The 123,489-nt window shown below is 37.2% G+C and overlaps 7 protein-coding genes, 3 long non-coding RNA genes and 1 pseudogene across 17 annotated transcripts; 6 read left to right on the top strand and 5 right to left on the bottom strand.

Moving 5' to 3' along the window:
- The first annotated feature begins 9,614 nt into the window (after window positions 1-9,614).
- Window positions 9,615-10,509, top strand: LOC126590249 (cyclin-dependent kinase C-1-like). The gene is made up of 2 exons (XM_050255750.1): window positions 9,615-10,032; window positions 10,505-10,509. The coding sequence occupies exons 1-2, from the start codon at window positions 9,615-9,617 to the stop codon at window positions 10,507-10,509; spliced, it is 423 nt and encodes a 140-aa protein (XP_050111707.1).
- Window positions 10,510-18,369: 7,860 nt separating this feature from the next.
- On the top strand, window positions 18,370-20,299 carry LOC126588610 (protein RGF1 INDUCIBLE TRANSCRIPTION FACTOR 1-like). 2 transcript variants are annotated; one of them, XM_050253712.1, is made up of 4 exons: window positions 18,370-18,686; window positions 18,940-19,116; window positions 19,227-19,445; window positions 19,797-20,299. In XM_050253712.1, exons 1-4 carry the CDS (start codon window positions 18,684-18,686, stop codon window positions 20,040-20,042), a joined length of 645 nt encoding a protein of 214 aa, XP_050109669.1. In that variant the 5' UTR covers window positions 18,370-18,683; the 3' UTR covers window positions 20,043-20,299. The 2 variants fall into 2 exon arrangements, with proteins under 2 accessions (XP_050109669.1, XP_050109670.1); XM_050253713.1 differs by lacking the exon at window positions 18,370-18,686 and adding an exon at window positions 18,725-18,742.
- Window positions 20,300-20,572: 273 nt separating this feature from the next.
- Window positions 20,573-21,188, bottom strand: LOC126588611 (uncharacterized). The gene is made up of 2 exons (XR_007611533.1): window positions 21,071-21,188; window positions 20,573-20,636 (listed from the first exon to the last, which is right to left on the bottom strand). It is a non-coding gene; the product is annotated as an uncharacterized LOC126588611 (long non-coding RNA).
- A 7,898-nt stretch (window positions 21,189-29,086) lies between these two features.
- Window positions 29,087-52,428, top strand: LOC126588927 (beta-glucosidase 11-like). Of its 6 annotated transcripts, none has more exons than XM_050254092.1 (13): window positions 29,087-29,441; window positions 29,670-29,733; window positions 34,595-34,650; window positions 34,842-34,917; window positions 35,023-35,094; window positions 35,207-35,294; window positions 35,385-35,640; window positions 36,061-36,176; window positions 36,291-36,511; window positions 36,670-36,698; window positions 36,792-36,879; window positions 37,018-37,108; window positions 37,491-37,886. In XM_050254092.1, the coding sequence occupies exons 1-13, from the start codon at window positions 29,307-29,309 to the stop codon at window positions 37,720-37,722; spliced, it is 1,524 nt and encodes a 507-aa protein (XP_050110049.1). In that variant the 5' UTR covers window positions 29,087-29,306; the 3' UTR covers window positions 37,723-37,886. The 6 variants fall into 6 exon arrangements, with proteins under 6 accessions (XP_050110049.1, XP_050110050.1, XP_050110047.1 ...); XM_050254093.1 differs by lacking the exons at window positions 37,018-37,108; window positions 37,491-37,886 and adding exons at window positions 51,768-51,858; window positions 52,033-52,428 and having other exon boundaries at window positions 29,137-29,441; XM_050254090.1 differs by lacking the exons at window positions 34,842-34,917; window positions 35,023-35,094; window positions 35,207-35,294; ... (5 more) ...; window positions 37,018-37,108; window positions 37,491-37,886 and adding exons at window positions 49,242-49,317; window positions 49,423-49,494; window positions 49,615-49,702; ... (5 more) ...; window positions 51,768-51,858; window positions 52,033-52,428 and having other exon boundaries at window positions 29,179-29,441.
- Window positions 40,606-44,527, top strand: LOC126588930 (uncharacterized). Its single transcript, XR_007611670.1, has 4 exons — window positions 40,606-40,797; window positions 41,772-41,859; window positions 41,970-42,098; window positions 44,178-44,527. It is a non-coding gene; the product is annotated as an uncharacterized LOC126588930 (long non-coding RNA).
- Window positions 52,429-55,554: 3,126 nt separating the features above from the next.
- On the top strand, window positions 55,555-78,662 carry LOC126588929 (beta-glucosidase 11-like; annotated as a pseudogene).
- Window positions 69,372-78,323, bottom strand: LOC126588931 (uncharacterized). The gene is made up of 2 exons (XR_007611671.1): window positions 78,046-78,323; window positions 69,372-69,780 (listed from the first exon to the last, which is right to left on the bottom strand). It is a non-coding gene; the product is annotated as an uncharacterized LOC126588931 (long non-coding RNA).
- Window positions 70,662-74,339, bottom strand: LOC126588928 (uncharacterized). The gene is made up of 2 exons (XM_050254096.1): window positions 74,334-74,339; window positions 70,662-71,434 (listed from the first exon to the last, which is right to left on the bottom strand). Exon 2 carries the CDS (start codon window positions 71,390-71,392, stop codon window positions 70,826-70,828), a length of 567 nt encoding a protein of 188 aa, XP_050110053.1. The 5' UTR covers window positions 71,393-71,434; window positions 74,334-74,339; the 3' UTR covers window positions 70,662-70,825.
- A 5,161-nt stretch (window positions 78,663-83,823) lies between the features above and the next one.
- Window positions 83,824-84,860, bottom strand: LOC126590248 (protein-tyrosine sulfotransferase-like). The gene is made up of 3 exons (XM_050255749.1): window positions 84,747-84,860; window positions 84,456-84,602; window positions 83,824-84,045 (listed from the first exon to the last, which is right to left on the bottom strand). Exons 1-3 carry the CDS (start codon window positions 84,858-84,860, stop codon window positions 83,824-83,826), a joined length of 483 nt encoding a protein of 160 aa, XP_050111706.1.
- Window positions 84,861-99,252: 14,392 nt separating this feature from the next.
- On the top strand, window positions 99,253-101,000 carry LOC126588544 (histone H2B.2-like). The gene has a single exon (XM_050253645.1). The coding sequence runs from the start codon at window positions 99,857-99,859 to the stop codon at window positions 100,820-100,822; it is 966 nt and encodes a 321-aa protein (XP_050109602.1). The 5' UTR covers window positions 99,253-99,856; the 3' UTR covers window positions 100,823-101,000.
- Window positions 101,001-102,876: 1,876 nt separating this feature from the next.
- LOC126590093 (uncharacterized) lies at window positions 102,877-108,127 on the bottom strand. Of its 2 annotated transcripts, none has more exons than XM_050255597.1 (8): window positions 107,528-108,127; window positions 106,344-107,438; window positions 105,940-106,058; window positions 104,087-105,019; window positions 103,691-104,003; window positions 103,412-103,577; window positions 103,152-103,257; window positions 102,877-103,055 (listed from the first exon to the last, which is right to left on the bottom strand). In XM_050255597.1, exons 2-8 carry the CDS (start codon window positions 107,169-107,171, stop codon window positions 102,938-102,940), a joined length of 2,583 nt encoding a protein of 860 aa, XP_050111554.1. In that variant the 5' UTR covers window positions 107,172-107,438; window positions 107,528-108,127; the 3' UTR covers window positions 102,877-102,937. The 2 variants fall into 2 exon arrangements, with proteins under 2 accessions (XP_050111554.1, XP_050111553.1); XM_050255596.1 differs by having other exon boundaries at window positions 107,959-108,127.
- Between the last annotated feature and the right edge of the window lie 15,362 nt (window positions 108,128-123,489).

The raw sequence follows: 123,489 nt of genomic DNA, 5'->3' as shown, positions 1-123,489 counted from the left end.
CATGTTTAAAAGATATAGGAAGTCTCAATCGAATTGACACCCATTTTTCTTGGAATCTATTGGGTCAGGTTTTATTGTCTTCTCAAAGTCAACCGAACAGATTAAAAATAACAAAAGGTTGGCAACAATTTCAGAATGAAACTGTTCATTGACACTTCAAAAAAACGTCTTACATGTATAAAAAGTGTGCATGATAACATTTTTTAAGTGTAAATAATAGTATCTTTTCAGAATCTATTTATTGGATTATTTACATTGATTCACATTTACACCACATAAATACATAGATGTTATAGGTAGCAAACTCCCATGCATGGAGAGGCCATCCTATAAGCTCATCCTGCTTTTAGTTGCCTCTCAAGCAACAATGCTTCTGAATAATTCCTGGCCAAAGAAACAATTTGAGAAAATTGCATTAGATATGTTAAATTTCTGAAATAGAAATGCTGCCTGGAGAAGTTTTATTGTCACAGCTAGTTTGGGCACTGAAGAAAAATGTATGGTGAAACGTCACTTGTGCAACAACCACAGAAATTCGGCTAAGAAAAATGGACCTTACTTCGGACCACTACTTTAGGTAAATGGAGCTATCATGGACATTCAAGTTTCCCTCAAAAGATTTCTGTTTCGGAAAACCTGCTGGCTAAGCAAGATATTTAGCATTTTTAGCCAACTCATTGCCCATACGTTCCCTTTATTTAATCTAATGTGTCAGGCGATAAAATTCTTGTTTGTGTTTGTTATATATGTAAACTTCCTTTTCCAATATGTGAATATCTATTATATTATATGGTTGAATTCAATCGTATGTCGTGATCAGAGAAATAAAGCGAGTTATGTAATTGGAGGATATTCATATGATATCATTGCCCTAAGGATGGAGGGTGTTTAATTTTTTAGGATTTCCCTTGAAAGGAATGAATAGTTAAAAACAATTACGGGAGAAGATGCTAATCAAGTTAATTATTGCTAGAAATTTCTAAATTGTGGATGTTTATATTGTTGTTCAAACACATGGTCCTAATTGAGTCCTCTAAATAATGAGTGGGCAAAAGCATTATAGAGTTTCGTTATTGGTCTTGGCGATTGAGAATTTATGGTCATCGAATTTGATATTAAAGGTTGAGATTAAAGCATTATAAACACTTTCCTTTATTTTTCACCAAACACACTTGAGTTTGAATTTTTTTTAATGAAATGATGATAATGGATTAGGGGAGACGAACTACACATAAGACTTGGTTGTTGGACTATAGTAGTAGTCTTACTCTCTAAACCAGCACAAGGCGGTAAGAAAGAACCAAGACCCCAGAAATCGCCATCAACTATAAAGAAGACTACTTCCTTCCCATACAGAGTGACTATAAAGGGTTAACTCCCCCATAAAATTCAATAAATAAACGAATATGCATTTCTTAATCACATGGTGAAGAAGATAACATCTCTCTATCATGATATGGATTACATGTTTGGTGTACTGTACGGTTTTAGCTGTCCACGCAAGGGACAGATAATGTGAAGTGAACTATGATTCTTCTAGCAAGCAGCATGCATATATAATTTGCATTCTCCTCTCTCTCTCTGCAGACCCATCAGATCATCATACAGGACAGACACAACCACCCTGAAGGTGAATAAGATCTTAACTATATATAGGCATGATTTTGTATATTAATTCTCCCATGTGCTCATATACATGTGACAGCGCATGTGGTTCATTGTTTAATTCCTATGTATGCGGGCATACTTAGAAGACAATTGGCTTTGTGAAGGCTCGAGTAAGGCCGGCTGTAAACGAAAAAAATATCTTCAAGCCCAGCCATCCTCTCAGAGCATCCTAACACTGTCCAACTTCGTTGAGGGTTAGTGAATTATTGGGTTCTTGACAAAAAAAAAGTTGGATTATCGGGCTCGTCCAACTTCGCCTTCAATCTTCACTTTCTACCCACTTTACACAACTTAGTTTTTCACTCAAACGGACCCTGAGGTAACGAAAGAACCTTGGCCCAACGGGGATTCCTATTTTGCCCACAATCACTTAATCAAGAAGCTAGACTCGCCACAAGAATATTATGGTTTCATAGTATTATTCTTTATTTGTAAGTGAGAGGTCTGATAGTCAAATTTAAACCAAATTATTATAGCAATTTCACTATGAGATTTAGTCCACTTTCCCATTCGTTAGTTTACATAACTAGCATGAAAATCAACATTGGGCTGAAAGTTAAGGTCTTGCTCACCACTTTATTTATCATCATTGGATGAGTTTAAACTTCAAAATATGTGTAGTGAATAGACAAAAATTTCAAAATTTAAACTCATTCAATAGTACTAAGTAGGGTGGTGAGCATTACCACTACTTAAGGGTGATGTGCAAAAATGTACCTGTGAAGCATGGTGCACATAGAGAGAAGTTTGAAAAATTAAAAGGTTATAATCCAATAAAGAAAATCTGGTTGAGTATACATTCTATTTATTATTTTTATAAGAGATATTTTACACTAATTTATACAACGAGAAGAAAAATGAGTTTTGATTAAAGAAAATACCCTAACTACAAAAAACAATTCACCACTTGCAAGTAATGATTCTATTATTTATTTATTTATTTAGAATGTGAATCTATTCTTTGGGATCCAATAGTTTGTCATAGAAGTGAGCACGAGCCGAGCCGGGCCCCAAAATGAAAGGACCGGACTTTACCCGTTTAGAAATACAGCAAGGCGGGACAGGGCGAGGCATTACAAAATTAACATAGGAACCGAACCTAATCCGACCCATTTGAAACGGGCCGATTCCTACGGTTTCCGGTTCCTTTCCTGATGCAAATTGCACCTGAAAAATTTGAAGGCTGATTTGAAGGCAGCGTGAGCAATGCTTCTGTTGCGTAGCGTGAGAACAAGCACATCACCTAACCAACCTCGAAGAGTTCGAAATCCAGTCAAACACAAAACTAAGAGTGAAAGCAGAAAAGAAATAGTCTAATCCAATTGGGAAATTTGATCAAAATCCATGTTTGGCGCATAGGGTTGGGATTAAAGACTCCCAATCCTAATCAAAGTCAATAAATTTAAATAGAATTTGAAAACCCACAGAACAAGGACAACACTAACAAATGGAACCGGATCCCCTCTGAACTCAAAGGAATTGAGCCCAATGATCAAATTTTAGAGCGATCCCTTATTTGTAGCTATTAGATCAAATTTCAGGCCCACGGTTTGTTGTCCTTGAATCTCATGTCTCTTATGTGTCACCTTTGTCATATTTTGACACGTATTTTTCAACTTAACTCTAAATTAAAACTGTTAAATTTTTCATAAAATTAATTATATTACCAAAAATTAAATGTTTAAAAAACCAACAGTGAAATAATTAAGACTCCCGAGCACACACGACACACAACCCCATCACCGTTGTTGGTCCGCCTTACCGCCAACAAAACTTCATTTCTCTCTCTCTCTTCAAATCCTGCACTAGATCGTGATCGATCCAGCACGTCAAAGAACAAATATTCTATCAAAGTTTGATATTTGGGATTCAAGGAGGATATTAAATCAGGTTAGAGGTGAAAAGCGAGTGGGGGATGCCTGAAGGGGTGGTTGGCTCGAAGGTGAGCCATGGGAGATCGAGTGAGGAAAGATGACGATTGTTTCAGAATATTTTTTTTTTTAAAGAAAATGTAATTTATCTTTAATTATATGAAAAGTTAACAGTGTTAGTTTGGAGTAAAGTTAGAGGACACGTGTCAAAATATTAGGAAAGAGACATGAAATTTGGGGACAGCAAACCCTTGGGCCAAATTTCAATGGTCAGGATTATTTGATCCTTAGACTCAGATTTTTTAGATCCGGAGGGAATCCGGTTCCCTAACAAATACCCAGATTGCTCGAACGAACAAACGGAGTTCGATGATCGATTGATGACGAACGGACCGACGACGAATGTAAAGGAGCTCTGTTGCGCTGTATCATGGGTTATTGTTTCTTTTTTCTTTTTTCATTATCTTGCTTCTTAGTCCGACACTGCATCAAACACTTCACTAAGTTAGTCCAGCTTAGTCTATTCTAAATCAGTCCAATTTAGTCTATTCTAAACCAATCCAACTTATTCTTTGATGCTAGTCTAGTGCAACCAACGCACCATAGGGGTACGTTTGTTACACCTCATTAAGAGGGATTAGAAGGAACTGGCTTAAGCAGGATTATAATCCTACGTTTGGTGTGGTATTGGGCTTTAGAGTAAATGAGACTTGCCTTAACTAGAGGCTATCCACACTTCACTAAACCTCAGTATCTAGTCCTAAGCTTTCACTTGGTATTAAGCGGGACTAACAAGGAAACGACGTCGACGACCTCAACCACCCCTTCTCCGCATGAGTCTCTTTCTCTTCTTCTCTCTCTCGTCACAAATCCAAGGTCAACTTTACAGATTGCGTCTCGCCGTGGACGTTGAAGAACAATTCTGAGGCCGATTACAAAGGAATTTTCTGCCGCATCCCCCAAACTAATTCCCACCACTATGGTGGTGCAGCCAAACCTCTGCCGGCGGGAAATGGTGGTTCCAGCTCCAAAATTTTTCTAGGAGGCACTGCTGTTGGTGCTGGGTTTGTGCTAGCTTGTAGAATATGATATTTCTGGTTCTCTCTATTTCAGAATTGGTTATTTTTCGGTCGATTTGATAGAAACCATTTGGGTGTTTCTTCGTACAGTTGTTCAATCTATAGAGAACAATTTACATCTGGGTATTTCTTGAATAGAGGAATTGCTGGGAGTGGAAGAGGAAATAAAAAGGATGCTGGGAGTGATTCTTGAACATAAAAGCAATTTAATTTGGTTTTTTAAAATTATAGTAACTACAAAATAATATTATAATACAAAATTAATGTTTTTTGTCCTGCTTATTAGTCTGACACCAGACCAAACACTTCACAATTCTTATACTGCTAATCTAACTTAGAATTTGAAGCTAGTTCAGTTCGACATAGTCTTGGTTCAACAAACGTGCTCTAAGTGCATAAATAAATTGCTTGTAATAATAAAAAAACTTCAAAATCATAGGGATGGGCGCGGTTTGGTTTGGTGCGATTTTGAGTGAAACCAAAACCAAAACCAAAACCGTAAGTTTTTGCGGTTTGGTTCGGTGCGGTTTTGAGGCTAAAACCGAAATGAAACCAAACCATTTGGTTCGGTTCGGTTTGGTTTGGTTTTAAACAGTTTTGGTGCGGTTTCATTGTTTGAAAAAGCTATTATGGTTACCTAGTTATATCTCATTTCATTTTCCTTTTATATACACTTCAATTCTCTTCTATGAGCAACATTTACTGTTTGTTTTTCATTTTGCATGTCTTCTGGTACCTTGTTGGTCTAAGGCATGAAGTAGCTGAATCCACGAGACTGGGCTATCCCTGGCCCTTGAGAAAGAAATAGATGGCTCTTCTGCAGCTTGTCTGATGATAGTGTCAAGGGAATCATTTTCCTCCTCTGATTTCATAGCATACAGAGAGTTTGAGGTCGTACGTTTAGCAATTGACATCTATACACACACAACAAATCCATCAGAGCACCGGGTGTCTCTATACAAAATATAGGACAAATAAAAACAAGGTAAACATCTAATGACTAAGTGACATTCAATTGAACTGGATTGAGGCATGAATATGGTTGAGTCCATACTAAATGTATGGACTCAATGAAATGACCAATTAGAATTTAATATTTAATAAATTTATACGGTTTCGATTTCGGTTTGGTTTCAAATGGCGGAAACCGAAACCAAACCGTTTTTCCTTCATTCGGTTCGGTTTCAAACCGAAACCGTTTTGAAACTGCAAAACCAAACCATTCGGTGCGGTTCGATTTGGTTTGTGTTTCGGTTTCGGTTTTCGGGTTCAAGTGCCCACCCCTACAAAATCATATACATTATTTGCAATTTTGTTTTAAATTAAACACTCTTTATATATAAATTGTACTATCACATTACACCATGTTTTTCTGTGTGCGCAGAAGTTTGAGGTATCCCACATTCTAATGGGTATGATTAGTCTTTCATGGAGTCCGAAAAGGCTAAAGGCATTTCAGCCAATTCTTGGCTACACGTATTCTTAAAGTTTTCAACCAAGGAATCATCAGTGTTTTTATTAGTTTTGTGCCTCAAACCCAAAACGACTGAGCAAACTTGACTTGAAATTCTACGCTTTTTCATTGGACCATTTTTCGTGGTGTCACATTATACAATATTCGATCCATAAATCCTGGGGCCACGCAGGGCCGACCCTAAGAAATTGGGGGCCCTAGGCGAGCCTTCAAGTGGGGGCCCTAAAGTTCTTTGACACCCAACTCATTGTACATTTATATGTATAAGAAAAGGTGTCACAGCCCGTCCCGAGATTTTCTATCGGGGACGTGAATTGACGGATTTACCCTTGACGTTACTAAGGTGTGTGTGTGTTATGTTTTAGATATTCAAATTTTTTTTTCCTAACCTATTGGATATATTAATTAAGTTGGATAGAATTTTCAAAGGTTGAATTGTTTGTTTGGTTAGAGATGTAAATGGATGGTGTGGATTTGATCTTAGACCATACACATACACCTCCCTGTTATTCCTCCCTTCCCCGTGTCTCTCTCTCTCTCCTCGTCCCGACTCCCTCTCTCTCTTCACACCCAAACGTACGGACACACCCAAACACCTTCCAAACTCGACGGATCGAGGCATCCAAGGTATGCATCTTCATCCTTGAGTCATTTTAAGTTGAATGGTACTAGTTTTAGGAAGTGAAACCCTCGGAATCACGTGAAACCCGAACCTCCATTTTTTGTCACTGTTCATGCGAACGTAAAATGTTGATTTTCAGGGAATTCTAAGCTTGTAGTGAGCTTAGTGAGGTCCCAAGGAGGCTCGGAGTACTTCGTTTGAAGGATTTGGACGTCGGGATCACGTGGTTCAAGTTTGGCCGAATTTCTTAGAATTTTCCCGGTGATATTTCTTGATTTTTAGAGCCTTAAACTAGTCTATCGTGATTCTACATGTTTGGGGCTTCATTTTGATATAAAATACGAAGAAAATGGGTGAAAAACGAAGGAGAACGAAGAGTTTCAAACCTCGCCGGAAACCGGCCGCCGGAAAAACCAGTCAGGCGAGCCAAGGAGGAAGAAGATGCGCGTGGGGGGCGCGTGGACCCGTACCACCCACGGCGCGTGGGACCTCCAAAAAATTTTCTAAAAATTTTGCGACGTCCGTGACGTCGAGTAGGTCGATGTGGTATATTCATATACCCAATTTGAGCATCGTATGAGAAGTTATTTCGAATTATTGGTGATATGTTTAAAATTAACGTTTTTATAGTTGTTTCGCATATAGGTGACACGTATCCCGAGGACGAGCGCATCCAGGGACGCCACGGGGGTTACGACCCCTCGACTTATCAGTGAGTGGGCAGTTTTGATTTCATATTTACCTATATACAACTGTTTTTCCCAGAAAATCCGTTTATGTGAAAATTATGAATCTATTTGCCATGCATGAAACTGTTGAGATATTTAGTTTGATAATTAACATATATATATGTGAAATGACGCGGTGGACGCTCAGGTGAGTTTATTTATTTTCAGCTGAGTTATTTATCATGGATTGCATTGAAAGCTCATGACCTGCACCTAGGTGATAGTGCTTATATTGTTATTCACCACACCGCACGCTCGTCTTGGATCCAAGTAGGTGGATGTCGTACAGACCATGTGAGGGTTTTGACATGCTAGTCGTACAGATCACTAGATGTGATTCCGACTAGTGGGTGACCTTAGTTATGCGCGCTGGTGATTGATGAGAGAAGCACTAGAGCGTATTTATACACCTGTTAAACCGTACAGGTCACCGAGGTGACTCCGGTTGGATTGGATGTTGAGCTTTAGAATCAGCCGTATAGGACCATTGTAGGGTCTCCGGTTGATTTATCATTCACCTGATTGATATTGATGTATTCTGATCATATTTTGGGCATGGCATGTCATTATTGAGATATTATGTTGATGAAATTGAGTTGAGTTTGATGTTGCGTATATATATATGTATATATACTATTTTCTGGGAAAGTATACAGGTTTTTATGGTGAGGGGTTATAATTGTTTTTAATGAACTGTTTTGGAAAACTATTTGATTTTGCTGACCCACTCATTTTGTTTTGCGCCCCTCCAGGTTCTAGTTAGCAGTTGGTGGCTCTCGAGGTCTTTTTCCGGCATTCTGACAGACACTTGACATGTAGGATTCACTTGAGGGTGATGTACTTTTATTTTTGTCCTACTTGATTGCACTTAAACCTATGCTCTGAATTTATGTGTTTATCTTATCTTGTCCTGTCATTCTAGTAGGTTATTCTGCTAGAGTTGGTTTGAATTCCTTCTTATGTATGCTGTTGTTTCGCTTCCGTGTCGCACTTATGGTTACGTCACGCTCACGTGACGGCCAGCACGCCTGGATCCTCTGGATCGGGGTGTGTCAGTTTGGTATCAGAGCTTAGGTTGCAGTCCTGTATAATTGTTAATGCTTTAATGATCTTTTGATGTTTTCTGTCAGAATTATGCCGCTTCGTAGAGAGCGTAGGGAGTCCCGCCGTACTCCTGATCCTAATTTTCCTGATATCGTTCAGTTAGGGGAAGCAATGGCTCAGGCTTTTCAAAATGTGATTCGTCCTCCTCCCCCACCTCAGAGGACACCTTTGGAGACCATGTATAATTTGAAATTGGATCGCTTTATGGGTGATGAAGGTCACGAGGGGGCAGAGAAATGGCTAGATCATATTGAAAAGACGTTTCAGGTGATGAAAAGTCAGGGGAATTTTTCGACTGATAGGTGGGTTGAGACCACTACCTGGTTTTTGGGTCGAGAGCCGGCAGGTTGGTGGAGGAATCAGACGCAGTTTATGTCCCCAGCTATGGCATCTGATTGGGAAGTATTTAAAGATAATTTCAAGAAAAGATTTGTCCCCCCAGAGTATATCGATCGCAAGAAACAGGAATTCACTCGATTGAATCAGAAGAATATGACAGCTCATGAGTACTACAAAAAGTTTACTGATTTGTCTCGTTATGACCCTGATACAGCTGGTAATCAGGGAGAGATGCTTCGACGTTTCAAGTTGGGATCTAAGAAGAAGTGGCGTACTTTTGCCAGTGCACTTCCCTGCGCCGATTACCATGAGTTTTTCGAGATTTTGGTTAGGATGGAGGACTCCGATAATCTGCCCAGTGAGAGTGAGGATGACGATGACAAGAATGACGGTCAAAAAAAGGATGATAAAGGTAAGGGTATTACTATTCCGGGACCTCGCAAGACTCAGAATTTTAAGAAGAGTGGAGCAAGTTCGAGTTCTTCTAGTGGTGGATTTAGTGTTACTGGCCCGATGAGAGGTGGTGGTAGATTTTCTGGTGGGCCTAGATTTCAGAGGCAGATGGATTCTGGTGGTGCTGGTGGTTCTGGCGCTCCATGGTGTCGCCGTTGTAAGTTCCGTCATCATGGTGAGTGTAGGAGAGGTAGTGGTGCTTGTTTTACTTGTGGGCAAATGGGACATCGGGCTTCTCAGTGTCCCCAGGGTCAGTAGAGACCGCAGCAGACCACTATGCCACCTCCAGCGCCAATTCAGCAGAGCTTTGGATCAGGCGGTTATGGCCAGTCGAGTCATGGTGGTGCCTACCACTACCAGGGGGATGCTGCTCCGTATGCTCCCGGACCTTATCAGTATCCCCAGGAGCCTTATTCTCAGACAGGGTATTCTCAGGACTTTGGGGGTTATTCTTCTTATTCGTCTATGCCAGCTGGTGGATCTCAGTGGCATCAGGGAGGTCAGCCTCGTCAGGGGGAAGTTGCTACTGGTGGTGCAGGATCATCGAGGCAGCCTAGTCAGTTAGGCCAGGGACGTGCTCCCCAGGGGCGAGGTAATCAAGGCAGTAGAGGTCGTGGTGGACGACAGCAAGCTCAGGGGCTAGTTAATCATATTTCATTGCAAGAGGCTCAGAACCATCCCGACTTGATCATGGGTACGTTAAATGTTCTTGGTCATTTTGCTAAGGTTTTGATTGATTGTGGTGCTACGCACTCTGTGATTTCTCATACGTTTGCTCAAATGACTCAACCTCACCCTTCACCTCTCGGATTTGATTTAGAGTTTGCCATGCCTAGGGGAGATAAATGTTATGTTGATAGTGTGTATCTTGGGTGTCCAGTGATGGTAGAGGGCATAGTTATGCCAGCTGATCTTATTCCGTTAGATATTGTGGATTTTGATGTGATCCTAGGAGCTGATTGGTTGCATTACAATCGTGCCCATATAGATTGTTATGGTAAATCAGTTACTTTTTATCGCCCTGGACTACCCGAGGTTACTTTTGTGGGCGAAAGAGGTGGGGTGAGATATGGTGTAATTTCTGCCATAAGAGCAAGGAAATTATTATCGAAGGGTTGTCAGGGATATTTGGCACATGTGGTATTAAATGATGTTGTTCCTACCAGTATAGAGGAAGTTGGTGTGGTCAGGCATTACCCTGATGTATTTCCTGATGATTTGTCGGGGCTGCCGCCAGACAGAGAGGTGGAATTCTCTATTGATTTGCTTCCAGGTACTGACCCTATATCTCTAACTCCTTATAGAATGGCTCCTACTGAGTTGAGAGAATTGAAAATCCAGTTGCAAGAATTACTTGATAAAGGTTTCATTCAACCTAGTTCGTCACCTTGGGGTGCTCCAGTATTATTTGTGAGGAAGAAAGATGGAACTCTGAGATTATGTATTGACTATAGGCAATTGAATCAGGTAACGATTAAAAACCGTTATCCATTGCCTCGCATTGATGATTTGTTTGATCAACTGAAAGGTGCGTGTGTATTTTCTAAGATTGATTTGAGATCCAGTTATTATCAGTTGAAAATTAAAGAGGAAGATGTACCCAAGACGGCTTTCCGAACCCGTTACGGACATTATGAATTTCGGGTTATGCCATTTGGGTTGACTAATGCACCTGCAACTTTCATGAGGTTGATGAATGAGGTATTCCAGCAATATCTTGATAAATTTGTTATTGTTTTTATTGATGATATTCTGGTATATTCTAAATCTAAAGCAGATCATATTCGACATCTGAACTTGGTATTAAAGAAATTGAGGGAGCATCAGTTGTATGCTAAGTTCAGTAAATGTCAATTTTGGTTGACTGAAGTGGCATTTTTGGGGCATGTTGTATCGGCTCAAGGAATCCAAGTTGATCCTCAAAAGATAGCGGCAGTGGAGAATTGGGAGCAACCTCGAACCGTCACTGAGGTACGAAGTTTTCTTGGTTTAGCAGGTTATTATCGACGGTTTGTTCAGGATTTCTCTATAATTGCTTTGCCGTTAACGAAGTTGACCAGGAAGGATGTTAAATTCGAGTGGGATGAGAATTGTGAGCGGAGTTTCCAGCAATTGAAATATTGCCTCACTCATGCCCCAGTATTGGTACTTCCTGATGATAGCGGTAATTTTGAGATTTATAGTGATGCTTCGTTGAATGGTTTGGGATGTGTTTTGATGCAGCATAATAGAGTGATTGCCTATGCTTCTCGGCAGCTGAAAAATCATGAAAGGAATTATCCTACTCACGATCTTGAGTTGGCAGCTATTGTCTTCGCTTTGAAGATTTGGAGGCATTATTTATATGGTGAGAAGTGTAAGATCTTCACTGATCACAAGAGTCTTCAATATTTGTTTACTCAGCATGATCTTAATCTTCGTCAGCGAAGGTGGATGGAATTGCTAAGTGATTACGATTATACTATTGAGTATCATCCGGGTCGTGCTAATGTGGTAGCTGATGCACTGAGTAGGAAACCTCAAGGTAGACTCAATGCCTTATATGAACCGTGTTCCTCTTCTTGCTGAGCTAAGGGCAACTGGAGTAAGGTTGGAGTTGGAAGATCGAAGTGGAGCCTTTCTTGCTAGTTTTCAAGTCAGGCCAGTTTTGATTGATCGCATACTCGAAGCTCAGATGGTGGATGAGGAAATTCAGGAAATGGTTCAATTAAGAAGTGAAGGGAAAAAGAAAGACCTCAGAATTCAGGAATCAGATGGTATGCTTATGCAGGAAAATAGAATGTATGTTCCGAATGATGAAGAATTAAAGAAGGAAATTTTGGATGAAGCGCATTGTTCAGCTTATGCGATGCACCCGGGAGGAACTAAAATGTATCATACCATTCGACCATTTTATTATTGGCCGGGTATGAAAAGGGAAATTGCAGATTATGTGAGTAGATGTATTATTTGCCAGCAAGTTAAAGCAGAAAGGAAGAAGCCATTTGGGCGAATGCAGCCACTTCCCGTTCCCCAGTGGAAATGGGAAAATATAACCATGGATTTCGTGTATAAACTTCCTCGTACACGAAATGGATTCGATGGTATTTGGGTGATTGTGGATCGACTTACCAAGTCAGCGCATTTCATTCCAGTAAGGGAAAAGTATCCTCTGAATAAATTGGCTAAATTGTTCATTACGAAGATTGTGAAGTATCATGGAGTTCCGGTGAACATTATTTCTGATCGAGACCCAAGATTTACTTCTAAATTCTGGGTGGATTTTCAGGAAGCTATTGGTATGCAATTGCTTTATAGCACAGCTTATCATCCTCAAACTGATGGGCAATCAGAGAGGACTATTCAGACGTTGGAGGATATGTTGAGATCTTCAGTATTACAATTTGGTGATTCCTGGCATGATCGTCTGGACTTAATGGAGTTTGCTTACAACAACAGTTTTCACTCGAGCATTGGTATGTCACCATTCGAGGCACTTTATGGTAGGGCGTGTCGAACGCCATTATGTTGGTCTGAGGTTGGTGAAAGGGTGTTAGAAGGCCCAGAGATTGTAGATGAGACTACTCAAAATGTTCAGGTGATTAAGTCTAACCTGAAAGCAGCCCAGGATCGACAGAAGAGTTTAGCTGATCGACATGCCACTGATCGAGTGTGTAATGTGGGCGATTGGGTGTTTTTGAAATTGTCACCTTGGAGAGGCGTGGTACGATTTGGAAAAAGAGGGAAGCTAAGTCCGAGATATATTGGACCTTATGTGATCACTGAAAGAGTTGGTGAAGTTGCCTACCGGTTGGAGTTGCCCCCGGAGTTATCTAAGGTCCATAATGTGTTCCACGTCTCTATGCTTCAACATTATATTTCTGATCCTTCTCATGTGATCCCTCCTCAACCGTTAGAGATTAATCCGGATTTGACATATGATGACGAACCAGTCACGATATTGGATTGGAAAGATAAGGTTCTAAGGAACAAGACGGTGAGTTTGGTGAAGGTGTTGTGGAGGAACCATTCCGTGGAAGAAGCTACCTGGGAGACAGAAGATCGAATGAGAGAGATGTACCCGAGGTTATTCTATGGGTATTAAGTGGTTTAATTGGTTATGGGAATTTCGGGGACGTAAATGGATGGTGTGGATTTGATCTTAGACCACACACATACACCTCCCTGTTATTCCTCCCTTCCCCGTGTCTCTCTCTCTCTCCTCGTCCCGACTCCCTCTCTCTCTTCACACCCAAACGTACGGACACACCCAAACACCTTCCAAACTCGACGGATCGAGGCATCCAAGGTATGCATCTTCATCCTAGTTTTAGGAAGTGAAACCCTCGGAATCACGTGAAACCCGAACATCCATTTTTTGTCACTATTCATGCGAACGTAAAATGTTGATTTTCAGGGAATTCTAAGCTTGTAGTGAGCTTAGTGAGGTCCCAAGGAGGCTCGGAGTACTTCGTTTGAAGGATTTGGACGTCGGGATCACGTGGTTCAAGTTTGGCCGAATTTCTTAGAATTTTCCCGGTGAGATTTCTTGATTTTAGAGCCTTAAACTAGTCTATCGTGATTCTACATGTTTGGGGCTTCATTTTGATATAAAATACGAAGAAAATGGGTGAAAAACGAAGGAGAACGAAGAGTTTCAAAACTCGCTGGAAACCGGCCGTCGGAAAAACCAGTCCGGCAAGCCAAGGAGGAAGAAGATGCGCGTGGGGGGCGCGTGGATCAGTGCCACCCACGGCGCGTGGGACCTCCAAAAAATTTTCTAAAAATTTGCGACGTCCATGACGTCGAGTAGGTTGATGTGGTATATTCATATACCCAATTTGAGCATCGTATGAGAAGTTATTTCGAATTATTGGTGATGTGTTTAAAATTAACGTTTTTATAGTTGTTTCGCATATAGGTGACACGTATCCCGAGGACGAGCGCATCCAGGGACGCCACGGGGGTTACGACCCCTCGACTTATCAGTGAGTGGGCAGTTTTGATTTCGTATTTACCTATATACAACTGTTTTTCCTAGAAAATCCGTTTATGTGAAAATTATGAATCTATTTGCCATGCATGAAACTGTTAAGATATTTAGTTTGATAATTAACATATATATATGTGAAATGACGCGGTGGACGCTCAGGTGAGTTTATTTATTTTCAGCTGAGTTATTTATCATGGATTGCATTGAAAGCTCATGACCTGCACCTAGGTGATAGTGCTTATATTGTTATTCACCACACCGCACGCTTGTCTTGGATCCAAGTAGGTGGATGTCGTACAGACCATGTGAGGGTTTCGACATGCTAGTCGTACAGATCACTAGATGTGATTCCGACTAGTGGGTGACCTTAGTTATGCGCGCTGATGATTGATGAGAGAAGCACTAGAGCGTATTTATACACCTGTCATCGTACAGACTACTATATGTAGTTCCGAGTGACGTGCAGAGTTGAACCGTACAGGTCACCGAGGTGACTCCGGTTGGATTGGATGTTGAGCTTTAGAATCAGCCGTACAGGACCATTGTAGGGTCTCCGGTTGATTTATCATTCACCTGATTGATATTGATGTATTCTGATCATATTTTGGGCATGGCATGTCATTATTGAGATATTATGTTGATGAAATTGAGTTGAGTTTGATGTTGCGTATATATATATGTATATATACTATTTTCTGGGAAAGTATACAGGTTTTTACGGTGAGGGGTTAGAATTGTTTTTAATGAACTGTTTTGGAAAACTATTTGATTTTACTGACCTACTCATTTTGTTTTGCGCCCCTCCAGGTTCTAGTTAGCAATTGGTGGCTCTCGAGGTCTTTTTCCGGCATTCTGACAGATACTTGACATGTAGGACTCACCTGAGGGTGATGTACTTTTATTTTTGTCCTACTTGATTGCACTTAAACCTATGCTCTGAATTTATGTGTTTATCTTATCTCGTCCTGTCATTCTAGTAGGTTGTTCTGCTAGAGTTGGTTTGAATTCCTTCTTATGTATGCTGTTGTTTCGCTTCCGTGTCGCACTTATGGTTACGTCACGCTCACGTGACGGCCAGCACGCCTGGATCCTCTGGATCGGGGTGTGTCAAAAGGTTTGCTAAATACATGAAAAAATTCATTTCTACATAAAAAATCATTAGAATTCATATTCAAAGATGAAAGATATGCAAACATTACTTAAATATTACACATCTCGCGTTTTTAGACGCAAATGTATTAATTAAGTTTACATAATCTAATTTTTCAACCAATTCTTTTTCAATTGACAAAATAGCTAACCCATTCAATCTTTCTTGTGACATAGTTGATCGAAGATACGATTTGATTAACTTTAATTTTGAGAAACTTCTTTTTGCAGAGGCAACTGTAACTGGTATGGTTAACAAAATTCAACATCGAAACTTTGAATTATCTTGAACCAAAACTAGTTAGGAAGCAAAAGTAACCAACATTGTTAAGTGCACCCATAATCCATTTATCTTCTTGAAGGGATTTAACCTTTTTTTTTAAGTGCATCCATAAGTTCGAATTTTATAACTGCAATATAGACACTTGACAAGTGAATACTCTAATTTCGCATAAACAATACGCATTAAAATAAATAAATCATAAACCCTAGAATTGAAAATCCTAATTATATTTACAAGCACAACACTACAAGTCACAAATTAAATTATAGAAAAAGAAGTAGAAGAGAAGAGAAGCATTGATCGGGTACCTGACCTCTGTAAGTGGAGTGGGAAAGAACCGATTCGTAGGCGCAGACTTGCTACCAGTATGCTGTGCGTTAAATTCCAAAAAAAAAAAAAGTTGAATTGTTGCTGAAGTTTCACCCCACCCAAGACACTTTGTACTAGACCTGGCAGTTTCTAACACGACACAGTGACACGATACGAAAACAAAACGAAAATAACGGGTTTCGGGTCAACACGATAAGTTATCGGGTCATTATTGGGTGACCCGTTAAGAACCCGTTAATAACGGGTTCTTAACGGGTATACACGCCGGTAACACGTGGGTAACCCGTTTCGACCCGTTAAGAAAAAATTTATTTTGATAATTTTAAAGTTTAATTACTAAAAGATTTATTATAAAATACAATAGTCATATTAATATACACAATATATTCTATATTAAATATATAGTTTTGTATTATTATTCTATATAAGTTTTTAAAAAAAGTTTTTGTCATTATTTATTTTTATTGTGAGAGCTCCTTATTATCATTATTAGGATAAATTTTACTTAACATGTTGTTGTCCAAAATTAAAATAAACTAATATAGTATTTATATAGGCAAGAACTAAGAAGACATACATACACATATGAAAAATGTGAAAGAATATATAAACACTCGTGATTCATCATTATTCCTCCACGAGTAGATAATGGTTACACTTGCATTATCGTTTAGATTTTTAAAATCATCCAAACCTTCGTGAATAATGTTTTTTATTTGAGGGCAAAATTAATAAAATTAATAATAATTATTGTAGAAGTGTACAAAATGTAAAAAAAAATATACAATCACTCATAGTGACAAACTTTACAACTTTCATGAAGATGTCAGCTTCGAAATCCAACACTATAATTCATAAACCTTAAATTTATATTTAACGGTCGATTGCCATTTACGCTTTATTCTTCTTACTGAATTTCATTTTTGAAAACATGATCATCTGGCGGATGTAAGAAGATGAACAGTTCAGATTTTTGATATCACGTTTCGATATTTACGGTTAACTGAAATATGAGTCGATGTCATATAGTTTGTAAAAACTTTATAAACATCAAGCAATATTTTCACTAACCGTAAAACTTTGAATATAATATCAACAATCCAAACCATTCATCTTCCTCCATCCTCTAATAGATCAAGTTTTCAAAAAAACAAAATCTGAAAAAACAAAATTTGATGAGAACAATGAAACGTAAATGTAAACAACAATCAACGGTTAAATTTTGATCTATGATTTATATGATTATAGTGGCGAATTTCGAAGTTAAGCTCTTCATGAAAGTTGTAAAGCTTGTCATTACGAGCGTTTATATATTTTTTCTATATTTTTTTACACTTCTACATTAATTAAAAAACTATTAAAGACTTTAGGTAAGTGAAAATATACTTAAAAGAAAATTGCGTTTTTATGTTTTGGATGTGACAATATGGTATGTATATGCTTATTTAATATTATGTTTTTCATTTGATTATTTATTGGTTTACAATATATTTTCCTTAACAGGTAACGGGTCGGGTCAAATTACTTGTTAATATTATCGGGTCGGGTCATTTTACCTGTTTATTTTAACGGGTGTTACACGACACGACCCGTTAAGATATCGGGTATGACACGAACACGGAAAATACGACACGAATGCCAGGTCTACTTTGTACGCCAAGTTTCAAGACAATTATATGATTTTATATTTAAATATTTTATTAAATTCAAACTCTAAAGATATATTTATATATATTATATATATACACACATATTTAAAAAAAAAAAATTTAGGCCCCCCCCAACCCAAAACGCTGCACGGCAAGTTCCAAAAAAATATTTATAATTTCATATTTAGATATTTTACTCAAACTGCAAATTTAAATATATAAATATATATAGAAAATTATGATTAACACTCCAAAATTCTTATTCTACATTCCAAACTTTCTATATTTGGAAAGAAAAATACACTTGTGAAGAATGTAGGATGTGATTTTTGGAGTATCAATAACATTTCCCTCTATATATATAAAAAAAAAATAAAAAATTTGGGGGCCCCCAGGCGGGCGCCTACTCGAGCTACCCTCAGGGCTGGCCCTGCCTGGGGCCACGAGTATTCTCCTGAACCAAATCAAATTATATTCTAGGTATGGAAAAAATTCCTCCATGACAAATAATCCGTTTACAATATGACGTAGCACATCACATGGTAAAAAAAAAAAAAAAAAGCACTTGAAAAAAAAATAAATAAATTACCTAGACGTACAGCAAACTTAGTTTATTTGGCAAACCTAAAGTCACTGGGATCCCTAATTGCACGTGGAATACATGTTCTTCTGTCGTAGTTCGTACTTCTCCTTTCATATATCGGAAAGGCTTCCCCGCCCAAACTTCGGCTTCCCTGACTCTCTCTGTGCTTCTACAAAAAGACGCAACGCTGCTCAGAGACGAATCAAAAGTTTCGTAACTCCCAATTAACACAAACCCTTCTCTCCCAATCCAACGGTCCTAACCCCTCCCCCTAGCTCCAACCCGCCCATCCACCCTCTTATCACAACCGTCCGTTACAGAAAAACCTTGTCCTTTTCTGTGCCCACCCTAGCGTTTATCTCCCCACCCACATTTAACAATGGTATGCTGTAATGTTTTGTCCTTTTCATATAATTCACATTCTTCTGCTGATAAATCGTATGTTACTCTTTCAGAAGATTTTAAGCCCTCCTGCTCTCTCTCTCTCTCTCTCTCTCTCTCTCTCTCTCTCTCTCTCTCTCTCTCTCTCTTGTTTGTAACGTTTACGAGGAAACGAGAGCTGGATCCTATCTAGCATTATTGTCTTCATTATCTTTTTGGCTTACCCCATCGTTTTTTTCTTGGCATCCGAGCAGGCAATGTTGGTACCTTCGTGGCTTGAATCATTGTTGTCGACGGCCTTCTTCTCCATCTGCCGGTGGCACAAAGATGGTCCGAGAGGCGAATGCAACATGTACTGCTTAGATTGCAACAATGGCGCATTCTGCTCTTATTGTAAATCATCAAGACACAAAGATCACCAAGTAATTCAGGTAATTAGGCATATACAAATTTCAGTTCAGTTTTTTGTTTTTTTAATTTTCAATTGTGTATAAACGAAATTTTTTATTCTTTTTGTGGGGGTGTGAAAATCGTAATGCAGATCAGACGGTCGTCGTATCACGATGTTGTGAGGGTGTCTGAGATTCAGAAGGTGTTAGACATCAGCGGAGTTCAGACTTATGTGATAAACAGTGCGAGAGTGTTGTTTCTTAACCAGAGGCCTCAGCCTAAAACAGCCGTTAAGGGGGGCTCACATATCTGTGAAATATGTGCGAGATGTCTCTGGGATCCTGTTCGTTTTTGTTCATTGGGATGCAAGGTTAGATTTTTATTCTTCTTTTTCTTTTCCCCATTAAATATTACAAAACTTCCATATATATAATCAACTAAGACATTGCATTCTTACCTGTCTCTTAGCTAGATGTCATTGTGACCGAAATGTGCACGAGAATAACAATGTAGGCCTTTGCCGATGACAATTTGATATAGTTGCGATTAGTCTTTACTTTGTCGGAGGTGGTCCTGAGTGTTCAACACTCGACTGCAAGAGTTTGTTTATGTTATCGAATATAATAACAATGTTGGTATATATTTTTTTTTGTTCCAATTCGGTTGATGATGTTGACTTAACAATTAATCCATATATATATATTCTTGATTTTGACATTAGCTTGAGGGACTAAAGAAGAAGGGGGAAGCCAGCTATATCTTGAGCGCAAAGAAAGAAGAAGAGGAGGGAAGAAAGGAAGGTAAACAAAGAAGGTTACCATCAGAAGAATTATTAGAAGATCAATTGCGTGAAGGAATGCAACAAGAAATGTACCAAAGCACTCCAACTCCAACTCCACCACCTCATTCAGATGCAAGGAAAAGGAGAAGAAAGGGCATACCGCATAGAGCACCTTTAAGGCCTTAAATTATAATCTTATTAGTACTTGCTTAGCCAGCTCATTGCTTATGCAAGTACCCCCATGTGTCCTAAACATGGTGGGAAGCTGTCTTTATGGGGTTTTAAACAAATTAAAGGTGGGTTTGGGTACCTTTTTAAATTGGGTTTGTGTTGGCTTTTGGGTGCAATAATGCTGCATTAATTTTTGAAATATGCAAGGTGTAAATGGCATCCAGATTCGAACTATTTTATATATATAAAGAAACAACAGCTCAGTTTTTTTTTTTTTTTTTTTTGGATTTTAATTTTTTAGATTTGGGGGCAGACTAGGCCTGGCAAACGGGTCGTGTCTGTCGTGTTCGTGTCGTTTTCGTGTAACACCTGTTATCTTAACGGGTCGTGTCGTGTCACACCTGTTATCTTAACGGGTCCTTAACAGGTCGGGTCACTTTACCCAACGGGTAAAGTGACCCGACCCGTTATGACCCATTATGACCCGTTAAGAAAAATATATTTTTTTCTTAAATTTGCACATACCACACATTACCACATAAATATTACTTCAAAACATTAAAACATATTTGTCATTTAAGTACTACATCTACACTCGAAAATAAGAGCCTAATAAAAAAACATCCATACACTAGTCTATTACAAAATATTAAATGTGCAAGGATATGCAAAATGAAAGAGTTTTTGTTTTCAAGGTTGTGAAGCCTTTCTCAAAAGTTTAAACCTTGTCAATAGAACTCAAAGTTTGAATGTTATTTCTTTTACAAAATCCTCAATTTTCATCGATCATCATGGGGAAATTGTATTGGAACTTTGGCTTGATCTATTGCCTTCAAGAGTTCTGTTGATGATGTTTTCGGTAAGGTTTTCTACGTCAGAACTCTATTCCGCATAAACTAAGTATAGAAAAACCAAACATTAAAAACCATTCAAATTATACAAACAAGATTGACGGTTGGATCATTGAAATTAGTTTCATAGAATTTGTATCTCATCCAAACCATAGATACTTAGACTTTATTTATACTTTCATTAAGTATAACATAAGATTTTGTGGTATCCACTTGTGTAAATATTTTAAATTGACGATCGAATTCATTCATTGTATTCGTATAGGGTCAACAAGTGTGGTTGTAAAAAATCATCAAAATCGGAGTTAAAAAAACCGTTAAATCGTGATTTTTTGTTTTATAACCGTCGAAAAGTTTTGTCTCATTACTTGATCTCTGAATGTTTGTTTTTTGTGATTTTTGGCGTATGCGATCTCGAAGCATATACAAACAAGTTTGACGGTTGGATCGTTGAAATTAGTTTCATAGAATTCGTATCCCATCAAAACGATAGATTCACTAACACTTACAGTTTATTTATACTTTCATTAAGTAAAACATAAGATTTTGTGGTATCCACTTGTGTAAATATTTTAAATTGACAATCGAATTCATTCATTGTATTCGTATAGGGTCAACAAGTGTAGTTGTAAAAAATTATCAAAATCGAAGTTAAAATAACCGTTAAATCGTGATTTTTGTTTTATAACCGTCGCAAAGTTTTGTCTCATTACTTGATCTCTGAATGTTTGTTTTTTGTGATTTTTGGCGTATGCGATCTCAAAGCATATACAAACAAGTTTGACGGTTTGATCGTTGAAATTAGTTTCATAGAATTTGTATCCCATCAAAACGATAGATTCACTAACACTTAGAGTTTATTTATACTTTCATTAAGTATAAAATAAGATTTTGTGGTATCCACTTGTGTAAATATTTTAAATTGACGATCGAATTCATTCATTGTATTCGTATAGGGTCAACAAGTTTAGTTGTAAAAAATTATCAAAATCGGAGTTAAAATAACCGTTAAATCGTGATTTTTTGTTTTATAACCGTTAAAATTTTTTGTCTCATTACTTGATCTCTGAATGTTTGTTTTTTGTGATTTTTGGCATATGCGATCTCAAAACATATACAAACAAGATTGACGGTTAGATCATTGAAATTAGTTTCATAGAATTCCTATCTCATCCAAACGATAGATACTTAGAGTTTATTTATACTTTCATTAAGTATAACATAAGATTTTGTGGTATTCACTTGTGTAAATATTTTAAATTGACGATCGAATTCATTCATTGTATTCGTATAGGGTCAACAAGTGTAGTTGTAAAAAATCATCAAAATCGAAGTTAAAATAACCGTTAAATCGTGATTTTTTGTTTTATAACCGTCGAAACGTTTTGTCTCATTACTTGATCTCTGAATGTTTGTTTTTTGTGATTTTTTGCGTATGCGATCTCGAAGCATATACAAACAAGTTTGACGGTTGGATCGTTGAAATTAGTTTCATAGAATTTGTATCCCATCAAAACGATAGATTCACTAACACTTAGAGTTTATTTATACTTTCATTAAGTATAACATAAGATTTTGTGGTATCCACTTATGTAAATATTTTAAATTGACGATCGAATGTATTCATTGTATTCGTATAGGGTCAACAAGTGTACTTGTAAAAAATCATCAAAATCGAAGTTAAAATAACCGTTAAATCGTGATTTTTTGTTTTATAACCGTCGAAAAGTTTTGTCTCATTACTTGATCTCTGAATGTTTATTTTTTTGTGATTTTTGGCATATGCGATCTCGAAGCATATACAAACAAGATTGACGGTTGGATTGTTGAAATTAGTTTCATAGAATTCGTATCCCATCAAAACGATAGATTCACTAACACTTAGAGTTTATTTATACTTTCATTAAGTATAACATAAGATTTTGTGGTATCCACTTGTGTAAATATTTTAAATTGATGATCGAATTCATTCATTGTATTCGTATAGGGTCAACAAGTGTAGTTGTAAAAAATTATCAAAATCGAAGTTAAAATAACCGTTAAATCGTGATTTTTTGTTTTATAACCGTCGAAAAGTTTTGTCTCATTACTTGATCTCTGAATGTTTGTTTTTTGTGATTTTTGGCGTATGCGATCTCGAAGCATATACAAACAAGATTGATGGTTGGATCGTTGAAATTAGTTTCATAGAATTCGTATTCCATCAAAACGATAGATTCACTAACACTTAGAGTTTATTTATACTTTCATTAAGTATAACATAAGATTTTGTGGTATCCACATGTGTAAATATTTTAAATTGACGATCGAATTCATTCATTGTATTCGTATAGAGTCAAAAAGTGTACTTGTAAAAAATCATCAAAATCGAAGTTAAAATAACCGTTAAATCGTGATTTTTTGTTTTATCACCGTCAAAATGTTTTGCCTCATTACTTGATCTCTGAATGTTTGTTTTTTGTGATTTTTGGCATATGCGATCTCGAAGCATATACAAACAAGTTTGACGGTTTGATCGTTGAAATTAGTTTCGTGTATCCCATCAAGTTCAATGGTGTGTGTATATATATATATTTATTATGTAGATTTAAATCTATTTATTTTGTACTTATAATTATTATAGTTTTTTTAGGGGTATAAAATTTAATTTAAAATTTAATATATATATATATATATATATAGTTATTATAGTTAATATTTTGGGGGTATAATTATTATAGTATATATAATTATTATAGTTAATTTAATATATATATATATATATATAATTATAGTTTTAAACTTTTTAGGGGTATAAAATTGTTAAATTATTATATATAATTATTATAGTATTTTTTAGGGTTATAAAATTATTAAATTAATATTCTGCTTATCGTGTATCGTGTTACCCACGTGTATACCCGACCCAACCCGTTATCTTAACAGGTGCTTATCGGGTTACCCGATAATACCCGATTCGTTATCGTGTCGACTCAAACACCTGTTAATTTTGAGTCGTGTCGTGTCGGGTTATCGGGTCGTGTCAGTAATTGCCAGGCCTAGGGCAGACACAAAATTTCAAAAACATAGGCTGCTGATAGCCTAATCAGGGAAACTTAGATAAAGAAATACATTTAACAGTGTGTCTGGATTGCATTCCATTCCTTAATGAGGAACGTGAAAATTAAATAAAAAAAACCATTACATTATTCATGAATGGACGAAAGTGAATCTGAGTGCATCAGTAGGAAAGAAAACATGGGAAAACTGAGATTTTACACTAAATGCAAGATTTTCGTAATTACTTTACATGCTAAATTTTAATGCTATTTCTTTCTTATCAAACAAGGATGCCATTCTTTTTTTATTTTTTTATTTTTTTATGAACAATCAATATTATCTACACTAAGGGGAGGGGGTGGGCTTAGCCTCACTACGGGCTAGCAATAATATGGTTCAAATTCATTTTTGACCAGAATCAAACTTAAGACCTTTCACTTACCAATAAAGAACACTAGACCGTAATACTAATTGGCAAAGATGCCATTCTTTTAAGTAGAAGAATGAACAATAGCATCAACTTGATGATAGTCCGTGAGCCAATGTGGTCTTTGCCGAACAAAAGTTATTTGGGAATTTCAGTTTTAGGTATCCTTTGGATATATATAGAATTTACACGATTGCTATACATAAAAGACATGAAAATTAATCACATTTACAATATAAAAGTAAATAAAGACCTATAAAAATAGGTTAATTCCTAACATTATCTCTGAAGTTGGTGTAAAGATATTACACGTGCCTAACTTATCAAGAGAATTGTAGAGCACTCAAGACTGTCTTTGTAAGAGCATCAACTTTATTCTTCATAAAATTGGAATCACGATAATTCAACGTCTATGTTTTCCTTAATAAAATGTTGATCACATCAACACACTTATTACGATTATGTTATACACTGAAATATGGGCAACGGCAACGGCAACCTTAGTATCATAATATAAGTTGATGGCCCTGTTAGTCTCAAGCCCAAGACTTCTCAATAATTCTTTAACTGAACTAATTCACATGATTCATACCTCGAAACATGGCCTCCACACTTGTTCCAGCCATTATTTTTTAGGTTTATCTTCTCAATGTAACGAGATTACCATATACAAAAGTTAAATATGCACGAGTAGACCAAATATTCTTGATTGAGCAAGCCACGGTATCCACTGCTTCCGGGCCCGGAGAGGCTATGGGAAATTTCACCTTGCCCGTGGCTACAGTTAAGTAGACTCACTAGCTTGTAGTATTGAACTCGGGACCTTCCACATTTTTTTGTTTACTGGGGAGCCGCAGTCTGCGCCGTTACCACTGGACCACTTGCTATGGTTGGGTGATGATGAAACTTTGAACACTAGTACTTTATCAAGAAAACTTCAAATAAATCAAGATTTAGGTCACAAGATACGTGTTTAGCTACATGAAAGAATTGACTCACCATAGTAGCTGCATAAGCGCGCGATTTGATATGAGACAAACAAACCAATCTGTCCACAAGCATTTGATATCTCTCTTTACTATTCAAAACTTGATTAAGGTACAACTCCAATTTGTGATTATGTTCAATTGAAGTATTAGTTAATAGGTTTGCAATTCAACATTTCAGTTTATGGTAACAAATTTAGAACATTCTTTCATTGAGATAAGAAGATGCCATGTTTTTGATCTAGTAACTTCAACCCCAAGAAAATACTTCATTTCATCTAATTCTTTCATCTTAAATTTAGACGCAAAATACTTAAGCAAATGTTTCACCTTTATCCGCATCACCACCATATCATCCACACATATAATTAATGTAGTTAGTGCATCATTCTAACGTCTAAAAAAATAGAGAACGGTTTGAGTAACTCAGAGAGAATCCCCAAATTCACATACCACGTTTGTAATAGGCTGAAAAAAATGCAAATCCAAGCATAAAAATAAAAATTTGTAAAAAGAAATAGATAATGGTTTCATTGATAGTGTTTTCAAGTTACATGGTATGCCAACCTCGATTGTAAGCGACAAAGGCCCAATATTTCTTAGTGCCTTTTGGAAAGAGTTGTTTAAACTACAAGGTTCCAAGTTATGCATGAGCTCTGGGTATCATACCTAGAATGATGTGAGGTTATGAACAAGTGACCTATCTAAAGTGTTTAGTAGGAGGACAAACCAAGAACTGGTTGCAATGGTTACCTTGGGCTGAGTGGTGTTTTAACACCACCTATTATACTTTTGCAAGGTTCACTCTTCTTGAGTAGGTCTATAGGCACTCACCACCAAACATAGTGCCATATGAAATGGGGTCTACTAATATTGCTATTGTTGAACAAAGCTTGTTAGAGAGAGATAAGATACTATCTGTCCTCAAAAGTAACTTAGTTTTGGCTCAAAACATGATGAAGACCCAAGATGACAAATGAAGGACTGAGACATGATGGAACCAAAGTACATCTTGTGTTCCATGTTTGTTGTCTTAAGAAGAAATTGGGAGATTCTATTGTCCCATGCTTGGTGCTACCTCAATTGACACAAGATGGATTGGCTGATGAAGCTCTTTTAGCAATACTTGCTAGGAGAATGTATAAGAAAGGAAGTGCAGCTGATGTGCAACTTCTAGTGCAATAGAGTGGTAAGGATGTTGCAGACGCTTCTTGGGAAGACTTTGATGCTTTCAAGTCTCGGTTTCCAGAATTTGATGTTTGAACCTTGAGGACAAGGTTGATTTTCAAGGGGGATGCATTATGTACTGAAATATTGTGATTGCCTCAATCACAAGTAATTGAGTTTTGGGATCAAAATGAATTGGGTTTAATATGTAATTTTCCTATTATTGTGGGGATTCTGTAGTAGTGTTTTGTCCTTTTTGCAATGCGGCACTTACACATGTGGAATGTTGGTACTAGTATTAAACCAACTCTCTTTCTTGTAACCGTTAGATTTGAAAAAGTAATAGAAAAGTATTTTACAAAAACACTCTTTCTTCCACCTCCCGTTCATCCGCCATAGCTACCTTGCAGCGAGGTTAAGGTTATACTAGTAAGGAATTAGTATCTAACACTGCTCCCTTATCAAACTTGAAACCCTAAACTGAATTGCACTGCAAACAGAGCGATTGTCCAAATTCAAAGCAACTCAAACGAAACCCTATGAAATCAAATGAAACCCTAAATTCGTCACCATCCTTCAAACGTTTTCTATTTTGGGGACAAATTTGATTCAAAGACAGATAGATTCAGAGAGACGAGCTTCTTTATCTAAGATCCCCATCAAGGTTAAATTGAATTGCACTATAAACAGTGAGATTGCCCAAATTCGAAGCAAGTCAAATGGAACCCTATAAAATCAAACCAAACCCTAAATTCGTCACCATCCTTCAAACGTTTTCTTTTCTGCGTACAAATTTGATTCAAAGACAGATAGATTCAGGGAGACGAGCTTCTTTCTCTAAGATCCCATCAAGTTTTACAAATCTCAATTGCCAAGTTCCCTTTTTCCTCTCTTTCATTTTAATTGATAAATGATGTTGACGAATTTGGGGTGGTGTTGACGGATTTGGGGTTTGGTTTGGCGTGGCTGACTCAGAAAACAATGCTTCATGGACATGGTTTCTAACAAAATTGAGAGGTGCCATTGGAGGTGTTTTGTATTTGATCGACATAGGAACATTGGTAAAGCTATGCGTTGGGAAACTTTTAGGTCGAAGTGGACTTGAGCTTTGAGAACGTCCTATTGTCTCCCTTGGTTCGGTTTCGTACTAAGTCCAGGAATATCTCAAAAGAATTAGCACATTTTAGGAAATATCTCGGTTGAATGAATGACTTGAAGATAGCATGATTACACAAATAATGGCTTGCACAAGTGAGGCATGGAGTGGAAGTTAGAAGTTTATTAGATTAGCATAAGAAAGATAGTTGGCCTGGTTGCAAAGTGTTCTAGGCTAGATAACCTAGGTTTCCTAGGTTAGTAACAAGGTTTACAATGGCTGGAATACTCAGAAGGAGGTTATGGAAAATACTAAGGTTGCGGAGTGATGTCTTCTAGGTTTCTTTGGCTCTCGGTGTTATATTAGGGGATTGGGATCCTCTCTTTAAAGTTCTTGACCTATATTTGTAGTTGAATGATTCCTTCTCAAGGAATCTTTAGTTTGGCTTATTTCTTTCTCTTCTTTCTCCCTAGTTCTTCTGCTACCCTCTATTTTGGTGCAAGATGGCTAGACACTACCAACCTATGAAACATGCATCATGCCTCCCTCTCAAGGCGCTACTTTCCTGGGTCGGCTCTCCACAGATGCTACTTTTGGTAGCGCGTCATGGCTTTCGTGCATTCAAATGTTGCGTGAGCTGGGAAGGGAAAGTCAGCCTCTCTTTATTAAATGCTTGTTTTGCTGGGGGTTTCACGTGAGCCTAAAGTTAGGACTTGGTTCCTTTCGAATTAGATTGGTTAGCTTGCTGGGGAAAGAGGTAAACTAAGTATGTACTCTCTCAATGCTTGCCTATGTGGGCTACAAGGGTTATGGGCTTTAATCTTTGGGCCCCCAAGTAGCCCAAAGTCCTCCATAATCTTGACTCCACTAGGCCCAATAGACTCTTGTAACCATCCACACCACATTCACTTGACAAGCCCTGATCGAGCATGTGACTTGGGCTTATCTTAGGGTGACAAATAAGCATGGGCATGAGGTGATTTACATAAAATATTCGACTTAATTACCGTAGCATGGCATGGTTGTGAATATTCCTTTCTTGATCCCGTACCTTTGCATGTGTTCAGGCTTGACTTGGGACTCTCGTGGCAATTGGGCTTCGAGGCTTGATTGGGCTTGCTCATGACTTTTTTGGGTCTCAACACTACGCAAAAGCTTCTAGAGGCAAATTATATCTTTAACGGCAAACTTGCAAGAATCTAATTGGACTCCATTCTAGGGCATGATTGCAAAGAATTTAGTCATTAAAGATGTATTAGTACTTTTTATATCAACTTTTGGTTATAATTATAATAAATTAAAAAGAGTTGTTATAATTCTATAAAGTCCAAAAATTTTGGTTATTTTTCTAACTTTTCCATGGAGAATGATAAATAAACTAATATCTATAATTATGGTCCTAATTAATCCCAAGCTCAAATCCAAGCCTAATGTGGGACGGCAACTTTTCCACGGACCTCCTCATTCGTCAATGGTGAAGTTCATTTCAGCGTCGCCATCCGTCTGTGTTTCTTCTTGTTGGCTATTTCGAACCAATCATACAAGACTTGGAATCAACTCAACAACCATACAAAAGAAAAGACAACAAAGGAGGATTTGGAGTCTACCAGTCGCTCTAAAGTGCGGATAACAAATTAAAGGGTGTCCGCTCAAATCTCTTTGTAACTTTTGCCTTTTGAAACTCCTTCCCTTCTGGGTTCTTGCCGCGGACTTATGTTATTACTCATGTTGAGAGTTTCATTTTTTCTGTGTTTTCTTCTCATAAAGCTTTCTTTATGCGCTGATAAATATAGCAGAGATGACTTCCCTCCAGGCTTCGTGTTTGGTGCTTCCTCCTCTGCTTATCAGGTTCTTCTTCTTATGTATACATGTATTCATATATGTGCACATATACATGCATACAAATTATGGGATAATAAGAATTTTAATTAGATATATCTTAGTATCTTACAATAATATAAGCCCCTATATATATGGTTTTGTGTGTATTACTAGTCCTACCCTTCAATTGAAAAAAAAAAAAAGAGAAGAAACTGATGGAATGGGGTTGGTTCAAAACTAATTCTACATGAATAGGTGGAAGGTGCTGCAGACCAAGACGGAAGGACCCCAAGCATCTTGGACACATATGCCCATGCCGGTTAGCTTCCACTACTATTATATCACATTTTCCATATAAGGTAATGCTAGAAAGACTAAATTTGCAAACTAAATGATGTGTCACCAATAGGAATGAGCACGTTTATCCACTCTTAAGTAATAAACCAATAATCAACTTCCATGTTCTTTAGTTTCCAAAATTTAGTCTCCTTAGCATTACACTTTCCATATAATATTAGGGATTTATTTATCATGTTTCTTCATTTCTAATTTACAACTTGTGAAGGGTGAACACTTGGTTTTGCATATTGAGGCTACATGCTAATAATTATATTATAATAATGCTATTTAAACACATAAAGTTAATACAGGTAGATCTCACATACAACTATAGGATCCTCCTATTAGAGAGTTAGCTAGCAAGTGTGCCAATTTAGTGTATCCAAATAGAATTGGTTAGGTTTCAGTATTGCAACTTTATGATGCTAGGTGAACAATTTTAGATTTAAAAAATTGTACTACTTACTTATTGCACTAAGATTATACATATATATATTGCTCTTTTAAGTTAAATAAAAATCACTGATAGAGAAATACATTTGGAAATAAGAAAATCACTAAGGGCATCTACTGCAACCTTTAAAATACCAAAATCACCAATGTAAATTTATTTGAGAAACTAATGTGTACAACTTTTTCTGAAGAAACTGTTGGTGTTTAAACAACGTTGCAGATATTTTAGAATGAAAGAAACAAGTTTTGCTTTTTATTTTTATTTTTTATTAGTTGATGTATTGTGAGTCATTGGATTATAGTCCATGTGCAATGCATCACTTAATTGATGTATTGGTGAGTCATAACTCATGACAAGTGTGATCACCTCATAGGGTAGATTGTTTGGAATGGTTTATTGATGTAAAAGAGAGAGAGATGCTCTCCTCACTCTTATGTCTAACGATCATATACACACTTTGTGTGAAGCTTAGAATGAAAAATTGGTTTTCCCTTCCTCTCTAAGCTCTCATTCTCTCATTGAAGAACTTCCAAGAATCCAAATCCTTCATAATCCTTCAATTTCCTTCGTTTCTCAGATTTCAAAAACAAAAATCAAACTCTAACATGGCCTCAGAGCCATGTTCAATCGTCTAAATTTGGCATGAATTTGTGCGTTCTCATTGCGGCGATACTCGAATCGAATTGAGCCTCACCAGAGCTGATTTGAGCTTCAAAAACTTCTGGGTTTCTCGATTTCAAGTCTAACATGGTCAGATTGAGTAGAGCTAAGCTTTCGCATGCCAATTTTCAATGGTGAAAACTATGAGTTCCAGAGAATCCATATGAGGACTATACTTAAGTCCCATGGACTTTAGGCTTTCGTTGAAAAAGGATTTGAAGTACCAGATTCAAAGAAGGAGAATGAGAAACTCATTGAAGAAAAGAAAATCGATCCCATTGTTGCAGAGAAAGCTTCGAGGAATGAGATCTTGACGAGAGATGCAAGAGCTCTCAGTTTGCTCTAAGGAGCTATTTCAAATCAACTATTCCCCAAGATTTTAAGAAACCTCGAAGGGAGTCTGGGATATCCTGCAACAAGAATTCAAAGGAGATAAAACAAGTAAGGAATGTAAAATGTTAAGGTTTGCATCAAGATTTTGAATATACATGAATGCGTGATGATGAATCCTTGTATGTTTACCTTACTAGATTGTTTGATCTATTAAATCAAAAGAAAAGTTATGGAGAGGAATTGTCCAGGCAATGAATTATGCAGAAATTGTTAATTAGCTTGCCTAGCAGTTATGATTCCATTTGCTCAATAATTGAACACTCAAAAGATTTTGATACCCTTGAGGTTCAGTAAGTTGTAGCATCTTCAAAACTATTTGAGCAATGTTTGGATAGGCATGCTGAAAACAAAACAGAGAGAGAATTAGCTAGTTTAAATATTGCTTCCAAGCAATCCAAACATCTTGGATTCACTAGACATCAGAAGTTTAAGAAGGATTGGAAAAGAAAGGGAAAGAAGTGGGATAACAAGCCAAATTTTGGTTCAAAGCAAAATATTGAGGACACAAGCAATACTCCCTGCAAACATTGTGATAAACTGCGCTATTGAAAATGTTGGTTTGAAGGTAAACCCAAGTGCACAATTTGTAGGAAGTTTGGTCATATCCCAAGATATTGAAATGGAAACAAAGGAATGTAGAAGGTGAATTATGCCAATTAACTTCAAGAGACATGAACACTTTTCTACATATGTAATGCTATGGCTGAGGTGAAGGTGAACAACTCTTGGTACATTTACAGTGGATGTAGCAATCACATGACAAATGAAAGGCTTCTGGTCAATTTGCAAAGAAATGTCTCTTCTAAAGTGAAAATGGGAATTGGAGAGATTGTAAATGTTGCTGGAAAAGGTACATTAGTGATTGAAAAAAAAATGCTTGGCAAGACGTAATATCGGTTCCCAGTTTAGAAGAAAACCTTCTCAGTCTTGGTCAAATAAAGAAGCATAGATATTATTGACTATTTGGATGAGGTGTTGTCAATGTGTTTGATAGTTTCTCATTGGATAATTAGTAGTCAAGGTGAAAATGACTAGGAATAGATGTTTCACATTGACAATGATGCCAACAGATCAAGTAGCATTAGAGTTAGTCTAACTCATTGTTCTCAAACTTGGCTCAAGAGATTGAGGCACTTGAATGATAGTAGTCTCAGGCTGCTTTAAGAACAATAAATGGTACATGGGTTGCCACACTTGGAGGAATCTAATGGTGTATGTGAAGGTTGTATGATTGGGAAGCAACACAGAAATGCTTCCCTAACTGAGTTCACTTGGAGAGCTAAGTTTCCTCTAGAATTAGTTCACACTGACATCTATGGGCCAATACATGTTGAATCAAATTCTGGGAACAAGTATTTTTTGCCATTCACATATGATTATACAAGAACGATTTGGGTGTGTTTTCTGAGATACAAGTCATGTGCCTCTGAATGCTTCCAGAAATTCAAGGCAATGACAGAATTACAGTGTGGTCACAAACTGAAGTGTCTAAGAAGTGATAGAGATAGAGAGTTTATGTCTATACAAGTGAAGTTCTGCAATGAGACGGGAATACTAAGACAGTTGACAATGGCGTACACTCCACAACAAAGTGGTTGAAATGAAAAATAGAACTATGGTGGAAATGGTCAAATCAATGATGCACAAAAAAGATCTTCCATATCAATTTTGGGAAGAGGAAGTGAACATTGTTGTTTATCTTCTAAAAAAGTGTCCCACAAAGGCACTAGACAAGATGACTCCATTTGAAGCTTATAATGGCAGGAAACCTGAAATTACTATTCTCAATATTTTTGGTTCTTTGTGCTATGTGCACATTCCTTCAAGCATGAGACATAAACAGGAGAGAAACAGTCACAAATGTATATTTGTTGGCTATAGCATAAGTGAGCACGGCTATAGATTGTACAATCCAATTACCAAGGAGGTCATTCTATTAAGAGATGTAGCATTTGTTGATTCCTCATTGAATACTCCACATCTCTTATTGCTATTACCAAGAATTATGCCTTCCATACAAATGTATATTTGTTGGCTATAGCACAAGTGAGCAGGGCTATAGATTGTACAATTGAATTACCAAGAAGGTCATTCTATCAAGAGATGTGACATTTGTTGATTCCTCATTGAATACTCCACATCTCTTATTGCTATTACCAAGAACTATGCCTTCCATCATAACACTAGGCACATTGACAGGAAGTTCCACTTCATTCTAGAGCCCATACAACAGTAATATATTGAATTAGTGTATCGCATAACTGAAGAGCAGACTGTTGATATCCTTACTAAAGTATTGTCAAAGGATTGATTTGTTTACTTAAGGGAAGTGCTTGGAGTGAAATCTACAAAGAGTTTAGAAAGGGTGTTGATGTTTAAAACGCATTGCAGATTCTTAAAATAGAAGAACTAAGTTTTATTTTGTTAGTTGATGTATTGTGAGCCACTGGGTCATAGTCCATGTGCATCACTTAATTGATGTATTTGTGAGTCATAACTCTTTACACTTAACACCTCATGGGCTAGATTGTTTTGAATGGTTAGATTTTGTTGATATAAGAGCGAGAGAGATTATCTCCTCACTCTATGTCTAACGGTCATATTGCTCACACACTTTGTGGGAAGCTTAGAATGAAAAATTTGTTTTCCCTTCCTCTCTGAGCTCTCATTCTCTCTTGGAAGAACTCCCAAGAATCCAAATCCTTCATTTTCATTCATTTCTCATATTTCAAAAACAACAATCAAACTCTAACAGAAACACTAACAAGTGAGCCTTAGTTAACTTCCATAGAGCTCACAAATGGCCCTCTACCAGTGGTGGAGAGGAGTGTTGCCCTTACACCATGGCGTGGTTCAAACCTTGTTAGCTCCGTAATCTAACATATCATTTGACACCCAAAAAAAAAAAAGGCTTCCATAGAGTGCCTATGTTCGAGTCAACAAATTTTTATATGAGGTGAGCATTTAGTGCTAATATAAGTAAAATCGAAGTTGAAAATGGGAAATTAGGGAGGAGAACAAAAATTCAACACTTGCAAGTAAAATATTAATCACAATTGGATTTGACTATTGAAAACTATTGACAAGCTTGATTTACTGATCAGATATAATTTTCTCAGTAACTTGGAAACCATGTGACATTTCTTATCATTGTGAACTATGTAAAAAGAACGCATGTTTATGTCGGCTCATTGAGGGTTAAACAATTGATCATTGTCAATTAAAACCAACTAATCAATAATTGAATTAGATACCGTTTACTGTTTGAATTTGCACGTTAACTTACATGTATCGAGATCTTTATTAGATCACTGCTTTACTCCCAAATTTTCAGGTCATTTTGATGGAGCTACGGGAGATGTAGCGTGTGATCAGTATCATAAATACAAGGTCTATACTCGGCACGGTCCAGTTCAATTTTTGTTTAGACGATTCAGAACTAGTAGTTTTTGTATTGCAGAAATCAATATCATACCAATTAGGAATATGCTGATGTTATTTGATACGTATGCATCATATATATCATGGATTATAGTTCGAATACGGTTTATGCATGATCAAGTTCATTCAAACCATTTCAGGAAGATGTCCAACTAATGGTGGATACTGGTTTGGAGGCATATAGATTTTCCATCTCATGGTCAAGACTTATCCCAAGTATGTATGATCATAGAATTGTAACTCAGATTAAACAAAACAAGCAAAGATTTCTTGTTCTTAGTTTTTCACGCACTTAATCAATATTCGGCTTGTTTCTCTCAGATGGAAGAGGACCCATTAATCCAAAGGGTGTACAATATTACAACAATCTAATTGATGAACTGATCAGCCATGGTAACAATCTATCAAACCGCAGTTTCCTTGCTTATACTATCAGTAATTGAGTAGCTATAGAGATCTACATTTCCTAATGTTGATAACAAATTAAGTTGTTTGTTTAAACCAGGAATCGAACCACATGTTACTTTACACCACAGTGATCTCCCACAGGCACTTGAAGATGAGTATGGAGGATGGGTTAGTCGAAAAATTGTGTAAGTTCCTAACTTTTATTGAGGAGTTTTAAATGGGAGATGCAGAAATGGGATTTGAGATGATCATATGGAACAACTTTGTGGATGCAGAAAAGACTTCACCGCATATGCAGATGTGTGCTTCAAAAATTTTGGGGATAGAGTTTTGCATTGGACTACTATGAATGAGCCTAATGTTTTTATACTCGGGGGTTACGATCTTGGATTTCTTCCACCACAACGATGTTCAGCTCCATTTGGTGTCAACTGTTCTAGGGGTAACTCCTCAACAGAACCGTACATGGCAGCTCATAATATCTTGTTATCTCATGCATCAGCTGCTAGATTGTACAAGAAAGTATACAAGGTAATTGTCAAACTTGTCACTGTCGGATTTCAAAAACTCTTATCTTTGTGATAATTTAATAATATACAATCAACTTATTAAGTCTTTGATCCGTCCTTAAAAACATAGTACTCTTGATAAGCTTGACGAGAGAAAAATTAGAGATAAAAAGAGGCAAATTAAGAAGAAAAAAAAACTACTATTTCTTTTGTACCAACTCTGCAATATTTGTTTCCACTCCTTTTGTACTAATTCTTTGTAGTGCTAGCTAACGTGAACAAACAATAAGCCCAAATAAAATAAGACTTAAAAACTACAAAAATAAGAATCAAGACTACTAGTAACAATCTATGTAACACATAAGTTTCTTAATAAAATTAGGCTTTTCATGAAGAAAAAAATATAGGTCTATCAGTGTGAATAACTTTTCGGGATATACAGGACATGCAGCATGGATATATAGGAATCAACATTTATGGCTTTTGGTTTGTTCCTTTAACAAAAACTAGTGAAGATGAACTTGCTACCCAAAGAGCCATGGACTTCTATTTTGGTTGGTAAGTCAGATGTTGGGCACTCATCTCTTTTCATCCATATATATTTCTTACTTGTCCGAAACTTGATGCCATTTTAGGTACCTGTAATTCCCATGAGTCTATTTCGTTTTTTAGGTTTTTGAATCCCTTGGTGTTTGGAGATTACCCTGATGTAATGAAAAAGATCGCAGGCTCTAGACTTCCTGTTTTTACTAGTCTCGAGTCCCGAAGTGTCATGGGTTCATTTGACTTCATTGGAGTGAATCATTATTCCACATCCTACGTCAAGGACTACACCAGCATTTTAAAGATGGAAATCAGAGACTACACGGCAGACTCAGCAGTACTGATGTTGGGTAAGTTTTTTCTTATATGTATGTATGTAGTGAAATTCTCTCAATTGTCTTCCTTGTTATGACCGATGTGTCAATAAAATGTCAACATTACGTCGATCATATCTAGATATACCTATAATTCTTTGAGCTTACAAAAAAACTTTTAATTGCATTTGCAGCACTGCAAAATGATACGTCACCATTTGAGGTAAAAGCTTGAACACAAAATATAAAGTGGTATAGGTTCAGTACTACTTATGGGTTTAATTTTAGAGCACTATTGATTGGTTGTTTGAATCAGTTTCCAATAACTCCCTGGGGCCTTCAAGGACTGTTGGAATATGTCAAGCAAAATTATGGAAATCCTCCTTTATATATCCATGAAAATGGTCTCTCTCTCTCTCTCTCTCTCTCTCTCTCTGGTTTAACTTTGCCCTCTGCATGCAATAGTAGGCATTAGCTGCTTTATCATTTTCCTTTTTATCTGTATCATCATCTGAAAATAAAAAACTGGCCCCATATATTAGGTCAATCGACTCGACGTAATTCCTCATTGGAGGACCGGCCGAGGGTGAAATATTTGGACGGATACATCCAATCTTTGCTTGCAGCTATAAGGTATGTGTGTGTGTGTGTGTGTGTGTGTGTACAATTTATTTTGATCTCTCGATTGCAAAGCTAACTGCACAAGTCCAAATGAAAGTGTGTAAGAAAAGTGTTTAGGGCAATTAGCTAAAATGATTCACTTTTGACATTTTGGTTGTTGAAATGATCGAAATTGAATGTCTATGACATATCGATCATATATCGAGGATACAACGATATTATAATGGTGACATGCTAAAAACCGATCATTTCAATAATCAAATATCAAAAGTGAACCATAGTCAAAAGCCTGTATGTATATATGTAAATATGGGAGCCTACGAGATATCACAGTGGAAGTACTAGTAATTATAATACTTCTAAATTACTAATTCATCCTATATGATTTTGGAAGGAATGGATCGAACGCAAAAGGTTATTTTGTATGGTCCTTCTTGGATTCCATTGAGTTGTTAGGCGGCTATAAATCGAGCTACGGCCTATACTACGTAGATTTGGAAGACCCTGATTTAAAAAGACAACCTAAACTCTCTGCTCATTGGTACTCTCATTTTCTAAAGAGAAAAAAGGTCATCAGCTTTGATGAATTTCTTACATCCATTTCCAACGGTTACGACATTCAGTAGATATTTCATTATATACCCTTACATTCCGATGCAATGTTTGCATTTCCTTTTAAATTATTAAAGTTATTATGCCACAATCACTTTTTTTTTTTTGTTGGAAACGAGATTGTGACTTCAAGCATTTTATTTATGAATAATATATTTTTTGGTCGCATGTTAAATAAGTATTCAAGGTCACTTGTTCATTCTATTGTTAGATTTGAGATCAAGAGTTAAAGATTAAAACATTAAAAATATAACTATTGATTTTTCACCCTTAATATCAAATGCAATGATAAGTGACCATACATTCTTAGCTCACCTAGTGACTATGAGAACATTTTTGTTTAATTTATACACATAAATATGGCTTTTATTGACAAATCAATACTACATATTAATAAAACACTATTTTTTGACAAAAAATTAAGAAAAATACTATTATACTCTTTCATGCATAATTGAAATAAAATATTAGAAAGAAAAATCATGTGCCTTAAAGTAATCCGGACAAAAATATTTTTGCTTTTTTTTTTTTTCATCCACATATTATCAAAGCATGTTTCTATTTTTCAAAAAATAAAAATAAATAAGCCACATTCTCTCTCTCCCTCTCCTTTTTTTTGAGGTAAAAAAGATTTAATTTAAAGAGAAGCTTCGGAAACACCCGAAATCTCTAGAGTTATAGAAAAGAGCATTCATGGCTTGCTGAGGAATACACACATCCCAAATATACATATTATTACAGCTATGCCCAATAAAGCTCCCAAAAAAAAATCTATTTAATGAAGAATTAGATATTCAAGGGGACAAAATAAGGTGTAAATGGATACAAGTTCAAAACTTCATGGTAGAATCTGACAAAATTAGAAACTCATGGGCCATTTTAAAAAGCACCTAAAAGAAAAAGCAAATAATTGCACGCGCTATGTTTGTTTCTAATAAATCCTAATGCTTTTGGGTTTATATTTAATTTTGCGATTTCAAATAGCATATCTTTATCGTGAAAATTTTTAATAGAAATTATTCAATTTATTAGTTTTCATTCAAAAATTACCTTTAGAAAAAATCAATTGAATCAAAGATTGTTAATTTAGTCATTCAAATGTATCAAATAAGTCAAAGATTCATTATGAATATATCATTTGATGCGTACACTGCTAATTATGTGATATGTTAAGATGACTAAACAATCTCTGGTTTAAATATTTTTTTTTGTAGTGATGATATTCAAATAAAGATCAACAAATTAAACAGTTCTGATTAGGGGTGGAAAATTTTACCAAATTACCCTACCAACCATACCATACCAAATTATTACCAAAAATTTGTACCAATTGGTAATGCTACAGTATTTGTACCGTACCATACTGTTTCGGTACGGTATTGGTATCGGTATACCATACCTACCAATATTATTAATATTATATTATGTATTTATTCATATAATTATTTGAGGGCAAAATTAATAAAATTACTAATAATTATTGTAGAAGTGTAAAAAATGTATAAAAAAAAAATATACAATCACTCATATTGACAAGCTTTACAACTTTCATGAAGGGGTCAGCTTCAAAATCCAACATTATAATCCATAAACCTTAAATTTATATTTAACCGTCGATTGTCATTTACGCTTTATTCTTCTTATTGAATTTCATTTTTTAAATTTTCTTTTTTGAAAACATGATCATCTGGCAGATGTAAGAAGATGAACGGTTCAGATATTTGATATCACGTTTCAATATTTACGATTAACTGAAATATGAGTCAATGTCATATAGTTTGTAGAAACTTAATAAACATCAAGCAATATTTTCACTAACCGTAAAATTCTAAACATAATATCAACGATCCAAACCGTTCATCTTCGCATCATCTAATAGATCATGATTTCAAAAAAGAAAATCCAAAAAAAAAAAAATTTGATGAGAAAAATGAAGCGTAAATGTAAACAACAATCAATGGTTAAATTTTGATCTAAAATTTATATGATTATAATGGTGAATTTCAAAGTTAAGCTCTTCACGAAAGTTGTAAAGCTTGTCATTATGAGCGTTTATATATTTTTTTTACATTTTTTACACTTCTACATTAATTAAAAAATATTAGATTTTGGGCAAACTAAGTGGAGTAAAACAAAATGGCAATTACCATTGGCATACCATACCAACCAAACTATTTGATATACTGAAAATTTGATACGGTAATGGTAATAGATTTTGCCGTACCAAATATTTGGTATGGTAATTGATACAGAGATTTTGGTACAGTAATGTACCAAAACCACCTCTAGTTCTGATTATGAAATTTTTAGAATGAAGATAAGTTATTTGTAAAGAGTTAGTTTTTGCTCATTCCCAACTTAATCTGATCGTTACCCCCTTGTAAAATCGTGCCACGTGTCCAAATAGTTTTGATATGTATTAATTAATTCATATGAAAATTAAATAAATTAGCAGTCAAACTTACCATTCGAAGAGCATGGACTCTTTAAGTGAATGGCGTCCTAATTAACAATATTATCAGACCCATACCATAGCCCAGATCGTCCCAACGATAAGATTCAAGGTAGTATAATACAACATTGAAAAAGATTTAGTGGTATTTCTCTTGTAAGTTTTTTATTTTTTATTTTTTTATTTCATTAAGTTATTTTTCTTTTACATAAAGATTTAAGAGTTTTTATTAAGGGTGAGTTGGAAAAACCGAAAATCGAAAAAAATCGGACCGAAAAACGAATCGAAAAAAAAAACCGAACCGAATCTAGTTGGTTCGGTTTCGGTTTCTGGAGTTCGAAAACCAAACCGAACCGAACCGAAGTTCTTCAAAACGACATCGTTTGGTTATTATTTTATTAATTAATAATCCTATCATAGAACGGCGTCGTTTTACCCCAAAGTCCAACCCTAACCCTCTTCTCTCCCGTAGTTCCGTTTTCCCAGTTTGCACTTCGCGCAGCAGATAGCCTAAACCTCCTCTCAAACTCTCTGACTCTTGATCTTTAATCACTCTCTCAAACTCTCTGTCTCTAACTTTCTCATTCCCACCAGCGACCCTTCTCAGTCTCAATCTCTCACACCTCGATAACAAAAGGTTAGTCTCACTCTCATTTATCTGTTCAAATTGGTTCTGTTCAATTTACAGATTTTCAATTAATAGTTTGCATTTTCTGTCGATAAATGTATGTGAGTGGAAAACATTTGGCGTTTTGATCTGTGTGGTTGTTTGGATCTTTGAGATAGATGTATGTGAGTGGAAAACATTTGGGGTTTTGATCAATGAAGGTTCGATGCATCGATCTAACTATGTGTGTGTGTGTGTGTGGTATGAAAATTAACTACATGATTTGGCTCTAATTATCTGGAAGTATATATTTTCATGATGCCTGTATGTATATATGATAGGAATCTTAATGCCTTGCCAAATTCTTGTAGTTGAACAACTAATCTGTGTTTCTTTGTTAGATAAGGGAATACTTCTATTATTAGAATTTAGATTAACTAATCTGTGTTTCTGATTGTTCTAATTTATTGTGGTAGATAATTTTATTTGATGATTATTGCAAGCAAGATAAACCAATTTTTTACCATGGTTTTGAATGATAAGAAGTTCAGTACTCATCATTTTAATTCTCTATGCAGTTTTCCATTAATGAGAAAAGTGGGAATGCAATTCTATTTAACTGGTTGTGGCCTGTGAGTTTTAGTTGGAATATAGGGTTGGACTAGGTTAGAAAACATAATATACAATCATAACTAGACTAGAACTAGGAGTAGAACTTGGACTTGGAGTGTGATTGTTCTGCATCAATTGGAATTAGACTTGGTATATCACGGTATACACTTGAAATTCCTACTCCCCTTGGAGGACCTCATAGGTCTGTTCTGTCTTATTCTTGCTGCATTTTTGTATCATTAGCCTTGAAAAATGATCACATAAGATTAAGTCATAATTTTTTAACTTTTATACCAATAACCGAATCTTCACCAATTGGAATCTGCACTAATTTACTTTTGTATAAGTTTGTAGTACTAACTACTATTCTCTTATTATTTTGTGTGAATTAGATGAAGTCAAAGGTGTCAAAGGTCTCAAGGGTCAAAATCAAATAACCCTCAAGATCAAACGAACTCATCTTCGAGTATACCATCGGAAGTAAGTTGTCATATCTTTCTATTACTTTAGCCCTTATGTTTAATAATTAATTCATTAATTGTAATGATTCTCTTATTTGAATAATTAGTTGTATGATTCTCTTATTTTAGATGGACATTGTTGGTGAATCAACTCTGCCTCAAAACACCGTGGTGGCACCTCGACAAACTCCTACTTCTCTTGGTGGATCCAGAAATCATTCCTATGCAACTCCAAAAGAAGGTGACGCAAGTGACCAAGTAAGTAAAGAAGAAGCTATTTTGGAATCATTAAAAAGTCATGAAAGGTCTACAGTTTGGGAGCACTTTGATAGAAAACTTGAGGGTGGTAGAGTTAAGGGGTTGTGCAAGTATTGCACCCAATCATATATGGCCGATCCGGATAAAAATGGTACAACTAATTTAAGAAACCATTTAGCAAGATGTAGAAGCTATGGTCCTAATAAAGAAATATTTGCCGCAAATAGGCCAAAGTTCTTAACTTTTGCCGGCATGAAAGATAAGTTGGAAGCTATAGGTTTTTCTCAAGAGGAAGTAACTAAGGCTTGTGTTGAGATGATAATTATAGATGAGTTGCCTTTTACTTTTGTTGAGGGAGAAGGTTTTCTCCGTTTTTGCATGCAAGCATGTCCTATGTGGCGAGTGCCTAGTCGTAAGACAATTGCTAAGGATGTACTTAGCTTGTTTTATTCCGAAAGGGATAAATTGAAGAGTCAATTGAAGACATTTAGGGTGTGTCTAACAACGGATACATGAACTTCTATTCAACAAACCAATTACATGGTTCTAACCGCCCATTTTATTGATGATGATTGGATGTTACACAAATTTTTTTTGAACTTTTGTGTCATTCCAAATCATAAAGAAGAGTCCATTGCTCAACTTTTGGAGGAATGTTTAGTGGAGTGGGGTATAGAGAATGTGTTAACTATTACGGTTTACAATGCTTCCGCAAATGATTCTGGTTTAAGGGACTTGGTGCACTGAATAAGTGGGCGGGGGATTCCTAATGCACTCTTGCATGATGGAAAATATTTGCATATGAGGTGTGTTGCTCATATCCTCTATTTGGTTGTGAATGATGGGATAAAATTGTTGAATACGGCTATACAAAGCATTCGTAATGTGGTTAGGTATGTAAGATCTTCTCCTCAAAGGTTGGAAAGCTTTAAAAGGTGTGTTGAGAAAGTGAGAATAGATAGCAAATGACTTGTGATTATGGATGTCCCTACTAGGTGGAATTCCACATTTTTAATGTTGGAATCGGCTTTAAAGTTAAAGATGGTTTTTGATAGATTAAAAGTAGATGATGGTCATTATCTTCCGTACTTTGTTAAAGACAATCATGATAATATAAGGGATGGGCCACCTTTGATGGATGATTGGAGTAAGGCGGGAATATTTGCAATCTTTTTGAGACCTTTTTATGAAGTCACTTTAAAAGTATGTTGTTCTAATACTCCAACCGTTCATACTACTTTTGGTGATTTGTTTAAGATCAAAAGTCTTGCATGAAAACAAAGATGACTTTTGTCTATGATCTCCATGTTGATGCAAGAAAAATATGACAAGTATTGAGGTTCAATTGAGGACATGAATCAATATCTTTTTATTGCACTTGTGCTTGATCCTCGCCACAAATTAGAGAAAGTTGATTATTTTGAGATACAATTTGGTGAGGATGAAGAAAAGGTTGAAAGTGCCACAAATGGGGTGAGGGACTTATTGATTGATCTTTACAAGATTCATGAAGATATGCCTTTTAGTACACAACAAAGTATAAGTAGTGGTGGTAGTTCTCAAACAACAAGTGGAGATTCTTCATCAAGCATGACCGAAATAGAAAGAAAGTTGAAAGAAAAAAGTGAAATGAGAAAAGCAAAGAGAGCCTGGGTTGTGCATAATGATGTCGACAAATATCTTTCCGATCCTAATGAAAGAGAAGAAGAGGAGAACTTTGATATATTGAATTGGTGGAGGGTGAATGGGGTTTCTAAGTACTCTATTTTGGCACGTGTTGCAAGAGAGATCTTAGCTATTCCCGTATCAATCATTGCTTCAGAATCCTCCTTTAGTACAAGTAGATGGATAATTGATCCATATCGTAGTTCTTTAAGTCCAAAAATGGTGGAGGCTTTGATATGTACTTAAAATTGGCTTAGGTCTATTCAAGTTGCATTACATCATGAGCTAACCATTGAGGTGATGGAGTTTTGTGAAGAAGTTGAGAAAAGTAATTTTATTTATTGCATTTGATTTTGTTAGATTATTTTAAATAACATTTTAATTAGTATCCTTTCTTTTATTATTTGTATGTAGAAATGGCAGTGGAAGTTAAAAAAAAAAGGTGCTATGTTGCCCCTAGGCCGCCCAAGCATTAGCAAGCAAATTGTCATTCAAACTTAAAATGATTGAGCGTTGATCTTGAGAACTTGAAGAAGTATGTGCAAGGATGGAACTTTAGATGTTTGTTGAATTTATAATCTTAGTTGTAATGTTTATTTTAAGTCGAATATTTATTTTAGGTGTGGAAGACTTGAACTTTGGAATGTTTATTTTAGGTGTGGAAGACTTGAACTTTGGACTTTTGGAAGATTTGAACTTTGATGTTTGTTTAACTTTGGACTTTGGAAGACTTGATTATAATTGAACTTTGATTTGAAAATTTATTTTCATTGTAATTTGGAATGCTTATTTTGACGATTATGTTGAAATAAGACTTTGATTTTATTTATACTCTTACAAAATGGGCAGCAAGTTGTTTTTCATAGAAAAATTTTCAATTATTGGAGGGAAAAAAAAAAAAAAACCAAACCGAACACAAACCGATAGAAAACCAAACCGAACCAACCTAAACAGTAATTTCGGTTCGGTTTTCGATTTTGGCAAAAAATCAAATCGAACGAAACCGAACCCACCCTTAGTTTTGATCACAAATGGTTCCTGAAATTGACCATCACCATCAAGATTGTCGTTGAAATTGAAAATCAATAAATGTAGTCCTTGAAAATATGTGTTGTAAATCAATGTGGTTATTCCTCACAATTCTGTTAGGTGCTGATGTGATATATAAATGGGCCCCACAAGATTTACTGGTTTTTATCGCAAATCGTCCCTGTAATTGATCCACACCATCAAGATGGTCCCTAAAATTAAAAATCGATGAGTGTAATCCTTGAAAATAGGTGTTGCAAATCAATATGATCATTCCGCCACAATTCTGTAATTTTTTTGTTATGTGCTAATGTCGGTTTAATAATTAATTAAAAAAGTTGTCTAAATATTTTTTTGCACAATGGAATTTTTTGTTTCTTATAGTAGGGTCTACTCCGAAGAGAGATCTTTTCCATAAATTCTCAAAGGCCCTAGGCTTAACCAAGGCATAAGAGGGGGTTTGGAAATAGTTTTCAACCAGTAAACCTCCCCGTTCTTTGAGTCACCAAACCATCAGGGAAGCGCCAGACAAGCTCTCCAAGATTAAGGTTGTGAGGATGTTGATCGCCTAAATGTTAATGGTGATGTCCCATAAATCGTTGCCAATTGGCCAAGTCATCACCAAAGGTGATCTCGATCTAGGTTCAATTCAGTGAAGGGTGTCGAAGTGTGTAAAGATGGGTGTATTGAGATTTTTCTTTTTTAGATAATAGATAGCGAAGGAGGTAGATGAATGTGGACTGGAATCAGAAGTGATTGTAGGATTGAATTTTTGGGTTGACATCTTTTTATTAACTATTAAATTATTAAACCTATTTGTAATTTTTTTAATTTAATTAGACTTGTGTGACCCATTTATGTGTGCACATAATAGAATTTTTTACAGAATTGTGACGGAATGACTATATTGATTTGAGACACTTACTTGCAGGATTACATTGATCGATTTTTAATTTTATGAACCATTTTGATGTCACATGTCAATTTTAAGGACCATTTTGATGTCGCTGGTCATTTTCAAGGACCATTTGTGAGAAAAAAAGGTATCAACACTTAATAGAATTATGACGGAAGAATTATATTGATTTGCAACATTTATTTTCAAGGATTATATTGATTGATTTTCAAGTTCATGAATCATTTTAATAATAAAGATCAATTTTAGGAACCGTTTATAATAAAATCTCAATATTTAATAAATGCATTGATTAATCATGAGCAAAAAAAACATGTGGCACGATTTTAGAAAGAAACAAACATCGCTTTAGGTTAGAAAGGCGAGTAAAAAACGGACTCACTTGAAAATGGGGGCATTCGGCTCATCCCCAATGAAGAATGCAAGTATTATTTTTTAATTTTTCTATTGATAAATAAATTAATATTTATAATTATGGTCCTAATCCAATCTCAAATCCAAGCCTAATCTGGAACGGCAACTTTTCCACGGACCTCCTCATTCGTGAATGGATTTAACTTCGCTGCTGAAGAATTCAGTAGCATCTGCTACTTACACCTAATTCTGATTGGCACACGTGTTCAAGTTTTGATTAAAAAAATTAAAACTTGGACTCTAAATTTGCAGCAGCCAAGTCCAGTTCTTCGTGAATGGTGAAGTTCATTTCAACCTCGCCACTGTCGGACAATACTTGGGTACTGATCAGTTAGTACCCGATTTTACTCATATCCTACCTTCAGTTTTGTTTCAAAACTTTGATATCATTGTAACCAAACATCCAATTTTTTCTTTAAACCGTGACCAAACAGAAACCTTCTTCCTCCACCTCCCTCTGAATCCGTGAGAACAAGAACACCTTCTCCCTCCATCTCCCATGTTATCTGGGTTGGCTTCTTCTTCGGCCCCAGCCACCCTCCTCCAAGCTCCCCTTCGTTGATATCATTTTTTATCCCTCCTCCAAGCGTCGACTCCACATCGCATTGAGATCTCAGTGAGATTGCAGCGATGAAATCTACAGCGGCGACTTTAAACACGAACCCATATACCCGAGTTTTGCAGCGGCGTGGTGGTGAAGCGGCTTGGCGAGTGAGGTTGCTCTCTCGACCTGAGTACGGAGGACAAGTTTGGCGCAGCCTTGGGCTTGGAGCTCGCGAACGATGGGTGATCCGACGAGGCCACGGTGGTCTGTTGACACTTATGGATGGGGTGTCTGCTTGTCTTCTTGTTGAAAGAAAGATGAGTGCTTGGATAGTGATGAAGAGGAAATTTGGAGTGTCTGGTTAGGGACATAGCGGGTGTTTGGTTAATTATAAAAAGTTGCTTAAAGTGCCAGCTGTTTCAATACTATTGGTCCACCTCAAATTCGGAATGCTGCGTCCTGACCGGTCAGGACCGAGTATTATCCCCATCTGCCTGTGTTTCTTCTTGTTGGCTATTTCGAACCAGTCGTACAAGACTAGGAGTCTACTCAACAACCATACAATAGAAAAGATAATAAAGAAAGATCTGGAATCGACAATTTGCTTTGCGGATAACAAATTAAAGGGTGTCCACTCAAATCTCTTTTTAACTTTTGCCTTTTGAAACTCCTTCCCTTCTGAGTTCTTGCTGCGGACTTGTGTTATTACTCATGTTGAGAGTTTCATTTTTTTTGTGTTTTCTTCTCGTAAAGCTTTCTTTATGCGCTGATAAATTTAGCAGAGATGACTTCCCTCCAGGCTTCGTGTTTGGTGCTTCCTCCTCTGCTTATCAGGTTTTTCTTCTTATGTATACATGTATTCATCTATGTGCATATATACATACACGCATATGTATATATGGGATAATAAGATATAATTAGTTAGATATATTGGCCAATAATATAAGCCTCTATATATGCTTTTGTATGTATTACTAGTGCTACGCATCAATAGGAAAAAAGAAGAGAAGAAACTGATGAATGGGGTTGGTCCAAAACTAATTCTACATGAATAGGTGGAAGGTGCTGCAGACCAAGACGGAAGGACCCCAAGCATCTTGGACACATATGCCCATGCGGGTTAGCTTCCACTATTTTTATCATATTTCCCATATAATATTATGGATTTTTTATCTTGTTTAGAAGTATGGTAGGATACTTTAGAATTTTTAACCATTAAATCTTTGTCCAAAAATGCAAAATCAAGAACTAACGGTTCATAAGTCTAGAGTGGTTAATTATTTACTGTTTTCGTTATTACTATTTTTAATTATTTACTGTTTTCATTTCTAATTTATAACTTGTGAAAGGTGAAGACCTCGTTTTGCTTATTGAAGCTATGTTTGGTTAACTAGATTAGAATAATGATATTTAAACCCATAAAATTAGCACAGGTGGATCTCACAGTAAACTATACGATCCATCTACAAGAGTGTTAGTTAGCAAGTGTGAATGTAGTGCATCCAAATAGAATTGATTAGGTTAGAGTATTGCAACTTTAGGATGCTGTATATATCGACAAGGTGAACAATTTTAGATTTAAACAATTGTACTACTGGACTGTCCGCAGTTAGAGTACATACATCTTTTCATATGATTAGTTTAGGTTAGTTGAAAATTGTTATATAACTAAAGGTTACAGCCTATTTGAGAGTGATTATGGTTTCACCAAACTCACTTATGGGGCGTTTGGTTAAAAAAAAAAAAGTAAGTTTTCTTTAAATTGAAATAAAATCACTGATAGAGAAATACATTTGAAAATAAGAAAATCACCATGGACTTCTACATAACTTTTAAAATACCAAAACCAAAATCACTAATGTGTAAATTTTTTTTTTTTTTGAGAAACTAATGTGTAAATTTCTTCTGAACGAGTCAATCAATTTGGCATAGGAGGTGAAGCATTTAGTGCTAATATAAGTAAAATGAAAATTGAAAATAGGGGCAGAATAATCAAGGAAATTTGGGAGGAGAACAAAAACCCAACACTTGCGAGTAAAATATTATTCACATTTGGAATTTGACTATTGAAAACCATTGACAAGCTTGATTTACTAATCTGATGTGATTTTCTCAGTAAATTGGAAACCAGGTGACATTTCTTATCATTGTGAACCAAGTAAAAAGAATGTATGTTTATGTTGACTCGTTGAGGGTTAAACAATTGATCGTTATCAATTAAAACCAACTAAACAATAATTGAATTTGATATTGTTGATTGTTTGAACTTGCACGATCACTTACATGTATCAAGATCTTTATTAATTCACAGCTTTACTCCCAAAATTTCAGGTAATTATGATGGAGCCACTGGAGATGTAGCGTGTGATCAGTATCACAAATACAAGGTCTATACTCTGCAAGATCCAGTTCAATTTTTGTTTAGACGATTCAGGACTAGTTCTTTTGTATTGCAGAAATCAATATCATACTAATTAGAAATATGCTGCTGTTGTTTTATACTACGCATCATTATATCATGGATTATAGTTGGAATATGATTTATGCATGATCAAGTTCATTCAAACCATTTCAGGAAGATGTCCAACTAATGGTGGATACTGGTTTGGAGGCATATAGATTTTCCATCTCATGGTCAAGACTTATCCCAAGTATGCATGATCAACGAATTGTAACTTAGATTAAACAAAATAAGTAACAATTTCTTGTTCTTAGCTTTTGACGCACTTAATCAATATTCGGCTTGTTTCTCTCAGATGGAAGAGGACCTGTCAACCCAAAGGGTGTACAATATTACAACAATCTTATTGATGAACTGATCACCCATGGTAACAATCTATCTAAATTATGAACCACAGTTTCCTTGCTTATACTATCAATAATTGAGTAGCTATAGAGATCAACAAATCCTAATGTTGATAATAAATTAATTTGTTTGTTTAAACCAGGAATCGAACCACATGTTACTTTACACCACAGTGATCTCCCACAGGCACTTGATGATGAGTATGGAGGATGGGTTAGTCGAAAAATTGTGTAAGTTCCTAACTTTATTGATGAGTTTAAAATGGGACATGCAGAAATGGGGGATCCATGATGATCGTGATGGAACACTTTTGTGGATGCAGAAAAGACTTCACTACATATGCAGATGCGTGCTTCAAAAATTTCGGGGATAGAGTTTTGCATTGGACTACTATGAATGAGCCTAATGTTTTTATACTTGGGGGTTACGATGTTGGATTTCTTCCACCACAGCGATGTTCTGCTCCATTTGGTGTCAATTGTTCTAGGGGTAATTCCTCAACAGAGCCATACATGGCAGCTCATTATACCTTGTTAGCTCATGCATCAGCTGCTAGATTGTACAAGAAAATGTACCAGGTAATTCTCAAACTCATCGCTGTCAAGGGCTTCGAGAACTTTTATCTTTGTGATAATTAGTAGTACACAATAAAAACACTCATAAGTCAGACGCACGTCAAATTCCCTTAAAACATGATTTCTCAGACTCATAAAACCAAATACCAACACCCCTTTCTATTTATAGCAAGTTACATATCAATACTAGTAATAATGTAACATGAGGTTCCAATACTAGTAATAATGTAACATGAGGTTCCTATATAAACTTAGACTTTTCATGAAAAAAAAATATAGGTTGATCAGAGAAATTTTTGAGATATGCAGGACAAGCAGCATGGATATATAGGAATCAATGTTTTTGCCTATTGGTTTGTTCCTCTAACAAAAACTATTGAAGATGAACTTGCCACCCAAAGAGCCATGGACTTCTACTTTGGTTGGTAAGTCAGATGTTGAGTACTCATCTTTTCATCTATATATATTTCTCACTTGTCCAAAACATAATGCCGTTTTAGGTACCTGTAATTCCAATGTGTGTGTTTCCTTTTGTAGGGTTTTGAATCCCTTGGTGTTTGGAGATTACCCTGATGTAATGAAAAAGATAGTAGGCTCTAGAATTCCTGTTTTTACTAGTCTTGAGTCCCGAATTGTCAAGGGTTCATTTGACTTCATTGGATTGAATTATTATAACATATTAAACATCAAGGACTACTCAAGCACTTTAAAGATGGAAACCAGAGACTTTATGGCAGACTCAGCAATAAAGATATCGCGTAAGTTTTTTCTTATACATATACGTATGTAGTGAAATTCTTTCTGCATGATGTCCGCTCCTTAGTTTAATGACCGATGTGTCCATGACATGTCATTAATAAGTCGATGAAATGTGTGAAAAAATAATTGACAGGTAGAGGAAATGTTGGAATTGTTTGCTTTCATTCATCAACGTATACAAGTTTTATAATACATTAACAACAAGAGTCCTATACGTGGTAAATTACATAGAGAATATTTTAAGATAATTACTGATACATTGTACTGTGGACTCTTGTCTAACACCTAGTTCGTGAACTTATGAGAGTTTATTCTTGTTTAGATGCTTAGCTGCAATCCTTTGAGCTTACTAAAGTTTGTTTAATTCCATTTGCAGCACTGGACAATGGTACAACAACATTTGAGGTAAAATCTTGAACATAATATAAAGTAGAACCGGCTCAATACTACTTATGGATTAATTTCGGAGCACTAGTGATCGTGTTGTTTGAATCAGTATCCAATAACTCCCTGGGGCCTGCAAGAACTGTTGGAATATATCAAGGAAAATTATGGCAATCCTCCTATATATATCCATGAAAATGGTATCTCTCTCTCTCTCTCGGTTATTTTGTTGCGTGGAAAGTATCTCTCTGCATCATCCATGTGGTGATTTTTTTTCTTCTGTAAATGGATAGTACAGGGGTTTAAATTTGAACCCAAGCAGTGCTATTTGAATGTGTAGTGTTGTATAACATGATAGGGAAATGTAGATATATAGAGGGAGCTTCGATTGAGAGACTCTCAAATAAGTTTTATTTAAGATTTCCCCATATCTACTGACCAAGCATGCGTTGCGTGTATTTTGCTTCAAACTCTACATTATATTTCCTGGTACTAGAGCTTAACTTTTGGCTCTTTCCATGCAGTAGTTTCCATTATCTGCTTATCATTTTCCTTCTTTATCTGTATTAAACATTAGGTCAACGGACTCGACGCAATTCATCTTTGGAGGACTGGGGGCGGGTGAAATTTTTGCAAGGGCACATCCAATCTTTGCTTGAAGCTATAAGGTATATATGATTTATCTTGTGACCTCTCCATGTTGCAAAGCTAACTGGACGAGTCCAAATGAAAATGTTTAATGCAAGTGTTTATGTAAATATAGGGATAGTCAAGCTAGATATATTTTTCACCATAGGAAATACTACGTCTAAAATACTAATTATCCTATTTTACTTTGGAAGGAATGGATCAAACTCAAGAGGTTATTTAACATGGTCCTTCTTGGATTCTCTTGAACTGTTAGACGGCTATGAATCGAGCTACGGCCTATACTACGTGGATTTGGAAGACCCTGATTTGAAAAGACAACCTAAACTCTCTGCTCATTGGTACTCTCATTTTCTAAAGAGAAAAAATGTCATCAACTTTGATGAAGTTCTTACATCCATTTCCAATGGTTACGACATTCAGTAGATTTCATTATACACAGTTATATTCTAAAATGAACATGTTTACATTCCCATATGTTTTGTTATAATTCTTAAGTTATGTAACCTTCACTTTTTTTTTACATTCTTCGGAAATGTAATCGCCACTTGAAGTATTTTAAATATCTATTAGCCTTGTTCTCTTGTTAATCAGGTGACTAAGAATTTATGTTCATGTATCCTTGGATTTGATATCAAGAGTTAAGTTTAAAACATTAAAATGCTTCTTTGACCCAAGTGTGGATCCATTAGGAGACCTACTGGGTCCGGGACCGTACGGAGCTGGAAAGGTCCTTTAAGAACGGGACAAGGATTGTCTGCCTTCCCACTTCTGGTGCCCTCCCGTGCCCTCCTGTTTGTGTGGTCATGATTGAGCCACGTCAACATTTTATATTACTATTCATTTTTGTCTTATTATCTCTATAAAAAAATAATATAAAATGTTGACGTGGCTTAACTGTGACCACACAAAACAGAAGGGCACGGGAGGGCACCGGAAGTGGAAGGGCAGACAATCCTTGTCTATAAGAACCATATGGCTATCTGATTTTGGACCTAGAAATGCCCACCAACCGTTCAATGAAATGTTTGCTCGGCAGACTCGGCAGATGCTTGACATGATTCAATAGCACGCTGTGGCAGCTATTGACAAATATCGACGACAGGCCTCTGTAGATTTTGACAGATATCGACAATGTCATAACATCTGATGAAAGATACCTATGGCATGCCTCATTCAAGATACCAAAGAATAAATTACACGATGTGCATGCTATTTCGGTCTTTAAATAATGTAAACAATTTACACTGCAATTCCGTGATATTAGAATTTTGAATCCGCCACTGTTTTATCATCTAATTTTTCTCTAAGACATGACATACTCTCACTTCAGAGGGATTAAGTATTCATAATGAATTTAAAGTTTTTCATTTTTTTTTTTGGAAACTAATGAATTTAAAGTTTGAGAAACTACCAAATAACCCGTTTGACCGCTAGATTAAGTATTCATTTTTTTTTGTGCTAAATGATAAATTTGTTAAATTAGATGTTAATTTAGGGAGTCGACGAGATTCGAACTCATGCTGTGGTGATGAAGAGGGCTACTTGCTCAATTTTTTTAAAAATTAAATAAATAATTACCGAACAAAATTTTAATTTTTGATTTTCAGAGAAGTAAAACCAAAAGCTAAAAACTAAAAATGGTTATCAAATGGTTAATTCTTGATTACTTCCAATGGCATATGTTATTCCCTGCCCAACGCCCAAGATGGTATCCAATGCGGTTAAGCACGTTGTTGTGCATACCGACAAGGAGGGGAGAGACAGTGATAAAGAAATGATCGGATATAGAGAATAAATTTGGGTAATTCTGAAATCTATTAAATAGAGGTTACATAAGAGCAAGTCCACCCCAAGGGGTAGGCTGGCTTAAAGTGTGAAAAATGGACTGGCATCCCCCTAAAACACTCCAGGTTGGCCATCAGCCTAAGCTAGGTCATAGGCCGGCCCAAAATGTGCTGAACAATCAGCTAGCCTATGTGACGTTATGCTGACGCTAGTGTGACATCACATCACACTGATATTTTTTTTTGCATCAGGCGCATGGGAAACAAGTGCGCGTAGGCGTGCGTTCTCGACCGAAAACAGGCAGTGGAGCCTGCCATTGCAGGCGCTACAGAGGGCACGGGTATAAGCCATGTGGCTCGTTCTAGGTCGTTGGATTTCCAACGGCTTGTTTTCTGGACCATTGGATTTCCAATGGTAAAAAAAATTGAATTTGAAAACCAACGGCTAGTGACGTGGTGTGATCAGAGCCATTCAATCAAGAGATCAACGATCCACGTTTTTCGCCCCAAATTTTTTTTTTAAAAGGCACAACGGTCAAAATTATGACCGTTGGCCATGTGTCAACATCTGGGCTGTTGGATTTGAATCTTTTTCAAATCCAATGATCCAGATTAATTAACTAAATTAAAATTATTAAAAATTGATAAAAAAATAGAAAAAAATTAATTTTTTTTTTCTATAAATACCTAACCCTAATCTCCCACCTTACACCACATTTTAATATTTTCAACACTTTCAACCAAAGCTTTCATATACTTTTTGTGTGAAAAAAATGGTTGTGTGGAAGCTCATCGAAGATGTTACGTTGTGTAAATGCTGGGTTCAAATTACTCATGACCCGTTTAATGAATGGAGTTGAGAGTAATGTGGAGTAGAATTACAGAAGCGTTTTGCACTAGGCTTGGAAAAGGCGCCATAAATAGTCAAAGGCTTCAAGGTTGTTGGAAAAAACTCAACATATCCTTTACTAGTTAGAAAAATGCTCTCTCGATTGCTTTCAGTAATTTGCATAGTGGGACAAGTTTAGCGGATCAAGTGACAATATTTTAATTTATTTATTTGTGTTACACCTGCATTTTATAATATTGTCTTACCCACATTTTGTAGACACTACAAGAGAGACATGATGCGGCGGCTGAGAGTCAACAAGAAATACTTAATCGAGAAAACAAGATGATTAGAGAAGCACTTAATCAAGAAAACGAGATGCTCAGAGAAGAAATTATGGCTCTAGCAGATCGTGACACTATGAACAAGCCTCTAGTAGGAATGTCTTCGAATTCAAAATATTTTTGGACATCGGAAAAAAGAGACGTGGTGCTAAGGAGGCATGCAAGAGACGCAGAAACAAGTCGAGGGGTTCTAGCTACATAGATCCTAGCAACGAAGATCCTAGCACCACATATCCTAGCTCCACAGACTTTGTATAATTTCATATTTATTTGTAGTACTTTATTTAATTTCTTCTTTATTTTTAGTACTTGTAATTTCATCTTTATTTTTAGTACTTTATATAATTTCTTATTTATTTATAGTACTTTATGTAATTTCTTATTTATTTGTAGTACTTTATGTAATTTCTTATTTATTTATAGTACTAGATGTAATTTCTTAAATATGTTTAGTACTTTATTTAAACACATCAAATAAACTTAAAAAAACACACTAAATAAAATTACATAAACTCACCAAATAAACTTAACAAAACACAATAAATAAAATTACATAAACTCACCAAATAAACTTAAAAAAAAAACACACTAAATAAAATTACATAAACTCACCAAATAAACTTAAAAAAAAAAAACACACTAAATAAAATTACATAAACTCACCAAATAAAATTTAAAAAATACACTAAATAAACTAAGAACTTTATTCTTCCACCACAAACTCCTTTTAATTATCTTCACCTTGTTGCAATCCCCACTGGTGCTCAATCAAGTCATTTTGACAGGTACAGTGCCAGTGTGGCTCTTGCATTGAAGTGTACCGCTCAACGATCAATTGATTGTAAAATCCATCCCGTTCCAATGGCTATTTCGAACCATTCATACAAGACCTGGAGTCAACTCAACAACCATACAATAGAAAAGATAATAAAGAAGGATTTGAAGTCTACGATTTGCTCTAAAGTGCGGATAACAAATTAAAGGGTGTCCACTCAAATCTCCTTGTAACTTTTGCCTTTTGAAACTTCTTCCCTTCTGAGTTCTTGCTGCATACTTGTGTTATTACTCATGCTGAGAGTTTCATTTTTTCTGTGTTTTCTTCTCATAAAACTTTCTTTATGCGTTGATAAATATAGCAGAGATGACTTCCCTCCAGGCTTCGTGTTTGGTGCTTCCTCCTCTGCTTATCAGGTTCTTCTTTTTATGTATACATGTATTCATATATGTGCATATATATATGCATACAAATTATGGGATAATAAGAATTTTAATTAGATATATCTTAGTATCTCACATTAATATAAGCCCCTATATATATATATATATATATATATGGTTTTGTATGTATTACTAGTCCTACGCTTCAATTGACAAAGAGAAGAGAAGAAACTGATGGAATGGGGTTGGTTCAAAACTAATTCTACATGAATAGGTGGAAGATGCTGCAGACCAAGACGGAAGGACCCCAAGCATCTTGGACACATATGCCCATGCCGGTTAGCTTCCACTATTTTTATATCACATTTTCCATATAATATTATGAAATTTTTATCTTGTTCCGGAGTATGATGGGATACTTCCAATTTTTTAACTATTAAATCTTCATACAAAAATACAAAATCAAGAACGGATCATAAGTCTAAGTGGTTAATTATTTACTGTTTTCATTTCTAATTTATAACTTGTGAAAGGTGAAGACCTGGTTTTGTTTATTGAGGCTATGTGTGGTTAACTAGATTAACTAGATTAGAAAAATGATATTTAAACACATAAAAATAACACAGGTGGATCTCACAGTAAACTATACGATCCACCTATTAGAGAGTTAGTTAGCAAGTGTGAATGTAGTGCATCCAAATAAAATTGATTAGGTTAGAGTATTGCAACTTTAGGATGCTGTACCTACTAGGTGAACAATTTTAGATTTAAACAACTGTACTACTGGACTGTCCGCAGTTAGAGTACATATATCTTTTCGTATGATTAGTTTAGGCTAGTTGAAAATTGTTATATAACTAGAGGTTACAGCCTTTTTGAGAGTGATTAAGGTCTTACCAAAATCACTTCTAGAGCGTTTGGTAAAAAAAAAAAAAAAAAAGTATTCTTTTAATTGAAATACAAATCACTGACAGAGAAATACATTTGAAAATAAGAAAATCATCAAGGGCTTCTACGCAACTTTTAAAATACCAAATTCACTAATGTGTAAATTTTTTTTGAGAAACTAATGTGTAAATTTCTTCTGAACGAGTCAATCAATTTGCCATTGGAGGCGAAGCATTTAGTACTAATATAAGTAAAATGAAAGTGAAAATAGGGGTAGAATAATCAAGGAAATTAGGGAGTAGAACAAAAACCCAACACTTGCAAGTAAAATATTATTCACATTTGAAATTTGACCATTGAAAACCATTGACAAGCTTGATTTACTAATCAGATGTGATTTTCTCAGTAAATTGGAAACCAGGTGACATTTCTTATCATTGTGAACCAAGTAAAAAGAATGTATGTTTATGTTGACTCGTTGAGGGTTAAACAATTGATCATTATCAATTAAAACCAACTAAACAATAATTGAATTTGATATTGTTGTTTGTTTGAACTTGCACGATCACTTACATGTATCAAGATCTTTATTAATTCACTGCTTTACTCCCAAAATTTCAGGTAATTGTGATGGAGCTACTGGAGATGTAGCGTGTGATCAGTATCACAAATACAAGGTCTATACTCTGCAAGATCCAGTTCAATTTTTGTTTAGACGATTCAGGACTAGTAGTTCTTTTGTATTGCAGAAATCAATATCATACTATTTAGAAATATGCTGCTGTTGTTTTATACTACGCATCATTATATCATGGATTATGGTTGGAATATGATTTATGCATGATCAAGTTCATTCAAACCATTTCAGGAAGATGTCCAACTAATGGTGGATACTGGTTTGGAGGCATATAGATTTTCCATCTCATGGTCAAGACTTATCCCAAGTATGCATGATCAACGAATTGTAACTCAGATTAAACAAAAGAAGTAACGATTTCTTGCTCTTAGCTTTTGACGCACTTAATCAATATTCGGCTTGTTTCTCTCGGATGGAAGAGGACCTGTCAATCCGAAGGGTGTACAATATTACAACAATCTTATTGATGAACTGATCACCCATGGTAACAATCTATCTAAATTATGAACCACAGTTTCGCTGCTTATACTATCAATAATTGAGTAGCTATAGAGATCAACAAATCCTAATGTTGATAATAAATTAATTTGTTTGTTTAAACCAGGAATCGAACCACATGTTACTTTACAGTGATCTCCCGCAGGCACTTGATGATGAGTATGGAGGATGGGTTAGTCGAAAAATTGTGTAAGTTCCTAACTTTTATTGGTCAGTTTTACATGGGACATGCAGAATTGGGGGATCCATGATGATCATGATGGAACACTTTGGTGGATACAGAAAAGACTTCACTGCATATGCAGATGCGTGCTTCAAAAATTTCGGGGATAGAGTTTTGCAATGGACTACTATTAATGAGCATAATGTTTTTATACTTGGGGGTTACGATGTTGGATTTCTTCCACCACAGCGATGTTCAGCTCCATTTGGTGTCAATTGTTCTAGGGGTAATTCCTCAACAGAGCCATACATAGCAGCTCATTATACCTTGTTAGCTCATGCATCAGCTGCTAGATTGTACAAGAAAATGTCCAGCTAATTCTCTAACTCTTTGTTCTCAAGGGCTTCGAGAACTTTTATCCTTGTGATAATTAGTAATACGCAATAAAAACACTCATAAGTAAGATGCACGTCTCACAAATTCCCTTAAAATATATTGAACTTTTTAGTTTGAACTATTTGTATATTTCATCATAAGAAACTAAGTACAAGGGAGAAGCTTTTATAGAGAGCTTGAGAGTGACTTAAAGGCTAAAAAGACAAAGCCTAATAATAGGCCATATAAAGAACCAAAAAGAATAAGCTAGCTAACGTGCAACAAATGTATAATTACAAGTTTCAAGGGAGACATAAGACCATGAATTAAGGAGCAAATTAAGGAACAAAGGAAAAGTGAGGAACAAAGGAAAAGTGGCATTACATCACTTCCATCACTTCAAGTACATCACTCACTTCCATCACGTCAAGTACATCACTCACTTCCATCACATCCAGTACATCACTTCCAATACTCCCCCTCAACCTGGATCAAGAGGGTTAATTGATCCAAGCTTGCACAACCACCGTTGAAATTGGGTAGAGTCTAGAGCTTTCGTGAAGAGATCAACAAGTTGATCATGGCTTCTAGTGTATACAGTGTTGATGACATTGGATTGAACTTGTGTACTAATGTAATGACAATCAACTTCAATGTGCTTCGTCCTTTCATGAAATACCGGATTAGAAGCAATACGCATTGCGGCCTGGTTGTTACAAAACAACGACATTGGTTCCTTGCTGGTGAAGCCAAGATCAAATAAAAGACTCTTCAACCATATAAGTTCACAAGCTGCTGCTGCCATGGCCCTATATTTAGCTTCAGCACTGGATCTTGCAACCACGGTTTGTTTCTTACTCTTCCAGGTGACCAAATTACCTCCAACAAAGGTACAAAAACCTGTGGTGGACTTTCGATCAAGGGCATTCCCAGCACAATCAGCATCAATGTAGGCCATGATGTGAGTGGACCCATTTTTCTTCATGAGTATGCCTCTACCGACCGAACCTTTGAGATATCTAAGTATTCTCTTGATAATCTCCCAATGAACCGATGTAAGAGAGTGCATAAACTGGCTAACAAGGCTCACTGAGTAAGCAATGTCAGGTCGAGTAATTGTGAGGTAAATAAGTTTTCTAACAATGCGCTGATAAAAACCAGGATTAGAGAGAGGTTCACCTTTGGCATCCAACTGAAGTTTGCTAACAAGGGGTGTGCGAGCAGGTTTACACTCAAGCATGTGTGCTTCATCAAGAAGATCAACTACATACTTTCTTTGATTTAAGAATAACCCCTTGGAATAAGTGGCCATCTCAATGCCAAGAAAGTATTTCAAGACTCCCAAGTCTTTAATGGAAAATTGTTGGTGTATGGAGCACTTAAGAGCATTGATTTCATTCGCATTGTCCCCCGTAATTATAAGATCATCAACATATATAAGCACAACGAGCTTGCCTAGGATACCACTGCGAACAAATAAGGAGGAGTCAGCATGACTTCTTTTGAACCCTGCAACTTCAAGAACTGAGCTTTGTTTGGAATACCAAGCTCGATGGGATTGTTTGAGTCCATATATAGCCTTATGGAGCTTGCAAACTTTGTTAGGTTCACCTTCTCGTAGGTGTTCAGGAGGTAGCTTCATGTACACATCTTCTTCAAGATCACCATGGCATTTTTTACATCCATTTGAAACAAGGGCCACTCGTGATTGACTGCCACTGATAGCAACACCCTCACTGTGTTCATTTTAGCAACCGGGGCAAAAGTCTCCTTGTAATCAATACTGTAGGTTTATGTGAAACCACGGGCTACCAATCGAGCCTTGTGTCTCTCAATGGTACCATTGGAATTGAATTTTGTCTTGTATATCTATCTACTCCCTACAACCTTCTTGCCTTTGGGAAGATCAACCACACTCCAAGTTTGATTTTCATCCAATGCTTTGAGCTCTTCATGCATGGCTTTTTGCCACACAGGTGTACACACGGCTTCTTGAAAACTTCTTGGCTCAAGATTGTTTGACAATTGGTTTAGAAATAATGCATGGGAGGCTAGCAATTTTTGGTAAGTAATAGCTTCAGAGATAGGGTACCTTGCAGAGTACGTAACGTACTCTTGTAACCTTAACGGGGGATGTCGATCTCGAGCAGGGTTCCTTCTTGGTGCTACTACTGATTGTGGAGTTGCAGCTTGTGGTTGTGGTGCTGAAGCACTGGGTACTTCCTCACTGACCACTTCATCAATGTTGGAATTAATGATAGGGTTTGGGGGGGGGGGTTTGCATGAATTTCTCCAAGAGTAGGCAGTGGAAAGGTATCCATTAGACTCTCCCCCTGAGGATTATTCTCAGAATCCTTGTGAAAGAAATGAGTGACTTCATTAAACCGAATATCTCTAGAGACAACAAGCTTCCCAATGTGTGAGTTATAACATTTGTATCCCTTTTGAGAACTATAGTACCCCATAAATGCACATTTCACAGCTCTAGGTTCTAGTTTATCACGATGAGTAGCTTGGATGTGGACATAACAAGTACATCCAAAGATCCTGAGATGAGTCAAATCGACAGTTCTTCCTTTCATGACTTCAAAATGTGACTTAGCATTCAACACACGAGTTGGAAGTCTGTTAATGATGTATGCAGTGAGAAGTGCTTGGGACCAGAATCTCTTGGGAACTTGCATCTGAAACATAAGGGACCTTGTTTTCTCTAACAAATCCCTATTCTTTTTCTCGGCTACGCCGTTTTGTTATGATGTACCAACATAACTAGTTTGATGCAAGATGTCATGATTGCTCAAGTAATTGTACATGTTATTAGATGTATACTCGATGCCATTATCTGACCTTAAAGTATATAATTTAGAGGCAAATTGATTGGTTATTAGTTTGTGAAAATCTTTGAAAGCTTTAAAAGACTTTAAAAGATATAACTAGGTAACCCTAGAATAATCATCAATAAAAGTGACATAATGCTTGTATCCATCGAATGACTCAACACGAGAAGGTCCTCAAATATCTGAGTGAACAACTTAAAAAAGCTTACTGGTTCTAGACTAAGAGGATACAAAAGGCAGCCTAGTGGATTTTGACAATTGACAGATCTCGCATTCATGTGTGCTTTTACAAAAATTTGGAAATAACTTAGACATCACTGGTTCTGAGGGATAAGCGAGATGTTGGTGCCAAAGTTGGTACTCTTGGGCATGACTTAGGTTGGTAATGGGATCCTTAACAAGATCGAACTTCTTTAAGAGGTAGTATAGACCATTTAAGAAGAACCCTTCACCAATCTTCTTCTGAGTGACTCAATCCTGAAACACAACGTTATGAGGAGAAAATATGGCAAGGCAGTCCAAAGTGTGCGCGATTTTTCCTATGGACAAAAGCTGGACTGGAAATGAAGGTATTTAAAGTGCAGTGGACTCTACATCATTACCTATCAACCTAATTTTTCCTTTTCCTAGAACAGGTTCCCCTTTACCATTTGCTACAGATACAGTAGTAGGATTAGATAATTTTTGAAACTCATGTAGACAAGATGTTTTATTAGTTATATGATCAGTGGCACCTGAGTCTACAATCCAAAAATCATGTGTGAGATGTGCATTGAGAGCAGTGGAGAGTGCACTGATAATACCTGGGATATTGTCGTGTGTTGTGGTATCTGAACCTTCCAAGAAGCCAGCGAATTTTCCAAGCATGGCAGTGGAGTTTTCAGTGATCATTTTTTCATTCTCAGTGGTCATGTTCTTTCTTTAGAGAAAGGTAACAAATTCATTAAAAAAGAAAATCGGATTTGAAGTGAAGTTTGCCATCTCATCAGCTGAACACTTAGTTGCACGGAGGGCTTTTGAAGCAAACCCTTTCCTATCTTTGATCATTTTCCCTTCCTTGTCAAACTTAGGTTTTAACTCAGGATGTAAGATCCAATATTTTTCCCGTAGGTGCCCCTTAGTGTTGCAATATGTGCACTTCCAGTCAGCCTTCTTCCCATTAAAAACTCTTTCACCAGAGATTTTGTGGTTGCTAGTGAAAACCTTAGCCTCAGAGCTAGACTTGGGCTCAATATGCATTACCTTTCTTCGAGTTTCTTCCCTTTGAATTGCATGACACACGCTGATGAATGATGGTAATTTTGGAGTCATTAGCAAATGACTACGAAGATCTTCATACTCAGATCCCAAGCTTGTTAACAGTTGAAACACTTTATCTTCATCAGCCCTCTTCATGAGCACAGCAGATTCGGTTGTTTGTGGATGGTATAGATCAAGCTCATTCCACATAAATTTCATGCTTCCAAGGTGTTGAACGAAGGATTGGTCACCTTGCTTTAGGCCAGCAAGACTCTTCTTCAGTTCAAAAACACGGGCATCATTATTTTGGCTGTCATACATTTCCTTGACAGATTCCCAGAGTAGGTGTGAAGACCCTGAATAGCTGAAGAGCTCCGACAACTTGGGCTCCATCGAGTTGAGAATCCAAGACATTACGAGCTGATCATTTGAATGCCATGCATCAAAAGAGAGCGAGGTGGATTCTGGAGGCTTGATGGTTCCATTTACGTACCCTAGCTTCGATCTTCCTCCTAGGGCAAGAGAGACGGCTCGTGACCAAGGCAAATAATTGAACTCGTTCAACAATACTGAGCACAGTCATTGGTTTGGATTGATCTCACCGTGTATCATGTTGGTTGGTGTTGAGGTTGAGGAACTTGTATCCTTAGAACCGAATGGATTGTCTTCTGCCATCTCAACAAATGATGAACAGAAAATAAAACAAAAGAAAAACAACAGAGACATGACCCTATGGTTCCTGCTCTGATACCATATTGAACTTTTTAGTTTCAACTATTTGTATATTTCATCATAAGAAACTAAGTACAAGGGAGAAGCTCTTATAGAGAGCTTGAGAGTGACTTAAAGGCTAAAAAGACAAAGCCTAATAATAGGCCATATAAAGAACCAAAAAGAATAAGCTAGCTAACGTGCAACAAATGTATAATTACAAGTTTCAAGGGAGACATAAGACCATGAATTAAGGAGCAAATTAAGGAACAAAGGAAAAGTGAGGAACAAAGGAAAAGTGGCATTACATCACTTCCATCACATCAAGTACATCACTCACTTCCATCACGTCAAGTACATCACTCATTTCAATCACGTCCAGTACATCACTTCCAATAAAATATGATTTCTCGAACTCATAAAACAAAATACCAACACCCCCCTTCTATTTATAGCAAGTTATATATCAATACCAGTAATAATGTAACATGAGGTTCCAATACTAGTAATAATGTAAAATGAGGTTCCAATATAAAATTAAACTTATCATGATAAAAAAAATATAAGTTGATCAGAGAAATTTTTAAGATATGCAGGACAAGCAGCACGGATATATAGGAATCAATGTTTTTGCCTATTGGTTTGTTCCTTTAACAAAACTTATTGAAGATGAACTTGCTACCCAAAGAGCCATAGACTTCTATTTTGGTTGGTAAGTCAGATGTTGAGCACTCATCTTTTCATCTCTCTCTCTCTCTCTCTCTCTCTCTCTCTCTCTCTCTCTCTCTCTCTCTCTCTCTCTCTTTCTCTCTCTCTTTCTCTCTCTCTATATATATATATATATTTCTCACTTGTTCAAAACATAATGCCGTTTTAGCTACCTGTAATTCCAATGTGTCTGTTTCCTTTTGTAGGGTTTTGAATCCCTTGGTGTTTGGAGATTACCCTGATGTAATGAAAAAGATAGTAGGCTCTAGAATTCCTGTTTTTACTAGTCTTGAGTCCCGAAGTGTCAGGGGTTCATTTGACTTCATTGGATTGAATTATTATCACCCATTAAACATCAATGACTACTCCAGCACTCTAAAGATGGAAACCAGAGACTTTATGGCTGCCTCAGCAATAAAGATATCGCGTAAGTTTTTTTCTTATACATATACGTATGTAGTGAAATTCTTTCTGCATGATGTCCACTCCTTAGTTTAAAGACTGATGTGTCCATAACATGTCATTAATAAGTCGATGAAATGTCTGAAAAGATAATTGACCGATAAAGGAAATGTTGGAATTTCTTGCTTTCATTCATCAACGTATACAAGTTTTATAATACATTATCAACAACAATTCTATACATGGTAATTAAATTACAAAGAGAATATTTTAAGATAATTACTGATACATTGTACTATGGACTCTTGTCTAACACCTAGTTCATGAACTTATGAGAGTTTATTCTTGTTTAGATTAGGCCTGGCAATTCCTGACATGACCCGATAACCCAACACGACACGACAAGAAATTAACAGATGTTCGGGTTGACACGATAACGAATCGGGTCTTATCGGGTAACCCGATAAGCACATGTTAAGATAACGAGTTGGTTCGAGTATACATGTGGGTAACACGATACACGATAAGCAAAATATTAATTTTATAATTTTATAACCCTAAAAAAATACTATAATAATTATATATATATATATATATATATATTAATTTAACAATTTTATACCCCTAATAACTATAATAATTATATATATATATAATATATATATATATATACATATATATATTAAATATTAAAAATTGGTGACCATTGGATCGGCTTAAATATACATACCATTCAATTTCTTAAGTGTTATATGTACAAAATAAATAAATTTAAATCTACTTAATAAATATATATATACCATTGAACTTGATGGGATACGAATTCTACGAAACTAATTTTAACGATCCAACCATCAACCTTGTTTGTATACGCTTTGAGATCATATCAGCAAAAAATTGCAAAAAACTAACATTCAAAGATCAAGTAACGGAACAAAACTTTTCGATGGTTATCAATGAAAAATCACGATTTAACGGTTATTTTAACTCCAATTTTGATGATTTTTTACAGCTACACTCCTTGACCCTATATGAATACAATGAATGAACTTGATCTTCAATTTAAAATATTCACACTAGTGGATACCATAAAATCTTATGTTATACTTAATGAGAATAAACTAAGTGTTAGTGAATCTATTGTTTTGATGGGATACGCATTCTACGAAACTAGTTTCAATGATCCAACCGTAAAAAATGATTGTATATACTTCGAGATCGCATACGCCAAAAATTGCAAAAAACAAACATTCAGAGATTAAGTAACGAGATAAAACTTTTCAACGGTTATCAACTAAAAATAACGATTTAACGGTTATTTTAACTCCGATTTTGATGATTTTTTTACAGCTACACTCCTTGACCCTATATGAATACAATGAATAAATTTGATCTTTAATTTAAAATATGGACACTAGTGGATGTGGATACCACAAAATCTTATGTTATATTTAATGAAAGTATAAATAAACTCTAAGTGTTAGTGAATCTATCGTTTTGATGGGGTACGTATTCTACGAAACTAATTTCAACGATCCAACCGTCAAACTTGTTTGTGTATGCTTCAAGATCGCATACGCTAAAAATCACAAAAAATAAACATTCAGCGATCAAGTAATAGGACAAAACTTTTCGACTGTTATCGACGAAAAATCATGATTTAACGGTTATTTTAACTCCGATTTTACAGCTACACTCCTTGACCCTATACGAATACAATGAATGAATTCGATCTTCAATTTAAAATATTTACACTAGTGGATACCACAAATCTTATGTTATACTTAATGAAAGTATGAATAAACTCTTAAGTGTTAGTGAATCTATTGTTTTGATGGGTACACATTCTACGAAACTAGTTTCAACGATCCAACCGTCAAACATGTTTGTATATACTTCGAGATCGCTTACGCCAAAAATTGTAGAAAACAAACATTCAGAGATCAAGTAATGGGACAAAACTTTTCGACGGTTATCAACGAAAAATCACGGTTTAACGGTTATTTTAACTCTGATTTTGATGATTTTTTTACAGCTACACTCCTTGACCTTATATGAATACAATGAATGAACTCGATCTTCAATTTAAAATATTCACACTAGTGGATACCACAAAATCTTATAATGAAAGTATGAATAAACTCTTAAGTATTAGTGAATCTATTGTTTTGATGGGATACACATTCTACGAAACTAGTTTCAACGATCTAACCGTCAAACATGATTGTATATATGTCGAGATCGCATACGCCAAAAATCACGATTTAACGGTTATTTTAACTCCGATTTTGATGATTTTTTACAGCTACACTGCTTGACCCTATATGAATACAATGAATGAATTCAATCTTCGACTTAAAATATTTACACTAGTTGATACCACAAAATCTTATGTTATACTTAATGAAAATATAAATAAACTCTAAGTGTTAGTGAATCTACGTTTTGATGGGATACACATTCTAAAAAACTAATTTCAACGATCCAACCGTCAAACTTGTTTGTATATGCTTCAAGATTGCATACGCCAAAAATCGCAAAAAAACAAATATTCAAAGATCAGGTAACGGGACAAAAAAATTCGACGGTTATCAACTAAAAATCACGATTTAACGGTTATTTTAACTTCGATTTTGATGATTTTTTACAGCTACACTCATTGACCTTATATGAATACAATGAATGAATTTGATCTTCAATTTAAAATATTTACACTAGTGGATACCACAAAATCTTATGTCATGATGATTGATGAAAATTGAGGATTTTGTAAAAAGAATAACATGCAAGCTTTGAGTTCCATTGGCAATGTTTAAACTTTTGAGAAAGGCTTCACAACCTTGAAAATAAAAACTCTTTTATTTTGCATATCCTTGCACATTTAATATTTTGTAATAGACTAGTAGTGTATGGATGTTTGTTTATTATGCTCTTATTTTCGAGTGTAGAAGTAGTACTTAAACGACAAATGTGTTTTAATGTTTTGAAGTAATATTTATGTGGCAATGTGTGGTATGTGCAAATTTAAGAAAAAAAAATATTTTTCTTAACGGGTCATAATGGGTCATAACGGGTCGGGTCACTTTACCCATTGGGTAAAGTGACTCGACCTGTTAATGACCCGTTAAGATAACAGGTGTTACACGAAAATGACATAAACACGACAGACACGACACGTTTGCCAGGCCTAGTTTAGATGCTTAGCTGCAATCCTTTGAGCTTACAAAATTTTGTTTAATTGCATTTGCAGCACTGGACAATGGTACAACAACATTTGAGGTAAAATCTTGAACATAATATAAAGTAGAACCGGCTCAATACTACTTATGGATTAATTTCAGTGCACTAGTGATCATGTTGTTTGAATTAGTATCCAATAGTTCTCTGGGGCCTGCAAGAACTGTTGGAATATATCAAGGAAAATTATGGCAATCCTCCTATATATATCCATGAAAATGGTATCTCTCTCTCTCTCTCTCTCTCGGTTTTTTTTTTTGTTGCGTGGAAAGTATCTATCTGCATCATCCATGTGGTGATTTTTTTTGTCTGTAAATGGATAGTACAGGGTTTAAATTTGAACCCAATCAGTGCTATTTGAATGTGTAGTGTTGTATAACATGATAGGGAAATGTAGATATATAGAGGGAGCTTCGATTGAGAGACTCTCAAATAAGTTTTATTTAAGATTTCCCCATATCTACGGACCATGCATGTGTTGCGCGCATTTTGCTTCAAACTCTACATTATATTTCCTGGTACTAGAGCTTAACTTTTGGCTCTTTCCATGCAGTAGTTTCCATTATCTACTTATCATTTTCCTTCTTTATCTGTATTAAACATTAGGTCAACGGACTCGACGCAATTCATCTTTGGAAGACTGGGGGCGGGTGAAATTTTTGCAAGGGCACATCCAATCTTTGCTTGAAGCTAGAAGGTATATATGATTTATCTTGTGACCTTTCCATGTTGCAAAGCTAACTGGACGAGTCCAAATGAAAATGTTTAATGCAAGTTGTTCGTGGCAGGAATTTCCGTCGGGGATGTTCCCTGGCCGACGAGCACACAGCTCCCCGAGAGGTTGGGGCCGGTTGAAGCTTCCTGTCGGGCTTCTGCTTTACTGGCTGGCTTGTCGGGCAAAGCTTAGTCGGGCAAGGTTTGTCGGGCAAAGCTTGTCGGTCAAAGCTCTTCGGGCAAGGCTGAAAGAGAAGGACAGAGTTAACTTTGGAAGGGTGCCTTTGTAGGGCCTTAGGTGTAGGCCTTGAGACTCACAATCAAGATTAACCTTTCAGTGCTCAGGCGTGCCACTGCCATCTTCAGCATGGCAGATGTAGAACGAATGTTGAATTTCAATTGTATATATATATAGACCCAAGAGACCATTTTAGTCATGACGGGTGCCTTTGTGGGGCCTTAGGTATAGGCCTTAAGGCTTCCCGTTCATAACTAACTTAGCATTTGAATATATACATATGGTTTGTTTCCTTGGTTTATATAAGTCTTATATCCATTATACTTCCTGATTATTTGAGCCCGAGGAGCAGAATGAATCCAAATAGGTGCCTTTGTAGGGCCTTGAATAGGCCTTGAGGCTTTCCATCAGAACTTTTTCTATGCTCAACGTTCTAGTCCAAGGAGCAGAATGAATCCAAATAGGTGCCTTTGTAGGGCCTTGAATAGGCCTTGAGGCTCCCTATTAGGATTCATTCTATACTCAACGTTCTATAGTAATCACGATATAATAGAAATAAAACTAGGTGATAGATTGATTACTTGCGCCCCAAGTAACTTCGGACTTCTTATTTATCAAAGCTTGTCGTGGATGGGTTAAGTCCACATAAGGTTCTTTTTTATGCCTTGAGGCCAAGGAATTTTGGATGATCAAATCTTACATGCCCGAGGGCTTAGAACTCGGATCTGGCTTGAACTATGAAAACATATTCAAATCGGATTCAAGTGCTGGGAGAGTCTTTTAATAGCCATATTACTACAAATAACTTGAATACAACTTGTAGTATACAACATATTGCTAGGTTAGTGAATGAAAAGACAAAAACAAAGGGGGTCGGGCAAGGTTTAACCTTGTAGGGCAAGGCTGATCGTCTTGCAACTTCCTATCTTTGTGGTTTCAAGAGGCTTCAAAGCTTAGAAACAGGGTTGGAAGATGAGTTTACAGAAAGAGATCGATACTACAACAAGAGTTGAACAGGGTAGCAGAGCTATTACAAAGGGTTTATCCCGAAAGGGATGAAGGCTTGCTGACTACAGCTTTGTTTGAAGGCAAATCTGGCTTTTGAGCAGAGTTTGTGCTTGTATTTGTTTGTTTGAGTGTCCTCATTCCTGACTTCTCTTCCTTCTTTTATAGACAACTTCAACTTGTCTTCCTGTAACAGCAACCTTGCCCGACTGCAGTTTGAAAGGTAGTGACTTATCAACTTTTTACTTGTATTGCCACTGTAAAGTACTTTAGTGGCTGATTAGCTGGTGGGTCTATACCACTTGGTCCTTGGGTAGGTGAGCAAGTGGTGCAAATGAACTGCACCTGGTCAGGAAAGCCTCTTCTGCCTTCAGGACTTGGGTTGGATTTCGGGCTTTCCTCCTCTTCGTTGGGCTAACTTCCTTCTAAGCCCAAGGTTGAAATTATAACCCAAACAGTGCCCCCTTCAATCAATATTCAGACTTGAATTCGACTGGAATTCCAGGCGCCAACATTGATTGAATATGCACATGCTTGTATACTTGTTCTTGGAACTTGTGTTTCCCTAGGCGGGATGCCTATGCTCCTGCGTCTTTTGCTTTTCTCACGACCTTTGGGTTGTCTTCTGAGGTCTCTATAAATTCAGGTTTGGATTTGCTTTTGTTCAGCCAACAAACTTCCTCCACTCTCCGTTTTTATCAATCCTGAATACTTCTGCCCTATTAGTTTTCTTTGAAAAAAAATGAGTTCTTCAGGATTTAAGTGGAGTTTCCTAAAACTCCCTTTTCGTGGGAAAAAGAGTTTTCATCAGATAGCTATCCCCAACACCCTTGGTCAGATACCCCGCTGTCTCCAACACTCTTGGTCAGGCGGTATCTTCATGAGGACTTGCCCATCTGCTTGTCGTCCTGATAAATCAGGCTTCACCATCACATATGGTGACGACTCTGCCTGGGGATCTTCTATCAGGCTCATCTTGGCCGCTCAACCTGATCACCTGATTGGATTCTATTTATGAAGACATCAGAAAACCAGCCGAGACACCATTTACATCTGGAAGGAGTCGAACGCAGCATATCGGAACTGAATTGAATTTGCTTGTAAATTCCACCAATTTGTCGAAATGAAATAAACATGATCTTAACTATTTTGTGTCTTTCTGTCTTCTTGAATGACTGATGAATATACACTGCACTTTTAGCATCATGAAACCTACTTTACCTTGCATCTTCTTCAATATAACAATCTCTAACATCCCATAATGTAGGACAATATTTCTTCAAGAATTTAACATTAATGGGATGTTTTTGCCAATTCCCTTTGAGATCCCCCAAGTAATATCCCCCTTTGTCCAAGACTCGACTAATCACGAAAGGACCTTCCCATGTCGGGCTCCATTTCCCAAAGCCTCTAAGTTGAGCTCCTAGAGGGAGGATTGTCTTCCATACTAAATCTCCTTCTTTGAAAGACTTCACCTTCACCTTTTTGTTATAAGCTCGGGCAACAGCTTTCTTTTCTTCCTGAATCTGGTTCATGGCTTCAATTCGGGCCACGTCTAAGTCTTCAATCCCTTGACACATGGCTTCGATGTATTCTTCACTATGTGATCCAAACTGATTTTGAATTCTAACAGAACTCACATTGATTTCCATGGGAAGCACTGTATCCTGCCCGAAAGTTAAAGCATAGGGAGTTGTCCATGTTCCTGCCCTTTTGGAAGTTCTGTATGCCCACAAAGTATTCCTTAGCCTCTCATGCCACATTTCCGGACTATCCATCACCATTCTTTTGATAATATTTACCAGAATTTTGTTGCTGGATTCTGCCTGGCCATTTGACTATGGGTAGTAAGGACTAGACTGAATCATCTTTATTTTGTATTTGCTTGCAAATTCTTCAACTTCTTTTGAGATAAAAGATGGCCCACGATCCGTTACTATAGTTTCGGGCACCCCAAACCTATACAAAATCTTGGTCTCGATGAAAGTCTTTACCGTGGCTGAGGTTATGGATTTTACTGCCGATGCTTCCACCCATTTGGTGAAGTAATCCGTTGCCACAATTATGAAAGTATGCCCTTTGCTGGAAGCTGGATAGATCTGCCCGATGAAATCCATTGCCCATCCTCTGAAGGGCCAAGGCTTAACTACTAGATTTAAAGGTACTGAGGGTACATGTTGGAGAGGGCTATGCCTTTGACATTCCTCACATCCTCGGGCATAGGATTTGCAATCTTTTTCCATATCGGGCCAAAAGTAACCATACCTCCTAAGTAACCACCTCATCCTTGTTCCAGCTTGATGAGCTCCACATATCCCTTCATGTACTTCGGCCATTACTCTTATGGATTCCTCTTGGCCTAAGCATTTTAGTAGTAACCCGTCTGGAGTCTTCCTTAGCATGTCTTTTGTCCATAAAACATATTTGGTTGCTTGCTGCCTATCATTCTTGCTGGTGGGTGAAGAGGGATCTTTAAAATGATGGATGATAGGTGACCTCCAATCTTCTACCTCGGTCTCTAGAACCTTTATATCCAAACTGAATCCTCTTTCTAGGATAGAATGAAGGTTTCTTCTTTGGACCTCGATATCTACCCCATATTTTCTTTCCTGTATTGGCACACCTGAGGCTAGTTATGCCATCTCGTTGGCCGCTGGGTTGGCTCCCTTGGGAACATGACCAACTGATATTTCAGAATCCTAATAGCTCAGCAATTGTGTGGCCGCCAAGTAATATCCGGCCATGGTGATATGTCTGCACTTGAACTCCCCATTTAGCTGGTTTATTACTAATTCTGAATCACCAAACACCTTTACCTCTGTTGCCCCCAGATCCATCAAGATTTCCAAACCAATTATTAAGGCCTCATATTCTACTCGATTATTGGTATTCCCTTGATAATCGAGAAGAAATGAGTAATAATGATGAACTCCTTGAGGGTTGATAATTACAATTCCAGCTTCCGCGGCTTTCTGAGTGCAGGAACCATCAAAATATAGCTTCCAAGGAGTAATCCACAAACCAGCCACTCTCCTTATCTCCTACTGGATCCACTCTTCTCTGCCCGAGATCCCCTGACTTGACGGAATCCAAACATTAGTAACTTCCAGGGTTCCTGGGATATTGATTACTTCGTCTCGAGATTCTTGATGCTCCGACAAGAAGTTAGCAATTGCTTGGCCTTTGACCGCTTTTTGGGGGACATACTGAAAGCTGAATTCGGATAATGCTAGAATCCACATCCCAATCCTTCCTGTCAACATTGGTTTTGACAACATGTACTTTATCACGTATGTCTTGGCAATAATGTGCACGTGACAAGGTAACATGTAATGCCTTAGCTTGTTAACATTGAAATACAAAGCTAAGCACAATCTCTCCACTGGGGAATATCTTGTTTCTACCTCAATCAGAATTCTACTGAAGTAGTATACTGCCTACTCTTTTCCTCCTTCATTATTTTGAGCTAGCAAACTCCCGATTGATTTTTCTGAAGCTGAGATATATAGTTTTAAGGGTTTTCCCCTTTGAGGTGGTACCAACACTGGTGGAGAAGTTAAGTAAATTTTGATACTATCGAAAGCCTCTTGGTGTGGTGGTCCTCACTCGAAATTCTCCTTATCCTTCAGTCTTAATAAAGGAGTCAGTGGCTGGATCTTGCCTACTAGGTTGGCAATGAATCTTCTCAAGAAATTAATTTTGCCCAGCAGCCTCTGGAGTTGAACTTTGTTGGTAGGTGAAGGCGACTCCATTATTGCCCGTGCTTTGTTTTTGTCCACTTTTACACTTCTTTGATGAACCAAGAATCCCAAGAAGTTGCCCGCTCTCACCCCAAACGCACACTTCTTTGGATTCATCTTCAATTTGTGGATTCTCATTCTTGTCAATGCCTGCCTGAGGTCTATCAGATGCTGCTCCTCTGTCTTGAATTTCACCACGATGTCATCAATATACACCTCCATATTATGGCCAATCAGATCATGAAAGATGGCATTCATTGCCCTTTGGTATGTTGCGCCAGCATTCTTGAGCCCGAATGGCATGACCAGATATTCATAAGCCCCCACATGCCCCGAGCATCTAAAAACTATTTTATGTATATCTTCCTGAGCCATTTTAATCTGATTATACCCGGCATTTCCATCTATAAAAGATAAGACTTTGTGTTTTGCTACTGCATCTATGGATAAATCTGCCATGGGCATGGGATACTCATCTTTCAGGGTAGCGCTATTAATATTTCTGTAATCAACGTAACATCGTACTGCCTTTGTTACGGCTTTTAAAACAGGTACAATATTGGCTAACCACTCCACATATTTGGCTGGCCTAATAAATCCGGCTTTTACGAGTCTTTCAATCTCTTCTTTGACCTTCTCTTCTATCTCCTTTGACATCCTCCGTGGTGCTTGCTTAACCGGCTTGTATCCTTCCTTGATGGGCATTATGTGTTCCACCAAGGTTGGATCCAAACCCGGCATCTCGGTGTAATGCCAAGCAAAACAATCTCTGAATTCTTGTAGGAGACAGATAATTTTTGCTCGAGCCTCGCTCTCTAATAAACCACTGATTTGAATTAGTCTTGGATCTTTCTTTACTCCTAGCTCAATAACTTCCAAAGGATCTTGGACCTCTGGCGGTGGCTTATCAGGTTCTGCACACAAAAAATCGACCAGCTCGGGGCTTTATGGCAAGTCGGCGGGCCTATCTAGGTCGTATATACACTTGGCCATTTGAATGGCCCTTTCCAATTCTTCTCGACAAGATTCCTCCTTGCTTTTATCCTGGCTGGTTGAAGCTCCTACCTGTCATTCCTGCTCTTCTTTGACAAAGAGCTCCTGTTATTGTCTTTTTCTTTTCCCATACACTAACAGTCGTTTAATCAAGGATCTGACTGCTATTACCTGATCCTTCCTTTTTTGTTCTGTCATTTATGGGGTAGGGGTGTTGGGACGATACAAGGTCTATCCCATTCCTCTCTGGTAAGGAGCATTCCTTGTTCTAGGAGCTTTTGGGCCGTCACCTTGGTAGGGCGGCCGTTCTCATCTGCTCCCAAACACTTCAAGATTCCTACATTGGGATTGTAGAAACTTGCTTCCGCTATGTTGGCTGTGGGAAGAAATAGCCGTGATTCGGCCTCTACCATCTCCCAAAAACCTGGCTCTTCTGCGCTCGCCTCATGATAAACAGCCACATGTTGATGTAGAGTAGAGGGTATAGCAAGACTTTGATGGATCCAATCTCTTCCAAGTAAGGCTCCATAGGTGGAGGTGCAGTCCACCACAAAGAATGCCAGCATAATCTGTTTAGACCCCAAATCTACTTCCAAAGGCAATATCCCATGAGTTTTGGTGATAGTACCCGAGAAACTAGAAACAGTGAGGTCTGTAGGAATAAGATCCTCAGTCCCTCTCCCCAACCTTTTCATTTGTTTGGCTGGCAGTACGTTAACAGCCGCTCCTCCATCAACTAGCACTCTTTTGAAAGGTACTCATTCCACATGGGATGTAACATAAATGGGTTTCAGATGATTGGTAAGTGAAATACTTGGGCAGCTGAACACCATTTTATCTGTATAGATCCTCAAAGGACCATCCTTAGGCGTTTCAGATGATTCAGCTTCCCTCGATTCTCCTTCTTCAGTTACCTCTACGCTGACATGAGCCATCATTGGCTCAGTTGTCACGTAATCTCCTTCCATGGTGGCGGGCTGATTTGGTTGGGCACCAAACATGGCGGATAATACATACGCCATGTTTATATGAAAGTTGCTGGGTTCTGGCAGCTCTTCTTTTTTACTTCCAATCTGGTCCATGAACTCATCCAACCAAGCCATCGCATCTGGTGGAAGTAGTGGTTCTGGTGCCCCCTTTAGCTGATTCACACCTAGTGTTTGCTTTGGAACTTCCCCGAAGGGCTCTACTAATGATAGAGAATGTTGTTTTCCCTCTGGTGAAACAGTTCCAAAACAAATAGGCTGCTCTGGCTTCCATCCAGGAGTTGGCTCCATAATCATATCCTCTTGAGCTCTCCTCAAGATTCTATATTTTCCAGGGTGTAGGCTTTGTGGCACATGGTTCCTTCGCCCTCAGTCTTGCTATTAGCCCTTTCCACCTCCTTCTTACTCCTCCAGCGGAGCTGACTACTCCCCCCAGATGATGTTTTCTCTAACTTTTGATTTTTGGAGGTTTGCAAAGTTGTAGGGGTTTTTAAGGAATTCATATAGGCTTTGTGTTGCCTTTGAACCCTTCTAACCATAGAAGCTCCCATCTGCTTAACAGGCTGTCCATTTTTTCCAACCACATACCATTTTCACCTGAGGCGGGCAGGATTATCTTTTTTTACAGGGTTTGTTATCCTGTCAATCCTCATGACCTTTCTTCCCATACAGCCGTACTGAGAATGTTCTATGCTCCTTTTTTTTAGCTTCTTGGCATCTCAATCCTCTGCTTCCTCAGAAACTTCATGGTTGCGAAATATTTCTGATAAAGCCTTTGGTTGAGAATCACCTCCTAATCGCTGAAAGACACTTCGAGAGGTATCCCTTCCTGGAGTCCACCGAGCTTTTTCTTGTGCCTCTTTTCTCCTTTCTTCTTCATTTCTCCTAATCAATTCATGATCCATAAGGGCTCCCGTGGGCGGTATTTCGAGCTCACATTCGCATTGGCACTTGCTGCACAGCACCCTTCCCTTGATTATGGCGACTCTTGGATATTTGGGCACGTTAACTACCCCTTTTATGGATTTGTCAACCAACCTTCTTTCTTCCTCTCTTGTGACTTTCTTTTTTCCCTTCTCTGCCCAGGCCATACTGATCATATTTATAGGGGTCTTTGAGAAGGGATCCGTATGTTTATCCTTCACCGCTGGTTCTTCTTGTTGGTTGATTTTAAATCCCCTCTTCTCCCTATCATCTTTCTCCCCAAGGTGAGGTAAAGACATAGGAAAAAGTGGTTTTAAAACTGAGTCATCTTTCTTTCTGGAGCCTGCGGAGGAGTTCTCCAGTCTTTGTAGCATATGTAACAAAGCAGTTTGCAAATCTTCTGATCCTTTTGACATATCTCTTTGATAAAAAAGAGATATCCCACCGGGCGTGCTAAAACTATGTTCGTGGCAGGAATTTCCGTCAGGGATGTTCCCTGGCCGACGAGCACACAGCTTCCCGAGAGGTTAGCGCCGGTTAAAGCTTCCCATCGGGCTTCTGCTTTACTAGCGGGCTTGTTGGGCAAAGCTTAGTCGGGCAAGGTTTGTCGGGCAAAGCTTGTCGGTCAAAGCTCTTCGGGTAAGGCTGAAAGAGAAGAACAGAGTTAACTTTGAAAAGGTGCCTTTGTGGGGCCTTAGGTGTAGGCCTTGAGACTCACAATCAAGATTAACCTTTCAGTGCTCAGGCGTGCCACTGCCATCTTCAGCATGGTAGATGTAGAACGAATGTTGAATTTCAATTGTATATATATATACCCAAGAGACCATTTTAGTCATGACGGGTGCCTTTGTGGAGCCTTAGGTATAGGCCTTGAGGCTTCTCGTTCATAACTAACTTAGCATTTGAATATATACATATGGTTTGTTTCCTTGGTTTATATGAGTCTTATATCCATTATACTTCCTGATTATTTGAGCCCGATGAGCAGAATGAATCCAAATAGGTGCCTTTGTAGAGCCTTGAATAGGCCTTGAGGCTTTCCATCATAACTTTTTCTATGCTCAACGTTCTAGTCCGAGGAGCATAATGAATCCAAATAGGTGCCTTTGTAGGGCCTTGAATAGGCCTTGAGGCTCCCTATTAGGATTCATTCTATACTCAACGTTCTATAGTAATCACGATATAATAGAAATAAAACTAGGTGATAGATTGATTACTTGAGCCCCAAGTAACTTCGAACTTCTTATTTATCAAAGCTTGTCGTGGATGGGTTAAGTCCACATAAGGTTCTTTTTTATGCCTTGAGGCCAATGACTTTTGGATAATCAAATCTTACATGCCCGAGGGCTTAGAACTCGGATCTGGCTTGAACTATGAAAACATATTCAAATCGGATTCAAGTGCTAGGAGAGTCCTTTAATAGCCATATTACTACAAATAACTTGAATACAACATGTAGTATACAACATATTGCTAGGTTAGTGAATGAAAAGACAAAAACAAAGGGGGTCGGGCAAGGCTGATCGTCTTGCAACTTCCTATCTTTGTGGTTTCAAGAGGCTTGAAAGCTTAGAAAAAGGGTTGGGAGATGAGTTTACAGAAAGAGATCGATACTACAGCAAGAGTTGAACAGGGTAGCAGAGCTATTACAAAGGATTTATCCCGAAAGAGATGAAGGCTTGCTGACTACAGCTTTGTTTGAAGGCAAATCTGGCTTTTGAGCAGAGTTTGTGCTTGTATTTGTTTGTTTGAGTGTCCTCATTCTTGACTTCTCTTCCTTCTTTTATAGACAACTTCAGTTTGTCTTCCTGTAGCAGCAACCTTGCCCGACTGCAGTTTGAAGGGTAGTGACTTATCAAATTTTTACTTGTATTACCACTATAAAGTACTTTAGTGGCTGATTAGCTGGTGGGTCTATACCACTTGGTCCTTGGGTAGGTGAGCAAGTGGTGCAAATGACCTGCACCTGGTCAGGAAAGCCTCTTCTGCCTTCGGGACTTGGGCTGGATTTCGGGCTTTCCTCCTCTTCGTTGGGCTAACTTCCTTCTAAGCCCAAGGTTGAAATTATAACCCAAACACAAGTGTTTATGTAAATATAGGGATAGTCAAGCTAGCTATATTTTTCACCATAGGAAAATACTACGTCTAAAATACTAATTATCCTATGTTACCTTGGAAGGAATGGATCAAACTCAAGAGGTTATTTAACATGGTCCTTCTTGGATTCTCTTGAACTGTTAGACGGCTATGAATCAAGCTACGGCCTATACTACGTGGAGTTGGAAGACCCTGATTTGAAAAGACAACCTAAACTCTCTGCTCATTAGTACTCTCATTTTCTAAAGAGAACAAATGTCATCAACTTTGATGAAGTTTTTACATCCATTTCCAATGGTTACGACATTCAGTAGATTTCGTCATACACAGTTATATCCTAAAATGCATATGTTTACATTCCCGTTTAAGTTTTGTTATAGTTCTTAAGTTATATAACAATTTTTTACTTTTTTCAGAGAAGTAACTGCCACTTATATATTTTTAATAACTATTAGTCTTGTTCTCTTGTTAATCTGGTGATTTCGAATTTGTGGTCATATACTCTTAAATTTGGTATTAAAAATTAAGATTAAAACATTAAAATGCTTATTTGACCCCAAGTTTGGATCCATTAAGACCTACTGGGCCCAGGATCCTACTGAGCTGGGAAGGTCCTCTAAAAACCATCGCGCTGTCTGATTTTGGACCTAGAAATGACCACCCGACACTAAATGTTCGATGAAATGTTTGCTCGGCAGACTAGGCAGGTGCTTGACATGATTCAATAGCACGCTTTGGCACTTGTTGACAGATATCGACGAGATGCTTCGATAGATTCCAACAGATATCGACAATGTCATAACATCTGATAAAAGGTATTGACAGCATGCCTCAACACTTGTCGAGTGTAAATATATATCAACAATCTAAAGTTGTTGGTATCCATCGACAGGCACGCAACATGGGATGGAAAATAATGATTTCTAAGAACTCGACGAAATGCCTCATTGAAGATACCAAAGAATAAATTACGCAATCCGCATGCTATTTCAGTCTTAAAATAATGTTAATATTTTACACAGAAATCCTGTGATGTTAGAATCTTAAATTTGCCAGTGCTTTATCCCCTAATTTTTCCCCTAAGACATGACATGAACTCTCACTTCAGAGGGATTAAGTATTTTGAATTAATTTAAAGTTTGACAAACTACCAAATAAACAGTTTGACCGCCGGCTTGAGCAACTTCGACAAAGTTCATGGCCCCTCATCCCTGTACAACAAGTATGCGTCCGTTTACATGGTTTGGAGAAACTATTTATGTTTCAGTTTGATTCCTACTTAAAATTCTTATAATTATAGGCATTTCGAAGCATACACTCTTTCAGAGGGATCCGCTGAGGATCAAGCATCAGTAAAATCAACAGTTTTATTTGACTTATCAATTTTGTTGGAATTTATGAATTTATTTAGGAAATGATTTTTTTTTTAAATGTCATATGAATTTATACATGTTTTTAATTTATCATATGAATAAAATTTTAAATAATTTGTTATGTAAGTATATGAAATTATTAATTTGTCATCTCACTCTAATTTCGTTAAATTTTCCATCCAAAAGAATATTATTTTGGACTTTTGACCTCAATTTTCACAAGTTTATTTATTTACTTATTTTTTTATTATTTTAATACAAAGATAGGCGATAGATTGGTTTTCAACTTTTGACTTCTTTTTTACAAGTTCTTTACTTATCATTTTGTATGAAAAAAACATGTCACGTTCGTTTCATAAACTTAACATGAACTACTAAAAAAGTACATTAGGCTCACTAAAATGGAGTTTAACTAATTACAAGTTTTGATAATTCAACGTGGTCAATCATGTTCATTAAAAAATGAGCGTTGAAATGTCCAAAATAATCTTGAAGGGGATTCAAGTGCTCCCATGAGGAAAATGATCTTGTATGGACACAACTCCTTCCTTGATCAGATTTCGAAGAAAATGAAAACGAACATCTATATGCTTGCTTAGTCCATGCATTATCGGATTCTTCGAAAGTTTAATTGCTGAAACATTATCACAATACACCACTGTAGCCTGACTTTGAGCATGTTTAAGTTCTTGTAGAATTCTTCTTAACCATACGGCTTGACAAGCGCATGATGCTGCAGAAATAAACTCTGCTTCAGTGGTAGAAAGTGTAACCACAGGTTGCTTTCTTGATGACCACGACACTGCTCTTGACCCCATCATGAATATGTACCCCGAAGTGCTTTTCTTGTCATCTTGATCTCCTAAATAATCATTGTCGGTGTATCCCACCAATTCCTCATCTCCTCCCTTCTTGTAAAACACCCCAAGACTGAAAAGTGCCCTTCAAGTACCTTAGCACCCTTTTCACTGCTTGTGAATGACACTCAGTGGGATGCTCCATATAACGGCTGATTAAACTTACTACGAACATCATATCAGGACGCATAGCTGTCAAATACATAAGACTCCCTACCATTTGCTTGTAAAGAGTGCTATCATCACTCCACCTTCATCATTCACAAGCTTGAAACCTGGAACCACTGGGTTGTGCACGGGATTGCACTGATTCATGTTAAACCTTTCCAATACCTCCTGAGCATATTTCCGTTGGCTAATAAAAATACCATCTGTTCTTTGCAATACTTCAATACCAAGAAAATAACTCATATTTCCAAGATCAGTCATTTCAAATTCAACCATCATAGATTGTTTGAACTCTTTAAACATGCTATCATCATTTCCAGTAAATATAAGATCATCAACATAGAGATAAACAATTAACATACCTTCATTCTTTGTTCTGGTGAATAAAGTATGCTTATATGGACATTTCTCGAACCCCTCTTGTACGAAGTAGGACTCTATGCGACTATACCAGGCTCGATGAGCTTGTTTAAGGCCATGAAAAGCCTTTTTAAGTCTGTTCACCTTTTGCTCGTGGCCCTTCTTCTTATAACCAGGTGATTGTGCGACAAACACCTCTTCAATTCTCCATGTAGAAAGGCAAACTTGACGTCTAACTGATAGATCGTCCAACTTCTTTGTGCTGCAAGTGCTATTACAATTCTTATAGTATCTAAACGTGCCACAGGTGCAAACACTTTAGCATAATCCACCCCGTACTGTTGATTGTACCCTTTTGCGACTAACCGAGCCTTGTGTTTGTCCACTTCTCCATTCTCATTGAGTTTTGTTTTAAAAACCCATTTCACCCCAATTGTTTTCCCTTCAAATGGTAGCTCGGTCAGTTTCCATGTATCATTCCTTTCAATAGCTTCAATCTCTGCATCCATAGCTTGTCTCAATGTTTCACTTCTTAGTGCATCCTCGTAGGAAAGTGGATCAACATCTAAGAATAAGGCCAAATGAGCCAAATTTTCGTTCACATCATCCTCCTCTGAAAAAACTTCCCCACTTACAAAATCCCTCATCCAAATTGGTGGTCTCCTTGTTCGTCTGGCTCGTGATGAGCTTTCACCTGTTTCTTGCACTGAATCTTCATTCTCCACAGCTTCTCCGATAATGTCCACTGCATGTTCCTCTTCACTGTCGCCAGTTTCTATACTGTTTTCTTCTTTTGTTTCCCATTCAAGGTCAACCAAAATTACTTCCTCATGACTGTCATTCCAATTCCAACTTTGGTTCTCGTCAAAAACCACATCTCGGCTCATAATAATCTTATGAGAAATAGGATCAAACAGCCTATAGGCTTTAGATTCTTCACTGACCCCAAGAAATATGCATTTCAGGCTCTTATCATCAAGCTTAATTCGCTTACTGTCAGGTATATGGACATAAGATATGCACCCAAAAACTCTGAAATGTTCCACAGATGGCTTACGTCCATTCCAAGCTTCTTCTGGAGTCTTATTCTTCACAGCGAGTGTTGGACTTCTATTTAGAATATGTATCGTCCAATTTGTTGCCTCGGGCCAGAAAGTCTTTGGAATTTTCTTCTTAGAAAGCATGCTGCGAACCATGTTCATTATGGTTCGATTCTTCCTCTCTGCTAACCCATTCTGTTAGGGAATGTACGCAGCAGTTAACTGTCTTTTAATTCCATTTACATCACAAAAGTTAGTAAATTCTTGCGATGTAAACTCACCTCCACGGTCAGTGTGCAAGCTTCTTATAAACCTTCAAGTTTCCTTTTCAACCTTTGCTTTGAAGGTTTTGAAGATAACAAATGCTTCTAATTTCTCTACCAAGAAAAATGCCCAGGTTTTTCTACTAAAATCATCGATGAAAGTGATGAGGTACATTTTTTTACTGTTTGAGGTGGGACTTATTGGTCCGCATATGTCAACATGCACCAATTGGAGAGTCTCATACGCCCTTCATAGACTCTCTTTTGGAAATGGATCTTGAGGTTGTCGTCCTACTAGACAATTTTCACAAACTGTCAAATGAGCTTTGATCTGAGGCATTCCATCAGCCATCTTCTTTTGTTGGAGAATTTTAAGACCATTCCAACTAAGATGTCCATATCGACAATGCCAAAGTTGGGATTGATCTATGGTCAGCAAGGATATACATTTTTGCTCCTTTGATGGTCGTCGTACGAGCACGGCGAACATTCGATTACATGACATCTCAGTCTTCATGATAAGACCATTCTCGGGATGAAAGATCTTACATTTTCCATGTTGCATAAGTATTGCAAGTCCCTTCTCTTGGAGCTGCCCGATACTCAATAGATTGTTCTTTAACTCTGGCACATAGAAAACTCATGTGATAACTTGTATTATCCCTTTGATCTCTATTCTTATATTGCCCTTGCCATACACAGTAAGACTCGAGTCATTGCCCAGCTTCACTGACTCTCGGAAATTGTTGTCAAAGTCTAAAAACATATCCCTTTTTCCACATATATGGTTACTGCAACCTGAATCCAGGAACTAAATGTGGTCTCTACCAGCTTCATTGGTGTCCATGTATGCCATCAGTAGCATTTTTTCACTTGCCTCTGCATAATTTGCCCTAGAATCCTTTCCCTTCTTAGGGCACTCCCACTCGAAATGTCCGAGTTCATGACAGTTGTAACACTCTATGGTGGATTTATCAGAACCAGACCTGCCCCTTCTTCTTCCTCTTCCATGGTAAGCACTCTGACCCCCACTTCTCCCTCCTGACTGCGCCCCATGAGTGATTTGTAATGCTTGCTCATCCACAGTGTGTTGACTCATCCTTCACTCATGAACCAGTAGGCTGCTTTGCATCTCATCAATGGGCAAGGCATCCAGATTGTTAAACTCCTTAATAGAGTAAACAACATAGTCAAATTTTGGAGTCATGGATCTCAGAATTTTCTCAATAACCACCACATCCCTCATTTGCTCTTCATGAACCCTCATCTTGTTGGCTATGGTGAGGGTCCGTGCAAAATAATCGTTCACAGATTCGCCTACCTTCATATGAAGCACCTCAAACTTTTTACGAAGAGCTTGTAACTGTGCACGCTTGACTCGTGTAGTTCCCTGGTTCTTCTGCTTCAATGAGTCCTAAATGTCTTTCGCCGTTTCTTTCTTCAAGATCATCTCTAGGATAGAGCGGTCAATGGCTTGAAACAGGTAGTTTTTTGTCTTCAAATCCTTCAACTTTAAATCTTCAATCGTCTTATTCTGTGCATCTGTGGGATCAACTCCTTCTGCTGTTGCAGGGATCCCGGTCTCCACGAGGCTCCAATACTCCTTGGAACGCAAGAAATTTTCCATGAGCATACTCTAGTGATCATAATGCCTATCAAACTTAGGTATCGCAGATTGCACGAAACTACTCTCCGCTGCCATGTGGTTGTTCTAACCCCAATCTTTTCAAGCTTTGATCAGGCCCCATGATGGGGCTCTGATACAAGATGTTGGAACTAGAAAGGAAACACAAGAGTTTACGTAAAACAAAGCCTGATTACTGGGAGAACTTTCTTATTGAATTCAAAATAGATGTGACTATTAAATAGCTTTACAACTTGAACATAAAAATAAGCAACAACCCACGACTTAATAGCCCTAGAATCGTGGTACAGACTAAGTCAAAAACTAATAACCTTGTCCCTCAAGTATAGGGATTATTATGCATGACTCAAAACAAGCTTAAAAACAAGGAACCCTAACCCTAACGGCTAGAATATTCTAACAACTTTAACAAATGTTTCTCCATTGTGAACAATTTCTTGAGCTATAGGGTCATTGATGTACTCGTGTAATGGCATCATAACTTCCTCCATGTTGTACGGGTCATTGCTCGGAATATCATCTGAGCCTCTATGCTCTTGACCATCTCTCTGTCCAGAAAAATTCAATACAATTACAAATAATGTGCAAATGAGAAATACAACACTTTAACAGAAATATACCAAAAGTGCATGAGAGCTGTGAAACCAAAAATGTCAACTAGGTCCAAGCAATACAGAACCAAAATAACATACCCAGGCAAAAAGGTCTTCCCTCATCCATGGAACCAAATATTTCCATGGCCAAATATCCAGCGTGCTTACTCCTTTAGTCTTTGAACGTATACGTCTTCCCATTTGTGTCGCCATTTGTCCTTTCCCAAAGGCTCTTAGTTGCAAGTGTTGAACTGGAAGTAAATGAGGAAAGAAGAGAAGGAGAAAGAAATGAGGAGAAGAGAAAAAGGGGAAGGGAGAAGGCACCTGTCACATCCCAGCCCGGGCCCCCACCACATCCAGGGCTCGACTCCACCGTAGCACGATATTGTCCGCTTTGGGCCCTGACCATGCCCTCACGGTTTTGTTTCTGGAAGCTCACATGAGAACTTCTTAGTGGGTCACCCATCCTGGGATTGCTCTCGCACGAACTCGCTTAACTTCGGAGTTCCGATGGAACCCGAAGTCAGTGAGCTCCCAAAAGGCCTCGTGCTAGGCAGAGATGGGAATATACATATAAGGCTTAGAGGATCCACTCCCCTGGCCGATGTGGGATGTTACACACCAGCGCAAGGAAGAGATTGAGGGGTTTTATTTGGAAAATTTCATTACTATCGGTTAAAACTGACAGAAACATTTTTTAAAATATAAACCAACATAAAATTTTCATTACTATCAGTTATAACCGACAAAAAAATGGTGGCAAAATTCCCTCCCAAAATTTTAATTTCCCCCTCCCCAAAATTTTGTTACGATTTTAAAAAATAAAATAATAATTGTTTGGTTTAATAGATGAATAAATAATATGTATTTAAATAGAATACATTTTTAAAAATTAAATAAATAATTGTTTGGTTGAATAAATAATAACTCATGTAAAATATGCAATAAAGAAACAAAAAGATAATTGTACAATGAAAATGTCATCATACAAACTAAATATTGTTTCATCAATACTTGAAAAACATAAATAAAAATTTAGCACAAATTACTTTTCCCACTTGAAAATGCAATGAACGAATTCGATCTTCAATTTAAAATATTTACACTAGTGGTTACCATAAAATCTTATTTTATACTTGATGGAAGTATAATATTAACTATAAGTGTTTGTTTAATCTACCGTTTTGATGCGATATGCATTCTGCGAAACATTTTTTAACGATCCAACCGTCAAACTTATTTGTACACACTCCGAGATTGCATAAGTAAAAAATCGTAAAAAACAAACATTCAGAGATTACGTAACGGAACAAAAGTTTTTTACGGTTATAAATGAAAAATCACAATTTAATGGTTATTTTAGCTCCAATTTTAATGATTTTTTATAGCTACACTTCTCGACCCTATAAGAATGCCATGAATATATTTGATCTTCAATTAAAAATATTTACACTAGTGGATACCACAAAATCTTATTTTATACGTAATGAAAGTATAATATTAACTATAAGTGTTTGTTTAATCTACCATTTTGACACGATATGCATTCTACGAAACTTTTTTCAACGATCCAAGTGTTAAACTTATTTGTACACACTCCGAGATTGCATACGTAAAAAATCGTAAAAAATAAACATTCATAGATAATGTAACGAAGCAAAAATTATCGACGGTTATAAACAAAAAATCACAATTTAAAGGTTATTTTAGCTCTGATTTTGATGATTTTTTACAGCTACACTCCTCGACCCTATAAGAATGCATTGAACAAATTCGATCTTCAATTTAAAATATTTACACTAGATACCACAAAATCTTATTTTATACTTGATGGAAGTATAATATTAACTCTAAGTGTTTGTTTAGTCTAGACCATGAGAGTTGTACAAACTGTAAGTTCTCCGATTTAGTGAGTCGTACCCAGTGCACAAAGCTCCCGCTTTACGTAGGGTCTGGGAGAGGTGAATGTTGGCTAGCCTTAACCCCATTTATGGAGAGGCTGCTCCCAAATCTCGAACTCGAGACCTACCGCTCATGAGCGAAGGCACTTGCCATCGCACCAAGTGCGACCTTTACCTCCGATTTAGTGAGTAATAAAGTAAAATTATACGAAGGATTTACACAGAAAAAGATTTTGGAGACTTGTATACTTTTAGGTTTGGATTACATATTGAAAAGGAGATAGAAAAGATAACAGCTTGTGAAAATGCGGTTATTTAAGATCAATTTAAGAAAAATATTTTATACTTTACATATCAAATTGTGTATGATCTCCAAATCGATATGTCTCAATGCTGTTTAATTTATATGATGTATGAAAAATATATCTAGATCGGCAACATTAATCTTGAGTTTATATAGTAGTTTAGGAAATTGGAAGGTTTGGGGATGTAAATGAGAAATGGTCAGGGAGGAGAAGCCAATCAAGAACAAAAAGAATAAAGTGAAAACTGTGTATGATTATCGTTTGAAGGGAAATGACGGAAAGGACTATAGGTCCTGCAGATCAGTATCCCATAGGTCCATGAGTGAAATAAAAATATTTAAATCATGTGTTTATTTATTTATTTTTAATCAATATAATATTTTAAAATAATAAAATAGTCAATTTATGTCGGTTATAACCGATATAGTACTAAAATAATAACCGACATCGTTAACTTAAAAACCGTCAGAATATGTTAAAAAATTAAAAAAAAAAGAATTCAAAAATACTGGCGGTTATAATAATTTTATGGCGGTTTCATCTGACACTAAATATCTCCAAGTAATTCGAAGTTTATTAGGAAAGATCTTCTAGATCTCAAAGGATTCCTAATCTATCTCTTCTTAGGATTTACACAATCACAATATCTATCAGAACATATGTCACAACACTCATCCTGAGTGTGCTAATACTCAAGTAGATGGCGCATCATATCTTCAGACAAATGTAGAAGCAGTTGATGAAGTCGTCCCGTTTAGTTGGCACAAGTAGCGAATGCGAGTCTCAAAAGAATTCATCGCTATGGCAAACTCCAGGGTAGGACAAAAGCCCATAGTCAAAGGAGAAAAGTGAGAAGTTGCATTAAGTCAAAATTATAGGTCTTTGGGATGCAAGAAGAACGTACAAAAGGGTATGACCAACTCAGGATGGGTGCCTCGTCAAAACCTAGTCAGGTAGCAAAAACTCAGTGGAAAAAATGCTCCTAAGGGTATGGAAAAAAAGTTCATTAAGGTCAAGTGAGTATACTTCTGGATACTCCCCCTAAGTTTGATAGAACTTCCAAATGAAACTACAAACATCGCAAATGAGAAAGTTATGCATACCAATTCCTTGCACAAGCTTCTGGAAGGTAGATTTCGGCAGTGACGTGGTGTAGAAGTCGGCAAGGTTGTCTGGGATCAGAATGCTTGACTTCAATCTTATAATGCTCATGCTAATATAGACACAATATGCTTGGCATTGACTTGTTGGATGTATCATGATCTGATCTATACATACGGGGTGTTGTCTTCATGGATCGTTGTTGGGACTTAGCAATGGATGAAAATCGCAGGGACTTCGAATATGCTCAACAAGAGTTCTGGGCCATATCTTTCATGTTATGAGATACAATGAGTCTTGGAATGATTCAAAAGTTTTGTAACTAAAGGTCTATATCATGGACCTCAAAGATATTAAAGTGTTTCTTAATGGTAAAGACATAGCCATTCAAGAACGTACCTTGTGTGGTCTAATAGATAGTCTGATTCAGCGAATCCCACAAGGTAGGCATCATTCCGAAGATCAAGGAGGTGTGATCCATTATGATATGCATAGGGATAGATAAGCCCAAATCCTAGTAATGGAAAAACATCTTTAAAACTAATTTGGTGGTGGTGTGTAGGCGTTGTGCTACTTTATGCCAAAAGATTATCACCACATAAGATATATGATCTAGTACATTGAGCTAGGTGCAACAAATGCCAATTGTACTTAGATATTGTTGCCTCACGTTCTAATATAGAACTTTATGCTCCATAACCTCCGTAATGGTCTCATTTGCATCTAGCATATAACACATTCTGGGTCTAGTTTAAGTGGTGGACTAGAATACCATCAGAACTAGCTCGAAACTTCAGGTCGAGGTAATATCAAGTTTTCTCAAGATCATCCATCTTAAAGTCCGATTTTAGGTGCGAGTCATTTTTCTCAACTCTAGCCATTTCGGATTTTGTACACGAAGGGGTATATATCCCTAACTGATCAAATGCTCACTTAGATAGCTATACCACATCCATCCAAATAGTTTTGTATCCACAAAAGTGAAGGCTTCATCAGAACCGAGATGGTGTTCTTGTGGTCTAGAACAATTTGAATCGTGTAAGTCATTTAAAGACTCCATGTAGGTTTTGTATCAGGATTCAAGAGATACTACAACCACGTTAGTAATGCTGCAATCAATCACAGGGCGTATAAGAGAAGCCTTGCGCCATAAGTCATCATATCGCACTATTTCATTCATCTTATTCGTCATAGATTGATTCTTCTAGTTGACCAATTGGTTCTATGTTAACACTAATCAACGAAATGCGGTTTGTTATCGTCGCTTTTCATTTATGTCGGTAATTACCATATAAATGAAACATCATCTACGATAATCTCATTCCAATTCCATATCTCATCCAAATTAGTATACTGGACCAAGAACTTCAAGTCTCAGGAGTAATCCGGATTTTATCTCATGAGATAGAAAGAATTGAGACAGCGATCGAGGGGTGGATTCGTTCGCGTCATGTTCCTTCACTTTCAGGGAGGTGAATCTTTCGAACCAAGCAATCTACTACGCTTCTGGCGCATGATGATTGATTGGCTAGCCGCAAATGTACAAGGGTAGGCCACAGTAGTGACGTTCCTATTTTCGGGGACGCAGGTCCGTCGTACATTTGGTATATTCATCTTTGCAAGCACATTTGTAGCTGGTATATGTGATATTGTTACTTTTGCTAGATCAGATGAAGTGTTTGGTTATACTCTAACGATCTAGATTTTGATCGAGATGAAACATAGTGGGGACGTCCATTATAATTCGCATCGTTCTTTAGGAACATTGACGTTTTTATCTCCCCCTAACGGTGGGAAGATTGTCTCATAAAAATGACAATCCGTAAAATGAGCAGTAAAGAGATCGCGTGTCAAAGGTTCTAAGTAATGAATATTAGAAGGAAAATCATAACCGAAATAGATTTCCATCTTTCTCTGATGACCCATTTTTTGTACGTAAGGGTGGTGCAAATGGCATATAGACTGCATAACCAAAGACGTGCAAATGCAATATGTCGGGTTCTTATCTGGTAACCAACTGACACACGCTTGATAAGGTTCGGTCATGATGAGCCTCAAGCGAACCACCTATGGCTGCTGGCAATATTACATGGCCATGGCCCCAAGCAGAGATCAGGAACTTGGTACGCATAACCAACGATCGTGCAATCATTTGAATGCGTTTAATGAGTGATTTTGCTAGGCCTTTCCGAGTATGAATATGGGGTAGTGGATGTTCAACTTCAAAACCTAATTGACATGCAATATCCATCAAAAGTTTTCGATGTAAATTCTCCAACTTATCTAATCGAATAGATTTGATCAGATAATCAGGGTGGTAAGCCCTGAGCTTGTTAATCTGAGCCACTAGTGTGGAGAATGCAGCTTGTGGACAACATCCACATGTGTGATCAACGTGTAGAAGCATCAACCATTATCATAAAGTATCTAAATGGTCAGCATAGTGGTTGAATCAGTCCATAAATGTCCCCTTGAATCATTTGTAGAAAAGATGGAGGGTGCTAAGGTATAATACGCTTTCAGGTATGATGTATTTACTTCTGGTAAGAGGATGCCCACAACAACACATCATTCATCCTAGATATCCCAAACGTACATCCCTAGCGAAAATTGTTTTAGAATATCGAGCTTCTGGCCGACTACACAGTGGGCTTGAATGGGTGTAATCCACTCATTAGACGTTCTATCTTCTCTAGAATACGCTTATGGCTATATTCATAGGAAGTGCAAATGAATTTTACTCTATTTTCTACATTGGTTTCAATATGGTAATAATGCTCTCGAACATCCTTAAAGCTAAAAAAAAAAGCGTTCTTCCAGAACGAAGTGAGTATAAGGCTTCCATTTACGATAAAATTAGTATCATTGGACAATATAAGGCAGTGCCATGCCCCACAATCAGGTTGGATAAGCTTGAAATGGTTGTCAGGGGGTGATTAGGTATGAAGTTATCATAGATACAAACAATAACTTCCCACAAAACATACCTAAGCATGAGTTAATTGTATTAGTCACATGCTGTAATTTTCATTAATTAACTCTTATTCGAGAATAATAGTGACATCCAAACACCAATCTTAAATCCGGGAAAAAATAAATTGTTCACAAAGTAAACCAAATATACATAGGGGTTCCGCCAATATGGCCTTTCATGTTAAAATTTCGCTCTTCCAAATGTGTTAGGTAGAGCAAAATTAGTCTCACAGATTGACTATGGGAATGGTACTCCTCAACAAAATTGGTACAAGCACAGAAAAGTGCATAACCAATGATCAATTCCGTCAAAATGAAATTAGATTCTGCATGGTTGAGGTTCGGGAATACTATCCTTTATTCTTGAAGTGTTTAGATCTTAGGTACCAAGGATCATGCTTCGGGCATGATACCACCTCTTGGCAGGCCCAGATTATACTATATTTTGTAAAAAAAACTCGAAATTAGATTGTATGAGAGAGACAAATCCAAATTTGGGTTCGGTAAGCTCTAGCCGAAGCTGTAAGGGTCTGTTTGGTAGGCCTCTACCGAAGCAGATCATGCCCTTCAATGCACCTTTGTCTAAAGCACCACCAATCCGTAGACTCTAGCTGAAATTAGGTTTAACCGTTCAATACCTCCCAGCCAAATTATTAGGGTACTTTTCTCTCAAAAGTGTGGTAGTAATTAGATCCAAGAATTTGATAAATTTCTGCTCTCTATACTGCTACTTCAGGAGCAATTTAGATATAGAAGGACAAGAAAGATTTTCTTCCAATCGAAATTTGATCGGATATAAACTTCAGAATTGTACCTATTGATGGACGTAAAAGGTTTCAATCATGTTTTGCTTTGGGCAATTATTTATCTTTGCATGATTTGAAATGGTTCATAGAAGCAAGTCCAAGAGTCATGGAGTCCTCAATTTAAAATGCTTCAAGCATCAGTCTTTGGATAAAGATCATAGTGAAAGCTTTTTCAGCTTTTCCACATCACAACTGGCTACAATGATTTCGCAACTAGTCATAGTCAAGCGAGATGTCACATCTTGTATCCACCTAAAGTAGTTTCTTGTTCGAAACTTCCAAATCAGTGAAATCAAACTTGTTACGGTACACGCTGAATGACAGAAACAAGAATGTGATTGGTGCTTTAGGAAATAAAATTTCCATAAACATCAAAGTTAGAACATTCAGGTTCTAAGACATGGTTTGGTTTAAACGGATTTAAGCATGGAGAACTTCGGGTCTCAACATGAGTGTAAGGTTCTAAAAAACATTAGGCACTAGTTAGGCGGCGGGCTGGGGCCTAGTGCCTAGGCGGCTAGGCGGGCGCCTAAGCGGACTAGGCGGATTTAAGTAAATCTATTATATTTCATGTAAATAAGTGTCTGTTTATACTTAAAATATATATAATTTCATCATAAACTACAAAACATAATAACATATATATTATGAAGTATTGGAACATAATGAAAATATGGGGAACAAGCATATAATGTGTGTTCATTTAAGTATTCAACAAGTCTCTTAAAATTTATTGGAAAAATTAAATGCAAAATAAAAGTTATATGTTTTCTGTCTAAGTGAGTTGCAACTTAGGCAGGTGCCTAGGCCGGTCTGGGCGGGCTAGACAGGTGCTTAGGCGGTCTAGGCAGGCGCCTCAACAGGTCTAGGCACCATTTCTTAATATTCAAACGTCTAGGCATTAATCGGGGCGATGACCAACCGCCTAACGCCTAGGCGGGGTCTAGGCGGGAATTTTTAGAACAATGTGAGTGTTACGCGTTAAGAAACTTCAAGTTTCTATGGCACTTTCCTGAAACTTTGGGTTCAAAAGTATGAACTTCAGGTTCATAATACCTGCAAACAAACACAATATATACCAGAAAAAAAATATGCAACAGATAAATGCATGTAGGTTTGTCAGGGCTTTATGATAGTGATTTAATTAATTATTGATCTTTGGGACAATGGGAAGAATTGAGAGAAAAATATAAACCCAATAATGCCTAAAAAAATTAGGCGGTTAAAATTGGTGGCGAAAAATGGACCAAAGCCCAAAGGTGGCTAAAATTGATGGGAACATCTCGGGTCGACTAGACCAGGCCTAAATGCACCAAAAATAAAAAGAGGTTGCAGGCCCAAATTAGCAAAAGCCCATATAGGGGCGCTAATCTAGTATAGTGGGGTGCAGGGGAAAGAAAGGTTCCACGTTGGGGCCGGATCCAGTGCAACGCGGGCACACATACACCAGTTGCGGGCTGTGATTGGATGTGGCGCAGTGCAGGGGAAAAGGTAGGAGCCCATAAAGGCTCAATTGTTTCTCAGGCCGAGAAGGGACAAGCCACTAAAGCCCAAAAAGCTGGTGACAATGTAAAGCCCTGATGGGCTTGCAGTACATGCCAAAGAAGAACAAGCCCAATAGGGCTCGGGTCTGCACCAAGAACCAACCCAACAATGCTAGGTGTGTTCACCGGGGAAAACCAGTGCTGCCGCTTCTGGCAACTGTGTTCTGGGTCAGGACCATCTGGGAAAATTGAGTTCCAACGGAGAGGGTTACTCTCAACGCCCAAGAGCCAAAAACCCATGGATTTGAAATCTGGATTTCAAAATCCGATGAGATTCGAAGAAATCTCGACCAAGTGTTCGTCAGGGATGACTTTAGGTTAAGACGGTGGTTACAGTGGTGGTCCTCGCTGCATGTGCAGGTTTAGGGGTGACGACGTCAGAACGGCGTCAGGTTTCTGGGTTCCAATGGAGCTGCTGTGCTCCGGTTTGGTTTGTGGCTTATGGCTCCAGTGGCTCTAGCAGTTGATGGCCTAGTGTGCTGGTGGCTCGGGATATGGTGGTTTGCCGACTCAAAGCCCCAACTCACCTGGGTTGAAAAAAAAACCCTAACTTTTTTTGTTTTTGTTTTCAATTCAATTATATGATATAACAATATATAATTCAATTCATGCATGTTTAATATAATTCATAGTAATATCAATTCACATAATTTAAAATTATGAGCGTAATGTATACACACTTTATGTAGAATCTAAAATTCTAAAAACGTAAAGTTGGGTCATGCATTATGGTAAATATTCATGCTATTAGGGCTGCAAAAATATCGAGTTAAAAACCGTTGTTTTGAAAGAACATGATTGCATGATGATATTGATGAACTAGTTTGATGTAGAAAATTATTTCTTGAATTTCGGCTTTCCATCTCCAAAACTTGTATCACTTTCAAGAAAAAAAAATATTGTAAATTGAATCCATAAAAGTATATAAATTAAAAAAAATAAAAATTTAATCAATTAAAAAATAATTTATTTAGGATATTTACACAATCACAATATGTATTAGAACATATGTCACAACAAGTTTATATGACAATTAAAAAATAGGTATAAGTTCAGATGATATTTCAAAAAATTTCTCTTTAAAAAAAAGGAATATTTTTGCTCACCCTCTCAAAGTGATAGTTCTGCTCAGCACCTTATTTAGCACAGTTAGATGAACTTTAATTTTGAGATCTATGCAGTGGAGATAGATACAAATCTCAAAATTTAAACTCAGGTTCGCTTTAAACATAAGCATGAGTTGGAATTCAAAAAACCAAAGCCAAGTATCTTTGAAATTAATATATAGTTGATATGCCTTTCATAACCAAACTTAGAAAGATGGATGTAGAGATTATCTTTTATGAAAAATCGATAATTCGACAGTAAGTGTTTTGGACCAATTATTGGTAGTATGAATTATGACTCTAGAAGATGATATGTTGTAATTTGGTAATTGGTAAATTAAGAAGTTAAGGAGTCGTTTGATAACCATTTCATTTTCAATTTTCTTTTGGTTTTTGGTTTTCACTATTCACTTTTTTGTTAAAAAACTAAAAACTCAAATTTTGATTGGTAACTATTTTTTATTTTCAGTATTCATTTTTTATTTTTAAATTGAACAATGAAAGTAGCTACTGAACAAATTTGAATTTTCTTTTTAAAAAAAAGTAAAAACTAAAGTTCAAAACTAAAAATGGCGATCAAACCGTCCCTAAAAAGTTAATTGCTGACTCAATTCCAATGGCATATGTTATTCTATGTCCAACGTCCAACATGGTATCCAATGCGGTTAAGCATGTTGTTGTGCATACAGACAAGGAGGAGAGAGACAGTGATAAAGAAATGATCGGAAATAAAGCAAGTTTTGGGGTAACGACTGTGTGGGAAAAGGATACTTCATATAATCCACATCATCAGGATGCAGGTCAAGAAGAATAAATTTGGGTAATTTCTGAAATCTATTAAATAGGGGTTACATAAGAAGATGCAGTGAGAAAGGAGATAAATTCTATAAAACAATTTATATGGACGAGTATATTAATAGGTTTTAAATTTTATAAAACAATTTATACGAAAAGAGTATTTTAATATGGTATCTCATAGTAATAGTACATTAAGTGACGTAAAACTTACACATATTATCGTTTAATATGCACTAAACATTACAATAACGGCATACCTGTATCATAGAAGTCTTTATCATGAGTATTTTTTTCGTTGCATAAGGTCATGTACTATATTGTATTGGAGCCAGGGAATGTGTCATGTGATGGGTGGGTTCCCTTGGCCCTGCACGATGATGGTAGCTCCCTTGGCCCTACGTGTTGGGTAAGTCCTCAGGCTACATATGGTTGCCGATGTATAGATCTTCCACGTGTGACCTACTAATTGGATCTCTCATGAGGGAGCGTGTTGAAATATCCTACATCGGTCGTATGTCTGAGCAAAGAAGAGTTTAAATATCATAACCCCGGTCCAACTAATATCGAGACATTTTGTGATAAAACCCAACACTAGCTAACGGATTGAGCAGGTGGTAATTATTAAGTTGAAGACAATATCAGTATTGTTAGAAGTGGAGTCATCGGCCCGTCTCTCAAAAAATTGTATAGCATATCCAAACCGCAGATTACCCTTGGGTTATGTAGAGAAGAATACAATCCATGAAGGTGCTGTTAACAGTAGACACCTAGGTTTTTACAATATAAGATGCAGACAAAACAAATTGTCAAATTCTCTCCACCTCTTTCTACAACTAACCCCAAAAAATGTCAGATTCTCTTCATCTCTTTCTATATTCAGAGTACCTCTTTCTCCAGATAGAGTAGTTAGTTATATGTCCATGGCTGAAGATCATAAAATATCTGATGATCATCATCACCAACTTCTATCAAAATTTCACGATCAACCTTCAAAAGATTTCGAAAAAGGCGATATTACTGAACCAATCGCTCATGAGTTACCAAATGATCGACAGAAGGACTTGTGTCGAACGCCAGCCTCGTACGATCACAACATACCTACCATTCAAAGCTGCCCTGCCACACCAAGAAAACAAGCACACGGAAATGTTTTCTTACATAAGAGGAAATTGGCACGATTTGACTTCTTTGAAACCACCGGGCGTGAAGAGGTAGACTCATTCTTTCGCTCTTGCTTTGAATCTCCTAGAGTTAGGAAGAGATATACAAGTATATAATTTTATTTTTTTAATAAACGATATTATCTATCGTAAGGGAAGGAGGTGGGCTTAGCCTTACAATAGGTTAGCAATAAGGTGGTTCGAATTCGTCTTTGACGAGAATCGAATCTAAGACATTTCACTTACAAGTATATAATTAAACCTTCGAGTATTTCTAGCTTGCAAACACTCTGCCTGTATATATTATTGTTCTTTATATATTACTGCATTAATTATATGCTTTTTCTTGTTTTGAGCAAAATTTATATGTTTTCCTTAATTCCTTGACTTAATATATGGATCTATTAGGATCTATTATGATCGATGTGAATTATATATATATATATATATATATATATATATATATATATATTATAGTAAATGCAATTGCAATATTTTCTTTCTTGTTCCTTGTTTTTTATTTTCACGGAAACTTGTTATATTCTTTGTTATAGTTGTGTGTGTGTCAATTATTAAGGGTCGTGTACCATTTACGAAGAGTAGTAAACTTGTGTAAAATAGTTGTATGTAAATATATTTGGGATGGTAATGGTGTCATTCGATTTTCTATTGTAAGGGACGTTCCTACAAGGGAATGCTAGGGAAGGAAAATTTCTTATGTTCTCCTACCCGATATATGGAAGCACACATTGAGAGTACATATATAAGAATTCCACATTGGAGAAAAAAAAAATTAACCTTAGATGTGCTTATAAGGAGTATGACATGCAATTCCCTATATTAGAAAACTTGAAACCTCTACTTTCCTTTACACACTAACAGGAAGTGGGACGCAAATGCACTTCTCATGAGTGTGATATAAGAATTTCTCCTCTCCCACACAGAGGCTATTATTGTGTTGGTTTGATACTGCTTCGAGGCGAGTCAGCGACCATTGTTTGGGCCAAATAATATTTGGAACCATATATATATAGTACAGCCAAAAGAAATTTGAAATAATAAAGTAACGTGTAAGCAAGGGTTGGAGGAAGGTATAGCTTTGGATCCTATTTGTGTGTGTGTGTGTGTGTGTGTGTTTCGCAAGAAGAGTGACTCCTAAAAGATAAAGGCTTCCTCTAATTTGTCTTTGTTCTCTGCTGGGAGATGGAGAGATAATTGGTGACCAAAAACAAAAGACACTCTTGAACGACAATCATTATACATCATGAAGAAAAGAAAAAATACTTGTTTATACCTAGAGAAATATCCCACAAATAACGATTCACGTAGACAAATAAAACCTGCAAGCCTCCCATTAATTAAGACAAAGAATAAAAGAGTCATGAAATAAGAATATCGATATACTTTCAATTTACGATTCTTAACCACAAATAACACTTACAAAAATATCAATCTTTCCGAATAACCTTAAATTACAATCTAAGTCTTACACGATCAAAGAGTGTGAAGATAGATCCAGTTAAAATAGTGATTAACATATGCAATCTGGAATAAATAACATTTTCATACACTTATAACTTAAAATGTTCATTTGGGAGCTCATGGAAGCCCTAATATCTTCAAGTCGTGCATTTGCATTTTTTTGTCAATTCAAGTCTTGCATTTCAATGGACGCAATTTTGGGCCTTTGCCAATTCATTTCATGTTGAAATTACAACCATACATTTCAGGAGGATTTTTATGTAAGCGTGCTTACTGTTATCCTGCCATATCGGTCTAATTATAGGTTAAAATTTTCCTTTATGTGTTTTTTCTCCATGTCTTTGCCCGCATATTAATTTCAACAAGGATGCTTTATTCCATGTCTTTTCCCGTATTTTTTTCCATCTCTTTGCCCGTATATTAATTTCAACAAGGATAATATTTACCACAATAGTGGAAAGATGTTGAGTCATTGCATGACGGTGTGGGTTCGAACCCCGTCGGTTGCTAATCTAAGACCAATTCTCTAACATAATATATTTTTTAGCAAAACAAAAAACACAAAACAAAAAACCAAAAAAAAAAAAACAAAGATAATATTTATGTCTGAGAATATATTTATCCTTTACTTAATATTAACGACCTTTTATTATTTGAACATATGTCATTTATACTTTTTGTGATCATTTAAAAACTATATTTGTAAAAGTTATTCAATTTAAAGATCATTTAGTGATTACTACTTGTTTTATGAATAATTTTAATAACAAGCAGCATCCTTATCATAAGTTGTCTATTTATTTTTTGTATATAAATAGCTAAAAATATGCTAAATTAAGTAATTTTTTGCATATGTATCCTTAAATGTAGACCTAGTAATTTCTTACATAACACGTTAACATAATACGTAAACGATACAAAAATAACGGTTTCGGGTTGACACAATAACTAATCAGGTCGTTATTGGATCACACGATAAGCACCCGTTAATAACAGGTCATTAACAGGTTTACACGAGGGTGACATGTGGGTAACCTGTTTCGACACGTTAAGAAAAAAAAGATCAAGTAAGTTAAAGATACCAAACACATTAAAAATTTATAATAATTAATTTACATGTGCAAAAAATGTGTAAAAATAGGCTAACGCTCATGATCGTATCCTCTACGCTTTGAGAATGCGTACATTTCAAAATAAATAAAATTCAAAATTATTAATGTACAAGTTTGAAAAATATGAAAACATATATAAACGATCATGTTGCATCCTCAACCTTGAAATGCAACTCCCTTCATTTTTCATATCTGTGAACATTTAGTATTTTGTAGTAATATATTTATTTTCTTTTTGTCAAACAATATACTAATATTTTTTCATTAGGCTCTTATTTTGGGGGATATAACTTGAAAGACAAATATATTTTTTTCACATTTTGGAGTTATATTTATGTGACATTGCATATACTAATTTAGTATTATGTTTTCCATATGTTCTGGGTCAAATTAGGTTTTTTATTTTTATTATTTATTGATTTAAAATATATTTTTTTAACAGATAACGGGTCGGAACTTATTATCTAATAATATTAATGGGTCACTTTCCAATCGGGTCATATTACCCGTTTATTTTAAAGGTGCTACATGACACGACCCGTTGATATCAATTATTTCATAAAAACAACACAAACATGAAAAACACGACATGAATACTAAGTTTACTTGAATGATTATAAAAAAAAATAAATTATTTCGATATAATGTATAAAGATTGGTAAATGACACAAGCATTATCCATTCAATCTTATGTTTGAAAACAATTTATGTAAAACACGTTTACCGTTATCTTGCCATATCGGTTTCTTTTGCTATTGTCGGACCAACTTTTGCGTCCACCGCTAACTAAAGTTCGAAGGTGGAAAGTGCCATGAAGGGAAGTGAAATCTGAAGTGTTATCCAGAGGCCTCGTGTGCTTACCATTTCACTTTTACCGACGTAGCCATTAGGTTCAGAAACCACTCAACACCTGTCCGCCACATGTCAACGTCCAGTAAAACCACCAACACAGTTATCATCTGCTCGATGCAGATATTTAACTGCAACAACAAATCTTGTCTAGATTATCTCCATTTTCAATTAAGTTTTCTGAGAGTGAGAGGGAAAGAGGTTAACACAGCGGTGTCAAAAATGGCTCCAAAGCGCTCGGCGAAGATGGTGGTGAAGACCACCAAGCGAGTCGTGAAAGAAACGGTTGAAGTTTCAGTGGTTAAAACCAGAAGGAAGAAACAACAAGAAGATCGTCCACTGGAGACTATTTCCGTTGAAAACAACGACTCAAATCAAACCCAAAACGTAGAAGTTTCAGTTGGGAAAGAGCCGCTCAAGACTAGTAGTATTCCAATTGAAACTTTGGAGCAAGTTATTCCCATCGAAACCCAGGCAGAAAACCAAACCCTAAAAACCCAAAACGCTGAAGTCCAAGTCGACAGAGAGGCAGAAGAAAATCCTACGACTCCTGATCCACAAGAAACAGAGAAATTATCGAAGGAAGAAGAGCAGAAGAGTGAGGAGGACAAAACCCTAAGAGGAGGAGAGAACAAGGACGCGGAAGATTTGACGAAAACCGAAGAGCAAGCCTCGAAGAAAGGAGAGAAGAAAAGCGAGGTGAAAGGAGGGAAGAGGAGAGAGAAGAGGAGGAGTAGGGGAAGAGAAGAGTACAAGATATATGTGTATAAGGTTTTGAAGCAGGTGCATCCTGGGATGGGAGTGTCGTCCAAGGCCATGACGGTGTTGAATAACTTGATGAACGACATGTTTGAGAAGCTGGCTGATGAGGCAGCTAGGCTGACTACGTATACAGCGAGGAAGACATTGTCGTCGAGGGAGATTCAAGGGGCGGTGAAGCTGGTTTTGACTGGGGAGCTTGGGAGGCATGCCATGGCGGAGGGGACCAAGGCCGTGAGCACTTATGTTTCATATGGAGGAGGGTCGTCCAAGTCTTGATTATTTAATTAGAACTTCGTGTTACTTAATGTGTTTGTTGTTAGTTAGTTTTTGTTTTGCAAAATTGTTTATTAGTTTGTTGTCCGTTAGGGCATAGATAATTACCCATGTGTGGTGATGGTGTGTGAAAATGATCCATCTGTTTTCGTTATGAATGAAAGGCTGTTTTCTTGTTAAATTTTCATTTTTTTTTTGTTAATTGTAATCTTACCATTTATTATTTGTATTTATTTTCACTTATGAGTGAGATGTCATAAATTCGATTTTCATTTGAACCAGCCATTGTGAAGTTAAATCATTCTTAATATCGTTTAAAATAATAATAATAATAATAATATATAAGCACCCATTTTATTCGCTTTTTAACCAGTCTGGCAAGGTGGATCTCGGGTTTGTATACGTGTTTAAAAGTTGTCTATCAGCCATGCATATTCGTTGCGGTCTTGAAATTCGGAGAGTCAGTCCGTCCGGTCATTTGTTTTCAAATATTGACCTACAGCGGATTTTTAACTTGCAAAACGGAATTATAATTATTCACTACAAAATCATCATTATGCACTCTTCGTTTCATTTAAAATACGAATTTTTCGTTTCAATTAAAATACGAATTTTTTGAAATGTTAATAATGTCTCTGACGATCTTTTAATAGTATATTATTGAGGATGTAATTTCTCACCTTTAGAGCAATTCCACCCCTAAGGACTTTGCGCCAGCACCCAGCGCATTTATCCACTCAAATGAACAGTAATAGACTGGAGTGAACAGTAATAGGCCAAGGCATCTCCACCCCTAAAAAAATGCGCTGGTACCCAGCGCATTTATTTGGTGTGTTTTTTTTTTAAGTTTATTTCTAATAAGATTTTTAACCAATTTCAGATAAAATTTCAAATAAACTTAAAAAAAAATACACACTAAAATAAAATTACATACTCATCAAATAAACTAAAAAAAAACACACTAAAATGAAATTACATAAACTCATCAAATACACTTTATTCTTCAACCACAAGTTTTTTGGTATTTTTTTTTCACACAAAAAGTATATGAAAGCTTTGGTAGAAAGTGTAGAAAATATTGAAATGTGGTGTAAGGTGGAAGATGAGAGTTAGGTATTTATAGAAAAAATAAATAAATTTTTTTTTTAATTTTATGTATTTTTTAATATTTTTTCTGTATGTTTTAATAAATTTTAATTAGTTAATTAACATGGACCGTTGATCTGTGATCGGACGGTATATTTTAAAAGTAAAATTTAAATTTTTTTTACCGTTGGAAATCCAACGGTCTAGAAAAACTAGCCGTTGGAAATCCAACGGATATAAGAATGCCACGTCGCTGATGGGATCCGGAGCACAAGTGGGCTGACAGCCCTGTCGGCTACTCGCGGCAGCGCCTGCGTGAAGCGCACGCGCCAAGCAAACTGCCCAGCTTCTTGCTCAGTCTGTTTTGGGCTGGGCTCTTGCCCAGCTCGGGCTGGGTACCAGTCAAATTGAGGGGTGGACTTGGTTGACAGGGTGCTGGCCCTGTTTTTCTCCTGGGTCCTGGGCAAATTCCACTCCGGTGGAATTGCTCTTAACTTTTAAGTAGATATCTTTTCTATTAACGTGCAGTTTATAATACAATTTTAATAATATTTATTAATATTTGTCTACACAGTGTGTATAAACATATTTTTTTAGAAAATGAGGAGAGACGGAGAGAGAGAACGTGGGGAGGGGGGGGAGTGGAAGGTTTTTTATTTTGGTTTTTTTTTCGATATTAAAGGTATTTTAACATCACCTGTAGGTGAAACTTCAATAAAAATAAATAAAATTTAGACCTATAAAATTACATTATTACCCATCATTTTTTTATGTGATAGAAGACTAATTTATTTTTTCACCCTCTTTTGACAAAGAGAATTTTATTAATTAGTAGAGATAAGTGATAAGTCTTTATTTTAATTATTGTGAATGAAAGACAGCATGTGTGATGTTAATCATACACTCAACATAAAAGACACCATGCCACATAGGAAGGAACGAAAAACAGAGAGAAAAAGAGATCGGTGGGCTGGCAGCAAAATCGTATGATTCCTATACATATTCTTTGTTAATTGAACCTTGTTTTTTAAATTACAACACGGAATAGACACGAATCACCTCAATCACGGGTGCTCTACACATCGGACATTTTCCGCTAGTCTCAACCAATTCAGTAGCACATTTTGAACACGCACAAATGTGGCCACATCTGCGAGAAGAAATCAACAGAAATCAGAAAACGGTGTTAGAATCTCCACATGCAGAAATAATTTGAACCACGAAGGTACACATTTTTGAGTTTTACCTGTACAATAAAGAATCGATGCTGCTTTCACAACATATACAGCAAATTCCTTTCCTGACATGATCCCATTTAGACCCATCTTCTAGCAGACCGTCTTCACACACCCCTGCAAAGCAAGGCACCTCTCAAAGTCAATTCGAGGAAAGCCCGTAGCACATCCAAGAGTGAAATCACATGGTACTCCAATGCAAAAAAAACGCGGTATTGAAAACTACACAGGTAAAACTAATTGAGAGGTGGTCAATGTATTGTAGACAAACCTCGTGAACCAGCTGATCTATTCAGGGCATCAGAAACTTCTTGTCTTATCGAGCGCTGCAACTCAAGTTGCATATCCATGCAGGCCTCCATCATTCTTTGCAAGTTATTCATCCTCTGGTATAGCCTGGCCATGTCAATCCTCATATCATTAATTACCTCCCAGTCCTGTATCAGTAAAATATGTGTCAGTTGAATGAGCCAAAGGCAGGCATCACAAATATTAGTGTCTTGATATACCAGATCACAAATTATGATGCGAGAAGCATATGGGAACGCACAATTCCGTTATGTTGATGCATGTCATGCTGTGGCCAATTATCAGAGTGTGACAGCTGGTCCCAAAGTGGCAAGGAAGGTATTTGCTGTGATCGTAGAGCAGTACTAGGACTACGGCTCTCAACAGCATCCACGTGACCCCCATTTTGATATGCACCGGTCTGCTCTAGATCCTGTTCTGCAGGTTCGGGAGAAGGTGATGTATCATCCAGCTCCCAGTCAATGGCAGCGTGACTTTGCCTTTCTACATATGATTGTAACAGTCGATCTAGATTCTGACGGAAACCACTACTAAGAAGATTAGAGACCCTTCTCCTGCAACATTAAAAAGATTTCCATAAGAAAAACAGATCCATCAGAAGCCAATGGCATATTCATAAATTAATAACATTTCACACCTGCTTAGGAGTTCCCTTAGCTCGGTGCCAGGAGCATTATCATCATCCGGAAAATAAAATGCGTCAGTCTGCCTGACCGGATCAACATCCTGGTCCGATGGCTCTTCTAACCAACTTTGAACAGCCTCCTGAAAACCACTTTCCTCGTGCCACACTTCAGGAACTTCTTCAAGATGACTGTTTTCTCTATCTTCGCTCTCCAACAAATCCTGGGACCATTCATAAGCAGTTGTTTCCTGCTGATCCCTAGTTGTATCTTCCCCAACATTTTCTCTCAAGTCATTATACTCAGCAACAGGTTGTTGCCAGTCCCTTCCAGCATTTTCTGAAACTCGATCCTGCCACTGTTGCACCTGGGAAGTAAATTCTTGAAAATTTACATCCCCAGGCACACTGTCTAGTAAATTATATATATGATCAGACTGTTCACCTATTACACTTGCCTCCCCACTTGGCTCAGACTGCTCATTAGATATATGATTGACTTTTTGCGTGTTACTGTGTCCACTAGCATCATTTTGCAAAATTTCTTGGGGCTGCTCAACAGAAGTGGTTGCCTGTAAGTCCCCAATCATGTTATAATCAGTAACATCCCTCCTTTCGATAAATTCAGTGATACTTGAGCACTGCCAGTCTCTTGAATGGTGTTGCCAACCCTCTACAGGAGCATTAGATTCTTCTGAATCTATATCTTGAATGGTGTTGCCACCCAAATCCCTGCAATCTGATATTCCACAGCTATCATGTTCTCGGTCCTCACTTGCCTCGTCATTAGCGGCAGATCGTTCAGAAGACCCAGCTAGGACGTCACGCGGGTTGTCTGCTTGACCATCCCCATTTCTACTACCATTAGAAACACTACAGGATGTCTCAGAGTGGCTGCTGCTTACTTGACCGGATACAGAACTATGCAATCTGGAGCAAAAACCGTCCCTACTCAAACAATAGATTTCAAAATATCGATGAGAATTTTTTTTCAATATAACAGAGAAAAACGAATAACGAACTTAATTCACTATTAATGTAAGAAATAAAGATTCACTGACAAGCTCGATGACAAAAACAAAAAAAATACACCAATGGATTTACTCAACCAGTCTATAGTAAAGATATAAAGATGCTCTAAGGGTGAAACTATATATATACATCAGATACTACATACATTACTGTAACCTCAAAAATAAAAAATTATATGGGACGAAGTCCGAGAACCATAATCAATTCCTAATTTACTACCAGTCAGAACAGCAGCATGAGCAGCAATTATGGGGCAACATCATACTGAAATGGTGATAAGGGGTTTAGAAAAAGAATTACAGTTCAATTTCACCATGTGAAAGGTAAATTGTTTGTCTAAAACTTTTCATTATACAAAACCAGTAAAGGAAGAAAGGAAACTGAAGAAAACTGGTACAGCTTGACAACCCCCCTACTTAATAGTGTGTCCAGATCAAATTCACCTGTTTGTTTGACCATTGAGATAACTTGCCAGCACAAGCTAATAGCTATGTTTTGGTGTCTTCCAAATAATCAAATTATAAAAACTTCACAATCTGCCTAATGTAATTTAGGCCACAATCATCTTTCTATTGTGGAACACCCTTCAACCCCCCTAAACTAAACAAATTATACCAAAAGCAATTTCACGATTCAAAAGAGGTTGGGAGAAATATCAAATATTCATACATGAACAAACTTGGAAGAAGATGATACGAACGTAAAGAAAATACAAACGACACAAAAAATGAAAGAGAATTGTAAGGATGGGTCAAATCATCACTATGAGACGATGCAAATTAGAGCATAACTTGCAAAAGAAAAATATTTTTCAAATTAAAACAGGGCAAAAATACCTAAGACCAGAGACTGTATGCCTTTGTCTCAATAAGCCTAATTCATTTTCAGCCAAGGAAGTAGGTCTCTCATTCTCAATCACTCTAGCATTTCGTAAGAATCTTCCTTTAAGCAATGACTGCAAGAGAAACAATGTTAGCATACCAGTACCCAAAATTATTTTCCATGCCTTAAAGTTTAAAATCAATATAAAAACACATTATTACACTTCTATGACATAGCACTAACATATTGGTTTTTGTCTCAAAGATCGCTTGTGTGGGTATTCACATTAACCGATGATAGTCAAATATTGTACATAAAAACTTTCACAAAAAAGTACAGTGTAAGTTCAAGTATAACTAACTCAAAATCCCATTTTCAACAAGCAAGTGACGATGTGGAAAGCATTATAGCAATGAACCTGAATGCGGTTGCGGTGAGCAAACTGTGATACAGCCCGGTGCTCCAACAAGACTTGAAGTTCACTTTGTCTTTCCCTCTCAGCCTTCTTTACCATATCCAGCATAGCCTGTCTACCACATAACTTACGAATTCCCCTTCGTGTATGCTCAGACCTGCCTTCAGTTTGGTTAACAATCAATCCATCACGAACTCTTTCAATTTGATTACCAATTTCAGCAGGTTGTTCTCCTCTATTGTCACCCGAGGCACCTCTCTGCTGGCTGTTAATTCGCACCCACTCCCTTACAATTCTCACCCTCTCCTGTTCAGTTTCACCGAGCCACTCTGCCCTTGAACTATTATTCATATGAGAACCATTTGACGTATATTCAGCCACACCACAATTCATCCATTCCCTAAAAACTTGCCTCACCCTCCCCCTTTCAACCTCCCCAAAATCAGAATGCTCACTGCTAATATTACTGCACTCCTCATGTTCATTTGATGACCCAATTTGACCCCGGGACCATAATCCGCACTCACTCTCGCCCACACTCACATCCTCCAAATCACCTGCGTGGTCACTACCGTGGTCTTCAGTAGTGTCTTCCCTCGAGATCTCATCAATCAACCTATCACTCCTTTGTACAAGCAACCCCTCACTAGCTCTCTCTTGGGCACGACTCACCACATGCTCACCCTCAAGCTCCCGCCACCTTTGGAGTAGGGAGGATGCGCGGGAACTCACCCTCCCTTCATCACGTATCCATCTAGATGTATGAGATTGAGAGTCTCTAAGGAAAGAAGGCTCAAGCACAGAAGCATTGTGTAGACCAGCAATAGCCATTCCCAAAAATTGAAACTAAAAATTCGTCCTTCAACCCATCTGTATAAAATGCATTGAAAGGCGCATTCTTTACAGGAATTACAATCAGATGATTCTTTTAAAAAATCAGACCACCAAATTCAGAAGAGAATAGCGAAGCTCGTAGTCATTGTCTCTGTCATCATTGCCAACATAAAGGTGATAAAACAGACATCCAATCTAACCACCATTAAATTATCCAATTCCTTCAATAAACCATCACAGCTGTGATAGATTCCTTCACCTTTACTGCTTTCAGAAAACAAAACAAAATCAAAATCTATAATTTACCTCCAAATTACCATCAATCTGTTAAAAAAAACGCTTAAATAATATACCTCAAAACGTAAAAGGGCAGAAATTGAACAAACAAAAACTTGTCAAAAGTCCAAAACTCCGAAATCACCGAAATCAAAATCCAACAACTCCTCAATCCTCTGTTTGGTCTTCGAGAAAATGCACAAACGGACAAGAAACTAAGGCGTGGAATCTCCTTTTCCTCACCATTTGGAACCCCACTAACATCCCAACACCACATTTAGACTTAGTCAACCTTAATTTTACCACACCTAACAGCCAAACCCCCAGATTCACACATCCATTTTCCATCATTTTCCCTAAACTTTCCCGGCAACCAAACAAAAACTTGAATCTAATACTAAATCGCATTACAAATCAAATCAAAACCGACGAAATCACCGAGCAGAACTTGAAACCGCGAGGATTTAAATAAAAACCCTGGGGAAAATTTGAGGAGTGAAAAACTTACCGTTGAAGGTCTCTGAGATTTGGTAGTAAAGGAAACGAAAACCCTAGCTGTGTAGAAAGTAACAGAAAGAGAGAATATTTTAGAGAGAGAAAGTGGAAGTTTCAGAGAGAGAGAGAGAGAGAGAGGGGGGGGGGGAAGAGCAGCGAAATTAAGAAGAATAAATGGAAACACGTCACGGTTGGGAGGCATTCCGCCATAAATATTTGCCGTAACGCCAACGTCTAAAAAATTTGAGAGGAGCCCGCCAGGGGTCGGCACGTGTCATATGTCACGTGTCCGTTTCTGCCGGTCGTTTTACGATACCTTCCAACCAAATCTTAAATTTAATGGGAAGTGGGGAGCAGCTCGAGATGGAGACGGCGCCGTTTGCGTCGTCACTCAGATGGGATACGGCACCGTTTGGATGGCTTCCTTTTGGAAGGATCTCTGTGGTGTTTTTGAGTGGGCCCCTTTAGAGTTGTGATATTAGAAAAATAAACTATCAATTTATGTAGGAAAGAAAATATGGTTGAAATTATTGGAGAAGAGTCGTGTTTGCTTCCCTTTGGATGGAGATGCTACATCTCATCATGCATTTTTCACCATACATTTGTTGAAATAATAGTAATTAGAAAAATAATGTAATTGTATGACAAAGATGTGTCAACCAATAGAATAATTCCAAATTAAGGTTTTCCTCTAGAGGCACAGACTTCTTTTCTGTTATTGTATTGGTGGAATGAGTAAAAAAGAGATAACAGTGATTTCTGAAAAAATTCAGACTTAAAGACACGATCAAAAGCAAGGGCGTAACTAGCTAGATTATATTACGCATAACCTTTAGATATGGACCAATCAACTACCAGCATCAGTAATCCACAAAGTCCAATCTTTTTAATTTATATAAGCTAAAGTTTGACATCTTTAGAAATAGAATCCATCTAGGATCATAGTCGTAATTTTTTTTAAAAAACTTGAAAAGAAAAAAGCTCTTAAAATGTTGATAAGTCCATGAGTGTAAAGTTTATGTACTCTTTTCTAAATAAAATACCTAGAAATTTAGTGATATCTGTATTTTCCATTGTTTGAAAGATAAATTAGCCTCAAGTCTTATTATCTTCGCTTTCATAAAAAAATTGTAACCTAAAATTTCTAAGTAGAAAGTTAAACAAGAGTTACAAGTAGTAGATTATGAGTAATCATATTCATTTTATGGTTTTATAACAGTGTTATATGAAAGTAAAACTTACGTGTATAGATATATTTAACATGAATCTCACTTTTATGGAAGATATATATAGTCAGTCATTATGATACAAACAAGTTCTTTCTAGGATATAGTATTTAGTTAATTGGTACAGAAATTAGAGTCTTAAAATCAAACAAATCAAAAGAAAATTTAAGAATATTAAATAAAAAGAAGAGTGCAGAAAACGAATCTACATGTGAGTGTAAAAACTCACTAGCTACTAACAATTAGGCATGACAAAAAGGTCATGTTTATCATGTTTGTGTCGTTTCGTGTCATACTTATTATCTTAACGGATCGTATCGTGTCAACTTTGTTATCTTAACGGGTCGTGTCGGATTAACAAGTCATGCGAGAAATTGTCATGCCTAATGGGTTATTCGATAATGACCCAACTCGTTAACAGGTTGATTTGAAATCCATTATTTTTGTGTAGTTTCGTATTAGATTAAGGTATCGTGTAAGAAATTATCAGTTCTACTCGTATTGATATAACAACGGCAAATTAATATAGGAGATTTGAGATTGAAGTTCGCTGGCATCACGAAAAGGTAAAAACCAAATAGTATTGAATTCATGAAAGAAAGAGAATGAAGTCACCATATGGCCCTTGATGGACTTATAAGATATTAAAATTCTACCTTTTAGATACGTGCATTTGGCTCATGAAATCTATGTGTGAACCGAAATCTTGAAAAATGTTGTTGTATAATAGTGGGGTTATATCTTATTTAGTTTGCCTCAAATCAACACTTGAGTGAGTTTTTAATTCCAAATTTGTCACTTTATCATAGGTAGATTTAGCTTTTTCGGTAATTACATAGATCGAGTCTTCTTTGTTCTTAAAGCAATTGAAGGCTTCCATACCTTTTCAACCACCCTTCTCTTTTTCATGGGCATGGTTGAAAGTATATTTAAAATAATTAAAAGTAATTATAGATCATCAAAAGCGATCTTGACCACGTTTAACATAAAAAATTATAAGTGTTTATGTGTTTAAAATTGGAAGAAGTATCAATTATGTGCTTTATTTAAAAAGCAATTCAAGTGATCTTCCAAGAACCACTTACATTTTTATCAAAAATTTCTCAATGCTTCTAATAGAAGCACTACAACTAAAAAATTTCTAAACATAATCGTTTTTTAAAGAAACATTTACAAACCGGCCCTATAAAAGCTTGTTAAAAAATGAGTTTTCTGGTATTAACAAATAGCACAGTTTTTTTAAATGCATGGAATCGGCCATCTAATTAAACTTTCTTGATTAGTTTAACAAAAAGTAAATTGGAATAATTAATAAATCCTTTGGCCTGTTTAACACATAAGAAAAATAAAAAACCCTTGTCGCTGTTAAACATGTTGGTCATCCCTCATATTATTCCGACCAAAAGAAGATTTCAAACTGAAAAATCCATAAAAATATGTCTTGACTTGACTGTTGTCAACCATGTCGGCGACAGTACACTTTGTATAATCCAATTGTTCGGTTTATAAAAATGAAGGGTGCATATTGTCTTATTATATTATTAGCACTAATACTATTATGGTTAATTCGATGCCCCAACCAAATGCTGATGAACTTGAGTAATCACGTTGTGCCCAAGATGGGTTCCACACTTAATCAACATTTGATGGATTATCTAACTAAGAGCAACCTTAGTTATTGGTGGGTTCCATTGGTTCATGTTTGTTTTGTCATTCAGCTAGCAGATATTTAATTTTTTTTTTTATTTCTTGTAATTGAATTGAACATATTGAAGAAAGTTAAAGTTTCATCATAAAATGAATAGTTAATACAGATAATAGCTCAATCTACTTATAAACCCATACAAGATCATTGATTTGTCAACACATATAAAAGATAACCTTAATCTCAATTTACTACTATAAAGTTTCTTGGTTTTCAATATTTCATACATCAAGTATTTTTCGTTTTAGTCAAGTACCTAAAGTCATAATTATGGGACACTTTTATACATTCGTTAAATTATTCATTAGAACCTCCGTTAGATGATGTCGTGGTGCCCATGTAGATAATGATTGGATGCCACATGGATATTAAAAAAATTTTAAATTAATAAAAATAAAAAATTATTTTCTCTTCAACTCCTCGCACATCCACCCTTCCCCATTAGAGATCATAACACCATAATCTGCCTCATAAATACGTACAAAACACGGGTGGAAAAGATGAATGAAACGACGCCTTCAAAACGGGGTTCCCGGAATTCAGGTTCAGGCAATTTAGTCGGTCCAGGGTTTAATTTAAGTATTTGATTATGGTGATAAATGTAATGACTATGGTGATGACTATAATGGTTGTAATAGTGATGACTGTTTTTGGATTCTGCAACTTACTATGTATGTTTTCCAATTTCCGATGAGCAGCTTTAGCCAAACTCCGTCGAGTTCGTGACTGGTGGTGCTCGACTTAGTTGGAACCAATCCTAGGTAACTAACCCTTCATTTGGATGTGGATTTCGAGCTGGAAAACTTATGGAATTTACATGCATGCTCATTGTCTTCATTTTCAGAATTCGACAACGAAACACGACGAGTTTCAATTGAATATGGGGTGGATTCATCCCTTAATTGTCCCAAATTCGTTTGTGGTGAGTTTCTAATCCATTTGTGAGATTTTGATGTAATTTCTGGTGAAAATGTGTTGATTCTAACTCATTTTGATTTGGGGACGATAACTTGGGATTCTACAATTTCTGGCGAGGCTCCAGCGGCAAGAGACTATGGAGAAACCATTAGCTCTAATGGCATACTGATGGAGAAGGTATATTCCATTAACTTTCTTTAAACTTGTTGATGCACAAAATCAGCGGGGACTTTGGTACAACAGAAAGTGTCAAGTTTGTGACCTTCGCTAGATTGCTCCAGTCACTAGTGTGGATAAATATGTAAATGGATAAGGACAGGGAAGCAAACACAAGATGTACGTGGTTCACCCAGATTAGCTACGTCTATGGAGTATAGGAGTTCTCATTAATTGTGAAGGGTTTACACAAGTACATAAGTTCAAGCTCTCCTTTAGTGAGTACTAGTGAATGATTTAGTACAAATAACATTAGGAAATATTGTGAGAGAATAATCTCTATTTATAAAAGAGAGTTTCTAGTTTCATTCTGACATTGACACGTGTCGTGTTATGATTGGCTTCTGAAGTTGACACGTGTCGCGCTTTGATTGGTTTCTGATGTCGACACGTGTCGCACTGTGATTGGCCTCCTGGTTGGAGGGAAACTCTTCTGGGTCCTTGACGGTATAACGTTGACCGATGCTCAGTAGTTTCGGGATTTGTCAAGTATGGTACAAACAGTGCACCCCTAAGTTCCCGAGTAAGGGAAGCTCCTCGGTTGGGGATTTGCAAGATCCAACCCATTAAGTAATCACGAAACTTCTAAGTACCGAAGTGTGGTATCATTTTCGCTTGCCTTATCTGTCTCATATGTAGATGTGGCATCTTCTTTGGAAGTATTTTTCCTCCATCCAGGGGTGGTATCTTTAACCGATGAAGATGCACAAGGTAATGTATCAATTTCACTTGAAGCTTACTTGTAGTTTCGGGCTTGGTCAAGTGTGATACAAACCCTATAGTAGGAGTCCCCCAAGTCGTCGAGCTAGGAGATTTGTCGAATGAGGTAATAGACAAGGTAAGCAATCAAACTTCCAAGCAAGCAACCTGGATAGGAGGTTCGACTTTAGCTTCCGGTTGATTGTTCTCATTCTCCTTGTGTCGTAAACAGCAACAAGGATAAGGAGAAGCAAATGGAGAAGAGATGATATGAGATACTTTTGCTTTTGAAGAAGTAACTTTTCACAAGCTTATTCTTGAACTAGGCTTGAGGGTTTTCTGGTTTCTTCCAGAGTATAAGGCCGACTCAAGAATTTGAGGGTCAAAACAGGTCCATCAAATCTAAAGTATGTTCAACCCTGATGATATGGGATACTTTTGTTGTTGACAAAGTAGTGGATGTATCGGCACGTGTTCTGTTACGCTTGTCTCCACATGCTTCCTTGTATCCTTCTTACTTACCCTATCTATTCCTCAGGCAAATGTGGTATCTTCTCTGGAAGTATAAGATGTTGAAGATGAGTACTCGAGAGCAATGCCAGGTAAGTAATCAGGCAAGGGGTTCCAGGCAGTCAGTTCCTGACTAGAAGCTTGATTCCAAGTGCTGACTGATTGCTCTCTTTCTCCTTGTCTTAAAGGTAAGAACAAGGCCAAAGGAAAGACAGGGAAAAAGCATGATATGGGATACTCTTGCTTTTAACCCTGATGATATGAGATACTCTTGCTCTGGTGTGGCTTGTTTGCAGAGGTATTATCGGTAGGAAAAGAAGTTGAGTATTTCGAGAGACTTTACTGAGAGTGCCCTCTCGGATGTGAAGAAAAGTTGAGCATTTTTTTTATTTGCAGGTCTGCCTGGCTGTGGAGGATGGAGGTCAACATATATAGGAGTCTCCCTAACAATAAGTAGTAGTGTTATTCCTTTACCATTTTTTGGCATAGCAATGTAATGGGAGCTGCAAGCTTCACGTGTTTTAACTTTGTCAAATCACTTTGAAAAAGTGGTCTATGGTATCTGGAAAGCTGATGTTGCGTGTGAAGATTGCAAACAAGCTTTATCCAAGGAAATCTGGCTCTCGAAGTTCGGAGAGCGGTGCCTCTTCGGTTTTCGAACAAGCAATCATGTCCGGGATTTAGCTTTCGAGATTTAGAGAACAGTGCCTTATCAATTTTTGAGAAAGCAATCCTGTTAGGAGTCTGACTCTTGAGATTCGGATAGCAGTGTCTTTTCAATTTTTAAAGAAGTAATCCTATTGGGAGTCTGGCTCTCGAGATTCAGAGGGCGGTGCCTCTTCGATTTTTGAGCCCGTAATCTTGTTAGGAGTCTGGCTCTCGAGATTCGGAGAGTGGTGCCTCTTCGATTTTTGAGAAACCAATCCTGTTTGGAGTCTGACTCTTGAGATTCGGAGAGTAGTGTCTCTTCGATTTTTGAGAAAGTAATCATGTTGGGAGTCTGGCTCTCGAGATTCGGAGAGTGGTGCCTCTTCGATTTTTGAGCAAGCAATCTTGTTGGGAGTGTTTTCTCGAATGTGAGTAAAGGTTAGGCATTTTTGCCAGTCTGCCTTGCCACGGAGCACGGAGGTTGACACGCATTGGGACTTTCTAGTTATCAAGCAGTGGTGCTGTTCCTTTACCTTTGTGGGTAATAGTAGGGTAGCTGGACCTTCAAAATTTATGTGTCTAAACTTTGTCAGATATCTTTGGCAAAGTTATATGTGGTACCCGAGGAGCTGATGTTGCGTGTGGAAAATGGTGCCTTTTCAGAATCCAGAGAATGATGCCTCTTCGATTTTTGAACCAACGGCCCTGTTGCCCTTTCTTTTATAAGGGCACCAATTGTATGCAAGAAGTACATTCAGAGAGTTTTTGGTTGTAGGAATTTTCCCCTTACTTCAGAGATTTATTGCACCTCATTTCTCCTTCATTATTTCTGAGAATGTATGGCCCATCCGACCGTTGTTTTGACTTAAACTTTGGTGAAGAGGCAGCCATGCCTTCTCAAGACAACATATGGCGTCCATCCTTCTTATCCTCTACCAGTCCTCTTACCGTTGGGGACTCTGTGATGAAGAATAATATAACTGTTACAGTGGTGGCCAATAACCTTCTCACTCCCAAATATAACAGACTACTTTCCAAATGGTCTGATGAGTTGGCTGTTAAGGATTCTCTGGCTCTCAGTGTTCAGTGTGCAGGTTCTGTGTCTAATATGGCCCAACGCCTATTTGCTCAAACTCGCCAAGTTGAATCATTGGTGGCTGAAGTGATAAGTCTCAAACATGATATCAGAGGGCTCAAGCATGAGAATAAAAAGTTGCACAAGCTCGCACATGACTATGCTACAAACATGAACAGGAAGCTCGACCAGCTGCAGGAATATGATGGTCAGATTTTACTTGATTATCAGAGGTTTGTGGGTTTGTTCCAAAGGTATTTATTGCCTTCGTCTTCTGGGGCTGTACGGCGTAATGAAGCTCCAAATGATCAACCTTCGGTGCCTCCTCCTTCTAGGGTTCTACCTAGTACTGAGGCTCCGAATAATCACCCTCTGGTGCCTCATCTTTCTGGGGCTCTGTCGACTGCTGAGACTTCTCTTGAGCAACCTTTGTGAAGGCTCCCTCTTGTTTGTTTATTTTGATTCATGTATATGTATATATTTGTAACTTATCGGAGATATCAATAAACAAGTTTTGCTTCATTTCAACGTATTGTGTTAAATACACCAAGGCCTTCTTCACTAAGTTCTTTGAATTTTTCCTTTTGTTGAAGCTTTGTGAGTGAAGCATGTAGGTTGAGGTAGTGCTCCCTTAATTTCCTGAGTGAGGAAAACTTCTCGTTTGGAGACTTGAAAAATCCAAGTCAATGAGTGGTCGTGAGACTTCCGAGTATCAAGATGCAATAGCATATGGTAGGTGTCCTCCAAGTCTCCAGTCGAGGGAGTTGACGAATGAGGCATTTCCTTTCTAAGTGGTAGCCCAAAACTCCTCCTTCATATATATTTGTTATGAAAGTTGTTAGGCCCAAAGAAGAGGAGGCCTAGACAATGTTTTTTTTTTCAATTTTTTGAATTTTCGAATTTCCAAAAAAAAAAAAAAATATATATATATATATATATATATATATATATATATATATATTTTAAGCTTTGTAGGTGAAGCTTTGGTGTTGAAGCTTTGAGGTTGAAGCTTTGTTGGGCACCATGAATTGATTTTGCTTCACACTATCTTGATCAAGATAATGTGAAGCTTTTGTAGGTGAAGCTTTTGTGTTAAAGCTTTGTAGGTGAAACTTTTGTGTTAAAGCTTTGTAGGTGAAGCTTTTGTGGGTGAAGCTTTTGTGGGTCAAGCTTTTGTGGGTTAAGCTTTTGTAGGTCAAGTTTTTGTGGGTCAAGCTTTTGTGGGTCAAGCTTTTGTGTTGAAGCTTTTGTGGGTGAAGCTTTTGTGTTGAAGCTTTTGTAGGTGAAGCTTTGGAGTTGAAGCTTTGTAGGTTAAGCTTTGGAGTTGAAGCTCTGTAGGTGAAGCTATAGAGTTGAAGCTTTTGTTGGGTACCATGAATTGATTTTGCTTCACACTATCTTGATTAAGATAGTGTGAAGCTTTTGAGAATTTGTAATTGTCCTCCATTGATGAAGCTTTTGTTGGTGAAGCTTTTGTGGGTGAAGCTTTTGTAAGTGAAGCTTTAGAGTTGAAGCTTTGTAGGTGAAGCTTTGGAATTGAAGCTTTTGTTGGGTACCATGAATTGATTTTGCTTCACACTATCTTGATCAAGATAGTGTGAAGTTTTTGAGAATTTGTAGTTGTCCTCCATTGATGAAGCTTTGTCGAATTTCCCTTTTTTTTTAGGAAACTAGAAATTTGAAAATGTGGGAGAGACAACATATACAAATTTTGCTTCCACACTGTTGAGCAAGAGATTGCGATGCAAGCCACATCTTGTAGTAGTCGAAGGTTTGGATGAACCATATAAATTGAATTTGCTTCGAACAATCTTGAATTTGCTTCGAAGGTTTGGGAATTGTAGTTGACCTCCATTAATGAAGTTTTTGTTGGCACCATAAATTGGTTTTGCTTCACACTGTCTTGATCAAGAGTGTGTGAAGCTTTTGAGAATTGTGGTTGAACTCCTTTGATGAAGCTCTTGTTGGCACCATAAATTGCTTTTGCTTCACACTGTCTTGATCAAGAGTGTGTGAAGCTTTTGAGAATTGTGGTTAAACTCCTCTAATGAAGCTCTTATTGGCACCATAAATTGGTTTTGCTTCACACTGTCTTAATTAAGATTATGTGAAGCTTTTGAGAATTATGGTTGCCCTCCATTGATAAAGCTCTTGTTGGCACTATAAATTGTTTGTACTTCACATTGTCTTGATCAAAAGTGTGTGAAGCTTTTGAGAATTGTGGTTGAACTCCTTTGATGAAGCTTTTGTTGGCACCATAAATTGGTTTTGCTTCACACTGTCTTGATCAAGAGTGTGTGAAGCTTTTGAGAATGGTGGTTGCCTTCCATTGATGAAGCTCTTGTTGGCACCATAAATTGGTTTTGCTTCACACTATTTTGATCAAGAGTGTATGAAGCTTTTGAGAATTATGGTTGAACTCTTTTGATGAAGCTCTTGTTGGCACCATAAATTGGTTTTGCTTCACACTGTCTTGATCAAGAGTGTGTGAAGCTTTTGAGAATTATGGTTGCCCTCTATTGATGAAGCTCTTGTTGGCACCATAAATTGGTTTTGCTTCACACTATTTTGATCAAGAGTGTGTGAAGCTTTTGAGAATTGTGGTTGAACTCCTTTGATGAAGCTCTTGTTGGCACCATAAATTGCTTTTGCTTCACATTGTCTTGATCAAGAGTGTGTGAAACTTTTGAGAATTGTGGTTGCCCTCCATTGATGAAGCTCTTGTTGGCACCATAAATTGGTTTTGCTTCACACTGTCTTGATCAAGAGTGTGTGAAGTTTTTAAGAATTGTGGTTGAACTCCTTTGATGAAGCTCTTGTTGGCACCATAAATTGATTTTGCTTCACATTGTCTTGATCAAGAGTGTGTGAAGCTTTTGAGAATTATGGTTGCCCTCCATTGATGAAGCTCTCGTTGGCACCATAAATTGGTTTTGCTTCACACTGTCTTGATCAAGAGTGTGTGAAGCTTTCTACGAGTTGTAGTGTTTGCATTGTTACAAAGGGGAAATGTTTGAAGAAGATGCAAGAGGGCTGAATAGCTTGATCTTTGTATGTCATGCACTAAAGTTGTTGTTGGCTTGCAATAAGACTTTGTTGGTGACTATAACTCTTGTTGGGCATAAGTGCTCCCCTAGTTGAGTTGTCAAGCTTGAAGGTTTTTTATTATTTGTGAATGCTAAGAGTTCACATGTACAAGTTGTACCACTCGTCTTCTAGTAGGTGGAATGAATGATGAGTTGCTTTCATCACTTGGTTGGTGGTACAAAAGTAAATTCCTTCATCACCTTTTATCACATTTCATCAACTGGTTTGTGGCATGAATGAGAGTACAGGTTGTACATTTCATCACCTGGTTGGTGGCATGAAGATGAGTTCCTCCTTTACCTGGTTGGTGGCATGAGTGGCAAGTTGCCAAATGATATTTAGAGTACGGGTTGTACATTTCATCACCTGGTTGGTGGCATGAAGATGAGTTCATTCTTCACATTTCATCACCTGGTTGGTGAGAATAAAGGCAAGGTGTCTAAGTACATTGTAGCAAGTGTCGAATGACACAAAGTATGTTGAACCCTTTCAAAGCACAATTGGCTTATGTATGAATGTGTTGGAATGTATGATTGAACGAATATATTATGAAACTGTTTGTTTATTTGTATAGTCTTGTTGACATATACTTAGAATTTGTTTCATTTGGAAGCATTCATGTTAAAGCTTTGAACCCGAGTGTTTCATTGCTAGGAATGTAAGAGGATTAGGACCGAGTTGTCTAAATCACCACTTTATTAAATTCATGACAAATAGTCTTCGTTACATAAGATGTCGAACGGCTGAAGCTTAACAATTGTACAATGTGAGTTTACTTATAATAATATTTCAAGTGATCAACGTTCCATGGATGGCCAATGGTCTTGCCATCGAAGCTTCTAAGCTTGTAGGAGCTAAGGCGACTGATGCTAACAACTTCAAACGGTCCATCCCAGTTTGGACTAAGTGTTCCTTCACTCGGGACTCTGTCGCAGAGTAATCTTTTCTTCAATACCCAGTCCCCTACTTTGAAAGAACGAGGTTTGACCCTAGAGTCATAGTAGTTGAAGATGCGCTGCTTGTAGGCGACATTCCTCAAGTGAGCCTGATTTCTGTGTTCCTCGACTAGATCTAAGTTGAGGGTAAGTTGTTTATCATTTTCGCTTTGCATGTAGTTCTGGACTCAGAACGTTGCTTGCTCAAGCTCAACTAGGACAACTGCCTCTGTACCAAAGGCAAGTGAGAATGGGGTTTCTCCTATTGATGTCCGATACGAAGTGCGGTATGACCAAAGAACTTGGGGTACAAATTTTGGCCAATAATCTTTAGCCTTGTCCAAGCTGGTTTTCAAAGTTATCTTGATTATTTTGTTGATGGCTTCAACTTATCCATTAGACTGGGGATGAGCTAGGGAGGCAAAACATAAGTTGATGTTGAACTTAGAGCAGAACATCCTGAACTTATTGTTGTCAAACTGTCGCCCGTTGTCAGTGACTATCGCATTGGGAATGCCGAATCTGCAAAGGATGTTCTTCCATATGAAGTCTTCTATTTTTGCCTCAGTAATGGTTGCCAAGGGTTCTACTTCGGCCCACTTTGTGAAGTAGTCAACTGCAACGATTTCATAGCAGACATTGCCCTTCCCTGCAGGTATTGGACCGATCAAATCAAGTCCCCATTGGGCCAAGGGCCAAGGGCTGATCATAGGAGTGAGCGGCTCGGGAGGGGAGTGAGGAATAGTTGCATAGCGTTGATACTTATCATATGAGCGGGATATTCTGATGGCATTTTGGTGGAGTGTTGGCCAGCAATATCCTTGATGAAAAGCCTTGTGTGCTAGGGATCGAGATCCAACATGATCTCCGCAGACTCCTTCATATATTTCCCGAATGACAATTTCCGCCTCTGCGCGTGTAAGGCATTTTAGGTATGGTAGGTTAAAACTCCGTTTGTAGAGTTGGTCATTAATGATCAAGTAATGGGTAGCCTTGTATCGAATTTGCTTAGCTTGGACTTTGTCATTTGGAAGGGTGCCATGAGCAAGGAATCTATAAATCGAGGTAATCCAACTATCCCCCTGTTGTAAGTTGCACATTTCCGCAGCCATGGTGCTTAATGCTGCCAACAATTCGACCTGAATTTTTCTCTCAATCTTGTCTTCCACTGCTAAGGCGAGGCGAGCCAAAGCATCTGCATGACTGTTTGCCGCTCAAGGAATTTGGGTAATCTGGTAGTGAAAGTGATGGAGCAACAATTGTGTTTGTGCCAAATATGCTGTCATAGAGTTATCCTTAGCATCAAAGTTATTGATGACTTGGTTAACCACCAACTGGGAGTCACTGAAGATATCAATTCGTTTAACCCCAAGGTGTTTGGCCAAACGTAATCCTGCTAGGAGGGCTTCATATTCGGCCTCATTGTTCGACGCCTTGAATTTGAAACAAAGAGCATACTTCATCGCCACTTTGTCAGGGGTCGTAAGAACTAGTCCTACTCCACAACCCTGTTGGTTGGACAAGCCATCAACATATAGACTCCATGCTAGGGCTGTTGGTTCTATTTTCTGAGCTTCCGAGGGTAATGAAACCACTTCTTTAGGCGTAAAAACAATGTCCATAGGATATGTGAAGTCGGTGATGAAGTCTGCCACTGCTTGGCTCTTCTCAGCTGGCTTTGGTTGGTAAGAGATGTCAAACTCACCCAATGTTATCGCTGATTTGATCATTCACCCGGAAGTGTCAGGACTTTCGAGTATCTGTCAAAGATGATGATTGGTAAGCATGATGATGGAGTGTGATTGGAAGTAAAGGCGAAGTTTTCGAGCAGACATGACCAATGCTAGAGCCAGTTTTTCAATGTTGGAGTATCGTGCCTCTGCATCTTGTAAGGCCTTGCTAGCATAGTAAATAGGCTGTTCGACATTACCATCATTTCGAATGAGAACGGAACTTACCGCTGACGCCGATACCGACAGATAGATAATGAGAGTGTCACCAACCTCAAGTTTGGAGAGCAGATGGGCTTTACTCATGTAGTCTTTGAGGTTCTTGAAAGCCTCAGCACATTCATCAGTCCATGTAATGTACTTCTTACTTCCCTTAAGTTCTTTGAAAAAAGGAGCACATCTATCTGTGGCCTTAGAGATAAACCTAGTTAAGGCTACCACCTTGCCAGTAAGGCTCTGGATGTCTTTTGAAGTTACCAGTTCCCTCATGTCGAGGATTGCTTTGATCTTCTCGGGATTAGCCTCAATGCCTCGTTGGCTTATCATGAAGTCTAAGAATTTGCCAGAGCCTACGCCGAAGGCACATTTGTTGAGGTTCAACCTCATTTGATACCTCTTCAAAATAGTGAAAGTTTCAGATAGGTTGGTGATGTGTTGGTCAGCATGTTTGCTCTTGACTAGCATATCATCAACGTAAACTTCCATGCTCTTCCCAATATGTTCGACGAACATTGAATTGACCAATCTTTGATAAGTTGCTCCTGCATTCTTTAGGCCGAAGGGCATGACTTTATAGCAATATAGTCCCCTGTCAGTAGTAAAGGCTGTGTGTTCTTGGTCCGGTGGGTTCATGAAGATTTGGTTGTATCCTGAGTAAGCATCTATGAAGCTCAGAAGTTCACACCCTGCCGTAGAATCTATAAGTCTGTCTATGAGATGAAGAGGAAATCTATCCTCCGGGCATCCTTTGTTTAGGTCAGTGTAATCGACACACATTCTTCACAAAACCTTTTGGAGCAGGAGACTTTCCTGAGTCGGATTCTTCTTAACAATGACAACATTTACCACCCACGTTGGATAATTGACTTCGTGGACGAAGCTTATGCCTTTGAGTTTTTCACCTTCTGCCTTCATTGCCTCATACCGTTCAGCGTCATAAGATCTTCGCTTCGGTCTCATTGGCTTGGTCTTGGGGTCAATACTTAAGCGATGACAGATGATATCGGGAGAGATGCCTGGCATGTCCTCGTATGACCAGGCGAAGACCTCAATGTTCTCTTGCAAAAAAAAGATCAATGCCAACTGAATGGGTGATAACAAGGTGGTGCCAATCTTCACCATGCAATCCGAATAATCTTTTGAGATAGAGACCTTCTCCAACTCTTCAGTGGGTTGTACTTGCTGGGTGAAAGAGTCATCTCGAAGGTCGTCGAGTTGACTGTTGCCACCGTGAAGATCCAAGTTGGCTTCGTCTGGGCTAGTCTTTATAACTTGATCATGTATAGAAAGGGTTTCCTTGGGCACATGCAGGTGTTGTTGCTTGACCGAAGTGTTGTAACATAATCGTGCACTAAGTTGATCTCCTCTGATGTAACCATTGCCATAGGGGGTTGGAAATTTCATCAACAACATATGTGTGGATACCATGGCCTTGAGATCATTGATGATTGTACATCCGAATATGACATTGTATGCCGTTAGGCAATCAACCACCAGGAAGTTAGTGGTAATGGTAGCTGTGTAAGGGTCTGTACCAATGGTGAAGGGTAAGTGTATGCTCCCCAAAGGTTACACGATATCACTAGAAAAGCTTATCAGAGGGGAAATCGAGCGATCGAGCAAATGTTCAGCTACATTAAGTGCTCTGAAAGCTTCAGTAAACATGATATTGACCAAAGCCCCCATGTCTACCAGGATTCGTCGTACTTCAAAGTTAGCTATGTGAACTTCCACGATCAGTGGGTCGTTGTGAGGGTAGATGATTCCTATTTCTTCCTCAGGGTAGAAACATATAGGATCCCAATTAGGCTTTTGATACTTACCTCCCTGATGTCTTCTACGTGAAATACTTGGTGGCCAGACCTTAAAGCTCGTTCACTATTTTTCATGGCCTTGTTGGAAGATTTAGATATGGGTGTGCCACCACTTATGGAATATATCACATTCACCTGGAGTTGGTTACGATTACCCCTTGGAAGGTGAAGGAGGAATTGATCAATTTTTCCTTCACTTGCCAAAGCTTCAATATAATCACGAAGGGTGATACATTTCTCGCCGTTACGGCCGTTATGCTCGTGGTAACAGCAAAACGTGCCCGTGTTCTTCGTGGGCTTGTAATCCGGGTGCCTTGGCTTTGGCTTTGGTATCAGGTGTGCTATGCTGGGGTAAATGGCCACGCATGTGGCGTTCAAAGGTGTGTATGTCTCATACCTCGAGGTAGGGTTGTCCTGACACGTGCTTGACCCACTGTGTTAACTGCCTGGGGTCGGGGATTATCATGGCGATACCCTTGGTTATCGCAGTAGTGTCCCTTACTCCTTTTACTAAAATGAGACTGGTGAGGATGGAAATCTATCCTTTTTCCCTAAGATTGATATGCTTGTTGACTTAGCAAAGTATTAAGTAAGGCGGAGTGAGGCACCGTTGCCATTTGGAAGGTCGAGGTCTTCTCATTTAGTTGGATCTGGCTTCCACTCCCTACTTGCTGATAAGGGGTGGCTGTGGGAGGTTTCCCTTGATATGTCATTGCCTTAGCGGAGGCATGGTTGTAAACCTGTGCCATCACCTCAGAGTAA

This window comes from Malus sylvestris, chromosome 11 (assembly GCF_916048215.2).
Source record: "Malus sylvestris chromosome 11, drMalSylv7.2, whole genome shotgun sequence".
NCBI lineage: Eukaryota > Viridiplantae > Streptophyta > Magnoliopsida > Rosales > Rosaceae > Malus > Malus sylvestris.
This window is presented reverse-complemented; position numbering and strand designations above follow the sequence as displayed.

Bases quoted from the DNA above. Each gene is read 5' to 3' on its own strand.
- LOC126588927 (XM_050254093.1), top strand. From the start codon at position 29,307: ATGTTATTACTCATGTTGAGAGTTTCATTTTTTCTGTGTTTTCTTCTC. The intron at 34,651-34,841 runs GTCTATACTCGG...AAACCATTTCAG, and splicing joins ATCAGTATCATAAATACAAG to GAAGATGTCCAACTAATGGT. The intron at 35,295-35,384 runs GTAAGTTCCTAA...TTGTGGATGCAG, and splicing joins TGGGTTAGTCGAAAAATTGT to AAAAGACTTCACCGCATATG.
- LOC126588928 (XM_050254096.1), bottom strand. From the start codon at position 71,392: ATGGTGATGGATAGTCCGGAAATGTGGCATGAGAGGCTAAGGAATACT.
- LOC126590093 (XM_050255597.1), bottom strand. From the start codon at position 107,171: ATGGCTATTGCTGGTCTACACAATGCTTCTGTGCTTGAGCCTTCTTTC. The intron at 104,004-104,086 runs GTGTGAAATGTT...TTAATGTTGCAG, and splicing joins CTAAGGGAACTCCTAAGCAG to GAGAAGGGTCTCTAATCTTC. The intron at 103,258-103,411 runs GTTTGTCTACAA...CTTGCTTTGCAG, and splicing joins TAGATCAGCTGGTTCACGAG to GGGTGTGTGAAGACGGTCTG.
- LOC126590249 (XM_050255750.1), top strand. From the start codon at position 9,615: ATGCCACCTCCAGCGCCAATTCAGCAGAGCTTTGGATCAGGCGGTTAT.
- LOC126588544 (XM_050253645.1), top strand. From the start codon at position 99,857: ATGTCAACGTCCAGTAAAACCACCAACACAGTTATCATCTGCTCGATG.
- LOC126590248 (XM_050255749.1), bottom strand. From the start codon at position 84,860: ATGGCGACACAAATGGGAAGACGTATACGTTCAAAGACTAAAGGAGTA. The intron at 84,603-84,746 runs GTATGTTATTTT...TTTTCTGGACAG, and splicing joins GGGAAGACCTTTTTGCCTGG to AGAGATGGTCAAGAGCATAG. The intron at 84,046-84,455 runs GTTAGAATATTC...TATGATCACTAG, and splicing joins GAGAAACATTTGTTAAAGTT to AGTATGCTCATGGAAAATTT.
- LOC126588610 (XM_050253712.1), top strand. The intron at 19,117-19,226 runs GTAATTAGGCAT...ATCGTAATGCAG, and splicing joins AAGATCACCAAGTAATTCAG to ATCAGACGGTCGTCGTATCA. The intron at 19,446-19,796 runs GTTAGATTTTTA...TTTTGACATTAG, and splicing joins TTTGTTCATTGGGATGCAAG to CTTGAGGGACTAAAGAAGAA.